Source organism: Vigna umbellata, chromosome 8 (genome assembly GCF_029865625.1).
Source record: "Vigna umbellata cultivar VRB3 chromosome 8, Vumbellata_1.0, whole genome shotgun sequence".
NCBI classification, from domain to species: Eukaryota; Viridiplantae; Streptophyta; class Magnoliopsida; order Fabales; family Fabaceae; genus Vigna; species Vigna umbellata.
The window spans coordinates 40,897,220-41,013,313 of record NC_142172.1 but is presented as its reverse complement, the minus strand read 5'-3'; the positions used below and the strand labels follow the sequence as shown (position 1 = coordinate 41,013,313).

The 116,094-nt window shown below is 31.5% G+C and overlaps 11 protein-coding genes, 1 long non-coding RNA gene and 1 pseudogene across 14 annotated transcripts; 5 read left to right on the top strand and 8 right to left on the bottom strand.

Annotated features, from left to right (window-relative positions):
• Window positions 1-9,953: 9,953 nt before the first annotated feature.
• Window positions 9,954-18,415, top strand: LOC124821109 (carboxypeptidase SOL1). The gene is given in 17 exon segments (XM_047292937.2): window positions 9,954-10,113; window positions 10,542-10,614; window positions 10,721-10,816; window positions 11,012-11,042; window positions 11,148-11,204; window positions 11,954-12,004; window positions 12,006-12,050; window positions 12,817-12,877; window positions 12,880-12,938; window positions 13,137-13,241; window positions 13,674-13,720; window positions 14,285-14,410; window positions 14,503-14,605; window positions 15,781-15,843; window positions 17,044-17,127; window positions 17,476-17,539; window positions 17,935-18,415. Coding segments are annotated over 17 exon segments (1,482 nt in total). The 5' UTR covers window positions 9,954-10,010; the 3' UTR covers window positions 18,249-18,415.
• A 1,221-nt stretch (window positions 18,416-19,636) lies between these two features.
• Window positions 19,637-25,695, bottom strand: LOC124821112 (putative S-adenosylmethionine carrier 2, chloroplastic). The gene is made up of 12 exons (XM_047292945.2): window positions 25,539-25,695; window positions 25,129-25,233; window positions 24,666-24,748; window positions 23,669-23,745; window positions 22,830-22,920; window positions 21,550-21,603; window positions 21,379-21,474; window positions 21,057-21,146; window positions 20,607-20,658; window positions 20,460-20,521; window positions 20,228-20,308; window positions 19,637-20,150 (listed from the first exon to the last, which is right to left on the bottom strand). The coding sequence occupies exons 1-12, from the start codon at window positions 25,570-25,572 to the stop codon at window positions 20,031-20,033; spliced, it is 945 nt and encodes a 314-aa protein (XP_047148901.1). The 5' UTR covers window positions 25,573-25,695; the 3' UTR covers window positions 19,637-20,030.
• Window positions 25,696-27,914: 2,219 nt separating this feature from the next.
• On the bottom strand, window positions 27,915-28,897 carry LOC148194713 (uncharacterized; annotated as a pseudogene).
• A 3,665-nt stretch (window positions 28,898-32,562) lies between these two features.
• Window positions 32,563-33,139, top strand: LOC148194712 (uncharacterized). Its single transcript, XR_015781348.1, has 3 exons — window positions 32,563-32,766; window positions 32,885-32,958; window positions 33,107-33,139. It is a non-coding gene; the product is annotated as an uncharacterized LOC148194712 (long non-coding RNA).
• Window positions 33,140-37,503: 4,364 nt separating this feature from the next.
• On the top strand, window positions 37,504-40,222 carry LOC148194711 (peroxidase 12-like). Its single transcript, XM_088095724.1, has 3 exons — window positions 37,504-37,928; window positions 38,131-38,325; window positions 39,442-40,222. The coding sequence occupies exons 1-3, from the start codon at window positions 37,671-37,673 to the stop codon at window positions 40,060-40,062; spliced, it is 1,074 nt and encodes a 357-aa protein (XP_087951850.1). The 5' UTR covers window positions 37,504-37,670; the 3' UTR covers window positions 40,063-40,222.
• Window positions 40,223-44,438: 4,216 nt separating this feature from the next.
• On the top strand, window positions 44,439-45,090 carry LOC148194710 (uncharacterized). The gene is made up of 2 exons (XM_088097265.1): window positions 44,439-44,495; window positions 44,581-45,090. The coding sequence occupies exons 1-2, from the start codon at window positions 44,439-44,441 to the stop codon at window positions 44,860-44,862; spliced, it is 339 nt and encodes a 112-aa protein (XP_087953391.1). The 3' UTR covers window positions 44,863-45,090.
• A 1,441-nt stretch (window positions 45,091-46,531) lies between these two features.
• On the bottom strand, window positions 46,532-51,231 carry LOC148194709 (putative serine/threonine-protein kinase At1g54610). Its single transcript, XM_088095670.1, has 7 exons — window positions 50,491-51,231; window positions 49,549-49,833; window positions 49,147-49,464; window positions 48,746-48,967; window positions 48,190-48,284; window positions 47,403-47,502; window positions 46,532-47,141 (listed from the first exon to the last, which is right to left on the bottom strand). Exons 1-7 carry the CDS (start codon window positions 50,917-50,919, stop codon window positions 46,791-46,793), a joined length of 1,800 nt encoding a protein of 599 aa, XP_087951796.1. The 5' UTR covers window positions 50,920-51,231; the 3' UTR covers window positions 46,532-46,790.
• A 1,702-nt stretch (window positions 51,232-52,933) lies between these two features.
• On the bottom strand, window positions 52,934-56,270 carry LOC148194708 (light-harvesting complex-like protein OHP2, chloroplastic). The gene is made up of 2 exons (XM_088095625.1): window positions 55,777-56,270; window positions 52,934-53,208 (listed from the first exon to the last, which is right to left on the bottom strand). Exons 1-2 carry the CDS (start codon window positions 56,181-56,183, stop codon window positions 53,094-53,096), a joined length of 522 nt encoding a protein of 173 aa, XP_087951751.1. The 5' UTR covers window positions 56,184-56,270; the 3' UTR covers window positions 52,934-53,093.
• Window positions 56,271-57,839: 1,569 nt separating this feature from the next.
• Window positions 57,840-64,152, bottom strand: LOC124833970 (uncharacterized). Its single transcript, XM_047308548.2, has 3 exons — window positions 64,003-64,152; window positions 62,591-63,216; window positions 57,840-58,046 (listed from the first exon to the last, which is right to left on the bottom strand). Exons 2-3 carry the CDS (start codon window positions 63,142-63,144, stop codon window positions 57,977-57,979), a joined length of 624 nt encoding a protein of 207 aa, XP_047164504.1. The 5' UTR covers window positions 63,145-63,216; window positions 64,003-64,152; the 3' UTR covers window positions 57,840-57,976.
• Window positions 64,153-73,391: 9,239 nt separating this feature from the next.
• LOC148194707 (uncharacterized) lies at window positions 73,392-76,026 on the bottom strand. The gene is made up of 3 exons (XM_088095978.1): window positions 75,700-76,026; window positions 75,395-75,475; window positions 73,392-74,062 (listed from the first exon to the last, which is right to left on the bottom strand). Exons 1-3 carry the CDS (start codon window positions 75,880-75,882, stop codon window positions 73,691-73,693), a joined length of 636 nt encoding a protein of 211 aa, XP_087952104.1. The 5' UTR covers window positions 75,883-76,026; the 3' UTR covers window positions 73,392-73,690.
• Window positions 76,027-80,665: 4,639 nt separating this feature from the next.
• On the top strand, window positions 80,666-84,487 carry LOC124845048 (UDP-rhamnose/UDP-galactose transporter 6-like). Of its 2 annotated transcripts, none has more exons than XM_088095596.1 (7): window positions 80,666-80,870; window positions 81,683-81,875; window positions 82,251-82,312; window positions 82,511-82,711; window positions 83,009-83,170; window positions 83,720-84,067; window positions 84,178-84,487. In XM_088095596.1, the coding sequence occupies exons 2-6, from the start codon at window positions 81,746-81,748 to the stop codon at window positions 84,008-84,010; spliced, it is 846 nt and encodes a 281-aa protein (XP_087951722.1). In that variant the 5' UTR covers window positions 80,666-80,870; window positions 81,683-81,745; the 3' UTR covers window positions 84,011-84,067; window positions 84,178-84,487. The 2 variants fall into 2 exon arrangements, with proteins under 2 accessions (XP_087951722.1, XP_047178038.1); XM_047322082.2 differs by having other exon boundaries at window positions 80,667-80,870; window positions 82,251-82,435.
• Window positions 84,488-85,256: 769 nt separating this feature from the next.
• On the bottom strand, window positions 85,257-87,010 carry LOC124845049 (small ribosomal subunit protein uS13z/uS13y/uS13x). Its single transcript, XM_047322084.2, has 4 exons — window positions 86,854-87,010; window positions 86,589-86,749; window positions 86,307-86,495; window positions 85,257-85,579 (listed from the first exon to the last, which is right to left on the bottom strand). Exons 1-4 carry the CDS (start codon window positions 86,854-86,856, stop codon window positions 85,474-85,476), a joined length of 459 nt encoding a protein of 152 aa, XP_047178040.1. The 5' UTR covers window positions 86,857-87,010; the 3' UTR covers window positions 85,257-85,473.
• Window positions 87,011-88,220: 1,210 nt separating this feature from the next.
• LOC148194706 (protein GIGANTEA-like) lies at window positions 88,221-111,812 on the bottom strand. 2 transcript variants are annotated; one of them, XM_047322081.2, is made up of 15 exons: window positions 111,624-111,812; window positions 110,756-110,975; window positions 109,621-109,692; window positions 109,371-109,425; window positions 109,113-109,255; window positions 108,463-108,737; window positions 101,459-101,514; window positions 97,324-97,561; window positions 97,085-97,235; window positions 94,680-94,889; window positions 92,933-94,567; window positions 92,146-92,214; window positions 91,613-91,831; window positions 89,070-89,162; window positions 88,221-88,903 (listed from the first exon to the last, which is right to left on the bottom strand). In XM_047322081.2, the coding sequence occupies exons 2-15, from the start codon at window positions 110,858-110,860 to the stop codon at window positions 88,604-88,606; spliced, it is 3,621 nt and encodes a 1,206-aa protein (XP_047178037.2). In that variant the 5' UTR covers window positions 110,861-110,975; window positions 111,624-111,812; the 3' UTR covers window positions 88,221-88,603. The 2 variants fall into 2 exon arrangements, with proteins under 2 accessions (XP_047178037.2, XP_087952201.1); XM_088096075.1 differs by having other exon boundaries at window positions 110,756-110,894.
• Window positions 111,813-116,094: the final 4,282 nt, after the last annotated feature.

Genomic DNA, 116,094 nt, shown 5'->3' with positions numbered 1-116,094 from the left:
ACTTATTGATATTTGTTTTGCATCTACCTTTCCATTTCTTAAAATCACCTTGTTTTCTTGAATCATATTTTTTTCATAATTGACCTTGACCACTATTCCTTTCATATTTTTCTCCTAATCTCATTCAATACTTCATTAGCTATAAGGATAAAGTCTACCATTCCCTTTGATGAATGTTGATTGAGAATAGTTTATCACTTTTAAAAGCATTTTCTTCATCCTCCATGTTAGCCAACACTTTACATATTACGTTATAAACGCAACCAACCAAAGATATTGCCTAAAATCATTGAAATATATTGGGTTGTGTTTTAGGTACAAGTGTGATGAAATACGCATTATGCCTCCTATGTATTTCTCCGGTTTGTTGGAACCAGATAGCTGCTTAGAAAAATTCATAAATTATTTTTTTATAAGCTTAATTAAAATTTAAACCATTTGGCTTATGGCTCTTTTCACTTCCACATTGGCCGTGGGCAGTGGTCCTATTGTTGTGTGTTGGAGGTGATGGTTGCTTATGGTGGGTGGTGGTTCAAGTGTTCGAGATGGTGGCAACTAATTTATGATGATCGTGGTTATGTTTCGTTTGTTGCGGTGTGGTGTGTTCATGGTTGCTAGTGATGCAATCTATTATAGGTATTTTGGTGTGATCCAATTTCTATTACGAGGAAGTAGTCCCTTTAAAAGAAAAAGAAGCAACCTTAAAAAATAAGAAAAAAATAACAACAATTATAATAATATATAAATACATTTTATTTAAATTTTATTTATATCAATTACATTACATTTTAACATAATTTCATCAATATTTACTTTTTGATTTTAAATAATACTCCACATTTTATTTTTAGCATAATTTACACCAATTACATTATATTTTAATCACTTTTATATCAAATGATAAAATAATAATCATATAATTTCATGAATTAAAATATAATTTTTTTTCAATTTATCAAACATACACATAACTTTCACGAACATCTTTATCATTTCTCACCATCTTTTCCTAAATCAAAATAACCTCACTTTCATCTTTTTTCTCTCCTTAAATCTACTTCCGAAAACAATCACAAATTTAATATTTTTTCAAGTTGATGAAACTATGATAATTTATTTCTTTAACTAGGTTTTATGTTTAATGTTTATTGTAGTAGTAAGTTTAACATTGACTCAATTTTACTAAATTAACTTATTAATGAGATGTTTGTCATTTTTTTTACATTCTAATTGGTCATATTTTTAGTTGATGTGTTAAATATGAGATTTTCAACACAATTCCTTACAACAAAGATATTGAACATGAAGATCGACAAAGATCCAATATCGGATCTGTATGGCATGATAGACCAGGACCTCAACTAAGATACACTCTTAGTATATCAATATGGTGAATTTAAGTTTAACTTAATCTTACAACATTATTTTGCAGTATGAAGTTTAGCCCGTATATTATAATTTTGTTTTATATTTAGTCAATAAGAGATCTTCAATAATATTGCACAATATTACTTCATGTATCATCATCACACACCAAAAGTGACACACTCCTAAAAGATTACAATACTACTTTAGATTTTCATATATAACAATATAACAATCATTGTTAAGAATGTTACTCGAGTAAACATAATATATAAAAATGTATCTATACATCAATTAAATATACATCAAAATACAATAAAAAAATCATGTTAAAAAGTTATTAACCATTTTAATCTAAATCAAATGTTCATGTATACCTCATTTACATGTGAGTACATCCAATAAAATATATTTAAATCAAATTGCACACAAAATTATATTAATAATATCTTTGTCAATTTTTCATCAATCTTAATATCAAAGAATGTATATCTCATCTCTAATTTCGAAAGTTCTAAATTTTTTCAATCTAATTTCAAAACACACATCAATCTAATTTCAAAACACACATTCGCACATGTGCATTTGCACTCATGAACACACTTCATAATCATACATTCAACACCATAATCAAAATTATTATTTGAATTAATTTTCCAAAAATAAGATAGGTTAAGAAAAACTTTAACTTACTATGAAAAGACATAATTTAAAAATAAGAACACATCATTATATTTTAACATTTTTATTCAACACATTAATTTAACCAATTAATATATTGCTAGCAAAACTTATAACGATCTCATGAAAAATCACAAAATGAGATTCTTTATTGAATTTTGCTATGTTACTTATCTGTTGTGCCTTTAAAATATATGATAGATATTGATTATGATGTTTTAAAATATATTAAAAAATAATAATATACCAACATCAATGTATTTTTAATGCTTAGTAGAGAATAGAAAAAAAAAAATCCGGACTCTAAAATCACACACAAAAGTAAAAAATGAAATATGAGAAAAAAAAATACTTTTAAACAAGAGTTGATGGATCATGTGTCAATCTCTTATGTCTTATAGTTTTTAACCAAGAAACTATAACTCATATAATAAAAAATTAAAAGAATAAAAGTAGGAAAGTGTGACTGAGATTTAAAAAAAAAATATATAGAATTTATAATTTATATATTAAATATACCTTGAACCTTCAACCTTTGTTATTTTTAAAACAAACATGAATCTTAATATCTCAATTTTATTACTTTAAGTAAGGTTGATATTTCTCAGTAGTATTTAATTTTATATATATATATATATATATATATATATATATCAAAAAGACATATCAACTTCACAATTATAGAGTTGCTGGTGGATTTTACAGCAGGATTCAATCCCCACATTTAATAGTTTATTAAACCATGTTAGATGTGGTTTTTTCCACATCATTATGTAGACGTTTTAACATTAGACAGTAGGAAAAACTTGATTGTAAAAAATCAAAATGATAATAATCTAAAAAGGTTTAATTATTCTTTTTTTATCTTAATATTAATTATTTTTCAAATTTAATTTTTTATTAATAAAATCTTCAATCAGATTATTTAATTTTTAAGAAGTAGTTATATAACTTTTTAGATATTAAACGAAGTCCCTTAAATAATAAAATTAGCAATATGATCATATATATATATATATATATATATATATATATATATATATATATATATATGGAATGTCGTGTTATCTCATATTACGTTTCTATTTTGTTCTCGTACCCACACTAAAACGGAATCGATCGCAAATAATATATTTTCCACTCACAAGACACGTGAACAGATGTAAAACTATAGGAAAAATAAATCGTGATTATTAAACGAAAATAACTAGTTCGATCGTGTTCCTGTATTTAATTATAAAACCATTAAATGTAAAGGTCACGTGAAATTAATCTGGACCATCAGTTTTTATCTGACGATTACGGTATGATTCAACAGATTCGTTTCGACTAAAGTATCTACAATTTTTAAATAAGTATTAAAATAATTAACAAACACACGATAATACATGATTGAATTAAAACGTAAATAGTTAAACTGTAGTTGAATTTTTTCTGGATTTTGGAACTTTTTTCTGTAATATTTTACCGCACTGGCAATATATTATAACGAAAATATAGAAAGAGAGAAAAGAAAAGAATGAAAACGAGGAAAGTGGGTGTAGGAAAGGTAGAATTATTGGAGGGAGAAGAGGTGAATAATAGAATAAAATAGTTGGTGAGGTTTTGTTGGCTTGTTTGTTTGGTGTGTTGCGCTGTCGAGTGCACTGTGATAGATATTTCTTGGTGTTGTGAGGAAACTAATGAGGTCATTTGGGAGTAACGTCCCTATTTATTATGCCATTTTTCTGCCGATTCTCTAATTATTCCAAGGCTTTGATTTGCGATCCCCACACCACAAAACTCTTTTGTGAAGACTTCTCTACAGGATTTAATGAAAAAAACATAGTCCAGACAACGTTCGAATTTATATAAAATTAATGTTATATTCAACCAAAAATCTTAATATAACAAGTTAATAGTTTTTCTACGTATGGATTACATTTCGTGTCATTATTTAAGCATTTAGATTCTCAATCATCTTTTTCTCAATTTTTTCATATTGACACATCTTTTCGAGTAAAAACATTTTAAATAGTAAATATCGTTATAATATTTGTCTGAATATCTGTTAAGAAAATTTTCAATACAGTAACTTTTTAACCGGTCACCAAAATAAATTATTAGTTTTAATATTATTAGAAAAAAAATTCTACATAATTTTTGAGAAAACATTATACTAATGAAACATACTCGAGTTCATTCAAGTGATTACATCACTTTTTTCGAATAAAGTCTTTTTCGAGTTCATTTTTCTCATTTATACTCTTTTCGAGTTCATCTTTCATATAAGTTTTGCTTCTCATAACTTCCTGAAATTGGTCTACTAGATAAGATTTTGAATGTATCAAAAGAGGAAAAGAAGATGACCAAAATTTCCTTATGCAAATATAATTTAAGAATGATGTATTTCAAAAGTCAACGAAAGACGTGTTTAACAAAATTGGGAGGTCCATAATGTTGGAGTGAACATTGGTCTGACTGGTCATACGTGGCAGACACAACTTGTATTATTGGCATATCAGGCAAAGGGTTGACTTAAACTCACTGGCTTCAATAACCCTTTTTTTTTATGAAACAAAGAAACGAATTTTTAGTTGATGATTCAATTAAATCTGTTGAAAGTGCGTAATGTTGTTTTAGAATGAGTAGTGCATTTTCTTTTTGGATTTAAAAAATAGACACGTTGTTTAGTGGGGGTTGAAAGATACCATCGGTAGCTGCTAGTGCTACTTGACGGGAGATTCCTTTGTGTAAAGTGATTTCCGTATACTATTTGTTTTATGTCTTAAATTAAATATTAAAACACCTAAACTAAACTAGGGGAAGTGCTTTTCCAAGTTGCGGTTTTCTTTCCAACTTACCATCATTATGTACCTTTAACATGTCAATGCCCATGTCTCAGAAGTATATAGTTTCATACTTGTATTTATACATTTTTATTTAGTCAAATGCTTTTAATAGAAAGATGTAAACTATGTAATAGTCATATAAATATACCAATAAATGTATACACGAGTGATATATTAAAATTTATGCATATTTCAACCCCGATTTATTTATTTTTAAATAAATTAAATATGTTTTTAATTCATAAATTATAACAAAATATTGTAATTGTTTATTGTACGAAACTTTTATTTTGTTTAGTTTTTTTTTACTTTTAAAAGTAATAAATTTAATTTTTCATTTTCAATAGCGTTAAATTTTATTTCATATAGTAAACGTTTTACTTAAGCATCAACAATGTTAATACACAGAGTGACATATATTTTTCACGTGTTGATTTTATTTTATTAAAGGAATTTGAGACATTTAAACATTAACAAATAGCTATACATTTTATAAAATATATAGTTTTCATTAAAAAAGAGTCAAATGAACACGTGGTAGACATGTCACTATACTTGTCAACATTGCATATCCTTAATTTGAACATTATTGATCACATGAGATAGAATTTAATGCAATTGAAAATGAAAAACTAAAATTATTGTAAAAACAAGAGAAACAAACAAAATCAATGTTTCCAACATAAACCAACTATAATATTTCATTATAACCAATTCTAACTCATATTTCGTTATAACTTAGTAACAAAAATATATTAGACCGATTTATAATGTACTTTGTTTTTTTTACAAGATAAAAGCCTTGATTTTAACCTCTTGAATTAAAATATTTGTCATGTTGTCAAGAGAAGAAAAAAAAATCCTCTCAAATATATTTTTGATGATAACAAAAATGTTACAAGTAAATTTCTCAAATAATATATAAAAAATATATTGTGTAAATATAATAACAGATAAAAATCTTATATCATCAAAATCTAAAAATCTCATATCACCAAATTCTAACACATGTAAATATTAAATTTTAGCCTATATAGTATTATCGTTAATTTCATTTACCTTTTCACAATTCAATATCATATTTCAATATCTCAATATGTATAGCTTTGATCATATCCAATATTATTATCAATAATTTCATTTAACTTTTCACACTTTAATATCTCAATATCCATAATTTCAATTATATGATTAAATGTGTCTAATACTTAATTAATTTAAGTTATAATTTAAAGTGCACTTTTATTACATATATGGTGTCTTCTAAATCAACTATTACATTGTCAAGCTCATACATATTATTTAAGATTTTAGTGTACTGTCTTTCCAATTTTAAATGATTTTTTCTATTGAATTTGAATATGTAAAATTAATATTTGTGGAATTCATATTAAAATAAGAGTGAAGATAGATACATATTAGTAAAAATGCATAACCCAATTCCATAATATTTATTTAGAATTTAACTTATAATTGTATTCTTTAATTTAAATATTACATAATAAAATAATAATTATTTTTCATGCTATCATAAGGTTGACGATGGTTATTGGATTTGGAAATCTTTTATTGGTCATATAATTGATACATCAATACACATACTACATTTATCGTTATTTTTAAAGTAATATTTTTATTAATAAAAAACTCTAAAGACGATGTTTTAAGTTAATTTTAATATCTAAGTTTTATAAGTAAGTTTGTCGCACTTAAAGAGTGTAGTGTCGTGTTTTCTCATGATTTTATCTGTGTGAGTATTTGAAAATGGCAGTTGGAAGGAGGAGAGTGTAGAGTCAGAATTGTTCATTAACATGTCCCTGCCCGGAGAACGCATCGCGCTGCCTTGAGACGCCACGTGGCACACTAGTGGCTGGGAGATCCCGGGGCAGCGTTTGGGGCAGCTAAGAAATATCTGGTGGTAGAGGCACGCACCCCTAGGATATTTGTTTTCCTCACTCGCTCCGAGTCCACCGTGTCAACTCGGTTCCGCCACACCCAATCACCTCTCATTTTAAGATATACACAAATCTAATTCTCTCACTGTGCTTAACTTCTTTCACACATTCAAATTTCCAACCCCACTTCCACCTGGGTCCCACCTCCTCCACCATCATCATATCACTACCATCATCATCATCCACATCATGTCATCTTCTAAATTTCTCTCTCCAAAATGTTATACTTTCAAATTCTCACGATATTGTAAAAGCATTGTCTGTCTACAAATAATATTATAGCCCGTATGGTTTGGCTGGTTCATTTTCATTGGCTCCATTAAGTGGTTTGTCTTCACGTGCTTGGGATTCGCACTTTCCTCTAATCTTTCTTTGACCAAAACACCCTTTTCTGCCTCGGGGTTAGTTAAAACAATTTTTCATGCAACTAAATGAAGAAAATAAAAACTATTATAAAAATATTTATCCAATTAAAAAAATTATTTGTATGTTCTTTTGCATTTACTTCTTGAACTCTATATGGAAAATAGAAAACATATTAAAATAACTTCTTCTTGTTAATGTATATTATAAACCCGCATTAAAACTTGCATCATGTAAAAATATCACATTTCTTCAGTTGGTTTCTAAAAGTTGTTTATGATTTTTTTTAAATACAAAATGTTTTCTATTTTATCTTTTTTCATTTTCATATCAGTATTAACAATTAATGCTGTGATTAATTTTGAAAGTAACAGTTCAATGAAAAAAAAAAAACGCTGACACTGGTTAGAAAGAATTTATATGTTTTATTATAAAAAATGGCTAATGTTAAAGAGTGTTCAAAACAGAGTGGTCCCATTTGCTGCAGTCCAAGAGAACCATCGATCTTTGTTTCGACAATAAACTAATAAATAATTATTTATTTATGGGAACCTTAATGGCAAACTCACATGCAACAACATGATGAAGGTTTTGCTGGCATAGTTCGAAATTAAAAGTAACATTAGTATATTACTTTTGTTTTTTTAGAATTGTTTCTTTTATTCCAGTGTTACTTTTGCAAAAAGTTTACATCTCCCGGTGATATAAATTTGATGCAATTATATATCTTAAGAAAACATATGTGAGAACTAATGTCTTGCTAACCGTTGTTTATTAAATACTAATTAAGAACTACATAATATAGACATGTACGAAATTACAATAAAGATGCATTAATAAAGACTGTCATTATAATTTTGTATGTGATCATTAGAAGAATCTAGAAGGATGATAATAAGGTTGCGCGGTAGAAGAAGGTGGTCGGTTACGGAATAACGATAGCCAGGTAGCACTTGTCAGTTTCAACGCCCAAACAATCTCTTACCGTAATGACTTAACGATTAAATACCTTAACAATGGCATCGTGTCACATTCACCGTACACGTGTCCATAATTAGGGTGTTAGGTGCTTTATGTGTGGGCTCACGCGCTTCAATCGTCACTGTGTCGGCAACTGATATGCTATAATAAAGGTTTTGGGCGGCTACTTAGCATAAGAGGAATTAATCACTCTCTGATGTAACGTTTTCCTTCGTTTTCCACTTTCCTACTTTTTTTTTTCTTTTTCTTTTTTTTGTTTACTTTCAGATTTGTCCGTGTCTAACTGTATTTTGTTGTAAGCAGATGAATGATGATGGTCATTAGATTTTCAAATAAATCTCAGGTTAATATGATTTATGAGAGTATATGGACGTGATTATGAGAAAATTAGGTTTTTTTGTGAAGCAAATGCAATCCACAAAAGTATCCAAATCAAATAACGATGTGAATTGTAATGGGATATTGGTTTGTATTTTTTTTTTTGTTAGAAAAATACAATCTTATCCATTTTAAAAGCAATTTGGCATAAAAGAAAATCTTGCAAGTTGAAGCTACAGTTTTATCCCAACGTGATTATGGTAGTCATTTGAGCATGCGTTATTTCAAGCATAATGGATAAAACAATCATTTACCGAACTTGGTTTATCCAACTCAGAAACACACGGGGACAACATATTCAGCAGATAAATCAATTCAGTATTGTCTGAATGCATTAAGTGAAATGGCTCAAATGGAATTAAAAGGGTTGGTTTGATTAATGGTATATTTAGATTTTAATTGTAGCATCTAGTGAAATAACTTCTACACATTAAGGTACCGTAATTAATCAGTAAGGATTAATTATTTTAAGATATAAATACGATGAAAGTAATATATGAAATCACACAGGTTAAGAACACTATATAAGAATGATGCATTGTCTTTTGTATAAACATGAGAATGTAAAGATGAAAACCTGTATAATACGGTATGAATACCGCATAATTTCTCTATAAATACCGTATTTGAACACGTAAATTCAAATTTTAATTAAGATAGTGCTATAATTGATTAATAACGTTGGCATCTCTGCACCATATTATAAGCAAAAAAAGTAGCAGGTCTTACAAGAATAATAGGTTATCTCAGCTTAAAGTTTAGTTGAACGAATAATTTTTGTCATAAAGTTTGTAAAAGGTGAAAATAACTTTTACGATATGAAAAGCTGTTTTCTCAAAGAATATATCAAAAGAATCTGATGAACCTTCCAAAGTCACAGACGGGTGAATGAAGATTGAGCAGTTCTATAATTTTTTTCCCATTTTTATTTTTCACATTATAAAAGTAAAAAATAACTTTCAAATTTTGTCAAATAATTTATGAATTATGTAATTTAAACGTTTTTTTTTTGAAAAACAACAACTTTCAAATTATATAATTTAGAAATCATTTTTGGCTTTTAAATTATATAATTTAGAAGTTAATTTTAATTTATAAATTGTGTAATTAAAATAATTGTTTTAGAAGAAAATGGTTTACAGTTAAATTTAAATTTTTTTCGAATTAGATAATCTAAATCTCAAAAAATACTTTTAAATTGTAGAATAAAAAGGATAAAATAAAAGAAAAAGAAAATTATGAAAGGGTCAGAAGGAAGTTATGGAGGTGCAGGAAGAAAGTGGCTGAAGGTGGAAAGAGGGAGCCACTTAGAGCCCAAATAGAGAAAAGGTAACAACATTGCTTGAATTTGAAAATTTTGATTTTTCACGTCACGTGAGTGTGACCCAGTTAAATCGCAGAAAACGAACAAACAACCTTAGCCTGATGCCTGAAACCGACATCATCGTCCACGTCCATGGTAATGAAGACGAACCTGCTATCTTTTCTTATCCTTTTTGCTTCCACAATTTCCTCTTCTCTTGCCAAGGGTTCCTTGCAACAAACCCTTCTTCCTTCAGGTATTCTTCGTCACTCAACCATGCTAATTGCTTTTGTGTATTTGTTTTATTTCAGTGATTTGAATTAACTCCGTTCCGTTGCGTTATTTGAGTAAATTTGGCTGCATTCGAAAGTTGTGATAACTATATTTAAGGTTCGGAACTTTTTATTTTAGGATATTTTTTACTCGGTATAATTGTTTGTTGAACTTCTCGAGGTTCTGAACGGATGAGACTGTGGAAATTATCTTGACTTGCATCTGAATTTATATTCTGTTTATTTTGTTTCAATTTCCTGAGTTAGGAGTTTGAAGTGAAATGCTTCAACGTTGGGGCGGGCTCAGAATTTACATGCTGTCATAATGAGTAGCTTGATAACCTCTGCTGTTTAGTTTGGAAGGTTGAATTTTGAATTTGAAGTTTCTAACTCGTGCTTTTCTCGGTATTAGAAGAATTCAATGACTGTAGTAATGCAAGTCGTACAAGGCATTTGTTAGAGAATGAATCTCAGGCTCAGATAAGGTAATCATAATGAATCTTCTCCTGGATTGCTATGTAGATATTACTTTATTTTGTTCTGCATTTAATGTGTTTTCATTTTTAATGCTTATTTATTATGTTTTATCAGTGTTGATTTGGCACAAGGATACATGTCCAATGATGACCTTGAATGGGCCATCAAAGAATTTGGACAAAGATGCAGCAACATTTCCAGGATATACAGGTGATTCCTCATACTGTTACAGTTCTCAATTATCTATCTCAAATTATGCCTCGACAGAGGTCATTAGAGCTCACTGATCACCAATCCTCCATTTACGAATACTTGAACTTCTTAAAAGGTCTGTTCTTCTTGCAATTGCTCAACTGACTCGCAGTTTTTTTCTCTCTTTGAGGGATTCTTGGAATGGGCTATCAGTATTGGGAATAGTGTAAATGGATTTCCACTGGTAATTTCTTTTCCTTTTAGGAACTCATTTATAGCTTAAACTTAAATCTAAATAAGTTTCATATTACTGATTGTCATCGCCTTTGTGTTCCTCCACTCCGTATAGTTGGTGATAGAGATTTCTGACAAGCCAGGAGAAGAAGAGACTAAACCTGCTTTTAAGGCGAGTGTTTGCGACCCAATACCAGTGGAACAACTAGCTTATGATATTATTTTATCTAATTTTGCTTTTTTTGACTGGAAAATATTACATACACTTAAAACTGTTAACCTAAGAATACGATGATACATTGGATAGTAGATTGAAATAAGTTTTCCACTCATTTATCTTCATCATTTTTTATTCCCAACTTTATTAAATGGTTATTACTTAAGAATTCTTGTTCATTAATTTCCTATCTGTGTCATATGGTATACTTGTCTTGATATTCCAAAATTTTCTTGTTCTTTATTAGGAACACTAATGCATTATGCATGCATCAATTTACTAAACTGGCAGAAGTTTTTCAGAGTAAGTGATCAAATAATTCAAAGATTTGAAGTCTAAAAGAAATCATTGATTTGTAAGTGCGTAGACGACATTGGTCATAGAATCCCACTCCATGTTCAATGCCCCTCTAAAATAACTATCTCAGTTAAACTGTAATAGGATGCAAAATAATCTTAGGAGGGACTACGCTATTTTTTTTTTTTGGATTTTTGTGCATATAAGGTTTAACAATATGTTGCTTTTTCTCTCAATAAATAATTCTTTATTGTTTTTTTACTGATATTGGAATAGTTGAGTTTTCATTTTTTTTGCCATTATTTTGTGTCCTTTGTCATATTCTGCTTTGTTAATTAAAATCTCTGTGCAATGTTCTGTGGTCTTGTATTCAGCAACTCTGACCAAATTTGTATGGTTGGATGCAGTATATAGGAAATGTGCACGGTGATGAACCTGTGGGCCGCGAGCTTCTTATAAGTTTTGGCCAATTGGTTATGTGATAACTATTTGAAAGATCCTTTGGTATTTTTCTTTCCTTTATTTGCCCAGATATAATCTGATATGTTTCCCATGTTTGACAGTTATGTGCCTTTGCTGATACATTGCTGATACTGTCAGAAAATCATAAGAACTACATAAGAAATAGTTAGGAATATTGTTTGGGGAAAACTTATCTGAACTTTACGATAGATACATTTAAGGAGACATCACAGTTGTTCATGCCACATGCACTGGAATTGTAATGTCTAACTAAATAGTAATGATGGTAGAATTATAATGTCTAGTTAAGTAGTAATAACATCCTAAAGACAGATCTGTCTTGTACAAGTGTAATTTCTAATAAATAGTTGACTATGACAACACAAAGAACATTACTGATACTGGTGCAAATTCTTGAAGATTATAAGCTGTTGAAATAAAGGTTTTAAATTGAGGTTGTAGTCTCATCATCCTTGATATTGTGGAAAAATTGGGGACAGCCTGATAACAATTTCTTCATTTTTTGCCAGTCTTTTGAATCTTTTATAATGAAAAAAAGAAAGAAAATCATCAAATAAGGCTTTCCCTTCCTGCTGTCAGTATGAATATTCAGACGAGTGAATGTTAAACGACTATTCATGTTACCAATTCATTTAATATATAAATATGAACTATATTTTGGTATATTGGAATTCATTTAATCTGCTTCAGTGTTCATGTCTTGCATTTTGTCAGTGCAAATTATTTTATGTTTATTTATTATTTTGTTTTACTTTTACATTGTCCGACTTTTAGTAAAATGTTTCAGGCGAAATTCATTGTGGAGAATGTGCACCTTCATCTGCTTCCATCAATGAATCCTGATGGGTTTAGTTAAGAAAGCGTGGTAATGCTAATAATATTGATTTGAATCGGGATTTTCCTGACCAGGTATATATATATGTTGATGAGATTGGTTGATGTTCACTGTTATTATGACATAAAATTCTAATATTTTTACCTTTTATTTGAATTTAATTTAAGTTTAAAGTTGCAATTTGTATGTCAAATTGTTTGTTAAATTTACTGCTATTTCTTGCTAACTATCTTCTAAACGTTATCCTGCAATGTTTGAATTTAAAAAATCAGTTCTTTTCTGTAAATGATGATGAGGATTCCCGGCAGCCTGAGACAAGAGCAATAATGAATTGGTTGAGAGATATACGATTCACAGCATCTGCCACGTTGCATGGGGTATTCATTCTTTGGATTCACATAATATCTTGTTTGCTTGATTTATTAATTCACTAATTTGTGTGAAGTATACTCTGGACTCAACTGTTCATTTCCAGTTTTTCTTGCATACACAGGGATCCTGCTATACATAAAAAAAATTACATCCTTGGTTTCTTTCCGGAAATCTTTCAATTTTCTCCATTAGATATACATACTGCTAAGCAGAATTTTATGGGTTTGTTTAATGGCAACAAGATAAATTTGTCAAAAGTCATTGAAACTTGTGTTCAGTTCTTCACTGGCATTCACTCTATTTTCATTCTATGGTTGAAAATGTGAAATAACCCAGAATAGTTGATACTTTAGAATTGATTATAGCTCGTTTTCATTAGTATTTTCCATTTATGCAGATTTTGGTCATTAATGATGTCTTTTTCTTTGAAACCTCAGGGTGCACTTGTTGCAAACTATCCGTGGGATGGTTCTGAAGATAAAAGGTCGTAAAATACTTTGGTGTATTCATTTCTCACTATTTTAATTTGCATTTTGTGTCTACTTTGCAACTCATTATGTGTTTCCTATGTCATAATAAAAGCTATTTCAGTAGCTCACCGTTTTTCTTCTGATAGGAAAATTTTACCTCAACTATAAGACTTACGGAGCTGAATGTTGGATGGTAAAAAGTAAGAGAAAAAGTCACTATAGCAGATAAGATAATACTGCAGTGAATGAGTAGACATACTAGACAACATAGGATAACAATATATATGCATTAAAGAAAAAGTTAAAGTACGTTGTAGAAAAGATGGTAGAAACATGCCTTAGTTTGGGCATGTGTGAAAAAGTTAAAGTACGTTGAAGAAAACTAGTAGAAGCTGACAATAAGGGGAGTAAATCAGATAGAAAATAGCCCTATTGTTAGAGGTAAAGGGAGACCAAGAAAACTATAGGTAAAATTATTAAGAAATTATTCAGGTCATCTTCTGTGCATTACATTAGAAATGTATAATGACATGTTTCCAATTGTGTTGAATATGTCTATTGATATGAATAAATTGCAGGACAAAGTACTATGGGTGCCCTGATGATGATGCATTTCGCTTCATGGCAAGTATCTATAGTCATTCTCATTACAACATGTCTTCAAGCAAAGAATTTCTCAGTGGAATTACAAATGGAGCAGCATGGTATTGTTTTCTGAATGTATTGTTTTGTAGTTTATTACTGAAATTTGTTTCCTTTTAATGTGTGCACAATTTAGAAATGGTACTCTCTCCAGGTATCCTCTATATGGCGGAATGCAAGATTGGAACTACATACATGCTGGATGTTTTGAGTTGACCTTGGAAATTAGTGATAATAAATGGCCTAATGCTACTGAGGTTAGTTCTAACTTTTAATTCCGAGCAGTCTTTAAAATTACAGAAGTATATGCAGAATAGGAAAGAATAATTAAGACAAATTACATTTTACACCCTGATATTTTTTTCTTGTCTGTTTACTTTGACTTCCCTTGATAATTATAAATGCATAAGAAATGGGGGAAATGGGGGAAGTCTGTGTTAATACGAAATGTATATGGAAATATGTTAGTTAAAAATTAAGAGAGGTTTGTTTAAGGTGAAAAAAATGGAGTTATTGAGTGCAACTATATTAAACCTTGGGGTGTGAATGTAATTTTTCTAAAATAATTATTACAATAGAACACAAAAAAAAGCAAGAAAATCGTAAGTGATAGGAATAGTGGTCCAGCCAAGAACCCCCAGATAAACTTGGGATGCATTTTGACATTATTCAAGCATTCAATTGGAAGTTTTGATTGTCAAAACAAGTAGGATAAGAGGACATGTTTCTAGGTGACATTGTCAGATCTATTGGAGACCTAACAATACAATTACTACTGTTCATCCATTTTTAATATTTTAACCCAGATCTTACGTGCTCCATTATTAAAAATAATTCTCTAGATTCAATGATCATGAGTTTTCTCCCATTCTATTTAAAAAGAAGTGGGACTTGAATTTTTGTGAGACACGTATTTCAGTTTCTTTTTACTGCACTGCTTTGGATTTGCTCTTGACCAACATAAGCACGAGAATGAGATAGTGGTAGGCATATAGAAGTAATGACCCCAAGGCACTAGCTTCACGTTGACAGTGTGGTGGTTAAAAGGAATATTAACTCTTGGGAGCAACAGAATAATATGGTAGGGACGAGTGAAGTGTGAACTTTGTCATAGAAAATTATTAAAAGGAGAAAGTGGAAGAGAAGCAACGCTTGGCAAGAATGAGAAAGTTGGAGGAGGGGCTTTGGGAAGGGTGGAGTATTCTATGCATCTGCAAAATTTCTTTTACTTCCTTGTGTTTTCTTTTGTAATTTCAATCTCAACAGAGTTCTATCTAACTCTGCATGCGAGGAGCTTGTTTTCCATTTTTGTATTCTAGCTCCATGTATCTGTAAGATACTTGGTTTGCATGCTTGGTATCTACGTATAATTGGTTATAATTTACTTTAAAAGTTTCTTATGATGACACATGTTTACTTTATTAATGTGCAGCTTCCTATTCTTTGGAAATACAACAAAATGAGCTTGCTTAATCTTGTGGCAAGCCTGGTGAAGGTATGCTGTTTCTGTTCATATGCTTTACACCTAAAGAATTAATGTGAAATTATCCTGTCTTTTGCTTCAGAATTTTTCTAGAAGCCCTTCAATGGTTCTTGTTAATAGTCAAGAGAGAGGATGTAGGAAACAACAAGCGGAGTGAATGTATAATTGTATACAAGTGATCTCTGACATTATGTATAAGTTTTAATTTATAAAGAGAATGAGGCTCTTTACCGTCATTTATAAAAGTGTGTAGTCTGAGAACACATGCTTTACATTACATACAATATACTATAATGGCTACTAGTTCAATAGCTCCTAGTGATAAAATCATATTTTGTTTTTTACTATTGAAATTACTTCCCCTATATATGGTCACTTTTGTGCACAAGGAGAATGCTGATAGAGACCGTTTGACATAAAATATGACAATAAGGAGATGTAAGTTCTTAATTCCATGTTTTCCCAAATGGAACTGGATTTCTCCCATCATTTCAGTTACAGTTAACACTGAAAATCCGCATCAAATGCAAGCATTACACGTAAAAGAAATTACTCTGACCCTTCTTCAGATCCCATTCTAATAGAAAGTAGATCGAAAACGTATTTAAGCAGTGTGAATGTATCCTGAGCAAAGAACATAAACTTCCAAGAATTCTCAGGCATGTCATAACCAAGCAACTATGAATCTACTGTATCATGTATCCTCTATACTATTTATACAAATTTACCAACTAAGGTTGTTAAGCCTCTCTTTTTTTTTTTTGGTGGTCATCTACTCAGAATATTTTCGAAGGGCAATGTGCACAAGGAAAATGAAAGTTTAAAAAGGAGCTTCAGCACACTGAACTTCTTTCTATCAGTTACTACCATGTGTACATTATCCAGACAGATTCGTTTCCTTTGATTTCTAATGTATACTGTTCTTCCCTTCGAATTTTACAAACATTGAAGGAAACCTGAAAGATTCAGTTTCAAAATGCTTGAAATAAGATGTGCAATAATATTTTCACAGTTGCATATTTTGTTTTGTTGGGCTCAGTTGTATTATCCTTTCCACTAGATATATTTTCTTTTATTAAAAGATAACCTTTTAAGTTATGTTAAAAATATGCATAGATCGGTTAGCAGATTCTTATATTTGCATATGTCTAAAGTGTTGCTCCAGCTGCTTCGAATTTAGGTCGATTCACCATTTTGTTTTGTACTCTCTAGACAGGAGTGCATGGAAGAATATACTCTTCAGCCGATGGAAAGCCATTACCAGGCTCTATAACTGTCAGTGGAATAAATTATACAGTATGTGAGACTATGCTCTTTTTTTCATTTTTCCTTTTAAATTTGTCTCTATCCCCCTCCTCTCTGTAGGTCTTTTCCACGCAGGAAGAATATATCTGCACATTTTGTGTTCAATTAGATAACAATGCGAAATTTTTTTATACTGATCTGTAGTTGTACTGCATATTATTTGACCGATTAATTTATTGCATAAAAATGATATTTTAAGTTTAAACTTCGTGTTTTAATTGATAGCCTATAGGCTGTTTTGTTTTTGGTACAATTCTTGATATTTCCCAAATGCATGTTTGATTCACTCTTCACTTTGATGGTTTAATTTGTATATCTGTTAATTATCTGAACTAGCAGGTTACAGCCGGAAAAACTTTAGGTGACTATCATCGCTTTCTTGCCCCAAGAGATAAATACGAAGGTATTATTATATTTAATTCAAATTATTTTTCCAGTATAGATTGAAGCCTACCCTGAAGACGTTCTCAAATAATTAAATAAAAAAAATGCAATTCTCAGGATTTGGTAAATCCAGGTGGGATCTCAAGTCGTCCAAAGACAAGTAAATTATTACATAAAAAATAAAAGACCTAGGACATTTAGTTCCCTATTATTTCAACAAATTGAATTCATGTGGAACTTTGGACTCTAAATTGAACACAAAGGGAATTCAGGTTGTACTGTGCATTATTGAAAAATTCCTGGATGGAATATAGATGTCATCCCAATCCAGATGATAATATCATCTTTTTTTCAGCCTTACTCTAGTTTCAGTTTCTTTATTATTTCTAATCAATTTCTCAATATAAATTGCAGTGGTGGCTACCATGATTGGCTACAAATCAAAGAATACAACTATTTGGTTGGATGATGGACCTGTGACGTTGGATTTTGTTCTTGATCCTGAAGTCAGTATCAAAGAAAGTGTACTGCAGAATGTCTATGACTGTGACTGTAACAGTAAAAGCACACAAGAATTTGTTCAGTTTCTATGGGGGGCTCACTTGGAAGTTTTCTTTATTTTGATTGTCATTTTAGGATTCTTGCTTTTTTTATTTCGGAGGAGAGCAAAAATCAAAGTTCCAACAAGCAGACAGTTATCGGGGTCAAAAAAAACTGTCGAGGTTTAAAGTTATTGAAATGTTGTTTGTATTAAAGATTTGTTGTACATTAAGGTTCGATTCCTTCAGATGGCTAAATGGTGCTGTTTGAAGACAGTAGGACAATATTCATATGAATATTTCTGAAGATGGATAATGTTCGTTCATGCTTATTCAATGTTTCAATTGTTGGTACACTTCAGTTCGTGAAAGGAAGAAAACGGAAATTAAAAGAGCGTTGCTCAAAATATTCAACTGTACTGACCAATGTATTAACTGGTAGGTAATTAATGGTTACGGTCCAACAGACTCAGACATATAGCCATGATGTTTGGACAAATTATAAATGCACCCTTCGAGCCTAGGTGAATCACATAAGCTTGACTTTCTACTTGGACACTTCAAATTCATGATTTTTTTTTCATTAATGACATTTTAATTTCACATATAACATACTGTGTGTTATATTTACTTATATAGCACATTTTTTAACAGGTTCAGAATTCGATTTTTAAGAAACTAAGATTTTAATATTTTTTGAAATGTTTTTATAAAAATTAAATTCGAAACTTGTTTGCTAAGAAAATGAATTTTATGAATAGTTTGGAGTTTTAACTTATAGGAATTTATTTTTACTTTTTACTTTCAAACTTTTTTCACTTGTTCTCTTTTCTCTTCTCTCTTTGACCTAGAGCTGCCCCCTCTCTTTTTTATTCTTTTTCTATTAGTTATTCTTCTCCTCTCTTCTTGTGGCACTCTGACGAACAATTTCTTTTTTTTAATTATTGAAAATCATTAAGCAATTGAATAAGTTTGGAAAATTGTTAATGATTTTCTGTCGTGAACAATTTTTTTTAAATTTAAAATAAATATTTCAAATAAAATTAATATAAATTTATTGTAATTAGAAGAAATATTTATAAAATCTTTTTAATTAGAAAAAATATTTATAGAATCTTTCTAACTAGATAAAATATTTGTAGATCTAATAATTTATTTTGCAAAATATATTTGAAAAAAATTGTTTATAAGAGGAAACCATTGGATCTTCAACAATTTTCCAAACCTATTCAACATGGTTTTCAATAATTAAAAAAAAAATAAAATTTGTTCATCGGGTTTCCAAAACCATTGAAACCTTCTAGGGTTATTCAACGACTCAGATTTTCATAATAAGATCTTTGAAACATTTTTTGGAATAAAAATTTCGAAATACAAGTTTTGAAACGCATCAAATACATTTTGGAATACGTTTCCTGGAATGAGATTTCTAGAACTAACTTTCTTGGACAAATATTTTCTGGAATAAGTTTCGCATAAGAAATATGTTCAAGAAAGAGCTTTCCGGAACCATTCTTTTTTTCACATCTCTCTTCTTCCTCTGCAACTGTCAGTGGTGAAAGATATTTAGTTAGTAATTGTGGGGTGAAAGAAGCAATAGCCTTTCAATTTTACATTCTCTACGCAGAGGTTGTACAGGTTGAAAACTCATGTTTACACTTTATTTTCTCTTTCCATATCTCTGCACTCTATTGTCTCGTATTTTGAATAAAACGAAAGAGAATAATTTTTCAGCGCTGCAAAAAACAAAATAAAAGAAGATGAAATAAATAAACAGATCTACATCTGTTCCAATCTCTGCTTTGTTAGCCTATTAGAGAAAGCTCCAGGAAGATTTTAGTCAGGCTTTATGACAAAGCCCAAATTTCAATTTAGGCTTCAATTTCCAGGTCCAGAAGGGCTTGTCTTGAGCTCATCCTTTCAGGCCCGGCACCAATATAGGAATGAAGCTGAAGAAAAACCAGAAGAAACTCACTTCCGAATCTCAGCTTTGGTTTGCCGATTCCGAGCAAGTATTTGCTTTGTCTTCTCAAGAACACAAAAAAATATTGAACCGCCAACTCCTATCCACAAAACTCTAGGCCCAATACCCTGAAGGACAGTGCAAATGTACAAAGTTAATCGTATTAAGCTTTTGAATTGAAGAAAAGTAAGAACAATGAATATACCTTAAAAAGAGCATGAGTTCCTTCTTCTTTAACTATTGTCCTCACACAATCACTGATGCCTTTGTAATGATTTTGTGATCCCTGAAGTTAGTCACAAATACTTCAAATAAAGCATCTTCTAAGAGTCAAATCAACATAGCAAAACGTTAACAACAAAAAAAAACATCTTCACTTGGGAGCCATCCCAAAGATTTCCTTCAAATAATGAAAAGAAAAAAAAAATTGTGTTCACCTGAACCATCAATCTGGTCTTTACTACATCAAGAGGAGTTGTGACTGCTCCAGTTATGGCACCTGTCAGGTATCAAATTCACCATTCTCAGTTCAAATCAAACAACTCAAGTTCAGCAGAACAGAGGTTTTAATAGATATTTGGTACCAGCCACTGCCCCAAGCATAGCATTCTCTGGATCATTAGGATCTCTTTTTGCCTGTAAAGAAACAAAAATTCAGAAACAAACTACCCACCCTTTTGTTGTAACCTCATTCAAGCAAAGAAAAAGAGCTTTGGTTGTAATACATGTTATAGTATTAATATATATGCTTGAAATTAGAAAGCTAACTAAATGCACATAAAATCCTTATTCCTGAGCTAATTACAATAATATCTAACAAATTGATGCCATAAATTCGATAAATACTTTAATAATCATCAGAAAGTTTCCAATAAGCACAACCTTACTAATTTTATGCACTACTTTTCTTCAACTCTGACACAAAATCAGATATACAATTTTACATGAAACAGGAGCTTCATTTTTTAGTAGATGGTTTAAAATCAAAAACAACTTTTATAAAAATCAATTGACAGTTCAAATAGCAAGCTTACCGCTAATTTATACCCAATACGGAGCTGCTCATAAATGCATAATTCTATGGCATCAAATGGTAAATCTCGCAATAAGAAAGAACCATATCCCTACAATATCATATAAACAAAAAATAGATATCAAGGGAGGCAAAAAATAAAAAAAGAAAAGTTCACACACATATATATAATATTAAAATAGCATGTAAAATGGGAAAGCTAAAAAAATAATGTAAAAAGGCATTATGGTTCTGATCACTCGGAACAACGTATCTCTTCTCACTTACATATATTGCCTTCCAGAGATGGTGATTCCAAAGATGTGAAATTTAGTCATACATACCGCATAAAGACCTTTAAAACCCTCATTTGAGACAATGAGACGAACAGCATCTGGAGCTGATCTAAATTGCCCAATTTGCATCCTTTGCTTAACAACCTAGAAAGACATGGACATATTCCAAGTTCAAGAAAGCAGAAAATGCTTGGCAGTAAACGAAGTAAAGCTAATTACCTCTGTTGGAACCCGAACAATAGAAGAAGCAATGCCTCCAATAGCACCTGCAGCCTGCAATCAGCTTCAGAATATCAAAATAGCAAAAATTGAAAAGAAATGTCAGCCCAACTTCAAGGCCAGGGCACCAGGCTAAGTGCCTTGTGTGCTAATCATACAAGCTTGACGTTCGGATGATTAACATGACTCACCAAAAAGTTTGGTTAACTAATCATTAATAAGTTTTATAACTTCTATTTGTTTGTTTCTGTTTATATGCATTCTATTTTTTTTTTCTATGGCACCAAAAATAATGCAAATTTATGCTCGAGAAATAATAAAAATTGACGGCAATTTAAAGCTCAAACATGCATAAAGTGCACATCAAACTAGAAAATCCCCTTTCAAGCCAAGCATAAGCCTAGGTACAAAATCTATATCACTGTTCATCTTCAGCCTGTGCTACTCCAGCTATGACATAGTTTGGATAAATTTCTCAGTAAGCATTTGCAAATGAATAAATGGGGAGGTAAATATAAATTAAAATCAAGTTATACACTTCGGCTTTTGAATAAGTTAGATGAAACTTGAGAGAACTTCTAAAGAAGCAGAGGTACATAAATTGATTTTAACCAATGAGAAAAACTTGATGCATTTTACCTCTTTATTTTATTCCCTTATAAGTGCTTGTTGAGGAGCTCATCTAAACCGGACCTCATGCAGACTGAGGCTAACTGGCAAAATATTATAAATCTGCTATCTTATTGGATTGGTTAATAAATTTTTTTGGAGAAATTTCTTGTAAATTTGGAGAACAAACAAAATTACTAAACATCAGATATCATGATAGGTCTAAAAGATTTAAAATTGGACGAGATTGACTTTGGGGAATCATCACATTTTTACTTTGCAATGGCTTCCCCCATATCGTTTACAGAGGTTGAAAAGTATCTTCAATATGCATATAAAATAATAGAACATGTTTGTAAATATGATTTGGTGGTACCCTTTCACATCAATATCTACATCAAAGAATTGGGTTCTCATGTTTTTGGTTATCTACTCATCTTGCTGTCACTCCTGGTTTGTGTATCCTAGGATTTAACTTGCTAAGAAATGCTATGAAACCAGAAAATTGGCATACAGTCATAAAAATTAACATCAGAATTCTAAAATTGTATGCAGGCGAAGAGCATAATCACATACATATCTAAGGTGGAAGTTGGTGGCACATGGCAAATAAAGTCACTGCATAGTTAATTTGAAGAGATTGTTTCTTTTAGAAAAGATAGCCAACTTACAAAATGAGCCACAGCACTGAGATTCTCAGGCAATGACTGTAGCAATTGCTGCTTTGTGGGTTCATACACTCCAATAAAAATTGCAGACGCTCTGCAAGGAGGAAGAATGGTCTATCAGGCATACATGCTGATAATCAATTAAGAACCAATGTTTTTAACAAAATAAAAGAATGTTAAGGTCAATGTATCCTGGAAAAACTATCTTGTTGCAGTAGATAGATTAAAAGTATTATTATCTTCCTCATTGAGATATAGAAGAGTGAAAGCAAGAAATGCTCAAAAAATAGATCCCTCTAACTATTGCCACTGATAATAAAAGGTAATTATGCTTTCTAATGCTTTGCTTATACTGTTATTATAAGTTAGAACAACATTAATGTTAACTTGTGTCCTAAATCATACTAGTAATGAGCTCCAGGTTCCAGAAAAGCTGAAATAGTTCTGAGTACAGAAATAGCGGGTAGTGTCTATGCTATTGCATATTTACTCAGCTTAAAATCAGAATGCAATCCATCTTTTTCCCCAATACAAATATACAAACCACCTTCAAGAAAATAAAGAAAAAAATTCTTTATTCAGAACAAGTAGTTACAGAATATTTCAAGAAATTAATATAGAATAAAAACAGAATCCTATAGTCAATTCCTAATAGGTAAAACTAGAAATAGAAATTTTACACGCTTAAATTTATGGCACATAAGCAAAAGCATCTAACAAGCTCGAATCTAAATAAGTTTGCTGTGGAAAAGAATAAAGTGAAAAACAAAAACTCAAGATAACGACAAAAAAGTAACTGCCTTAAGAAATTATGTAAATATGAAAAAAAAATGTTCACTCACGGCAAGACACCAACAAGATTTCCAGACAACCCAGAGTACAGACCCTTCAGAACAATCTTTCCTCCATCACGAGCTACCTGATATAGGAATGAATGAGTTATAAAATCAAAATTGCTGCAAGTGTGTTTGTTCTACAATTTTGACGCTGAAACTATAGAAAGATAAAATGGCCAAGTTTTGTCACACAAAAGGAAGAATTCCATGCATTGGACAAAGTCGATTTATGTTTAGTGGCTTATACGACAAACTCATTCTAAGAAGAAATGGTGAAGGGAAAATGAAAAAATACAACAGAACTAGTATTGTTGTTAGAATTTATGTAATATCTTATCATATATTAGATTATCCTCGAAAGTTAGTTCCTTTATTCCCTTGTTAAGATTGGCTACTATATTTTCTTATCCCATCATGATTAGTTTCCCCAATGAGATAGGATACGATTAGAATAAAATTTATACATAAGGATTAGTACTCTTGGTTTTATGAACATATAAACATCATCATACTGAACTAATATCAATTCATTTTCTCGTTCTCTTTTTTCTATCTTCCTCATTCTATGCTGAAAACACCATAATTTCAACCATTCTATTATTTCTTCCCTATGAGGATTAAAATATCACAAGTTGAGCAATCTCATCACAGTGCTCCATTAGCATCAGAGTTCACATCAAACAAGGTACAATGGATGTTGAACAAAGTCAATATCCCACGCAAATATACAATTTGAATATCACATATTAAGTGACAATTATTACATTTACAAATTCATACTTTGACATGAACTAACATTTAGAATCCACAATAAAATGGAAAAAGAATTCAGTAATTGGATAACTGCATTTTCATTAACTACAATACATGCTTCCTCCTATGTAAATGAACTGGGTTATTTTTGTTTCCTTCCTAGTTCCTTCCTTCCCTTCAACCGTCACCCAACAGATGATAACAAAGAAAAACTAGATTTAAAGGTCTAGAATATATACACATAATTCACCTGTAGTCGAGTTTTTATGGTATCAATGGGGTATAAAGCTGTCTCTACCATGACACCCGCAACACCTCCAGCAATGCAACCATCTACAATTAGATCAATATTTGTAAATATGTCATACAACAAAATACTAATAACAAAAGACAATTAGAGATGCATGATTAGATGCAACTAATGACTTGAGTTCCAATGCCAGACCCTGCATCACGAACCATAACTATGCGTAGAAATAGAAACATCGTCAACTAATTTTTAACAGCAATTACAATTTCAATGCTTTGAAATTTTTAACACCATAAATGTCACTGGTCTCATTATGTGCTCGAAATGTAACATAGACACGCGATATAGGCATAATGCAATGACACCGTTGACGAACATGTATCTAACACCGTTTAAACAACAAGGGATTGCAGTTCTTTTATCCATGTATCTAACAATCTTCAACTGGGATGGAAAAACTTACCATATAGAACACGTAAAAAGTCAAATGGCTTTTTCTCTCCTTCAGTGATTGACATGAAGAACTTATCTGTGTCCTTTTGAACAGACATTTTAGACTTCAATGCATCTGTACAGACAAGTCACTTGTTCAAGATAAGTAATGCAAAGCACAAGCAAAAACCTCTGGCAACAGATTGACACAGCAATTTCAAGGTATTACTTTTAAAATATTAACTTAAAAATAATAGTCTTCCTTGAGTCTGAGACTCTGGAAAAAAAGGACCAGCATGAAGAACCTTTAGGCTAACAATGGAGTCAGAATGAAAGTCAAGGTCACAAAAACAAATTGAAATTTGAGGAAAACCCACGTCGAATGCGACAGAGTAATGGCTACTATGATTCTCAGTTACGAAATGGGAAAGAGTGGAATACCAATTGAATCTGGGGAGGGAACTTTCGAGCTCATGGGCAGTGTGCAAAGATCAAAGCTTTATCAAATAAATTTTTTTTTTCCGACAATTCAACCAAGTTTGCTGTACTCGCTTACGGCGGGTGGAGAAGCCAAATCCTGCAACAGATGGGTTTTAGATGGTTTATTTATTTATCTAATAATAAGGTTAAAATTAGGTTGATTGTTTTAAAAAATTAAGAAAAATACTATTAATAAAATAATCAATTGTCAATACTTTTACGATTTCTTTTTATCAAATATTTCCCAAAATAATTATCCAAAAAACTTATTAAATAATTATATAACTAGACCTATCCACCGGTCAGAACTTTTAAGAGAATCCATTTCTGTGACCTAAAATGACTTTCAGACAATTTAAAATAAGTTGGAATTTGATTCTTCAAAATTTGAATTTTGATTTTGTTAAAATAAATAATAGTGATGGTAACGATGATCACAATGCATCCCAGTGGCAGTAAAATTGCACTGCGATTTGAATATAAGAAAATGTCTTTATTATTTTCTCTACTTTGGTTGAGTATGAATAGGTGTAAGCATAGATGCATGAGATATATTGGACCTAAAAGAAAAACATGGCAGAAAAAATCAGTAAAGAATTTGGTATTTTATTTGAGTAATTTCTTTTGCAATTAGGTTTATTTGGGAAAATTTTCAACTTAGGTTTAATACCTTATTTTGTTTCTAGTTTGGCTGAATTTTATCAATTAAGTCCTTCATTTTAAAAGTGTGTCAAATTGATCCTTACTTACTAAATTTTGCACAAACGTCGTCCCTTCTTTTAAATACGTACAAACGGCGTTAATTTTTTTTTTCTCTTCTCTATTCTTCTGTAACACAGCATACCTTTCTTTTTTATTTTGTCAGTGCTATCTTTTCATATTTTTGCAAATCCCAAAACCTTTTCATTGCACCATTACCACTTACCACCGCACTTCTCAATTTTATTTCTTCCACTCTTCAAAACTTCTCATATCTTATTCCTCAATTGGAAATTTTATACCGGTTAAAAATAAAATTATTTGATATCGCAAATTTTATTTTATAACTCATTTATATAATATTGAGTTAAGTTTAAATATCTTTTAACATAGTATTACACAAATATTTATCATAATGAAATTAATGATATTAAAGTTTATTGTAATGAAATTGGTTATTAACTAAATTTATTTTTACTTGTTATTTGGGATCACTTGCTATGATATTAAACATTCTTTTTCATATTAAATATTTGACAATTTTATGTTCATTTTGTAGGATCTTTTATATAAAAATTGCTTACAAAGTTTTATAAATTTTTTATGTTATCAAATTGTTTAAAAATAATTATAAACTTTTTTCTGAATTCTTGTATTTTTTTAATCAAACACCTTCACTCTCACTTTTCTTTCTGTAATTTTTCTCTCATTTTGAGTCTTCCAAATTCATCTCTATTAATTTTATAAAATAATATAAAATTTCTTCGTATATCAACAATAATATTTACATATAGAAACAAAACAAATATAATTAATTTAATTAAAAACGAAATATAGTTTTCATAAATAATATAAATATGAAAAATATATTCTTAACTAAAAATGTAATCATATTACATAATCTATATCGATATAATATAATTTGTTATCTTTTTCTACCTTTTTAGTTCCTTTGTTATATACTAAAACTAATTGATCAAAGCTAAAAGATTTTTTTTTTTAACTATACTATGCTAAATTCATTTTGTTTTTTTTATTTAGTTATATTATCTCAAATTAAACCGACATACACCTATTATTTCGTTAAGATAAATCATTTTGATTTTAGTTATACTTTTTCATATTTCTTAAAATTTATAATAATATATTTTTATTTAATAACTAAGTGAAATATTGAAAGAACAAACCCAAGTATAATATTTAAAAGTTTTTAATTTTAGTTGAACAATTTTAATAGGCTTAATTACCTACTTAGTCCCCATGTTCAGAGGTAATTTGCTGTTTAGTACCCGGTTTTAAAAATGTAGACATTAAGTCTCAAAATTGTCAAAATTGTATGAATTGAGTCCCTTCCGTTAAATGGCACAAACGGAGTTAACTCCCTAGCTGACGTGGCGGAGGAATCTTCATTGTTTTTCTTCTCTCATCTGATTTTCCTGAAATGCCCCAGTTTTTTCTCTCTTTCCTATATTTTTATTAAATATTTATTTTTTTCTCTCTTTCCTCCGCAACCTCTACCTCCAAACAACCACTTCTCTGATGAGTTCCTTCGCTTGTCTCACTTGCCCTTGTTCGTCTCACTCACTTGGATTATCCTCCAACAACTTCTCCGGTCAAATTCTTTTCTTCGTCAACAACTTAACCCACCTCACTGGCCTCTTCTTGGAACACAACGCCAGCAGGAAACGTAGATCTCTGTGGCTCACCGTTGAAGGCTTGAAACCCCTTCTTCCCGCTCTGGCGCCGTCTCCCTCCTCCAATTCGACCCCGGCCACGACGGTGGGGCAGGTGTGTTCGGAAACGTGAAATCCGAGGTTGATGTTTGAGGGTCTGGTTTCGGAGTGTGGTGATCTTATTTGGGGTTTGGACTCAATTTTGAAACGAGAGAATTGGTGTTCCGTGGAAGTAGTTGGGCAGTCGAAAAAGTCAGAGAAAAAATGGTCCATTATTGCAGATGAGTGAGAAGTTGAAGATTGGGAACAGATGGAGTTTGATTCAGATGAGGTGAGATTTGGTTCCTCAAATAGAAAAGAGAAGTTATTTTTGGTGACATCAGAAGAGGAAGAGGGTGTGATCGGAAGAGGAGAGAGTTGTCCGAGAAGGTGCAGTTTTATTTGATTGAAAGCAGAAAGTTGAAGAGGTTTGCCATACAGCTGTTGAAAATATACTGTTATATTGTTATTAAATTTTCAACATGCTAGTTTTTTTATTTGAAAACAATGTTCCTCTGTAAATAAAAAGAAACAGCAAAAAAGTGAAAATCGTGAAACTTATTTGTTAGTGTTCTTTTGTAAAAGAAATTCTTTTTTTTTGTGTTTGTTGCAATTATTAAAATTAAAAAATATAAATAATTGAAATTCGGACAAAAATACATTTTCTTAATTATATTATAATACAAAACATGTATGTGATATAAAACTAATCAAATCAGTTTTGCATTTTAAAATTCTATAAGAATGTGTCGTTTCAGGAAAATGAGAGAGAAGATTAAAAAAGAAGAAAAAAAGAGAGATTAAAAAAGAGAGAAAAGGATGGGGCATTTCAGGAAAATCAGAGGAGAGAGAAGCAAAAATTAAGATTCCTCCGCCACGTCAGCTGGAGTTAACTCCGTTTGTGCCCATTTAAACGGAAGGGACTCAATTCATACAATTTTGACAATTTTGAGACTTAATGTCTACATTTTTAAAATCGGGTACTAAACAGCAAATTACCTCTGAACATGGGGACTAAGTAGGTAATTAAGCCATTTTAATAATACATATAATGACAAGACGTAATATGAAGGTAGGTTGAAAAGTAATAAAAATGTGAATGAATGTTTTTCTATATGATTTAAAAGGAATGTCTTGAATTACAACTTTTTTTGGTATTGCAAAAGTATGAAAAGAAAACACTGACAATAGAAAGAGAAATGTCTGCTGTGTTACATAAGAAAACAGAGTAGAAAGAGAAAAAAGTTAATGTTGTTTGTGTCTATGTAACAGAAGGGACGACGTTGAGACAAAATTTACTAAGTGAGGATCAATTTGACACACTTTTAAAAGGAATGACTTAATTGACAAAATTCCGCAAAACTAAGGACAAAATAAGTTATTAAACCTTAAATTTATTTAAAAAATACTATTACGTTAATATCTGGAATAAAATTGTTTTGTCACTTAATGAATATTATTTTTTAATATTTATAAATAATATTCAAATAAAAAAATATTTTTACTGTGTTTTTCATATCATGGTTTTATTTTATTTAGGTATTAAATTATGTCTTTGTATTTTTCTTCCGTATGGTGTGACCCTTCTACTTTTTGCTACAAGACTCACTGCCTCATCCCCACATTTTCGGTTGAGGAGACACTGATTTCTTTTGGTAATAAGATACTAAGTACTCTTTTAGTTTTCATTTCTTTTACATAATTTCATTAAATCTTTCCATTTTTAAAATGTTTAATTTATCATTTTTATTATTTTTTAATGTTCCCTATTGCCCTTTTATCCAAACTACCACGGATGACGTCGATGAAGATAAAGGGATAACATCAAACAGAATTTTTAAAGTAAAATGATTTAATTAAATATCAAAAAGAAATCGACTGAAAAATGTAAATAAAATGAGAAATGCGATAAGTTGACTAGTAGGTTATACTTATCCATCACTAAATTTAAGAAGATGTCTTTTAAATCGAAAGAGTCACACCAAATTTTCACTCATATTAATAGCTTATGAAGTAGTATATATTCAATGTCTTAGTCGAGGAAGTACGAGTCAAAGTTTGATTTTTGGGTGCTTATGGTTATAGTTTGAATTTTAAAGTTGATTAAGGAGATCGTAGGGTGTTGTACTTCACCGTCTTCACTTTCTAATTTCTTAAACTATAAAGAAAACCAAGGTAAGATAAACTACTATTATTTTATATCCTGGTTTAAGTTTTAACACATTTGAAACTTTTATTTGAACACTGTCTTTGCATAAAGAAAAACTAAATTTCTGAAAAATGGTCTGCAAAAATTTGCTTTAAGAATCATGAACTTGGGTTCAATTTTAGTTAATTTTAACTCCTGAATTAAAATATTCGCTGTAAAAGAAGCGAAGAATCATAATCCTTTATCTAAAAAAAAAGTGTTAAATATAAATAAATTTTACATCAAATAAAAATTTATTTTTAAAGTGATACTAAAAGCAAATATCCGATTGTTTAACCCAAAAACAGATAATATTTTAACCGGATATCCAACTTCTCCAACAACATTATCCACGTTATAATATTTTGGAGCATGATATTGTAGAGCATGCGAAATAGCTGCGCGACAATGGACATTTAATGTACAAATTAACTTTTTTTCAGATAAATGTTGAAACATCAAGTACCATTCAGATAAGACCAATAATCTCTAATAAATGTGTGAGCAAATGCATCACAAGATCAAATCTATCTCGCACGTGCCGTAATAAAATGTAAAACACAATACCAACGAACATTCAACTAAACTTTCTTTCTCGTATTTCACAATAAGCTTCCCTTTCTTCTGAATCCAGGTTCTAAGTTTGCAAATTTCTATTTCTTATTATAATCTTTCCCATCAGTAAAATGTAATAATTTTAAATATTTAACATAATTAATGCCTATTAACTAATTGAAATTTATAGTAAATTAATTTAACAATAACCGTCTAGAGTAATTAAATATTTTAAAGTAATTTAGTTTATTTAAAAGGTGTTTGAGATTTTATGTCGATTACGATAAAGTAGAATCACGTCATTTTATAAATTATATTTAGGTTGGATTTAAAATTTATTTTTAATATAATATCAGAATCATAAAATACTTATTTTAATAAAATTTATTATCTTTTTAATTTATCGTGTTACTTATTATTCGAATCCTTATCAGATACTATTAATTTTTAAATTTATACTCAAGAAGATATTTGTTATTTAATGGTTTTATTATGTTATGTGTTATTGGATTATTATCAAATTATCATCAATGTTTGATTATTATAGATCAATTATAAATAGAATGAGATTAATACAAACAAGTACAAAAATTACTTCTCAATTAAATTTTATAAAATTAAGTTAAATTTAAAATATAATTTTTAAAAAGTTAAATTATTATTAATTATTTTTTGGAAGAATCACGAACCATGCTATAAAAGTTTTAGAATCACTTGACTTGAAGAGCATATGAAGGGGAAGAATCGTGAGTGATAACAAAATTTGTGGTAGTGAGTACGTGACATGTGATGTTGGACCCACACATTTTGATTCCGTGTTTGTATTTGTAGGGTTACTTTACCCTCCAAATAATTTATAATTAAATGAAAGTTGAAATATTGACTTAAAACGTTGATAGTTACCCCTACGTCATAAAAAAATGTTTTAAGGTAATATTAGTTATTTTGTTTTAAATATCTTAATATATTAATACTATGTAATACAAAAACAATATATTTCATCATCAATTTATAATGTTTGTGTAACGCCAGACACAACCGCCTGTGTGGTGATTTTGATATACCCGTTTTCAACGATGATGGCCGAAAAGGCAAAAGCAAAAGCTCGTTTTCAATTTGAAATCTGAGAAGATAGATACAGCTACATTGTTACCATATCCATTTCAACACAATTAAAAAAGTGTTTTCTAATTTTGCCTTGAATTATTAAGAAAATGTTCGTCTATTTCAAATTCAAATAGTTATATAAGTCCTATTTTTGTTTACAATATATTCGTATTTTTTAATAAACAAAAAGCTATTCCTTTGGAACCGTGTTAAGCGATTCAGAATGCCGTTTTTTCTGTCCTCAATTCATCACGCGTTTCGTGAGGACGCGGTTCATCTTTGAGCCCAATTTGTCCTTTTATTTGCTCTAAAAATCTCTTATTCGACCTCATCCTTTTGTTTTATTTTCCTCGTCATGCTTAACTTCATCTTTTAATGTAATTTAACACAGAAAAATTAAAATTACAAACGTGAAATTTTTCCATAATAAATTATATGTGACGTTATAATAGTTTTCTTAAATAAATCTTGTTATTTATAATAATAATATCTTACTTTGATATTCGATATTTTGATAACTTATTTTTATATTGAAAGGGTCGTGAGTATCTTGCATTAACTCTTTTTTGTTGATTTTTTTTCTATTAGTCAATTACTATCTGTCTATTCTCATTTATTTTGCTTAGATATTAGCTATGGGAAAGTTTGACTATTGGAATTTGAATAAATATTTGGGTGTAATCTACCAATATAAATGATTTGTTAAAGATAAAAAAGAAAGGTGTGTGGTCAAACAAAAACCAAATAAATTCGCACTGTAAACGGCCAAGACTTTAGCTAATAGGATACTTGTCTTCTTTTCTCTCCCTCTCTTTTTATAAATACATGCTACAAGATTTCTCACTTCACACCAACATACAACAGAAGTGTCAGTTTATCATTACTGAACTCTTTCCTCTGTTGCTGGTTCTGCTACCGACTCCTTTTTGTAAGTACCCCAATCTCTCTTAACTATACTTCTTTTTTCTTTCCCTTTCTCATCCTTTTTATCATTCTTCACGGATCATTGATTCCTGACGCCTCTCCTCAACTGGGTTGCAAAAAAGATTCTGTCTTTTCCACGCAATCTCTCTACTTTCAAACCCTTTCGCTCGCAGCATTTCTCCTGTTTTCGAACTCTGTAAGTCTCTGTTTTGGGGTTGTGTTTTAGAACACGCAACTCTACTTCGTTTTCTTACAGTTTTCTTTTAAAGGGTAATCGGTTGGTGAAGTTTTCTCGCAATTGGGTTCTCAAAACCGGCATCTTTTTCATGTGTTTGTGCATGCAGGAAAGCACTTAACCAAAATCTGTTTCAGCTTCCNATTTCAATAGACACATAGAGATTTTTAAATTTAATGTTTACAATATGACTTACACAAAACAAGATAGATGTTACCAATAAGGAGCATTGATATCTTGAAGCTACTGTGAAGTTTTAATGATGATAAAGCTGAATAATTGAAGATTCTAAATGCATATTTGTTAAATGCATTTTGTAGAAACAAATCTATAGGATAAATTGTAATGATGTAGTTTTCGTATTTAGTGAGTCATTGCGCAAATAATCGATTATCACGAGCCAATTTAGAAGAGAGTTGTTCGCACAAATAAATGATTATTACACAGAATAATCGATTATCATTGTTTCATTTAATACTGTCCAAGTCTTTAAAATAATCGATTTTTGCTCAGGATAACCGATTATCACATTTTGAAAACCCCATAACAGACACAAATAATCGATTATCACTTATGGTAATCGATTACCAGTGGCACTTGGGAGATGTTTTTTCAGTTTTTGACCCTGCACGAAACTAGGCTTATAAATAGAGGTCTTCACAGCTCTTAGAAAGAACTTTTCAATTGAGAGTATTAGAGCTTTGTGCCTAAGGAAAACTCTCTTTGAGTGAAAATGATCTATGTCATTTTCAGAATACAGTTTGTCTGAGGAAGTTCTCAAAGTGGTAGAGTGCTCTTGCCTGGTCTTGTGAACAGGAGAAGCTTGCGCTTTGTGTATCAAAGGTCAGAGCGGTTCTCTTCAAGTTGACAGAGCTGTTGCTTCCGGTTCGTGCGTCGAAGGAAGCTCTTCCGGTTCGTTTGTCGAAGGAAGTTACTTGTTGCACTCTTCTGGTTCGTTTGTCGAAGGAAGGTGTTTTCTATTCTTTGCTCATTTCATTATCTTGTAATATGTACAACTATATTTTTAGTGAAAAAGGTTAATCACTATTTATAGTGATTAACGACTGAACGTAGAATCTTTTTATTCGAACCAGGATAAAAATTCAGTGTGTCAACTTTTCTATTCCCTACACTCTTTACTGTTTTATGCACTTCAACTGTTTGATAAATTTTCTCTAAGAAAATTGATTTTTTAAAACGGACCATCGAAACTTGATTTGTGACCGTAACACGCTTTTCGAATATCTTATTCCACCGTGCGACTCTATATCGGTGCCAATTGTTCCGACAATAGAGAGTGAATAAAAATTTGAAAAATAAAGTCTTTTTACTAATTTAATCATATGATAAATTATTTGATTAGTTTTTTTCGTCTATTTTACACCAGATTACTTACAATTTAAAGGGAATAAAAATTAAGTTTCTAGATATTCAATGAAGTCTCTTAAGATTTAAAATTATTTTTATTTATATAAGTCATGGTTTGAGTTTCTCATCTAATTATTTTTAACACACTTTTACTTTAATCTTGGCTTTATTATTGTGTTGAATGTATGAGTTTATCTTTTTTATGATAACAAAAAGTAATAAAGTTATTAATTTAATTATAAAATTAAATTTAAATAATTTTATAATTTTATTATTGGTAATTTTATTATTTTAGATAATTATTTTATTGTAAATATTTATTTTAGTTAAAAAAGGTTAAATTTTAGAAAAAAAGGGTAAAATAATTATTTTAATTTAAAAAAAATAAAATGTATACGCCAAAAGCGAAAATCCTCTTATACAATAATATAGATAATTTTAATATTTATATTAATTTTAAAATTATCAATATTGATTATTATGTTAAATCTCAAATTATAATTTCCATTTATATAATATTTTCATGCATTGACATATAATGTCTGTTAACTTTATTTAAAATTCAGTGACCCAAACTTCTATCCAATGATCTCAATCATGCCCTCAAGTCCAACAACATTTACTTTTGTTATATGACTTTCTATCAAGTAAATGTAACAAACTTTCATGTCCCCAGTCTAGTGTAATTAATTTTAATCAATTAAAGATAATGTCATACGCTTTTTCTTTTTTACCGTGTAAAACTTATATGATCACTGTAATAAAAGTTTACCTTTTTTAAAATGAAAATTGAAGGAAAATTATGTGATTAAGTAATTAAGATTAATCATTTTTCACTAGTGCAGAAAAACTCTTTAACGTCAACTTTTAGACGTTTGACCATCAAATATCTGATGTAAAAAATGATCGGTGACATTGTTGTAATTAAAATCACCATTTAGACGTTGGTTGGGGGTTTCTTGACGTCTAAAAAATAAGATACGTCGGCCCCTACAATTGGACGCCAAAAATAGACGTTAATATTTTAATTGGCTTTATACGTCCAAGTTCAGGATATCCGACGTCTAAGACCTATTTAAACTTCGGGGCCCACCATTGGACGCCAATGAGGTAGTCAAAATTCCAAAAGTTATCATTTAGACGTTCGATCCCGCCACACCGACGTTTAAAATCTTATTTAGACGTCAGCCCCTCCTAACCCGGACGCCAAATATGTCCACTAAAATTATATTTTAAGCCCTTTAGATGTCTGCTAGGAGGAGGTCCGACTTCTAAAGTTATTTAGACGTGCTAGGAGGGGGCCCGACTTCTAAAATGTCTGCTATTACCAAAACCGCGAACACGAGACAACAGTTACGCACACTTAGTGTTCATCATCTTCCTCACGTTTTCTCTCCATGTCCAAAGCTTTTGAGGTTTGTTTTCTCTATTTTGCATCGTTTAAAATTAGTTTTACTCCGATTACATTACTCTTTGATGAATTATCTTCCATTTGAACTGATTATAATGCGTTTTCGTTGCGTTTTGGTGCAGTTTTGCGCGTGTTCTTAGCCAACGATTTTGAGCGTTTTTGGCCGGTGATTCTTGCGGTTTTGAACGGTGCACTCCTCCATTTCCCTCCAATGTGTTTTTGAACGGTGCACATGAAAACGTCTAATGGATTACAGAAACCAAGATTCGTCGAGGACATTAAAAGTCAACTGTCCCACAATTTGGACGTCTATATAGACGTCCGGCCTATACTATCTGACGTCTCCCAACAAAACGTCAATGTGAGATCAAATATTAAAAACTCTAAATAACAGACATTAAAAACCTTTTTTCACTAGTGTTTAAAAAGTTGTTACTGTGATATTTTATTAAAGAAATATTAAAACAAGAATGAAAATTATAACAAAACACCTAAACTATAATAGAAATAATGACTTAAATATTGTCATCTTTAATATTTAGTTTATTAATAAAGGTATTTAAGAGTTGTCATCGTATAAAAAACATTTATGTAATACTTTGAGCAAATATATTTTTTTCTACCTAACTTCAATTTTAGGTTTCAAATAATGTTGACCCACGGGCCTTACAGTCTTATCCTTTTGTGTATATTTCTTGGATAAAGCTTAACACAAATGACATAATTATGCTTTAACGATACAAACAAATATAAAACGTTAAAATCACATAGTTAATTTAAAAAAAAAACAGTTTAAATGGTAAACTAATTTATTTGATTAATACAATAACATGAATAAAATAAATTAAAATATTAATTATCAATGCTGAAAAGACCATCTTGATTTATATTGTTGTTTAATTTTACATAATTTTTATCAAAATAAAACATTAAAAAATAGTAAAGTAATAAATAAAGCAATTTTGAAACATGTTTCAAGAAGGCGTATGGGACTACATAGAAAATATACCAAAAGAGCAAAATATAGATATAAAAGAAATAGTACAATAAAGTTATAAAAAGCAGCACAAGTTATATATTGATGAGATTGAAATAGATATAAAACTACTAAGCTTTGCGTAAGGTTTGAAAACTCCTATAGGTATTTTTTTTTATATAAAAGCTTTATTACTTTTCCAAAATTATTAGCTATTGAAAATAAACTGAATAAAATGGTTAATTTTCAGCTTAATTTTTTACTTTCAAGGAGAAAAAATAAATAAATGGAGGTAAAGATGATATTACTGGATTCGTGTATTTTAATTAATTTGGAACAAAACTGACTGAAAAAGAATAATTTGAAACATATTGATGGCCGTCAAAGTTGAATTGTACACGTGCCCTGTTGAGCAGTAGGAACAGTCGAGGGAGCTTTCAAGTTTAGACAGCTAAGAAAAACTAATATTAAAAGTAGATAAATTTTAGAAAAAAATATATTTTAATATCCATAAATTTTTTATATTTATTTGATATATATATTTTTTTAATTTACTTTTTCTGAAAAATTATAAATTTTTTCATACCATTTTATTGTCAAATAAATGTAAAATATATTACTTAAATTTTAAAAATCAATTTATTATGTGAAAGAAAATTGAACGGAGGAGATCGTCAATATATAGGCTCTATTCATTGTAATATAATCTCGTTCACTTGCCTTGTCATTGTCTAACCTTTTGTTTCCTCTGGAGACGTCCTTGAACCAACCACACGGCTGCTGAGAATCCTCGTAATCTGCAAAACTCCATTTATTATTCACATTCACGCAGTGGTCCATTCTTCAGACTCACTAATTCTCTATAAATACTATACATCCCTTGCTACATCTGAACCCATTACCTTTCTACTTTTGATCATGGCTTCTATTTCTTCTAATAAGAATGCTATTTTCAGCTTTCTTCTCCTCTCTATCATTCTTTCTGTTTCAGTTATTAAAGTGTGTGAGGCACAAGCCAGGCCTCCTACTGTCAGAGGTCTATCATATACCTTCTATTCCAAAACTTGCCCTACGCTTAAATCCATAGTTAGAACTGAGCTCAAAAAGGTCTTCAAGAGCGACATTGCTCAAGCTGCTGGCTTGCTTCGCCTTCACTTCCATGACTGCTTTGTTCAGGTAATTAATCAAACACTAGTTTACAGAATGAATAACGGTGAAAAACACACTCCACAAACATAAACACAAACACTTGGTACTCGTGGGCACTAAACATTTTTGGAAGAAAGAATTTGATAACAATTAATCCACATTTAGCTGTTATGAAACATTCATCGATTTGGGTGTACAAAAATCATGGTGAGAAATGCGTTTGATGTAGGGATGTGATGGGTCAGTTTTATTGGATGGATCTGCAAGTGGGCCGAGTGAGAAAGATGCGCCACCAAACTTGACTTTGAGAGCTGAAGCTTTTAGGATCATCGAAAGGATTCGTGGTCTGTTAGAGAAGAGCTGTGGAAGAGTCGTCTCATGTTCAGACATCACTGCCCTCGCTGCACGTGATGCTGTTTTCCTTGTAAGTACCATTATTTTGGAAAGACTTCATGTTTTCACTCTCTTTTTATTCTCTTACTTTTTCTTAACAATTCTATATAATCATTTTTTATTCAATAATTTCATTTAAATTTAATTTTATTATACTAATTTAATAATAACACAGTTGTCAAATGGAAGAAAAAGCAGTCACAAACTAACTTTTTTCTTTCCAATATTATTCAGAGATTGTGTATTAGTTATTATCGAAAAATATGCTAAACATAACTTTTAAAATCATTATTATAAAATTAGAAAAATATGTCTTGGTCATTCGTATGTGACTTTATCTTTACCAAAGAAAATTGAGGGAGTGATGAAGGTTACGTATTTTCCAAACATGAAACTAAACACTTTTTGTTCTTCCCAAAATTAATCATTTTATCATTAGATTTAAATGAAATAAACATAAGATAAAAAAAAACACATAAGAAAATATTTCAAAATAACTTTTGTTTGATACGAGAAAAACACGTTTAATACGAGAAAAGGACATGACAAACAACATCAGAAAGAATACGCACATATAAAAGAATAAATCCCTCATTTAATACATGAGGTTTAAGAGAAAAAAAAAATCAAGGTCCCGTACTATATAATCCTTTCCTTCCAATTTGAAAAAAAAAGGTACTTAAAAATGAGCAGATATTTAAAATACCATTATATCTTTTATCGTTAAAACGTACACAAACAAAAATAATATACATATTTTTATTTTAAAATAATTGTCATTCTTTAAATATACTACTTTAAACAATTAAGGGAGTGTCATTTGAATACTGAAGAAATAAGTACGCATGTTTTATTCAATACTTGCTTCTTCTTTTTGTACATCATAATACATAGAAGAAAGTCAGCAAATTGGTTACAACTAGTTATACTAATACACGTTGAAGAAAATGGAACCATTCATATTCATGGAAAACAAAATACATAAAAGGATGTTCAGTGAGTCAATCCAACCATACCCTTAAACAATGGTCAACATTTTGTTTTTACATTTTCTCCATTTGACACTTTCTTTTATAAAGCAAAAGCCTTCTTTCTCGTTTTGTGGATTGATAATGTATAAAAATTGTTTCTTTATTATGAATGACAGTCAGGGGGACCAGACTATGAGATTCCCTTGGGAAGGAGAGATGGGTTAACCTTTGCCTCTAGACAGGTGACATTGGACAACCTTCCACCACCCTCAAGCAACACCACCACCATCCTAAACTCCCTCGCCACCAAAAACCTCGACCCCACCGATGTGGTATCCCTCTCTGGTGGACACACCATAGGCATAAGTCACTGCAGCTCTTTCAACAACAGACTCTACCCTACACAGGACCCTGTCATGGACAAAACCTTTGGCAAAAACCTCAGACTCACTTGCCCCACCAACACCACCGACAACACCACAGTCTTGGACATTCGATCCCCCAATACCTTCGACAACAAGTACTACGTTGACCTCATGAACCGACAGGGCCTCTTCACCTCCGACCAAGACCTCTACACCGATAAGAGGACCAGAGGCATTGTCACCAGCTTTGCCGTGAACCAGAGTCTCTTCTTTGAGAAGTTTGTGTTCGCCATGCTCAAGATGGGTCAGCTCAGTGTGCTCACGGGAAATCAAGGGGAGATTCGTGCCAACTGCTCCGTGAGGAATGCCAACAGCAAGGCCTTCTTGAGTTCCGTCGTGGAAAATGTGGCCCAAGAATTCATAGAAATGTAACCGGATCTTCTTTGTTGTATATGTTATGACCATGAATAATGCGTAACCCTTGTTTCTGGATGATCTAACGTGGTAGGGAACCGTTCTCTAATGTTCCTAGTTATATATACATACGTACTTGAGTTGAAATAAATTTTAAAATCTGAATAAGAGCTTCTCATTGGCATGTATACAATACACTTCATCTTAATCATCATGCGCACAATATATCTTCTACATAACTTCCTTAGAGCAGACCTGAACCCATCCGTGATAGTAAAATCCTGAACATAAGGCTTCGTTGAAGAAGTTAAACATTTAAGGAAGAGGATTTCAACATGAATAAAATAAAAAAAAGCTTGTCATATTTACAATTTTGACCTAGAGGAGTATAATACAACTATATAAAATTGAAACCAAATTGGTGACTAAGATACCCCACAAGAGAACACCTGTTGTGGATTGGTGACCAAAATTTTCTTTCCATAATTTTTTTCTCATTATTTTTTGCATAGCAGATCATACGGCCCAAATGATGGAAATGCCTATATCGGGCCTGGTTCAAATTGGTCCGTAGTTTTGTGGACTTGGATTGTCTGGAATGTTATTTTTTGGTAACAAGGGGTGAAAGGGCGAAATAGAGTGAAACTAAGGAAAAATAAAAGGTGGGAATAGAATAGAATAGAATTGAAGAAAATGAATGCAGGGAGGTTGAAGATGATTATGACAGGCATTAATTAGTAGAAAGAGAATCACAGTCATTCCACAGTCTAGAAATGGATTTAAGCCAACCAAATTCCAGGGCCGTGACGATACTTCAAACTTCAACCACAAGACCACTCATGGAGCTAACTATCCCTTTCCAAACCCTTCATCACAGTTACTTCTCTACCCACTTCTTTTTCTTTATCTCTTTTAAGCTTTTCTTTCAATTAAAAGATCAAACATGAGACATTGAATATATAAAAAAAATTATGGAAACTTAATTTATTTAGATTACTTTTATTTGTTATTAATAATTTTACTTGTTATTATATTAGAAAGAGAAATACCTAACCCAAACGAAATTTCGGTTTTTTATATACAAATTATAAGCCAAGGGAACATACCCTTCTTTTCTTACTGTCTTTTTGTGAGGAAAAATTGTTAGCAATCCATCGCACAAATTAGCTCTAATTAGCTGATTTCAACGAGTCCAGATCACCAAGCTTCTTTCCTTGCATCAGTAAAGAATAGTGGAAGCAAATGCTCTTTTATTTTTCTTTTCTTACATCATTCTCCCAATTCTTTTATTATCATTTATACAGTACATGATGAAAGAAAAGGGAATTTTTGGTTGCACTTTTTCACTTTTTAATTATAAAAATATAACATTATTTTTTAAGATATATGCAAGAAACATACCAAAAATTACTATTTTCTGTATAAATATTAGGAATTAAGAAAGTATATTCAAGTTAATGTGGTTTTTTTAATTAAAAGGTGAAATAGAAAATTTTAAAAAATGCAAATAAACCCTCCTTAAACATTTAATTATTTATTTAGTTAGTTTTTATACTTGCATAGTTTGTATGTTTTAGTTCAATACTAGAAACTACATATATATTTTTTAAAATATGTTTTAGATTCACACTACGTACATTTACTATTACAGTGCCTAAAATTTTGGACGGTAAAAATAAAATAATAACTCAAAATTTAAATCAATATAGAAAAACTAAACTTCTATCTATTTTTACCTTTTTATATACTATAATTTAATTTTATATATAAGTTTTTTTTAACTGTTATAATAATTGCACAATGTATTTTAAATTGAAATGTTTGCAAATGAAATATCATGTGAACTTCCCAATTAAAAATATTAATATCAGAATTTTTTTTTTGTGAGGCTATATTTCGTTGAATTAAACGACAGGGTGTAGTGGTATATCAAATCAAATTTAGAAAAAATGATAATGAATGGAGAAAAGGTTGAAGAAAAAGCTTAGGTAAGAAAGCACTATACGAGACTTGGGTTAAAGGAAATTCATGTTGGGATAAGTAGCATGAAAATAGGAAAGTAGCAATTGGGTGGAAAAGAAATGAATAAAGGAAAGTGAAATGAAGAGAACGAAAGAGACAAGAATGAGGGTACTTAATGATACTGTAGGGAGATTGGGGGACTAAGAACTAGACATCCTTAATATTATTCTTCATTTATTTTCACTTTTTCAAACTTTTTTAATTTTTTCTCTCATCTAAATCAAACCCACTTTCTTTTCTATTTTCACAAAAAGGTTTATACTCTTTGAGAAAGTATCTTTCTTCGTATATTTAAACATTAAAATGATTACAATTTTTAACAACTAATATCATGTTTTACTCTTCTACTTTCAATTAGAATGCCTGTTTTTCAAGAAAGATCGTAGTTCACACCAAGATGTTTGTATAAATTACTCTGCAATAAGCATATTGTGTATGATCATATACAGTTAATTTGATGTATAGTTTTACCCTTATGAAATGATCATAACAGTGTAAAGAAAAAAAGAAAAAAAAAAGAGAAGATAAGCCGCTTGGCAAAACATGATTGCAGTTTGCAACATATTCACTCCACTCCATACGAAGAACAGTTTGTGTCATGCGAAGTCTTTATCTGCATGCCTAGAACTAAAAGGGAAAAGTCTAGTTAAATTTAATCTAAACAAAATGAAATAATGGCGTATCATCATTGGATCAGAATAGGTAACAGAGTAATGCAATGTGGACCAATCATTGTTATGAGTCATTAAATATCGAAGGATTTATGTTAAAAAAATCACTAGTATTGCATGCTGAATTGCCAAGGGAGAGATGCTTCTGGCATCAGCATCATGATGCTGGCTTTGCTTGCTGTAATAAACTTTAGGTTGATGAGAAGATGCACTCACCCAACTTTAGTCAATGCAAAACCAGATTAATTATGAGTTGCATGTTAATTTGCTTTCAGCATGAACAATATTCGTCGTTGGGAAGAGTGTCCTCATTGTCTTCACTTGGATCTATACCAGTACATGTTTTATTTCAACGGCTACAACACGTCCTTTAACATTAAATGAGAATCAAGACTTACGTAAGATAGGTATTCTATGTAAAATATTGGATTTTATTCCCTTACATTAATGTAAAATCAGAAGATTAGAATAATCATTAGCATAGGCTTAAAGGTAAAAAAGGAAAGGAGGGGAGCATAAACCTTCATGCATAGGTTGCTCAAACGATCCATCGACTTAGCCATTATGGTATTCCGAAATAAGCAAGGTCCCTTTTCGGCATCTGTTTTGGTAGAGGCTTGCCAGGTTTTCTTCTTTTGGATTCAAAACAGCAAATTGATAAGATGCCTATTCTCAAAGAATTCAGACTATATATATATATTTGACTTAATTTTATTTCTTTTATGGGCATTATACTTTCATTTTGGCAATCTTTTCCTCTTGAACTTGAGAAGATTCATGAAGATGCTTGCTGAGTAGACCAAATCGACCGAGTGATTCATTCAGAAGCTATAAATATATTTTGGAGGCTATAAGAATACGGAGAACCAAAGCTTTTATAGGCCACTTGATTTTGTACCCATACCATAATACATGTGGGTCTACCGTGTATCAGAGTCTTTATTTTTCAGTTTTCTAACATCTGTAATCACTAAAAGTCTACTCTAATCAAATCATACACAGATTCTGATTTCTCTTTGTATTATGTGTATAACGTATTACTAAATCCAATTTCATTAATGAAAGTAGAGGTTTGAGCATGCAACTTCGTATGTGACAGCAGAACCATGCGACTTCCTCAATTATTTGGGTTCAAACCATTATTTGGCTGTTTAAAATTGAATGGATAATTCCGAATGGAAAGGCTTTGCGAAATTCATCAAACATTTGATCAGAAAATGTGGAGCACAGATGGTTTTGTCCCATTTGTGCAAAAAATAATGATACTAAACTGGTCAATCATACACAGCAGATGATAATCGCATTAGATAATTTCTCAACCAAAGCAAACGGATGAAGATAATCTTTTCAATCTTTGATCTGCATGAAAGTCGAGGGACCACAGAGCACTAAGCCACTGATTTTGACATAAAGAGAGAGATGAGTCGTATTTTATTTTCATTAATAAATGGTTGGGACAGTAGAAGTTTGGCGCGACCAAACAAAATAAATGTGTGAATGTATAATAGCTTGCAAATGGCAATTCAGCATTTGTTCAAAGCATAGCCTAGTGCCTTATCTCGGTATCAAAAACTAAATAAAACAACAAACTTGGGACCCCCCACTATAAAGGGTGGCCATGAGAATTCATATTGTGTCATCACTAGTGTAGATGGTGGCAGCTCCTATTTCTACAAGCCTGCCCCACTTCCCACACTACCAATGACCCTCATGATTCTCAAAGCCCACACATGGGGTGCCACCACACAGGATCATGATGTAGCTCTTCCCTCTAAAAACCCTCTACCAGCTTGTCCATTTTTGCCTATGTAATACAAATATTTCCTGTTTCATGCATTGAGAGATCAAAGAGAAGTTTTTTTCATGGAGAAAAAGCAAGTCTTTTCCTGAATACTCCTGTTCTTACACTGAATTTGGTTTCAGAGATCGGTCCAACTCATATAATTTTAATGGGCCGACCCAGAAGGGAAGTGGTTTTACTGCATCAAATGATCCAGAACTCAAGAGGAAGAAGAGAATCAAGGCCTATAATGTGTTGACAGTGGAAGGAAAGCTTAAAACAAGTGTCAGAAACAGCTTCAAGTGGATCAAGAACAAGTTCAGTGACATTCGCTATGGTGTGTGAACTATGACCAAGTGCTAGCATGTGTTCAGTTATAGCAACTTTGAAGGTAAGGCCTTTGTGAAGGAAGTATTGCAGTTGTGTATTTGTGAGGTAAGATGTTATGCATAAAAAATGAGAGAGCACTGGCTGGGTTGAGGGAGAGCTAACTAGCATGCTTTGTATCAAACAAGCAAGGATTCAAAATATTTCTGAAAATTGTGATTAGTAATAAACTCTTTTCTTTGTTTAGTTTTTCTCTTTTGAATGTCTGATCTGTGTTTTGAACTTCTTATCCAATGATCTGAAATAGTAAAAATCTTAATACGGGTTCCTACTTTACAATTTTAACAATAAACCTGTGCTCTATCTTTTATTCTAGAAACTACATATTTGAGGCCTATCCAATACAGGTAATAAAGTAACTTAAAACATTCCCTGCTTCAAGGTATAAGAGTCAACTTAGTTTATCCTTCACTTTTGCAAGACAAACAAATATTTATTAATTCCTGGTCATAACTTTTGTGATGGTACTTACCATGTTTCAATATCTGCAATCTAAACACAGTTCTCTGAGTGGCTGCAATATCTGTTGATGACTTTTTTCAAGATGAAGACAGGTCTATCCTCAACCTGCCTAATTTAATTTTCTCAAGAATCTAAATTATTTTCCTTTCATTCTAGCCAAAAACGCCTCCCTTGTTCCAATATTCATATCTGTAGTTGGATTTGCAATGTTCAACACACCACACATGGTTCTAAGAAACCCTGTAATTAAAAAAGAGCTGCATAGTTTCTCACCAAATTTATGTGAGTCCCACAGTAATCTTTTTCTAATATATCACCTCTTTACCTCGAAAATAGCAACTTTAACCCTCCAAACTCAGTATCCAACTTTAAAATCCTGAAATCCAAATTCAATGACTGGACTGTTTCAATTGATTATGAAACAGAAAACGACGAAGGATTGAAACAAACAAGTAGGAAGGATGGTAGAGATCTAGACCAAGGGTATCATGATATGTGACACCCCAACTCACAGATCGTTATGTATGATGTAGACAAGTAAAATTTCCTAGGCTTGATAATGATATGAATAAGCAAATGCTTGCTTTAATTATTGATACAGCAGTGTCAAACAATCAATTGAAAGTTCCAAACCCAATTGTATGTCTCTAGCTCTAAATTCATTCTTTCTTCCTTTTTCCGAGTAGACATTTTGTGAGTACTTGTGTGAAAGTTTCTTCCTTTACAAGTTGTATAAAACAGCAGGACCAAAAGATAGAACAATTCAGTGCATGTTTCTTCTCTCAATAATAAAAATAAGAATTTATTTAGATTTTTAATTTTTTGTTGTAGATGGTTGTTTATTTACTACGACAATAATGCTACGTACACATCAGTTGCAGTCATAATAGTTCATGCTTGCAAGCATCTTGTGGTGTAGCATAATTATTTAACCTTTTCGTAATATTTTTTTAATTTAAATATCAAATAATTTTCGTAATGCCCATTTTCACTTTCATATGTTTTTCCTTTACACTCTCCTATGAAAAGCATTTTCCAAAATAAACGGGCTAACAGTATAGTCGTACAAAAAATTGACGTGCCATCAAATTTTAGAGTAAATTTGAGATGAAAGAAGATAAATAAATATACAGTATCCTATGGTATCAATTATTCGACGCTGAAGGGGAATTGAACCATGTGCATAAAGTTGTGCCTATGAAATGTATAGTACAGTAGTAAAGTTCATTTACAATCTAATCAAAGAGATTTGGACAAGCATGCAACTTGTGCTGATGCTTATTGAACGGAAGAATCAAAATATCAGGAGAACGGGATGAGAAATCAGGCCACAGCAATAGGGAAAAGAATGTGTTAAGTTTTTCAGAATGCACCAAATACTAAAATAAAAATAACCATTTTGGGTTTACATATTCTCCGATAGCCTAATGATCAAAATCCAAGAGTAAACGTTCTTCCCTTTTCAAGTATCTAAATTCTCTGGTGGAAGCTGACCTGAAAAACTGGTCTGGTCTGTATCTACTGTCATCTTTCTTCGTAGCATTTGGTTTAGACTTGGGTAATGGAGGAAGAATTTTGATGTTTTCTTCACCAACATTAACATGGTGGTGGTGGGTTTTTGGAGATAGCTTTCGATCTAATTCCCCAAATGGAGATAGAAAAAAAGGTGATTGGTCCTTAGCCCCTCCTGGGTTTACACTAGATGAGGTACTACTTGTGCTACCCATGTCTACAGTTGGAGCATAAGTTTCAGGTTTAGCATTCCTTATCAATTCCTGAAAGAACATGTGAAACCAATACATCAATTAAACATACATCAAATGAGTTGCAATAGTAGCACTGCATAACCAAAATGATAACAAGAAAAGTATGGCTAAAGATCAAGCTATAAAAATGAAGACATAACATCTGTAGTTTTAAATTATTGGTGCAAACACTTAAACAGAAGAAAACTTAACGGGGAATTGGGCAAAAGAAAAATTTGAATCTAACTCCATCAAGCATGAGAGTGGGGAATCTCAAATTTTCATTAATACCTCTTTAGAAGATACAGTATGCTCTGTTGGCCTCTTAGATGCTGAATTCTTACGACGCTCCAGATATGTACGAGAACGTCTGATTTTAGAGTTCATGTACCTGTAAGTATTAATAAAACATTAAGATCTCTGTGCCAGTACTGAAATTAATAATTTAAATCTTTAAGACAATAATTTTTTTATAATCACCACATTTGAACAAATGTACCTGGATTAATATAGTTCAAATATAGTTCAATGCCACATGTTGAACAAAAATTCCTCAGCATAAACATATGTCAGATTATCAAACCCAATCACAAATACCAATATGTAGCAACCTATGTATGAACAGTGAATCTAGTTATCCATTTTGGGACAAGGGGTTCGTATACGAAGTTGCTCTCATCAGCATTGTTGCCCAGAATCTCTCTTCTCTCATCAAAAATCAAAACAGATTTTATATAATTTACTAGCATTTGGCATTGTCTTACACTCAACTTCTAGCAAATTCAAAATAGAATTACATTAATGATGGCAATACAGGATATAAATAATGGCATCCAATAGCTCGTCACAAGATGGTCTTTCTGGTAACTAGATTCATTTTATACTGCTTAAATGAAACAATTTGCTAAATTATGAAAACAAAATAACCGATATGGTTCACTCTCACTATGGAAATAAGAGGTATGCCATTAATCACTGTCACATATACATGTGACTTATGTAACAGAAGAAGGATATGTATGTGTAATAAAATGACTGAAACGATTGTCAAAAACCTGTATGACCAAAAAAGACTTACTTGATCTGTTCGTTGGCTTGAACATGCTCATCATCCTCTTTGAAGAGAACAGGCAGACCAGAGAGGTCACACGCCAATGGGCTTGTAAAGAAAAACTGCACACAGAAGACACTCGTACGTTGGAAATTTGAAGTAATTTAGGTATTTAATTATTTCCTAGCTGCTCACTGGGAATTGCATATTGAATTTAATATTATTTCACATTTTTTCTACATCTACAAGTTCTACAAGACAATGGGCCACTGCTGAATCATCACGAGAACATTAAATCCATAAAATGTAATTTTCATTGAAGATGATTCGTCAAATAAAAAGTGCACATAGTTACTAAGCCATTCACACTCCCAACTACTCGTATAAAGTATATATTCTATGTATTGAAAACTGGAATTGCAAATTGGTGTGCGAAATTGAAAAGTCATAGCCAACAAATTGCAACTGGAGAAAAGGTTCGATCTTCATAGAAAATGTATTGTGCATTGCGTAGTTTAATGGTTTGGAGACAGAATAACTTAGGAATATGATTTTCAAGATTCAATCTTTACACTTTTCTAACCTGATTTTTAAGAGCTTTGGATGCACTTCCACGGAATGCAGGATCCAGAGCAAGCAGGGTGCATAAAAGACCTAAAGAAGAAGGAGGGAGATCACCGAAAGTTTCTATAAGGCTGGGTCTATAAGACTTTGGAGGTCTAAAAGTAGTAGAAAGTTTCAATTTTCTCCAATACTCCTCTGATGGTGTGCCACATAGCCTGAAAATTTTATGAATTTGCTCAACCTGGAAGCAGGGAAAGTTCATTCTTATCAGATCTAGAAAAATTGAAGTCAGTAAGAAATGAAGGCAACATAACACAAACTTATACAGAACAACAGAAATAGAAGACAGTATAAAAAGAAAGGAATTTCAGAAATAGCCAAAGATACTTGAACATAAAACGAAGCCACTATCTTCATCACCTCATTTCTGCCAGGCATGATTGGGAATCCTTTGAACATTTCTGCCAGGAGACATCCAGCACTCCACAGATCAACACCAACTCCATAGTTTGTGTCACCTAACAACAATTCAGGAGCTCTGTACCATAGTGTCACAACCCGGCTAGTGAGAGGCTGATGATAATCTGGACCATAAAAATTGGCAAGTCCAAAATCTGCAATCTGAAGCATCCCATTTTTATCAATCAAAAGGTTTGACCCCTTTATATCTCGGTGAAGAATTCCCCTATCATGGCAATGCTGCAGACCTGATAGTAATTGATGCATATAGCACTTGACCTACATTAACTTTTTAAGATCATTAAGGAGTATAAAGGGGTTCAAATGTTAAAATGACCAAAGCATCAAAGAGAATCTTTTAACCTGTGGTTCTGATAGTTTCTCTTCAGGACGAGCAATGACTCGTGCCAAATCTGTTTGCATGAACTCAAAAACTAGATATATACTGTACTGCATTCTTGAAGTGGCTAATCCTTTAAGTTTGACTACATTGGGATGATCCAGTCTCTGTAATATGGTAATTTCTCTTGCCATAAACTTTATGCTTTCGGGCTCTGATGTATTGAAGCGAACCTTCTTCAGGGCCACAATTTCTCCTGTGTCTCTATCCAGAGCTTTATAAACATTGCTGTAGGTTCCTTGTCCAACCTGCAAAACGTAAATAACACAAGTCAATTTGTCTGCTCCATCCTGCCATTATCAGTTACGACAACACTTCAGTTTTGATTGTTATAAGTGAACTGCATTTGAACAAAACTTGCACAGTGGATTGTCAATAGTTTGGAAACAATAAAACTTAAGAAGTAGTTGAATACAGCTCCGGATTAACATTTCTATAATCTAGATAGAAATCAATATCACGACTCAATTGCTTGAAGTTTTCATGATATAACTGATCAAACCTCGATTAAACTAAGTACATATGAGATTAAGATTAATAGTGCTTTCAAATCAATCGTGCATTGCACAAACAATTGAACTGTCTGCTTCCATAAATTGCCAAATTCAAATCGCCCATTCCCAGAGCAAGTAGAGATACCTGGAACTCAAGGAGATTCAAGCAGAGAAAATTATAAATTGCAGAACACTGACTCCACACCTTAAAAAATGTCTGAAATCATTTTTCAAACACAATGTGGCTTGTTGATGAGCTCTAGCCTACAGCTAACCATATTCACTGTGCACAGAATAACCAAATAATTTTGCAAGAAAAACTCTGTAAAAACACATTTGTACTTAAAGTTCCCCACAACCCTTCATACCATATCATAAACAAAATTCATACAGAACCAAGAAATAAAAAACCTTATCAATCATTTTGTAGGATTCAGCACTCCTGGGAACCAAGCCAGCCAACACTTGTGCAGGGACATTATCAACCAACCACCTTGGCCACCCATCTACCATCTCATCCTCAAAGCAACACTTGTTTGTCACTTTCTTATCATCAAGACGCGTGAATCGCCTCCCCTCCCTTCCAACCACCTTGCCCTTATGATGCCCAGAACCATCCTTGGCAACACCGGACTCAACTTTATTCTTTATGGGCTGTTCTCTCTGATGCTGATGCAGCCTGTGATGGTGGTCCTTATTGGGGTCATGTCTTTGACCAGTGGATCTCCTGTGAGCAACAAAGTCAGAGCTTGCGACATACCCATTATCCAACTTCAACCTCTCTAGGCCCCGGTAGTCTGGACCTTCCGAATCCAATTGCTTGGCCTGAACACAGCCCATAACAGGTGTTCTTCAGCTTCTATGAGTGCAGCTCCAAAGAAAAGAAAAAGGGAGATATAGAAAGGGACAAAGAATAACGGTAGAAGCCGACCACGGACGGCACATTTGGAATGTTGTTGTGGGTAATCACTCTCAGTCACAGGCAAAACCAATGGAGGTGTTTTCCTCTTTGGGTTTTCCGCAGAGAGAGAAAATGACTGCGCAGTTACTAGAATGGGAGAGAGAGAGAGAGAGTTTTGAAAGTGGAAAGGAAAGGGTGAAACTTTGAAGATGGAAAGACATATGGAGTGTGACAGTAGGCAATGGCGTGAGTGAGTGTTGGGCGCACGTGTCTGTGTATGGCAGAGATGTTAGATCTTTTATTCTTTTGTTTGGGTCCCACAGCCGGCAACCTTTGCAGAATACGGACACCCACCAAGATTCGTATATCCATGCTAACACATCATCACACATCACACGTTTATTTACTTTTTATACTATTTACTATCTCAGAACAGGAATAAAAAAGAAAACTTATTCCTACGAAACCTATCCAAAAATATTTTCTTACTAGAAGTACATGAAATAAAAGGAAAATGACTTCGCTCTTAATTTCTAGCTTTAATTTTTAAGAAGTTATAATATATTTTTTAAAGTGGTAAATAATTTATGTTAAGAATTAATTTTAGTAAAAAGTATATTTTAGTTGTTATAAAATATTTTTCATATATTTTTATTCTCTGTTTTATCTATCCAAATGAGTATGGATAAATTCTTTTTTTTTCCTTCAATTAATCAATTTCACACAATTTTTTTTTATTTTTCTTATGTTAATCAATCCTTATCAAAACAAAACATCGATATTTTAAAATAACAATTAAAATTTTTCAACGACAAAAAAACTGTAAAGGAAAAACGTATTCTGCAATATATTAACTTTTTTTTTTAAATTGCGAAGTCTTAAAATGAGCTAAAGAACTCCATGTTACATTTTTCATTTACTGATTACAGTTCATTATAGTCAACAAATAATTGGAACAAAGAATGTATTGTTTTGGTACATTAAAAATATATACACTATTTATTGAAATCGGAAAGTTTTTTTTTTAATTCTAATATACAAAATAATTAAAGAAAATGAATTTTTAGGAAATAAATATACTTTCGAAAAATCCATTTAGGCACTTCCTTGTTGAGATCACATTCCACATGGGTCAGGATTTTAATCTATATCTATGTGTATTTTTCTATAAAAAAATAATTGCAAAACTAAAATATTGTTCATATTAATAATGTGATAAAAAAATTGTCAAGGAAAAACCTACTTTTCCTTCAATAATTATTCAAAGATCTATAATATTCTTCTTTAATCTATTTATTTATTTTTCTCACAAAACGACTACCAATTTTGGTTGAGGTAATCAATTTAAGGAGAAATTGTATATGGATTGTTTGAATGAAATCCTCAATAAACCTTCGGTAGAAGAAAAAGAGAATAAAGATATGAAAATAAGTTTATTATCTCCTTTATACATCCATGCAACCATAACTCCAAAAGGTATATGAACATTTAGAAAATAAAAATAGCCAGAGGCAGTCTTTCATAACTGCCATATATTATTTTATTTTTTTAATCCATTCCATCTAAAATTGATATAAACTCAAGCCAATACTCTCACAGCATTGCATAAAAGGCCATTGATATTAAATTATCAATGCTTGCCACCTTTAAACTATCTTTGTCTGATGTCATTGTCAATGAAATTCAAGCAAAAAATAAAACAAAAAAAACACCAAAATTTTGTGGTTAACTATGAAGTTATCAATATTCGGCTTTGGAGACATCATCCAATGCTAACACGTTCAAACTTAATTTAACGAAAAATTAAGATTCATTAAATTAACTAACTACTTCTAAGAAATTTTCCTCCATATATACATGGATTGATCACAAACTTAAGATACATGCTTATCAGTCACTCATGTCATAACATGTTTGTACTTAATTTACCATATATTTATAAGAGTTTGAGCATAAAGGAAAAGGAAAATCATGATGCTTTTGTTATTTCGTAAATGTGAGACAAAGAAGCAAGATTGCTTGCCATATATGAAGATGAAACAAATTGATGAACATTGTTTGCGCTAGGATAAGCTACAAGAAACTATTGACAGTATATATAATCTTGTGGTATTCACTCCAAATCTACAATCCCAAAATTGGAGAGAAGGATCTTTATTTGATCAACAAAGTCTGAGCCTGTTGCATACTCTGTTAACAATCCAACAGCAAAACCAAACATTGCCCATCTGTTTCAAACAAAATTCCAGAATGATATCATACTAAAAAGAATGAAACATTTAAATACTTTATTGAGAATTTCATACTACCTAAGTTCCTATGCGTTTGCTTTGCATTCGCATAAGAGCAAATTTGGCTAAGTTGAATCTCAAACACAAGGTAATGGTTTAATTTGGCTTTGATGATATTTAAACTTAATTTAGTTGAGTAATTCTACGAATGTTTTCTTTTGTTTGAATTGTAATTGCTATGCGTGATGTTTTTTGATGCTCCACACCATTCAATTGTTGTTTCGGCTCATGTTTATGCCAGGAACAGCGAGATACGAGCATGGCTATGAATGAAGTTAACTATATAGATATCATAAAACTTCATGACCTTACATCCTTAATTTGACCTACAAAATTCGACTTGTCAGGAGATTTTGGGTAAAGTTGCTACACTAAAGAAACCATGGTTATAATTAGGAGTGGACAAAATTAACTGAACTGCACTACACTGTTTAAAACTACAGTGAACCATAAAATAATTAGTCTGAACTGAACTGAAAATTAATTCAGATGGACTGAACTAAACTATTTTTTGTTCTACCAATTTTTTTATCAGTTTTCCTTTTCAATTACTTTATAAGAATCTTGGTTGTCTATCATTGGGAGTTGCATAGCTAAATTTGCTATAAGAAGCTCTACCTAAAATTAATACAACAACTTTTATAACAAAAGGAAAGGAAATATGAAATAAATAGTAAAATGAAAAAAAAATGCAAATAGGTGTAATAAATTCTTTAATGAAAATACTTTTAGTGCTAAAAGATTTTACAAAAGCACATCTACTAATCAATCTAAAAGCTACAAAGAAACTGGATCTTAACTTATTTAGGATAGGACACGATTGAAGAGAAAGGAAAAAATAAAAGTTACATATCAGTTAGTGAGTAGTTAACTTATAAAATTTCAGTTTTTTAAAACTGAACTATAAATCAGTACAGTTCAGTTTTTATTATGAATAGTTCAATTTTGTATAGTATTATATAGTGCAGTTAACTATAGTTTAATACAGTTAGATTAATTTCGCCCACCCTTAGTTATAACAAATGTAGGGGATTTCATCTGCAACAAGGAAATTGGAAGTGACAACTCAAAGGATGTTTTATCCAGGGAGTGTCTGGTTTCATAATCAAGAGAAATCAGTCCCCTAGTACTTTTATCTCCGTTTTTGCCATCTTAGTGGTTATTTAAATTCCTAAAAGAAATTCCAAAAAGCTTTAATATTTTGTTTTATGTTGAGTTGCCTTCATCCCAAACATAAGTGTAGATGGTTGTTCAACTTGGAAAGTGATATTTGGACATAAACCCTGGGACCGTACTCAGTTCAGTACTCGTCAGTTTATACTACACACAACTTAGTACACGGTTTCCCCTGTGTTTGACACTGATGTGTATTGGATTTTCTGACACACGAACAATTGTTCCTGAAACACTGCCCAAAAAATGAGCAAATTTTGGACAAGTTTTTTTAACATTTGGGGTGTGCCATTGATGTTGGAAGTTCAATCCTTCCTCAAGTCACATTTTCCCTTCCTCTTAGTAATGGGTTTCTTTTAGGGGAGTTCATTAGAGAAAGGTTACATAAATGTGATCTGAGTCTAACCTACGTAAAGAATTGACATCACTTTTAATCCAAAACCTAAATATTATGAATTTATAGATCTTCTTTCTTATATAATGTTTATTTTTGTTATTTATAAAGACTTAGACTCATACTTAAATTATTTTCGACACTTAAGTATGCACCACTGCCCCGGAAGAAAAGGGGCAAGCTTGGTCGCTCATGCAAGAAGAGACAGCAATGAAAATACAGGTAATTCAGACTTTTTTACTTCTGTATGAACCCAAATGAAAATAGTCCGAAAATTTTAATTTACATTGAAGCCTAGTCCTTCGTAGGTTGCTCTAATTTCCTTTCAAACTATTGAAGTTTTGCAATCTGTTTCCCTTCCTTATTTTCGTCAGTAATATCAGTAACAAAATCTACAATAACATAGTGATTCTTGAATTTCTTATTTCTCAAAAGCTTACGCAAAGTTGACAAAAATAAGCAAGTACTTTTCCAAAATAAATTGAACCGAACACATTCAAATGTTTGCCATTCCTTAATGGAAGAAAAAACACAAAAGGGGACCTAGATTATAATTGGCTCCCTAACAACGGGTAAAGTGATCTCTTCCTATTATCATCTTGATTTTCCTACTCCGTCATAACAACAGATCTAAGATTACCGTCACAGTGAAAGATGCTATGTTTTTTAATTATGAATTTTCATATATAGCCTTGTCACAGAAAAGGGGAAGAACATAAATGAAACCGATTTATAAGTACTATCCCTCGAAATTTGCTAGAACGATCAGTCAATATTTTGATCAACACCACATGACCCCCAACATTCAACCAAATATATAGTAGCTCTCAATTGACTAGTTCTACCGATGTTAAAAAAAACTGCAATTAGCCAAACCAGCATAAGATAAACTTCAACTTTGAAAGGTCCCAAAAGAAAAATATAAATAGATAAATTACCTTCCATTGCTAATCTCATTTTTGCCTATGAATCCAAAGAAAGGACCCTGATCTGCTTCTTCAAGTTTCTTCTTTTTGAAGTACTCCTGCAGCTCCTTAGCCTTTTGCCTCTGAAACTCTAATGTAATGACATTCGTATCGTCTCCAACAACAGGAGCAGTCTTCTGGGCTGGAGGCTGAGAAGGAGGTGAAGGCTTCAGAGGCTGAGGGATGGTACTAGATGGTTCCCTAACAGGAGGAGACACCGGTCTTCTGAGAGGCCCTTCAGTCTGAGAATTCCTTACAGTGATAGAAGCATAAGGTTTGGAAGAAGAAAATCTAAAGAATGAATTTGATGAAGATGTGCATGTTGGAGAGGAGGAACAAGCTGGGATTTTGATGCATGGAAACGAAGATGTCACAGACATTTTCTTTTGGATTGGTGATACTCAATCCTTGGATTTTATTTTTGTAATTTTTTATTTTTGTGTCTTTGTTTGAACATTAGAGTTGGACATGTGGTCTTATCAAACTGAGAGGGTGAGTATGTGTGTGGACAAGGTTTGGCCAAGTATCCACTGGATGGTGGCTTCCATTATGTCGTCTTTATTCTTTATACCTCTTCAGTAGCTAAACATCAACAGTGGGATTTCGCTACTGTTTCACTCCCATTATTTTATTAAAATAGAAAAATTAAATCGCCAGTTTATTATTGCTTTGGTTGTATTTATATGATTATGACTTTATTATATTATATTTAAGTGGATTAAATTTCGTTTCCTCAATCATATTAGAATTATTACCCACTACCTTTGTTTTGCTTTTTGGTCAAGTTAACATAATATCACTCTTGTTAATTATTTATAATTTAGGTATAATTGCTTTCCCATTCCGTCGATTACTGGATATATATATTTATATTTCTTGACATGTAATTAAAAATAAATTTTAATTAATTAAAAATGTTCAAATAAGTTTGAGAATATTATTAATTGAAATAGTTTCTCGTTATAAAACTCGTAGAAAAAACAATAAAAATTATAAAATAAGCTAAGTGCACTTCATTAAGTAAACAATACTAATAAATATTATGGTACCTATATAACCTATACTAAAGAAAAACCACTTTCCAGTAATGGAATGTTTCCTTATCAATCAAACCTGTCTAATTTTGACTTTATATTTTAAAATTAGACTAGCATGTTTTATTGGCAAATTAACAAATAAATTTCACATAATTATAATATTATTTTAAAAAATAAATTTTAAATTTAACTCAATTTTATAAAATTCACTTATAAAATAAAATTTACACTCTCCCTTGTATTATAAATCTATCTTACTCTTAGTTAAATATGTTATTGAAACTTGTTTAATCCAACTTTATATTATATTTTTCTATTATTTTTACCTTTTCCAACAATTGCGTACTAATGATTAATAATAGTTTGTATTTAATAAAAAATGTTTGGAATAACATAATAATATACTATCTTAACTATTTTGAAACGAATGCAGTGAAATATACTTTAATTTTAATTTAGTATAAATTAAATCCAGGATTATGACAACAAAATGAAATCAAACTAATTGATTAGATATAGTGAAATTGGAGCTGCAGGAGTACTTTAAGTCACACAGCAGGTAAAGAAAAATAGGACACAAATGGTATTTCAAATCCGAGCCCGAATGCAAGAAAACTGCTTCATCTTATAGGCATGATGGACCAAAACTAATTTTACCCCTATCAAAATCCCGATCAATCTTCAACAACAAAGCAATTGCAACAGTATTAACTTTTCTTTATCCTCTCAACAGATAATATACCTTAACAATCCCCGTCTCATCGTAAGTTTGTTACCAAGTTGCCACACTCTTTTTTACAAAATCTTACATTTGTATATTATCTTTCTTCCAGAAAACGCCAGAGCATAGAAAGAAAACTTGGTTAATCCATATAAAAATAAGAACATAAAGTAGCATAAAAATGATGAATCAAAGGCAAAGAATTCACACATACAAGAATGATACAAATTGATGCTGAGCAGAGGAACAAAATTTAAAGCCGCAGCAAGCAATGACAAACACATCACTTTGGCAAGGTGTTGGTTGAACATATCTCCACGGAAACTGAAACCTTGCCTCTTTTGCCTCAAACCGAGTGATGGGTTGTGTACAGTGAATGACCCCGACGAACCTATCAACTTAATGAAACTCCAATTTACATAATCGTACATGAACAAGTTCTGTCGTTTCCACTATCAAATTCATCATCCGATCCATCCACTTCACTGCAGTTGAATGACAAATTGCAACGTATTGAATTACAAGTAGATAATAAAACATGAAAACAAAAATACACATAACAAGGAAAAAAGTTATAAACATGTACGAATAGATAAAGGTAGTACAGCCAAAAATCCAGAGAATTGAGGATTGCAAACCTATCCAGGGTTTCCACATATGAAGAATGAAAAATATCACTCTTATTCGGCTAAAACTAATTACGCGATATGACTCTTTAAGATTTTATTGAAAATTCTTAATTATAAGATAAATGTACAAGACTTTTAAATGACAATGTGATCACTAATTTTTATTCTTGACTGCCCATATATAAGTATGTATAATCACAATATTATCCTCACATCTTTAAAATGAGAATTATTCTCTCTATTTAAGTGTGTCTATTAATAACTAATATATAAATGTTATTTGTGACAATTTGGAATTTGTTAAAGGAGACCTGAGTTTGCTGAATACTTATTACTAATATTTACAATTTCAAGGTCACACGAGGACCTTCAAGGAATCAGGGTCAGGGATGGGAAAATATTAACACATGGAATCAAGGATGGGAACAGGAGAAGAGTGAGGAAATAGGAGTAGGGAGATAATAGACAGGGTTGGGGTTAAGGAGGTACTTCCCACCCCAACTCCGTGCCAGTGTCATCACAAGACAGTTAATTGACAAACTAATAGTAGCATGGTCTGATTTATAATGTACTCGTTAAAGATATAAACAGCAATATTGAACAAAATGAGAAACATAACCTCAAGGTTTCCTATCACTACAACATGCATTACATAAACCTGAAGTGACACGCAATTTAAAACAAGTATGGATTCTTGCCTCTTTAAATAGAATTCCTACAATTATTCTATTTTTTATTGGATACTGACACAAGAAATAATAATGCAAAAATTTGCTGATGTGGCATATGCAAAAACCACTAGTGAGAATTCAATGTTCTCATCCCTCAATTAGAATTAACTACAACCTGCTCGGCTCTAAAAAACAAAGCACGTTCCTTTACAAAGTCCCTTGGGAATTAGATTACAACCCTATCTCCTGAAAACATTTCAAAAGACCATAGATGCATTCTTTGCCATATCCAGTCTACCAAAAATATGATACCAACAACCACCAGGTCCAGAAACAGATGCACGGGATAGGACCATTAGTCACTGAAGGGCCACAGACTTTCAAAAGTCCAACCTACTAGGGAGTGCTGAACTGAAACAAATGACCCAAAAAGATGACAGGAACAAAAGGCAAAACCTTTGTCCTTAGAAAAGGAATTGTATTCTACTGGGCCTAGAATGGTAACGAAGGAAGTTATAAGATGTATTTACCAGGCAATAGCATTAGAAATCCAGAGGAAACTATTTTCTGGGCTATGGAATATTCAATCACCAACAAACAAAGATGCTGAAGGCACCAATCAGCACAGCAAGAAATGCATATTTACCAGAGTAGGACAAGTATTCAGCCACAGGGCTTTATATATAGAAGTTGCAAATATTGAATTTTAAATTTTGACTGTTTTGTGGGGTTGAAAAACGAGAGACAGTGAAGAGTTGTCACAGGAAAGGGAAGGAAATTTTGTTATCAAGATGTGGTATCACGTGGAAAACCTTAAAAAGGTCTCGCATGTGGAAAAAGGTGCATGCAAAAAAGAATTATGTGAAGCTATGATTACTAAAGATTATTTACCCCTGAAAAACAATCACGTAACCAAAGTGAACTTTAGTTAGAGTAAATCAAATTGATCAATACTGACCAAGAGCAATTGATCTCGAGAACACAAACACATTATACAAATCCACGCATGGAGGGCAATATAATCAACTGCATGTCTTTACCTGAGTAGACCATGATTTAGCCTCGAAAAGCAGACGCTGTATGAGAATATCTACAATTTATTCTAAAATGGTTTTATTGTTTCACAGGTTGGTGGCGTGTTTGGAATAATTTATTGTAAAACTGCTATGATCATCTAAAGTGCCAAAAGAACTATTAAAACAAAGCTCTAGAACGGGTTGAAAATTCAAAGGAGAAAAGCCACCTAGCATGTTTATTTAAAACGTCAACAGCAGAATTTTAAATACACTTCTCATAATCAACAACCATGCAGCATTGAAAAAACGCCCAGTGTGCTTATCGAAAGAAACTTGATTTTCAGACAACTTGAAAAAAATGGTCAGATACAAATTTGCAGCTTTTGTTGTCAAAAAAAGACACCATCAAACACCACAACATTCCCAAGGATTTGATTCCTCTAAACTGAGGCAATGTACTTTAGAGGTAAAAAAAATATAGCATGTATAAAACAGACTATGAAATTTCAACTCATTAATTTTTTAATCAACTGCCGTAATTGTAGTTTGTCCTTTAAAGTACACCCCTCATTTTAGAGGAATCAAGTACCCCACCCCAAGTAAAACCTGTCATAAACTTTATGCGATCAAGCAAAAAAACAAACTGAATCTGACATCAAAAGATTTATATAAAGATCAAAAAACAGTGTATTAACGTTGAAAAGATTTATAAAAATCAAAAGCAAGCATATGCTACCAAGGTCAATCTGGGACTCTATACTCATTCCTTGAGCATCGATGCCCACCCACCGTGTCAAAATGCTAGCAAATGCTCCATTTTCATGCTATTTGCAATTTGATCTCCACAACCAACATGCGAACTAATCTTTATGCCAAACCAATGTTACAAAAGATGTCCATGGCTCAACAAGAGAGTAAAATATCTCTTTATTACTAGTTAAAGTTTTCTTCCATTTTTTTATTGGGCAAAAAAAGCATTATTTTAGAGTAGTTGGTGGAAATTTTCATACAACACAAATAAACCCACTTAAGTTCGCAAAAGTAATACAGCTTAATAAGTTAAATAAATAACTAAATAAACATATATGATGAATAACCTTGTATGCATTATGTGCATATACTCAAGAAAGTTTCAACTTCAAAATAAGGAGAAAAGTGCCAGATGTTTTTAGTGATCAATAAGGTGCAAGAAATGAAAATAGCAGAGACTAAGTGATTACACATCCAACAAAAAGGTAAATTCAGGAAACCCTTGTATATACTTCTTTCCTGTGGACTTGATCATAATGGAATTAAGTACAATGATTGAGCGTAAGGCATCCTTTAATAAAGGGACAAAAAGAAAAACCAAAGGGGGGTAATCAAATCAACTTAACCCTTCCAAGTTACAAATCCACTTCATATAGAACCAAAGTGCGAGAAATGAAAAATTACCCGAAATATCTATCATTCTTCTAAAATTAAAGATTCCAAAAAACTTCAAAACAGTCATGTTGATTGTTGCCACAGCATCGCCACTAATTTTTCCATCAAACACCTCAAAAAATAGCTTAAAAATAAAAGAATTCAAGGGCCCATTTGCTTAAGCTTTACAAAAAGGGCCTGTAAAAGATCTCTTCTCTTAGAACATCTTTTCAAAAGCTATTATTTTTAGGTTACGAGAAAAGCATCCTTTTAATACTTATAATTACAATACAAAAGAGCTAAATAATGCAAAAACAAATGGCTTTAGTTTAGACTAAGTAAAGCTCACAACACAATGCGTTATAGAGGATTACTAAGTAACAGCAAATCTTTTTACTTATCCTAGATTACAGCATCCAAAAAAGGGATGAAGTAATTGGTTGGTCATGGGTTGAGTGAAAACAAAAAATAAAAACAAGAAATGAATAAACACATAAAGGGGCCCTAAATTTCCATAAATGACTATTATTCTGTAAATTACCAGACACTTGACCAGAGAGAGAAAATAATAGACTTCAAATTCATGCTGAAAGTTGAAACCTTAGATAAAGAGTCAAGAAAGGTCATATCCTAAGCACTAGACATTTCTAGGATTCCATATAACTGGAGGTTAGAACACGTATCCTAGACCTTAACCAGGTAATCTGACTTTTCCCAAATCACTTAGAGTAAGAAAATTGATTTTACTATTCTTCTACAGGTCATATTTTAAAAACTAAACATATGATTGACTTAACAATTTTCCAAATCTCTTATCCTTGATTGTTTAGGGTGTGTTTGGTAAAGTAGAACATAGAAGGCGTGAATGTGAATTTTTCAACACATAGTGTGTCAAAGGGGAATCCCACATTTTCATTCAATAATCAAGCCCAGTTACCAGCTTAGTCTTCAAGCTGCCAGTTGGACCTAATAGCATTTAGATTAAAAGAGTATAAACCTCCTTGGAGAAACCATAGATGCTCCTTCACTAATCAGATTCAGTTCACACATTATTTCATTCAACTTAAGCACAAGCCAGAAATGCTAAATGCTTCACATATTATTTATCACAACATCAGATGTTTGTGTCATTTATAATAAAGATGGGGGAAATGAAGAGGCCATTAAAAAGTATATCTAATTCACTAATGTCAATCATAAAATATTACGTATCAGGAATTCCCAATGATAACATCTGATAAACAAGAGAGTTAAAATTTAGCATTCAAGCAAAAGAGAAGTTGGTGTAGAAAATAAAATATTTAAATACCTGGGCTCAAATTCTCGAATTTCAACAAGCTCGCTACCACAGTTATCAGTCCACTGCACTTTCCTTCTTTCTGCTTGACCACCAGGAGCACAAATCCCCTGTCCACCTGCTGCTTCCTGCTCACTAGCAGCCTCAACATGAACGGGTTTAACAATTTGCGGCTTCTTTATGCTACTTTTAAGTGTAAGCTTTCTATTATCATTTCCATCATCGAGTGGTGCGGAAGGATCATTTCCCTTGTTGGAAACCAAAGGTCCTGGAGAGACTTCATGCTGCTGGGCAGGGCCCACTTTAAGAGGAGACGGAGTATCAAGACCTGCGGAAGTGCGACCAAAGCAAACAAAGGAGGCACAGCCGCGGGTGAGGCGATTCTTTGTAGAAGCCAGCTGGAGCTCGCGGTCAGTTTCTTGGTCTACCAACTGGTACTGGTTCCACGGAGCTACTCTCATGGGTTTATCCTCATCCCTCTGACCCAAGAGGAGAAGGCTCAGGCCCTTAGTATACCCTGAAGCCGAAGCAGAGAAGAATCCTCCTCCTTCTACTGCCAATAACATCAGTTCTTCTCATCGGTGCACCATAAAATGATTTCTATGTGAGGCTCCCTTCTCTCTGAAGAACCTAACAGCCTTATCAACCAAAAGTAACCAGAGATCAGAATGATTTCCTTCAGTTATAAAATTTTTAACATTCTTAACAATACTTTTCATTCCACTAACTCTTTCAACTATTAGAAAAGCGCATTTCATAGCAAAAACACGGATTTGAAAAGCCTTGAGAGTTAACAGAAGCGCAATCTCACAGAACTAGAACCATTTCGAGGCATCCTCAAGTTTCCAGATGCTCAAAACGTGCTGAATCTGTTGTTCAAAGTAAACACATAATAAATCCACGCAGCTAAAATTGCCACACTTTGAGATACGATTTTAGCCAAAATCATCAAAATATTTGGACAAAAGAAAGCTCGAAATCCACACGACTCGCTTTATAAATACTCCCAGGCATCTTATATAATCCGTCATGTATATTTTCTTACCATCCTACTGAGCATGCATATGATACACACATAAATAAACAATTTCCGTCGATTCACTACCGAGACAGAAAGATCTCTACTTCAATGCAACCACTCCGAAAATACGTTAGTGCGCAATTTCTCGAACACAATAAAAAAATCCAAGAAACCAAATTAAATTGCTAAAACCAAAAAAAGGTAAGATAAAAGAAAAGAAAGCTTCTGAGTTACTTGAAAATGCATGAGAAAGAAAATCAGAAACACCGAGCCCCTAGCACACTGAAATCACACTCAAATCGAACAACGCAGAGCGAGATTTCGAAGTGTCGGTTTTCCAACACTTCTCCGAGAAACAAACTGCAAATCCTAGATCGAAGAAGAAGGAACGAGTTTACAGTACCGAGAATCAGAACGGAAGGTCGCCGGCGCGTGGATGGACAGCAACGATTCGGAGCATCCGGACGAAAACTCGGCGAGTGATTGAATTGAACGATGAATAAGAAGGAAAAAAATCCGATTATGTATATTTTTCTTCTGGTTTCAATTATTTAAAAGGAGAATAGGACAGTGACCCACACGGCGCATGATAGCGACGTGACCCATTCTTTAATGTGCGCAATGGCATGTTATGTTTTTTTATTTATTACTTAATTTGTCTAACATAACTGTTTTATTTTTTAGCTGTTCTTATTTATTTCTTCTGTAGTTAAAGAATGGTTAATTTTAATCCTTGTTTGTTATGCTTTCTTTCTCGAGAAAAAATCGTCACGACAAATCTAGAAAGCAAGTCTTTTAAGTCGTTAAACAAAACTGGTTCAATAATGACTAAACAAATGATGTGTGGAAAATTTTAGAAAGAAAAATACTATCCAAACAGTGTAATTACACGTCACTCTGCTTTTTAACACCCTAAACCCTAAACCCTAATCCAAACAGTAAAATGGTAGACATGATGAAATTGATATATGGAAATTGGTTCGTTCAGCTTTTTAACAACAAAAGAGGGATCAAATTGAAAAAAGAAATGTTTTTCAACCTTAATTAAGATATGTTTACTAAAAAAACTCCAGTAAGTAAGTTGTAGTGATGGATACAATATGTCTCCCCAAGTACACATTAATTAAAGCTGACATTTTTATAATTAAATCAGACATAAAGGTTTTTTTAAAACAGTACTGTATTCTTATTGGCCAGATTCCCCTATTGGGTAAAGGGGAAACTTTTTGTTATTTAATGTCTCAAAAGTATGTTGAGCCAATTATTACAACAGATGAAATGAAATTGTTTGTAGGGTGAGTTATTAGATTGTTCAAATATCTGTAACAGTAAAAGAAAACGGTATCACGTTTATAGTGAGAAAAATGACTTGAGAATGTGATAGTTTTTGAGGTAAGTTGCGTTTGAGTTTGGGTCCAATTTCAGAAGGAAGAGGTTGGGCTGTAAAAATGAACACAGAATAGTGGCACTTTTGAAAGCAGTGGTAGAAGCTAATGTTTCCTCTTTTGAGAATATTTCTGTAGCTGCTACACATTTCTTCCAAAGCAAAACAGGGGAACAAGTAATCCTAAATTGTGAGGAGTGGAATATATTCTGGAAAGCAAGGGTCCAAATTTGGCATTCTGAAATGAAAAGCTAAGGTCCAAAATTCTCACTTCCAAACAAAACCTATGATAATGGAATGAATAGAGTTTCTGACCTCGTGAACAGCATCATCCTCACCATTTGCACACTTTCCCATGGGAGAGTGAGATTATCTCAGCAGCAAATACATGGTTGCTCGTTTTCATGCAGTACACCTTACTACAACACAACACAAAAGTTGTTTTCACCAGAGATTTTCTATTCCTCTCCTTTGATTTCTGCACCATGGACTTTTAAATTATCATAACATCTCAGCACCCTAATCATTCCTACATGTTACGCTATAGTATTAATACCAAATAAAATATGAGGAAAATCAGGAATGTAGGTATAAATTCATCCCCGTTCAATGAAGGAAGAAAACAAGTTTTAGCATGGGAGTGATTTGACTTTTCCATACAAATTTATGTTGGGAATTACAAAATTATGGTTGAATTTAAGTGAGTTTAATTTTTTTTTAAGGAAGGATAAAAAACAATTGAATATCATATAAAAAAAATTCTAAATTTTTGTCTTAAAGTTGAGATTGTGTTAGTATTATTCTTTTATATAAATGGAACTCATGTTTTATTGATTTTGTTTCTCTTAAAGAGATTCATTCTATATTTTTAAAATTGTATAACAAGGTAATTTTGTTATCAGTAATGATATCAAACTTACTTTATTAACTACGTTCCAGTTTCTTTTTTTTACCCTCATTTTTTTATTAAGATTGTATTGTTTATTGAATATGAAAGCACTTAAAGTTTTTCTAATTTATCGTGAAAATGAAAGGATCTCTCAAAGTTCTAAAAGATTTCTCTTAAAATAAGGTCCAAATCTTAATGATATTATAAATTGAAAATGCACTAATATAAACATAAATTTGTAATTATTAAATCATTATTTGTTAATCCACATATTTCAAGTAATTCTCTTAAGAAATGCAACATTAGTTGAGACTTCTTTTATTTCAAAACTATAGTTCAAATTCAAGATATGAGTTGTAATACTTTTATAATTTTGCTTTATTTATATTTACCAGTGACTAAAATTTACACAACTGACACGTTAAATAAGAATATTTCAGTTTACCAATATAAGATTGTTGCAATATCTCACAAGTGGCTTGTATCGGAGATGTTTCCGATAATAAAAAAATGTCAAAAAAAAAAAGTTTTCCAAATACCTGACCTAACTTTGCTTGTGTAAGTGGTACAGCTTTACATAAATAATCAAAATTACAAATTATTTTAACTACTTAAATATAATACTCTGTATTTATAGTTATTATTTTTCAATAACTATTTCCCACGCATACACTGATAAGAAAAAGCATACATACCATGAGAATTAACCTAATGTTTAATCTGTATAATATAATATTGATGTAATGATGTAACACCTTTTGATGTTTTGATTGTTTCTTGCAATTTGGAGAATAAGAACGTGCTGAGACTTTTAATATTGTAAAGTTGTTAAAACCTTGCTACGAACCAAACAAAAATTGTTAATCTCCATACACAAATAAATGGTGTCCCCTCTGTCCCTTATATATAATATAAAATGAGAGATGTCATTTTAAAACTTGTATATGCAAATCACCATCTTAATGAGAAAAGAGAAATATATATATATATATATATATATATATATATATATATATATATATATATATATATACACACACACACATATAAGTCAAAACCATAATGGATTGAAGCTTAATAAGTAGGATGGTAATACTTCGGATTATAATAAAAATATTCATTCGTTATTTATTTTGTTATTCATCGAAAATTTGTTTAAAAATACTTATTAATATTTTAAATTATGTAAAAATCTTTGGATATTTGAAAATATTTATAAAAGAACTTTATAAATTTTTAAAATAAATTTACAAAAAGTAAATTAAAATGAAAGAAAAATTAAATTAAATATCAATTAAATTTTAATTTTAATTCAATTTAATCTAATAAAATATAAATTAATTTTAATTTTGATTAAAATTAACTTAATAAAATAAAAATTAAATTTTAATTTTTAATTTTTTATAAATAATAGATACTATATAATACTTACATCTGACTTACTTATAAACTGATATTAAAATAATTATTACGTACAATAATAAATATATATACATACTAATTATCCATCATAAATTTTATCCGTAATCACATATACTATAACAGATGTTAAATAGGTATAGGGGAAGTACGATTATCTGTCTCTCTTTCAATAATTATATTTTATTTATATGTTGGCTAAAATATTTTTATTCCCGATTTTATGGTATTCAATTTGATTTTTATTTTATTTTAATTAAATTGAATGTTAAATTAACTCAATTTAATATTTTTTATTAGATTTGTATAAACATTGTCAACACAATTTTGTATGTGTCACGTGTAAGTTTATATTTTTTGTTTAAAAATTTATTTTATTTTTTAATTTTTGTTTTTTAAGTTTTTTTTATTATCAAGTTCATGATATGTTGCATAATGGTGTTATTGTTATATGACATCCTATATGTCAATGTCACTTTTTTTAATAATGGTATTAACAATGATATGTGACATTGATATTATCACATGACATAACATTCTCATATGGCACGACATGAATCTAACAAAAGATCAAATTAAAGATCGAATTGAGTCAGTCTCCATAAAAGATCGAGGTGAATCGGTTCGAGCCAAATGTTAAGTTAAGTAAGGCTCGTGTTTAAGGTTAAATCAATTCAAGCTCAAACTAAAAGTTGATCTAAGTCAAGCTCAGCTCAAAGGTTGAGTTAAGTCAACCTGAACCAAACGTTGAGTTGAGTGAGGTCGGAGTCAAAGGTCAAATTAAGTTGGTGTGAGCCGATGATTGAGTCAAATTAGTCTGGATTGAAGGTTGAGTCAAGTCTACACGAGCTAAATTTCGAGCTTAGTTGATGAAGGTTGAATGTCAAGTCGAGTCGACTCGAGCTAAAGGTTAAGTCAAGTCGGCTCGAGTCGAATGTCGAGCCAAGCTGGTCGAAACTAAAAGTCATGACATATCAGCTCTGTCCAGAGTTGAACTATAGATATGGATGACAAATAAACTCGTCCTCATTAATATTGTGTGAACCTATCATCGTTTTGAAAAAAAAAATTACATTAACTTTTATGGGTAATACCTAATTTTTTAGTTAGATATATAGATAAGAATGTATATGCACATATCTAATTTATCTCATCTCTTTCATACTTGTCATGATACTCATCTACGTCCTTATCTCTCTTTTTGTTTAAATGACTAAAACACATTTGGTTTATATATATATATATAAAAGAAAGAGAAAGAAATAGATTACACACTTTTATTCTTTTTATTATTTTATTTATAATATATTTTTTCTTTTATCAATTTTTTTGTATAATTATATTTAAATAATATATGTAAATTAAATATTTTTATGTTTTAAAATTAGTACGAGGATAAAACTAAAATTTTTCTTTTAAGTAGGAGACAAGGAAATAAAAATCTTCTTTATTCCACTTAGTACCATCCAAAACGATATTACGATACGAGTGAATAAAATCTAATTCAATTGTACCTTTTTGGTAGACCATCATATACTAAAATTGTAAATTATCAATGAAATAAAAAATGGAACTGCAAAATATCAGCATCGTAACCTAATTTTAGAAGTGTGAGTCGAAATGCCTCGATTGAAGTTTGGAGTATAAAACAATTCATTGGTATGATGCGTGAAGAGTAAAACATGAAAGTTCCAATGTGAATTCTTTTTCCTCTTCCACGTAATCATTGTGAGAGCCCACCACCACTCTCTTGCATCAATCATTCATTTTCTTTCAAATAAATATTACTACTCATAAATTTTGGACTTGGAAATTATGAAAAATGATTTAAGATCTTTAACAAAACATCAACCATAAAATATATAAATAGTTTTTATATTTTCCTTTTGTCTTTCATGTAGCTTGTATCTTGTATTTGGATTGAAAACTTAATTTAAAGAATTAGAAATGAGTAAATTTGAAAGGAAGAGGAGGTGAAAATGAATTAGTTTGGATTAAGGAATTTAAAATAAAATTTTATAAAAATTAATAAACGACATGGTAGATTTAATAAATTAAAAAAATATTTTAATTGATAAAATTGAAAGATTATTATTATTATACTTACTTTATTATTATTGTTTTATTTATTTATTTTATAATGGTATTATTATTTTTATTAATAATACTATTATTTATTATATTATATTATTATTATTTTATTTATTATGTTTTTAATTAATTAGATTTATTTATTTAATAATCATGAAATTGGTTTTTAATATAAAAATTAAAAAGAAAACACACTTTCTCCTCGAAGAAAAGCTGAACGAAGAATTTTTTTCTTACTTTTTATAATTTATTATTTCCATATTCTAACTTTCTTTACATTTTTACACTTACAAACTTTCTATTTCGAGAAACAAACAAGCCATCATAAAACCTCATCACCTCGGACATGGGAACGAATGTTTTATATTTTTAATATTTAACGAAAATAATATGAAATTGTTTGTTTGTTTATGAAAAAAATGATGACAAGTCGTTGTGATTGAAATGAATACTAAATAACTTCGTTTGAAATTGTGAATTGTTTTAGGCTGCTATACCTACCATCATCGTCTCTCTGCACTGCATGACAGCATCAATTTTAATTTCAATCACCATTATGGGTCCCACCATTATCTTAATTAGTCACTATCATATCATTTAGAACTGCTGTCTCATCTCATTCCATACCTACACTAGAGATATCAGTATGTTTTGAACCTGAAATTAAGAAAAATAATGGGTGATTACATTTAGATAATCAAAATTTCTAACATACATATATAATTGAATTACTTTATTTAAATTCAAATAAAAATTACTCTGACTTTTAATATCAATTAAAAAAATCAACAAGTTGTAATAGAATATAAAAAATCAATTCCATCCAGTGGCAAATTAGTGTTCAATACTTGTACTTGTATGCGTAAAGATTTGTCAAGTTTGTAAGTATTAAGTTACACAAATAAGATGATTATTCGTTAATCTAATATATTAAAAAAAAACACTGATATAACAATAACAATAAAATTCCAAATGTATATTTTATCTTTAAAATTCAAAATATCATTTAATATATCAATCATGTTCATCGATTATATTCATTACATATTATATATAATTAATATAATAAAATAAAAAATATATAAATTAAATACTAATAATAAATAATCAAAATTAATAGTAATGTTGTTAGTATTGAGAATAAAATTATAATTTTTTTTTATTTTCCTTTAATTTAAACAATCTTCTTTTTCACTTTCATTTTTCTCATTTCCATCCTTTTTTAAGTCTCTTAATATACCCCTTAAAACAAATAAAATTTAAATAAATTCAAACACTTTTAATGCTTTCCATATTAACATAATGATTCAACATTTTATCTATTTTAATATAATATTTTCAATTCTAACTTAAATTGTAATATTTTAAAAAATATCAACAATTGAAAACAACAATACACTGCAATACACTTTATATTATTTCATATGTTAAAAATATTTATTTATTACAATTTTAGTTATGGTATAATTTATATATCTGAATTGTTTGTTTATCATAAATTTAGATATATGAAATGATGTTTATTTTGTGCAATGCACAAACTAAAATATTAGTTATTGATAATTTATAACCTATATTCATTAATATAATAATCTGAAGAAGAGAAAAATGAGTTTAATATAATAACTTAGTAAGAATAATATGCTTAGTATTTAAGAAGTCATTTGTAAATACGTAGACGATAAGAAATACAATAAAATTCGTATGTGTATATATTATGGCCAAGGGAAAAGAAAGCGTGAGAATTGATGGTGTTGTTTTATTGAGATTAAATTAAGGGCAGTTGCTCCCTCCACCACCACCGAATGCTTCTTGCACCACCCCATACCAATTTTACCCTTCTCTAAAACGGATGTCAACATCCGTTTCACCTTCAACGGATGTTGACATCCGTCCATTCACATATTTTATATTTTAATTTATTGTTTTTATTTAAAAAAAAAAAACCTTCAACGGATGTGGCGACATCCGTTATCCTACTTGATTGTTTACTCCATAATTTGTAATCTTAACTATACGCAGATTAGCACATGCAATGGATTTTACTGCGATCAATTCAAACCAAACTCTAACTCGAAACCAAAAATGTGGACTGAGAACTGGAGTGGATGGTTAGTGTCCTTGCTATATAAATCATTTAGTTATTTGAATGTCATACTCAAAATATGATCTGATTGATTGTGTAGCACTTTCTCAATCAACTCTACTTTTCTTTTTTGTTGTAACCTTTTGAATTCTGTGAAACTATAGGTTTCTTTCGTTTGGTGGTGCTGTGCCTTACAGACCAGTGGAAGATCTTGCTTTTGCTGTGCCACGCTTTTACCAGCAAGGTGGAACTTTTCAGAATTACTACATGATGATACAATATTGCATGTTGTTTAATGATTTAAGCTATTCAAGATAGGAAAAGAGCTTATGCTTTCTACTTTTTCTGTTCCTTGCTTGGAAAAAGTACCATGGAGGGACTAATTTTGGCCGAACTACCGGTGGACCTTTCATTTCTACTAGTTATGATTATGATGCTCCAATTGATGAGTATGGTATGGATTCTTTAAACCTTTGTATCTCATATTAATTGTCGATTCTATAGAATTATATAAACTGGACAAGTTTGATTCTATATGAAGTCATGAAGATGAGCAAACAGTTTTACAATGAAAATATATTAATTTCAAAACTTAAAAAAACTAAAAACTTAAAAAAAAAAACTAAACGGATTTGGGACATCCGTTAACGGATGTGGCACATCCGTTAAAGAATTTTTTCTTCAACGGATGTCGACATCCGTTCGAGAGAAAAGGAGGAGGTGTAGGATATTTTAAAATATTAAGGATAGTTTTGGAATTTAAGAAAAGTGTGGTGGTGCAGGAAGCAATGTGTGGTGGTGTAGGGAGTAACCTCCTAAATTAAGATGTGTTGTCACTTACATACACTTTGATTAGATTAAATATCTGTGGACCAATACAAGAGCTTACGGCCCAAAGGAAGATTACGGGCTTTTCATAAGATCCATGTTTCGAATTGCCTCCTCAAATTTCTACTTCCCACGACCGTTTTAAACTGAATTTTACTGAAACACCCCTATTCACACATTTTACCAAATGTAAAAATTATGAAAAGAATAAATTATAAACTATATAATTATTTTATTTTTATTATGTTATCCTTTGGCTTCAAGAATTCTTCTGATGCTAAGATGCCTTTTGGGCCAATGCCATCTCATTGTCACAACAGCACAAGCGATTCCAATGCTAAGTTTTCTTCCATTCTATTCTCATTCCATGAACACTGCATTTGTCTGAGGGTAAACCCTTCTCTTTTCTTTCTTTTAAAAACTATCAAGCTTTCACCAAACGCAATGAATCATCACTTAAGAACTTTCTTAAGTTTATCCTAAAAAGACTGTATGAATTGCGGTTAAATGCGTGTCTTTATTCTCTCTATTCACAGATTAACAACAATATAAAGAAAATAACAGAGAACGAGCTATAAGGATTAACAAAATAGATATCAAAAGCAATGGGATATACAAAAGATGCCTGAAGTTGTGAATTGCAACATACAGAATGTGCGAAAAGGACTGGTTGTGGCCTTCAGCATGTTCAAGGTGAACCACTTTGGAAGCCAAAAAAAAAGAATATGTATATAATCATTGTAATTAAAAATTATTTAATTAATGTCATGTATACTTTTATTTATAAAATAATAATTACTCAACAAAATAATGTGTGATAAGTGATATTTATGATAATGAATTTCTAAAGACATTGAACAACTTTCAAAATACTACTGAATAATGTTATCCATTCTTATCACTGCATATGCTGAAAAAGAATTCAAAATAAAAATTATTAAAATTTTATTCATGGTTTTACTGAAAAGAAATTTTTAAAAAATCTTGATTATGAAAGAATTATGGATAATTTTGCAGAAAAAAGTGCAACAAAAATATTTATGATTAGAAGAGGACATCCATGACACCAGAAATCCTTGAGGGGACAGGTTTAGGTAGGAAACTTGAAATAGAAGTAATGCCTACATTGAAATAAAGTTTGTTTGAAAGACGATCAGGGTACAAATTTTGATACCTTTAAACTATTTCAACAACAAACTTTACAAAGAACATTGAAGAACTAAGCCATTACTCAACTTGGATGGTACAAGCATGCGTTGTAATAAGTTAATGCTGTTTTTTGTAGGATACAACGAGCAAAACTCAGATATGCCCTTCCGTTGGTTATTCAATTCTTTTTGTAGGTAATGAAGAGGAATGGTGAAGCAAACATATTCAGTAGATGAAACTGCAGACTAGTCTGCATGCATGTCCATGGCAGCATCATTGAAACTGAATGCAGCAGAGTCCCTGCTTTGCTGCTGAAGAAAGTTCTCTTCAGTGTTACGGCTTCCATTCCCCATGGAGAGACCACTTGAGTAGTTCCCTACCTCACCAATTTGACGAACAGGATTTGACAAAGCATTTGAAAACACGGAATTCTTTGATTGACTATCAATGTGCTCAGACCTGAGTCCCTGCCCCATAAGTGTCTGGCCAGGAAATTCTGCAGTTACGGGAAAACCTGAACCAGTGACAGTGACATGCATTAGTGGTTGTGATTGTTGGTGTTGCTGTGGAACTCTAGGTGACATACACGGTTCCTCTCCACAATAATCCAGCTCATTCTGTTAGCACAAAAATCAAATTTCATTCATGCAATTTGTGATCAGTAACAACAAAAACCAATATTACATTGCATGAAGTACAAAGACATCCCCATGTAGCCCAAACCTGCCATATTACCTAACCAGCACTTTTGTTTTTCAGTACTGCAAGGTATCTAACTAGCCACAAGTGCACACAAGTTTCTGAGATAGCAAGCAATTTCTTAAAAACTGACAATCTTACAAATCTTTAAAATGGAAGGAAAAAAATGTTTCATTGTCTTTTCCATCCTTCCTAAACTGCTACAAAAAACTGACACATAATACTTGCCATTTCAATTTGGGGAAATTTCTCAGTCCTATGTATTTTCTACCTGTTTTTGCAATCAGCATTCATCAATGTAATTCTGCAACTTCTCAAAGCCCACAAGTGAAACACAAACTTTCAAACACTTGTTTTCACAAAAATTTAAAATAGCAATTACACTAAAGTTCCACCTCTTCAATAACTTTAGAAAATGAAAATTTAAAGAGAGAAAAGATCACATGAAAGAAAAGGGCAACATCCATCGGAGAAATCAAGATGGCTTTCTCCCGCTTAAAATTTTACCCAATTTTCAGACCTTCTCAAGTTAAACTTCATTTAATTTAAAAATTCACACTAAGAAACCTTTCCAACATTCTGTTATAACTTGCATATACGCAAACAAAACACTATAAATTTCAGTTCATCAACAAAATCACTAACTGATTCAAGGAAAACAAATTGACATTCCACTAAGAACAGAGAAATAAAAGAATGATAACAAAGTAAAACTGCAACAGACAAGGCAGAAAACAAGTAATTTAGAAAAAGGTAAAGACCTGCGTTAATCCAGCCTACAGAAACAAAAACACTACTGATCAATTAAGCAAATGTCAATACCGGAGAATGAAATCAAAATCTGGACAACAAGACTAACATGAACTTCATAGATTATTTTCTTGTACTTTTTTCCTTTCCATCAGCAGTATTGTTCAATAGTGCGATCTGGGCAAGCTTAAACAAAAACAACATAGCCTTGTCTCACCAAGTGAGGTTGACTACAAGACTTCACAAAGCCGTTTGGCTTGTTCATAAACAGGTTTGGCAAAAATTGACCATTTTGTTATTCATTTATGATTGGTTGAAAGTCTTTCAAAAATTTACATTTGTCTCAAGGGAAGTCTAGCTATAAGCCTTGCTGTATGATGATATGATACATGTGCATCATCTTATCAGTAACTAGCAAGCTATAACTCCTCGGCCTCCCTCATTTTGTTTGCTTCACAATGACATGCAAAACACAAAAAGAACAATAGAATGAAACCAACCTGAATGTAGCCGAGTATATCAACAGGTGCAGTTTTTGATCCACCTTCTTGTTGCCTCCGGATCCACTGATAAATCTTTTCCTGAAATCGGACACAGCACACACCAATTAAAACAAATTACATAGTTTAAACCCTAAACACGTGGAAAAAAACAGTAAAAATGCGGAGGTAAGAACTCAATTGCAATCGAGAACAAGAATTAAAAAATGAAGTAAAAAAAAAGAAAGATAGTTTTTTTATTTTTGAAAAGTCCAGGAAATATATGGAATGGAAAAGGGTTGGAGGATAAAAGAGAAAATTGTTACAAGGGAGTGGCGTTCACCGGCTTGGAAGGAGAGTTTGTGGCGGTTCATGGAGAGAGTGTAGAGGTGTGAGAGAGAATTGGCAGCACTGGAAAATGAAGCGTACATGGTTCGGTCCACCTCGTCCATGCTTGAGGCTATTGATTTTCTCTTCTTCGCCATGATTGTGCCTTTGCCCAATTGCATAGAAGACGTTGTGAGTGGGTTTTATGCGCGAAGGAGAAAGAGGGCGTTTCGGTTTTCATCGGTTTCCACCAATACAAAAATCATTCCACTCCATGGATTGGTAATAAAAGCTTGTCCCTTGCTTTGAACCACTTTGGTGAAAAAATCCAACTTTAATCAATTTAATCTGATTCTTTATACAATGCTATTTATTGATTTTTTTTTCTTTTTTCTTTTACCTTTTCAAGAAACAATCTTTTCTTTCTTTTAGGGCTTATGGCAGTGATAAAATAGAATGAAATTTGTAATTAATGTTTTATTCTAAGATATCATAACCAATATTATAGAAATAACTAATAATCTTTTGAAATGTGTTTTATAATAAGGTCCTAAGGAAGTGTTTTATTTTTGTTTTATTATTATTTTTACATCTTATTCCATTTTCACTACTAAATATTTCGTTGTTATATATATATTTTAAACATACTTATTAGCAGAGAAAATGGAAAATAGAAATATTATTGTACTTTGTTTGGTAACTAACAGTACAGAGTGGAAGGACACATAATATAATTGGCAAATATAAACCCTTCTTTATTTAGGCAAGGACACGTACGAGTGATAAAATATTACATTTTCTTTCTTTTTCTTCTTTTCTAAACAATTAAAAACAATATCCTCCTTTCTACGTTTTTTTTTTTCATTCTTTCAGTTTTTTTTTTCTTTTCACATTCTTTCTTCAAACTAAACACATAATTATTGTCAATTGATAAATGTCATTATGATTTTAACAATATTTATTAGAAAAAGTTAATAAAATTAAAATATATAATGATTTGTTATTAAATAGTGGTAACAGTTTTTCTTTTACAGAAAAAAATTATAATATTATTTGCACACAAAAACTAAAGATACTAGTATGTGACTAAATGGCAATAATTTTTTTTTATAGAAAGAATAAACTAAAGAACAATATTTATTAATATATAAATGAAAATAACTAATTAAAAACTTCTAATCAATGAATTAATTTAACAGCGACCTTTCATTTAAGACGTGATATACGAAATTTATTATTGTAACTTTAAATATCAATTTTAAATAGTCGAACATTCACAGTTTCCAGATATGAAAAAAATATATCAATTTTTTATTGTAACTTTAAAGAGTTATTCTACATACTATCTGTACTAACTCGTGGAAATATTCTTAATACTCTCGTTTTGTTGTCCCTCTTTAAATTGAGTTGGAATTATCTCCAATTTTAAACTTTAGAATTTGAGAGAATTCAATTACAAACCAAATTTTGAAAAAGATCATTTTATCAACAGTTGATATATTTATTGGAGTAATTTTATTAGGTGGAAGTTTGGAATGATCTTGTTTTGAAAAATAGTTCTTAGAAATATTGAATAGATTTGAAAATAAATGTTATGATATTGAATTTTGTGTGATTTTAAATTGGTATATCTATACCTAAAGAAGATATTTATTTTTGTATATATAATTTTTATTCTTATTTTATCTTTTATAATATATTTATTAATTGATTTAAAAAAAATATAATTGTTAACTAATTTTTTATGAGTAATTGTTATTTTAAAATATTTTATATAAAATTGTTTTTTTCTTATATTTCTTTATTATATTTGTAGTTTCTACTATCACCATTTAATTTCTTATTATTCTTTAATATTAACGTTAAGAATGAAATCCCAATACCCAAAGTTGTGAACAATATATAGATGGAATAAAGAAAAAGACATTAGGAGTAGTACGCAATACCTAAATATTAGCGGTACAAACTGCATATATGATTAAGAAAAAAAATTGAGACATAAGATAATTTTATTCTAAAAAACAAAATAACGTTACTCTTAAAAGTTTAATTAACAATAATAATATTATAAAAGATAAAATATAAATATAAATATAAATGATATATGAGAATTCTATATATATATATATATATATATATATATATATATATTATATGATTTCCTAACTTATCGTAACATGTTAATAACCTCTTAAATTATATCAAAATTTAGTTGACAAAAATATCTTTATATATTATAGATTCAAAGTGTTAAGGTTAAAGATATTTGAATAATTTCTGATTTTTTTATTTTAAATTAAAAATAAAAATTATTAAAATACCCTTGTATTTGAAGTATGCCTTTTTTAATATGAGGGTATTTTTGTCAACTAAATTTTGGTTACTTTAAGAGGTTACGTAAGTTAGCAAACCCATATATATATATATATATATATATATATATATATGGGGTTGGCTAACGTGCGTAAGTGCTGTTTTTGAGTTGGATTCTAAGTTTTAAGCTTAAGGGTATTTTAATAATTTTCATTTTTAAAACTAAAAAAATACCCCAAACCCTTACTCACTTCCCTCATTCATCTCATCTCTCTCACTCCAACTTTTTCTCTATGATTCCTACTGTAGCTCCAATTGAAAAATTCACAAACACTTGTCGTTAAACCATTCGTCTTTGTAAAGAGTTGAGTCATCGACATATTCACCTTCAGGCAAAGGTTCATTCAAGATCTCTTCAATTTCACCATTTTCACTAACCGCTCTAATTTTATCATCTGCATATCTTAGAATCATCATCTCATAAAAAAAAATCTTCAGACCAATGATCAATTCCTTCGGATGTCATTATACTTGTGAAAATTAGATAAAATTATATACGACAAAAATTATAAAATGAAAACTCATTATAAAATCATTTTTTGTAAGAAATTGTTTAACAAGAGAGTGTTTCTGATTTTTGTAGGCCAATTACCAATTCCTTTGATGTCATTATGCTTGTAAAAATTAGATAAGACAAAAATTATAAAATGAAAATTCATTATAAAATCATTTTTTTATAAGAAATTGTTTAACAACGAGTAATTTTTATTTTTTTGAGGTCAATTACCAATTCCTTTATGCTTGTGAAAATTAGATAAAATTAGATAAGACAAAAATTATAAAATGGAAACTCATTATAAAATCATTTTTTGTAAGATTGTTTAATAGTCAATGTCAAAACCCGGTACACATTGGCTAAAATGTACCAACTGAAAAACAGGCGTACGCGCGTTAGCAAACTCATATATATATATATATATATATATATATATATTATTTGTTTGTTTATTTATAAATATACTTATGTTATTATTTATAATTCTTAATTATTGAATTCTTTTTTCATATAAAATACCCTTGTCATAACTTACTTGCTACATCACAAATCAATTTAACATGACTCAACAATATATAATTTAAAATATTATTAATTGACTCCACCAACAATATATAATTTAAAATATTATTAATTGATTCCAATAATCTAGAATATATTTAATAAAAATCAAATATTTAAATTATTTATGTTCTTATTAACATGCTTAGCTTTCATGCAAGTTTTATACATTTGATTTTACTTTGGAAATATATGTATTGAATAAATTCAGAGATTTTATATTTATAATATTATCTCACACTTTCCAACAACATGCTCTTATAAGATAATAAACTATGACTAATGTTTTTTTTAAGGTAAATTTCTTATATTTGGTTTGATCTAGTTTTACATCGTCCTTGGCTCTCAAAACTATATATATATATATATATATTCTTTTATTTGAGTTACATACTACCAAAATCAATATAATCTCCTTTAATACTTTCCGATATATCGTGAAGTCAAAATAATATATAGTAGAAGTCAACTATATAACACCTAACATCCTATCAAATTTTAAAGACTATTATATGTATCAAATTGGTTCATTTGTTTTGAATTATTTTACTCTTATTAAACATAAAATAAGTATAATTTAACTCCAAACATTCTCGGATAACACCAATTTAATTAAGTTCATACATTATAACTCATCTTAATTTTCACAGTTCCAAAAATATATATTCACCAACACGTCGATTTAACTCAACAATCTAATAGATAATTTACAAAAAAAACAGTTTCGTTCACATGCAAACTTTAGAAGACTCAACATTTTCACAGTTTCAATATACCAAATTGATCACATTAATTTACTCTCAATAAAATAATGTATCATAGTTTCATCACATCCACTAAACACTCTAAACTCTATTATAAAACAATAGATTCCTTTATTTAGATTGTGAATCACCGTCAAAAAGAGCTTTAGTGTCTCTAAAAACCTATATTTACATATGTAATATTTAGATATAAAAAATTCAGATTTTATCATACTCTAATAATTTTAATGGAACAAAAATTCATCTTGAACCTTTAAACCTCACATGTGAACCTAACAACCTTTACATACAATAGATCTCACTAAAAGACTTCAAAGAATTAACTTATTCTTTTTACAATTTTGATTGGATAAAATTGTTACACTTTTCACCCATACTTTTATAATAAAATAGATAAAAAATGAACAGAAAAAATATTAAAAAAATAGGAAAAATATGATTCTTATAAAATAAAAAAAATTTATGGTATAACATTAATAAAATATTCAAAATATTATTTATAGCACAGTTTGTACCTTAAACTAATTTTTAATCCTCACACCATTTCAAAATTTGATAAACTAGTTCTATATAAAAAATAATAATTAAATGTTAAATTTTCTTAAGCATTTAGTGTAGTTAATAAATGCAATTAAAGTTAATGAATAAGAGTATTAGACTTGTTTTCAAACTGCATGGAATTAGTTAATATAGTATGGTTGAATACAATTGCTGTGATTATTTAAGAAAAGGAGGAAAAAGAAAATAGTTACTGTGTTGGTGTTGTTCCAAAATGATCAAAGCTGAGCATGTTTAGACAAAACAACAGGGATACTTGAGAAACATAACATGCTTATTATGCTCGTCTTTCTTGGGTACATAGCGCGTGCCACTTCTACTCCAATCTGCAAATTGCATTCTCCAATCTTCAATTCCTTTCTACCCACATTTCCTTATGCTACATTCATTCCAACGCCCAATGTCTTCTCCATTCACAGTTAGTTTATTTGTTCTCAACCTATTTTTGTTTCACATTCTCAATCCTTCTCATCTTTTACCCTTTAGTTTGTTTTAATTCATTCATACAATCTTATATTTTTCTTTGTTGAAGGGACTAAAAATATTGAATCTCGGTAAATACCAGGTTACCCATGTTTGATTATGATCTCTCTTTTAGAAAAGTTGTTACCATTTACTAAATTTTAGCGTCACCCTTCTGGATCCGAGATCCCTTTTGGGATCTGTTTATAATGGATATGAAAAATAAGAGTTTTAAATTTTGTTTACTCTGTATTTTATTTTTTCATAGAACGCAAAATATTTAGCATTGTCAAATTGTGTGGGTTCGTTTTGGTGATGGATTGGAGTTCAATTTATTTGAATTGGTTTCTTACATTACGGTGAATTTAGGAGTTTTGTCTTTGATAATTGTCACCCAATAAAGCTAAATTGGAATTGACATTTCATTCAAACGGGCTATCATACTGCCTTCTGCCCTGAAAATGAGTGAACAACTTTAGGGTTGTTACTATGCATGGTTAGAACCGAATTGTAATGTCAGCTTTCTTTGGATGCAAGATCCATTTAATCAAAGGGTGGTTCATTTTATCATTCTTCAGCTGGGTCTAATGTACCGTTTGTATATAAATATAAATGATCTTGGGTCCTGTTTTACATTCCGTTGATCACATTTCCATCTGTATTATTTTTATTTTAAACATGATAATTTCGTATTTTCCAGTTTACCAGGCTTTGTATTTGTTTATTTAAATGGATTGACCAATGCACATCATTTGAATGGTTCAACAGAATGCTATGGAGGCTAGTTAGAAGAACCCAAAGTCAGTTAATTTGTGAAAAATAAGCAAGAACATGGCAACGACTAGCAGGGCTGAGAAGAAGGCAGCAGTGGATGCAGCTGCGTGGGTGTTCAACGTTGTCACTTCTGTTGGAGTTATCATTGTAAACAAAGCTTTGATGGCCACTTACGGCTTCAGTTTTGGTAAATTCCTTTTCCAATTTTTAATGATGTCTTTCCTTGACTTACATTGTTGTTGGAGTTATGGAATTTTAGATATAATGGAAGGAAATACTAACTGTGATATACTACAATGTACAAATTTGTTAGATATGTTCATAAAATCTAGAATATTAACCCTTATACTAATCCTAATAACATATCATGGTAATACGTGAAAATATAGTAATTAGTCTTAAGGGACGATGAGGAAATAGGAAACAGTGGAGGATAATTTAAGATTTGACAAAATATTTTTCGATGTTTCCATAGATTTTAAGCCTTGTCCCAATAAATACATTATAATGTTCTGGCTTAATTTCTTATCATCTTTTAAATACGATTTGCCTTTTCCTGCAGCTACAACATTAACAGGTCTTCATTTCCTTACTACAACTTTGATGACATCCATACTAAAGATGGTGGGATACGTCCAGCCTTCGCATTTACCCTTTCCAGAACTTTTAAAATTTGTTTTATTTGCTAACTTCTCCGTTGTTGGAATGAATATTAGTCTAATGTGGAACTCAGTTGGATTCTATCAAGTGAGTTGGGTTGAATTTATCTATCTGTCGATCAATGCATTCAGAAGTTAACATTTCTTTTTAACCATTTTGCAGATTGCTAAGTTGAGTATGATACCTGTATCGTGCCTTTTTGAAGTTGTTTTCGACAAGGTTAGGTACTCTAGAGGCACTAAACTCAGCATATGTGTCGTTCTCTTAGGTGTTGGTGTTTGCACGGTTACTGATGTGAGTGTTAACACAAAAGGTTTTGTTGCTGCCTTTGTAGCAGTGTGGAGCACTTCTATGCAACAATATGTAAGAATGCATTCCACCATATGCGATGCTTCAGTTCAAAATTCAAACTTAAAATATCATATAATTAAATCTAGATTCATGCTTCTGCATGACAACACTACAAAGAGTGGTAGGCAATATGACAAACATTTTGAAGTTTGTCTTAAAATTGTTCCATGTTATGCTTAAATATTTGAATGCATTTTAGGTAGATTCAGGTATCATTTTTCAGCAATCAGCCCTCCTGTGCTGTAAAACATTTGTATAAGAAGTGTTAGTCTACTTTTTTTTAATGAATTTTCAATGTTTCGTGTGTAGTATGTCCATTTCCTTCAGAGGAAGTATTCACTCAGTTCTTTCAACCTATTGGGACATACAGCACCGGCACAGGCTGGATCACTACTTCTTCTGGGCCCTTTTCTAGACTACTTGTTGACAAACAACAGAGTTGACCAATTTGCTTATAATTCAGGTTCTTTGGTAAGTTCTGGAACACAAAAAAAGACACCAATGCCATTGTATTCAATGTGTAAACCCTTGATGATTTACTTTCTCTGAGAAAGTGAGTAAATGCATCTGTGGATTCACATGGGTATACGTATAATGAACGACTTGATGTGTTAAAATAGATATTGATTTCACCTTCAGATGTATGTAGATAAGATAATTGTGCATATGGTATATATGGTTTTTTTTAATGCCTTTATGTTTAAGAATGCCCCATTTCTTTAGTTATACAATCTGCTTATTAATGTGCCTTATTAATCTAAAATACTTTTATAAATTTATCGTATATGGCTAAAAACTTACTCAGCATTGGAAGCTTTGGGATTTATGTGGTGATTTTCATAGACGAATTTGTCTTAATTTGATTGAATGTGTATAACTTAGATGATACAAACATTATAGAACAAAGTCAAGAATGAAGTAAATTGAATTACAAATTGAACTTTTGTTGCTTTTGATTGTGGTATCTGGGTTGGTATTAACCTTTACCAAGTTTCCCAAATTTTGGGTTGGATTTTGCAGATGTTCATATTTATGTCATGCACTATAGCAGTGGGGACCAACCTTAGTCAATTTATCTGCATTGGCAGATTCACTGCGGTCTCTTTTCAAGTACTAGGCCACATGAAGACCATACTTGTTCTGATAATGGGGTTCTTTTTCTTTGGGAGGGAAGGTCTTAATGTTCAAGTGGTTTTAGGGATGGTTATTGCTGTGTGTGGAATGATATGGTATGGCAATGCCTCATCAAAGCCTGGTGGAAAGGAGCGTTTGAATTACTCTCTTCCCACCAACAAAACAGAAAACCAATAGTTTCATAGAATTCACTCATTATGGTGGTTTATTTACAGAAGTTGAGATGATAAGACGGTAAGTGATTATTTACAGGAAAGTAGTTATTTATTTTAAATTAAAACCTTATTATTTCAATCTCATTTGTAATTCTTTTAATTGATATGATTTATTGTTTTGGATTCCAGTGAATATATTTCATTATAGGGCTGACTACGTTCCAAGCAAAAATATCTCCTTCAATAATGACACTCATCCATTCTTGTTGCTTCTTGATTCTGGTTCTGTCAACAAAAGCAGCATTAAGAGCAGTGTGTTGAGACAGAAATTTTTCACACGACACAAATGAACGACAGAGGTCCTCCCATAGTTTGCCCTCATGAGAGTGCGACTTATCTGAAAGTGCAGGATTAGGTTGTTATTATATTGATACTCTCACATGTAAGTTTATATGATGACTGGTATGGACGCCTTCAATAAATCAAATTAGTTGCAGAATATGATCGATCGGAAGTCTGTTTAAATATTATTTCTGTCAAGAATAAGATTTTAAAGATACTCACAATTCCACCTGATTCTTGTGAATTTAGTTTATTGTGGATAAGAACTTTAAAGAAAATGTTAGATGAAAAAAACAGAGGACAAAGTTAAGCTTTAACAATTTGTAAAGAAAACTATTTATCTGAAAGTATCAGTTACAAGTAACCCATATAAAAGGAAGATTCAATAATATTCGGATTCGGTAACTCGTGAAAGAAAGATTCTCTAGTGCGAAGACCTAAATCGACTAGTGCGAAGACCTAAATCGACAAGTGACTTCATAGAAACTCAGAATTGGGATACGATTAATCGTTGTAAAGTGAACCAGGGACATACTATTGGACAATACACTTAGATAATTTTGCGATTATTTTCGAATACTTTTTACACGAATGGAAAAGAATTACAAGAGTCAAAGGTTTTTTTTTGATATAGACTTAACCAAAAAGGCGATAGAACGATCTTACAAGATCAAATTCCAGGGGAACGGATATTTTATCTTTCTTACATACATACAGTAAATGCTTAGTTTGACAAGTTCAGGAAAAAAAGACTTTCAAGGTGAATAATGATGAAGAAACTTATAATTTCTTGCACAAAAACGATGTCATCATATAATTCACACAGCCAAATACTTTATACAAAAACAAGCGACTAATATTTAAAGAATGTCCATGTTACCATGTAATAAAATTCTAGTGTAAAAAGGTAGTATTTCGCTCCGGGGTTGAAGTGAATATGTAATTTCATCAATAATATTCAAGGTTCTCTACAAATAAAAAACCAGAATCATAAGTAGAGCTTAACGCAAATAACAAACAAAATTGAAATTGTCACAGCATTTAAATAAAACTGATACAAAGTCGGTATGCAAAACATGTCTAGTGTTCTTTCAAATTTCCCTCCTCAACAAAATCTAATCTCCAAAGCCAAAACATAATAGCTTAACGCTTCTTAGAGACACCAACAGTCTTCCCCCTACGGCCAGTTGTCTTGGTGTGCTGACCACGGACTCTAAGGCCCCAGTAGTGCCTCAATCCACGGTGGTTTCTGCATAATGAAACTTAAATAGTTAATTTGGTTCAGAAGTCACCAATACTTCACAAGCAATGCCCAAATTGTCCAGAAAAGTCCTTCGGAAAATTTGTAATTCCACAATTTATGGCAGGGTAAGTTAATCTCATTACACCAATATTTACCATAACAACATAAATGTTCAACTGATTGCAATGATGTTAATCTAACAAATATATGACAATGTATACAGGTCATGCTTCAATTAGCTCTTTCTTTGAAAATTATTTGCTTCTGTCAATCTCGCAAGGTTACAACAAAAATTGGAAACTAAATATTCAAAATGACTAGCAGCAAAACCAAATTCAAGTTACTGGTCAAGAAAGCAAATTAAACTTGAAATGCTTCTTCTATAACTGCACTACAATTAAGACTAATATCATCATTAGTTAATGAGAACCATTCTATCCAATTCACAAGATCTTGAAAAATACAAACCAGGCTAGCAGTTACAATACCCAACACAAAATTACAAATTTCTACGCCATGACAGAAAACCAAATCAAATCCAACAACCAACATATTTGGCACAGTTCATCAAACATGAAATATTTCACAAACAAACCACAGAGCAAATCAGTTTAAACAAAACGTCATTCGGCTTTGTCGACAAAAGCAAAACTTATTTTCGACCGAAACTAAATGATGAGACCCAAAAACGATTGAATAACTCAACTATGAATAGACATAGTAAATGAGTGACCTGATTTTCTTGAGTCTCTCCAAGTCATCCCTGAGCTTCATATCGAGAGCATTGGAAACAACTTGGGAGTACTTGCCATCCTTGTAATCCTTCTTCCTGTTAAGAAACCAGTCTGGGATTTTGAATTGCCTAGGGTTGGCTACCACTGTCATCAGATTATCCAACTCGGCAGCACTCAACTCACCAGCCCTGACAGCAGCACAAAAGAAAAAACACCCATGTCAAGAAAACCCAGAAACTCGTGAACCAACGTGCAGTTAAACTGACCAAACAAACAAGCACCTCTTGTTCATGTCAACATCAGCCTTCTTGCAAACCATGTTGGCGAATCTCCTGCCAATACCCTTGATGGAGGTAAGGGCGAACATTATCTTCTGCTTGCCATCAACGTTAGTGTTCAGCACACGGAGAATGTGCTGGAAGTCCTCGTTCGCCACCAGAGCCTGCAATATTCGCAAAAGCAAATTCAATTACCGATAGGGTTCCTCAAAAAATTGAACCTTTTTAGTCAACGTCAAGGAGTGAGAGGTGCTGAAAGGGCACGTACCATTTTCGACGCGGAAGTATCGTTGGAGAGTGATGGTCGCCGCCGCTGCTATCGGTGCTGGTTGAATGAGGATCTGAAACTCTAGGGTTTGGGAATGAGTGATGTTATATAAATGTGCTGAGCCTGTTCTAGGGTTTTGTCGTGTGGGCTTGTTCAACTTCAGTGGCCCATTTATTACCTCAGTTTGGGCTTTGATTTTTCTTTTATTTCTTATAGAATAGTTGATGAGTAGGCAAATACTTTCTACACCCTAATAAAAAATTTACTACACTAATTTAGAATATTTTTTTGGGTTGAAAAATACATATATTTTCAAATTTTAACAGCTTATTCTCCTCATATCCTCTCACTTCAAATCCTGTGTGATACGTATTCTACGTTAGGTTTTTTATTGCTTACTTGTACTTTACTGTATACCTAACTATGTATTTTTATGTTATTTGATTCTCAATGCCTTCTGGGATACATTTTCAAAGTTACTCCGTTTTTCATTTTCTGTTTTCTGTTTTATTGCTTGATTAAAGACAAATTCTTATTTTTGTTTCCTTAACAATATTATTAAACAACAAATAGAACACTTTATTCTTAATGATTACTATTTTAGTTTCTTTTAATATGTTTATATACTTTCACATAAAAAACAAAACAATTTACTATTCATACATTTTTTAGAATTTTAATTAATTATAATTTGATTCTAATATATTTTTTTATTATCATGAAATTAATTTTACCAATCTTTTTATATTTTCATACATTCAATTTTTTCAAAAAATAAATAACTACGTTCATAGAAAATCGAAGTTTTTAAAATGAATTTTCTTGTAGAAAGTGCTTTTAGATTAAAAACGAGAATTTTTTACTTCTCTTAATTATTTGACCATACCTAAAATGTTTTCCTCGCTAAATTGATGAGATTGATAATTAATCATTAGTATGACTAAGCAAAGTAATGACATCGCCAATCAATCATTAATATGTCCAGAAAGATCAATATCTTATACACTGAGATTTGTTAAAGAAGTTTAATAGTTGGTTAAATATGTTTAATCCTTACACAGAAAATAATAATAATAAAAGGAGATAATACAGCAATAGTTAAGAAATTATTAAATGATATCCTAAACCACACTTTTCTATGATTGGCACTAGTAGGTGATTAAGTTTTTAAACATAAATTCAAATAATTAATGATATTTAACTATATATGACCCAAAGATTGATGGGATCGTAATTAGACCTATTTCAAATTTATTAACTGAAATCGTGTTCAAGTAGAAAATAGTAAAAATACAGAAAATCTTCCAAAATGAAAAAGATAGAAGATAAAAGCCTATAAGAAAAGAAATGGCGGCTAGAACACAGACTACTCCAAACGATTATAAACGACTTTCATTACAAGCTAAGTCAACAGAAACATAACACAAAATGAGACGATGATGAAGAAAAGGACCTGGTTACAGCCTCGTCTATCGTTACTGTACAAGTCTGTTCTATTGAGACCAGAGTGACGACCAAGTTGTGGGTGAAAACTTAGTTTAGCTACAATACATGCACGATACAAAATGAGCTTTCTATAAACATACTAGAATTATGACTGTGACTCTTTTAACAGGACTAGCATAATGATGTTGCTTATTTGTAAAGACGTTAGTTCCATAAGCATCAATAACGTATGTTTTTCTTTTCTACAAGTTTAGTAAAAAAATGTCACAGACTATGATGGATGATAGCAGAGTTTGATTTCATTTCACATGGAGATAGTACAGCCTAACTCTTTGGCGGCGGTATCAAGAAAGTTAATAGACAATCCGGTTGAAAGTCGGCTGTGAGCTTCCCAAGTCAAACATTTTTCTATGTCAGCTTGCCAGTCAATGGCATCCAAATTGAAGTATTGATAAGAAGGGTTGTGGGTGCCATTTATTCTCCGAGGTTTAGGACTAAATCTGATTGAACCAGTATGCAAAATGTCACGAAGAACTGATATACTCAGAGCACGAACATGCGCGCTTGGATGAGAAAGGCATCTGATTGTAGCTGAGAGACGACACTGCATGTGATTTATTTACAGCTCAAATATATCAGTAATTATGACTAAGAAAAATCAAAAGAGTTTTTAGTTTTGCACTAGATAGCCCTTTTGTAAATGTGCATTTGTCTGGGAATTTAAAATTATATTTGCATTCACTAAGTTCTAATAAGGAAAATTTGTTGACCTTTAAAAGGTTTGAAAGGCCGTCTGCCACAGCCAATCCAGATTCTCCAAACTCCAGCACTGGCTGAACCGCTCTAGCTGTCGCTTCCAATAACTGGCCATTGTAATTATTGAAACATAAATATAGCTTAAATATAAAACAAAAATATATGAAAAAGCAAATTCTCCCTTCACATTGCCACTAATAGCTGCTTGAAAATTCATGTTTGTTAGCATACGGAAATAAAATCATGATGTATTATTAGAAAGCTGGTTCATAAGATTAGTAATCTCTTAAGTCACGTTTTGATATAACTTTCTCACCATGTGTGGTTAACCCCGTCGTGTGAGTTCATCAATGCGCACATTTTGAAAACCTAAGATGATGCCCATGCTGGTTGTATAGATATAGAGTATTGACAATCTAAGTGAGTTTAAGTTTTCCATTGGCTAGAAATGAGAATGTAGAACACGATGAAGACCCATTAATTCATTGTTTTAAGGTTATGTCAATCCATTATGTGATTAGACTCAATTTTTATTAGTATTGTATCTTTCTAATAAACCTCCTTCTCGACAAACTCAACAATAGAAGACCTTGGGGCGCTGTATTTTCAGGAAACCAAGTTTCTTGTAAGAGGATAAAGCAAAATGTAGTGGCATCATGGCATGTAGAATCAGGGTATTGTGCTATGGATAAGAGTAGTAAATTTGTGTGGGTGTAACCTGTTTTTCATGAGCTGATTGAACACTATAAACAATGATTGTCCCTTTGTCAGAAACTTCCCCACTGACTTGTTTCTACAAGTGATGCAAAGAGTAAATTCTAATGCTGTGAAATTTTGTTGTTAGAGGATAGATTATATTTGTAGAAAGCTCCACATGATCGAACCTTAAATCTACTCAGAGGGTAGTGTTAAGACAAAATCAATGCTTTAAAAACAAGACCTGTTAATGAAATTGAAGACACCTAGTCCAATTTCACCTGCTAAAATTGAACCGTGGTCAAACTAACAATAATTATTAATTTTAATATTACAAATTAAACAATAAATTAATATAAAAACAATCATGTTAGGTAAATTTTTAAATAAGAATAAAGAACCATTATATCGGCCCAATAAGATAAAAGATCAATAGCAAAAAGGTTATCTCAATCTTCATTGGTTTTAGACTGATTTGACTGTTTTTAACAAATATTTTGCTCTTCTGATTTTTGGTTTTTCTGAAAACAGTGACTTGACTAATTCACCAGTTTCCCCAAACCTGCTGCTCCGTTCCAATTTTCCACTCTAAGAACATACCAATATTTTAATGTGTTATGCATTAAAGGCATGTTGTTTCATCATGCAGTAGTTTTCAAACTGTTCTCTCTATTTATTTCCATGAAAATGTTTAAGCTGAAGACCAGTATAAAGCCAAATCTATGTGGTCCAACATGCACCGCATTCATCACCTATGATGTATGTTCGTACGATGGACCTTCTCCAAATAATTCCTCCTACTCCTTCAATTTCCAAATTATCTTCTAGCCACTTTTCCCATTATTCATGGTCTCCCTTTCTGCTATCTCAAGTAAACCCTCCATCATCCTTAATGTGAAATAAACTTCATGCAGGTAATGTATACTCCCTATGGACAGGGAGATGACAATGAACATTGTGACCGTGGGGAGGGTCGAGAAGAATAATGGAGAACAAGGTAGTTCAGAAAGGAGAGGCGCCAAAAGGTCACCACTTTCACTTCACTGACAAGACTATGCCAGAGAGCAGACAAACCAACATTGGATAAACAGACAGACTCAAGATCGTCACCTTCATTGGTGGATTGTCTTCTTCAGTGGAAAATAAACAATAAAAACTGAAATGGAAAGAAAAAAGGGAATTGACAGACATGGTGGAGGGAAATAAGAGCATTTATTGATGTAGAGGCTTTTAAGATTGGAGAAGTGGTTGGGGAGGGGGTCAAGAAAGAGGTGGTAGCACCGATTTGGATGATGGCTCGGTTTTGGTGCTTGAACCAGTAGCAAGTTTGACAATTAATTCATTGAGAAGTAAGTTCTTGATCTAATCATGGCCATGTATGTTGGAGGCAATGGAGGAGCAACTACAGAGGATTGTTCGAATGGAACACGGAGACAAAAGTCTCATACAAAGAGTAGTGTTCCTCCACAAAAAGCAAATAACAAAACATTGCCTAATTACATGCTCAGCCCTTTCTTATTTTTACTCCTAACACATTACTTCCATCAATTTTTTTTATAAACAACTATCATCAATGAAGTTAACATTGAACTAACTGCTAATACAAGTTATTTTCCATCAGGTATTCTCGTAATGATAACTATGTCCTATCCATCAATGGATCCTTTCCTAAACAACTTAAAAGTTTCAGGGTAAATACAATAAGTAAGAATTAAATGCCCATAAATACTATATAATGCATGTAAATTTTAAAGTAGAAACACTAATATGGAAGTTAGAAATGAGCCGGTTTTCTGATTTTAAGACTGAGAATTAAGTTAACTAAATAATGTACAAAGAAACCAATGTTGAAACACACTACCTCCAGCTGTGGTAAAGTACAAGCTTCTCCATCAACCAGCATCCCATCTGTGGCTCGCAGTAGTAAATCTGATGAACTTGCCACAATTACCAATGATTCCGCACTCTCATGATTCCTCATAAGTTCTACAATCAATTTTACAATCCGCTGATTGATTCTCCACATCTTCTGACCTAAATCATCATCCTTGGCAATCCAGGGCTGCAATTCCCTCTCCGCCTGACAAGTAAACAAGTACAAGAAAGTGACTTAACAAGTAAAATGCAGGAAATAATAACAATGATTATTTATAAAAAGAAATCTATAAAAAATAAACATTGGATAGATGAAATTTCAGTATCAGCTATAGAAATTTCTAGCCAGTAAATGTAAAAGCCAATTCTCATAGATATTAGAAATAATATAATTCCTAAAATTTGGAAATCTGCTTAAAAAATGACATATTTTTGGAAAAAAAAAATAGTAACTATTGAGTCCAAGTTAGCAGCCAAGGTCATTTATGAAATCCTTCATGATAAGACGAAATTTTGGACCTGAAGAACGACGGCCGTAGCTGCTTTCGTTGGTGAGGCTGATACAACATTGCATAAGGCGTCAACAACCTACATAACATTAAATCCAAAATAGTCAATTACCAACCTTTTTCAGTAGAAACAGGGATATAAAAGAGGTATTTGGATCCACACAATTACATTGCACACATTTATAACTCTTATCTTATCATCTAACTCAATAGGGCAACTTTGTCAACCTTTACCAATTTGTCGTATTTAAACAAAAAACTAAAATGTGAATTCTTCGATACATCTCACCAGTTGGCACATACTATTATAGTTTCATTTGAAATTCAGAAGTTACACCCAGTATATCTCATCTATTGTCTTGGTATGACACTTCATCCAACTTAATGTAGCATAGCGGTTTTTAATTGATCAACTAATCTGCCTTTGATGAGAACAACTATTCAGGTTTTTTTCAAGATAAATAATTTTCAAAGCTAATCTTTATGGAAGTTGCTTTCTCGGCTTTCTAAAAGTTCAGATCAGAAATTTCTTCAAATGTATCTGTTACATAATTTTGGCAGTCTTTCCCATGTTTCTTGTGTGTACAAGATACACTTATTTATCCTCAAACTGCAGTTCTGGCTTTTCAGAACCCAACTTCTATGATTAACAAGAATTATGTCGTTCCATCAAAGAATTTTTCTTCTCAAATTCAACTATAGGTTAAAAACATGCACAATTCAACCATTGGAAGAAAAGAGAATATTCAAAAAGAAAAGATGATAAAGTTGCTGCAGTATAACATTTGTACTTGTACCTGTCTCCATCCCTGTTGGGCAGACGTGCTTTCTGCACAAGGTTGAGTCTCGGGAGAGGCAATCAACTTGTGCCATAAAAGTGAAACTACAGAGAAACACAATTCTTGCTTCTCTGCCAGCATGGATCTCAGAAAAATTTGCGCATTGCAATTCAATCCTATATGCCTGTCCATTGTGAGGAAGTTGGCTAGATCAGATGCATCCAGTGGAAAACCAGAGACACCTTTACCCAAGGTACACCCTGATGATTCATTTGAACAAGTGGTTTTCTCAGAAGTATGGTTAGGTTTTGATGGGAATGAATCTGCTGAAGGTACAATGGATGTTTGCCGAGGGTCAAAGCAGCTACTTTCACATTGATTCTGCCTTTTACTACCACAACAAACAAGGGAGTCCCTCCAAATAGGTGCATGAATTAAGGTTGCTTCTAAAGGTTCTGCCTTGTTCACTATAGACGCAACAGCTTTGCTGTGAATGTCTATGAGATTATACAATGATGATGCCCTGGAGTGAATTTCCTTGTCCCACTTGCAACGAATTAAAACAGACAAAGCATGCATGCAAGCTTTGGACCTCCTAAACAATTCAGAAACATGTGCAGCAACCATAGCTGCTGCAACAATCTCATTTGAGCTGTAACTCCAAGGAGTGCCGACAGAAGATGGCTTCAATGAAAATAGTGCCTCTAAAATTGCTAAAATTCTGTGAGTATGACGTACTGCAGAATCTAAGCCATTTCGCAACTCATGGGAAGATCCATTTTGTCTAATATGTGAAGATCCATTTTGTCTAATATGTGAAGATCCATTCTGTCTAATATGGGAAGATCCATTCTGTCTAATATGGGAAGATCCATTCAGTCTAACAGGCTTGGCTATATCTTGAATATTGTTGGAAACTAAATGATTGTTCCCCCGTGAAATCAAAGGGAACAACTGAAGCTCACAGGCAAGAGCACAAACAGCAGCCAGAACATAAGAATCAAACGCTGCTACGGGACCTTGCTTCTTCATTTTCCTACTTTTTGATTCTTTCTGGTTTTCAGATGTTTGTAAGTCCTCAATGATTTCCTCAGCTGGATAGTTATCTTCACCTCTTGGCCTCTTGCTTCCACTGAATTGAGCTTCATGACTAACGCAGACAGTTAAGACAACAAAAAGTAGTCGTGAAGCAAGCTCTACAGACGCACATGATTCTAAGAAAAGGGAATGAACCATAGTACGAAGTTCTGCCACAGCAAGGTTTTTAGAGGCAGAGCCAAGGATAGACAGGTATTTTGACTTTCTGCTTTGTTCTCTAGTGGACTCAGGTGGAAATGTCCGTTGAAGAATGGCTTCTACTGTAGCAGCAAATATTTTCATAAGACATGCCTCTGATGGGCTTCCACGAGGAAGGTATTCCAGGACCTTAAGTAGGGGTATGTACAAATTCCATGACAGTATGGGAGGTTGAAGTGGGGTTGCAACTATAATTTCTGGAAGATCAACAGCTGAGGAACTTGTAGGAATCAGGCCATAAGCAGCTTCCCAAATGGTGCAAATTCTCCATTCAACCTCTGGACCATGGGCACAAAGCATTGATGCAATGCCTTGGGCAGTAGCTTCAATAGAGGCTTCAGCCGCAGGAACTTCTATCTGATCAATAACAAAGGTTTTGGATCATAAGTGTACAGAAAGAACCTACATGCATAACTGTACAAAACTAGAATCACGTTAAAAAATGTTAACTGATAAAGATGAACACAACCTGCTTCTTGTAGGAAGAAATATATCCACCCAAAGGTTCATGTTGAACTTCAACTCCATCAACTTGTCTAAGAGGAGGAAAAAGTAATGCGGGCTGTGAAAGTATACGGAAAAGCAGAGCAGCCGCAGCATCAGCGGCTATACCAGCTCTCATGGACATTGCAGTCCCTATTGCACGCAAGAAATGCAAATGCATCCAATTTCTAGGAAGCTTCATTAACATAAAAAAAGGAAAACACATCAGTCAATTGGTTTTAAATCTGAGTTTCTTCAGATGAAATTATCAAAATGCACAATAGGATGTTATCCTGTAGCAAGTAATCCCACTACAATACACATATAGAATTGATACTCTATGTTGCACTATTATGCTACACACTATACCTTTGTCTATGCTATTTCTGTCATCACCATTCCTAAGTCCCTACACGAAGCCCTTTCTCATCAGAATGGCAGCACACTATGATTGATGAAATGACAAAACTAGAATCTAATCAAACATAGATAAACGTTCTTGTCTTCTTGCAAAGTTCATCGTTGGAGTCATTGGATTTACGTTGTCAAAGTTGGTCCAAATGGAAGTATTGATAGACTGAATGCTCAACTGGTAGCTAAATGCTAAACCCAAGTGTTAGCCTAGATTATTTCTCTTCTACGGTTAAAATAATCTTTGTCCATCTCTTTTTTTTGGCAGCTATGCAAACTAGTTGTTTTATCAATTAGACATTAAGAAGGTCTTCCTTCATGGAGATATGCAGAAAAGTATGTGGAGCAACCACCTTGTTTTGTTACTAAAGGGGAATGTTGTGGATACATATGCCATCTTTACAAGGTTCAATATGGACTTAAAACCCCCCTTCCAGCTTGGTTTGGGGGATTTGAAAGTTTTGTCCATAATATGACATGATCCAAAGTGAACCTGACCAATGTTTATTCTATAGATGTTTCCCTAATTGATTTACATTTTTGGTTGACTATGTGGGTAACATAGTAATGGGTGATGATGACCATGACTAAAAAGTCAATCTGTGACCTTCAACTTTCAATTCTTAAGAGATTAAAATATTTAAAATAAAGATACTGTCCCTTCTGCACATACATTTATATAAAGTTAAAAACTGCATATAAATCTTATAATAATTAAATAAAAAAAACTTAGTTATATGTTTTCAATATAAGTCATTCCATAATACTTCATAAAGTTATAAATATATGTTAAACCGAATATCACTTTTAGGGGAAATTACACTCACCTCCCCTGAGGTTTTCTTAAATAACACTCACTCACAATAGTTTTTAAATGGACACTCACTTTTCTGTGTTTTAATAAAGTAACACATACTTCCTTTATTTTATTTAATCATAGTAACTTAAATTATTTAATTGTAATAAAGTGATACTAATTACAGTAAATGATTTAATTTTTTTTATATATTGTCGATTAAGTTCCATGTCAGTTCATTTATAATCACCAATTTAAATTAATTATTACAAAATTAGCGATGTTTAATCATATGATAATTTATAATTGGATAACAGTACAAATTTTTTTACATTGTTAATATATAACAATAAAATCCTTCAATTTGTACATTTTAAAACTTAAATTTTTAATCTGCATAATTTATTTTGCTTAAATTTTGGCCAACATGCTAGTTATTAGATAAAATTATAAAGAATGTAAGTGTATATTTATGCTATAAGGATTGTGTACCTCATTTACAAAGATATAAGCAGAAGTAAGTGCAATTCCCCTAACTTTAAAATAAGGTTATTTCAATTTAAAATGAATTAAAGCAAATGAGTTATTCAAAATGTCACTGAATAAAAAAACTTGCAGCTAAGTATTTGATTTAACCTACTCATGGTGGAAAGGACGAATCCACTAAAACAAGTTTCCTGGTGAAGATTAATCAACAACAAAACCACTGGATACTTCTCACCTATAACATGGAAACAACTGGTGGTCCAAGGAAGACAGAATATAGAGTAGAGTAACTAGTTTTAGGAATGGTAGTTTAACTCTTTTTTTCCAAACCTAAAAGTCTAGCAACTTATGCACACTTCCAATTTTCACTGAAATGATAGAATAGCTTATAACATCCACTAGTTTAACATAGCAAGAAACAAAACCATACAGGTGACAAATTTAAGAAAACTAGCAGATTCACCAACTATTAAAATATATAAAACGTGAAAGGAAATCTAGTGAAAAACCAAATATTCAATAATGTAAATGACCTAGCACACTACCTGAGTCAAGCCATATGTTAACTCTTCAATATAAATTGGGTTTTGAATTAAGTTGCATAACTGAAATACTATATGAAAATCATAGTAGTAAAAATGTATGTTTTATTAAAGTCAACATTGCAGTTATTCTCTGTCTATCAGGATTATACTTACCCTTATGCCAGATGCATAATCTTCAGCAGCTCGAAGAAGCTCCACAAGCTGCACAGCAGCATCAAGTGCATCTGGGGCCCATGATGGAGGTGCTTCTAGGAGTCCAAGAAGAAGTCTTTGTGTAGCACTTGGAGTAGCAATTGCATAATATCTGCAAATGTTAGGTGCATATATATATTTTCAGACATATGAACTTATGAACAACTAAAATCAAGAAAGATATTTAAGTTAAAAATAACCTATGAAATAACCGAGCATATGGTTCCAAAGCAGGTAATCCAGCAACTAGATGCTCGTCCAGAGCAGTTGTTGGAGGAGGAAGCAAAAGTGCAGGAACAGCAGCAGCTGTTAAAGTAGCAGTTTCATTGCGAGCAACTTCATCATCACAAACACTTAATATTACACCGGCACCATTGGCAACAGCCCATCGTGGAGTTGACGGCACAAGTTGAGGATGCTTCCCAGAACCACGAGAAGCTAAAAGATAAAAGAAAAAAGTCATCTCCTTGTCATATTAAAAACATAAACATTAGTGACAATATATAAGTGATAACCATTTTTAATAAAACTTCACTTTTCACATAGTTGTTTGACAAACAAAATTAATTTCTAGTCTCCTATCAGTGTGCATCGAGGATATCAATCACACCAGAAAACTTGTGGTAACGATGATCATTAAGTACAATCAATAAGTGCAAAAAGAAAGAAAGAAAGAAAAAACACACAAATATACCAAGATCACAAATAAAAATGAGAACATAAAAAGTTAACTTTGATACATAAAAACTAAGCTTCATGATTTCTACATTGTACTCTATTATTATATTTCATCATTGGTGTTCTATTATTATATAGCTAACACGATGCAATAGCTTTGGCATTTGTAAAATTCTTCAACATTAAGCATTCGAATTTCAGTTGGCCATTCTATGATTTCAACAGATAAATAGAATGACCAAGTGCTCAAAAACACAAACACTAATAGTGTGTTTGGATAGAAAAATTTAAGAGAGTGTAAAAGAATTTAAAATGCTTTACAAAAAATGTGTTGTTAGGGTAAGAAATTTCAAAAGAAATCAAAATTCTATATTTTTTTTATATGATAGTAATTGGATTTACTGAAAATAAGAAAATTACAAATTCCACCTTAAAAGTAAGAATTTAAAATTCATGTCTTTGATGGGTTTTTTCATAGGGTATTCATTAGAGAGGAACTATATATACGTGACTTTAGTCAAATCCACATAAGAGATTGATACCACTTTTAACCCAAAATCTTAAGGCATTGGTTTATTGACCTTTTTTCTTATATGGCATTTAACTTTGTCAATTCTACTCAATGTGAAACTTAGACTCACACTTAGATTATTCTCAACAATCTTTCCTTCAAGGATGAGTCCCTTTCATATGGTATATTAGCCCTTAAGTGAAAAGTTACCTTTACTTATACATTCATTATTGTGGTTGTAGTGTTGCTATGTTGTGTTGTTGTTGTTGCAAAGGTCTAAGTCAATTTGAGTTTTATTGTATACTTAAGATATTAAAAAATTTAATCAATTAGTACGAAATAATTACTTACCAAATTGTTTAGATATTTTCATACCTCTTAATTAAATTTATACACTTTCAGATTTTGAATTTTTATACTTAGTTAGACTTGGCTTTAAAAAAATCAGAACTAAATTAGATTATGGCCATCGAAACATGTAGAATAATATACTATAACAATAAAATAGTAACAAAATATTAAAAAATTTGAATAGCCACATCAGAAATGCTTCCAAAGCGGGGTAGCCATATCTGAGCTTCATAGTAATTAAGGAGAGATTACGTATGTACCATCAACCCAACCCACATGTAAGGGATTGACATCACTTTTAACCCAAAACATCAAGACATTAGGTTCATGAGTCTTTTTTCTTATATAGTGTTTAACTGTCATTTTTACTCAACGTGAGACTGTGACTCACTTAGATTATTCCCAGCAGTCTCTTACTTTCATATTTTCTTTTTATCTTGATTTTGGTAAGGACATTGTCAGTTTGGCTCAAACAAAGACATTGTTGAGAGGACTACTTTTTGGTTGATGTCAACTAGGGTTTTCTTATTGAAGTTGACAAGACTTATTTTTATATTTATGTTCTTATGATAGGATTATCTTTTGTTGCTACTAATCTTTTCACTCGAGTCAATATTTCTTAGCCAATTTTTGGAAAACTATTTTTTACAGTTGTGAACTGCATTGTTTTTTATTTGTGCCTGTTGTGACTAATTCTTCGGGATGTCTACAATGATTACTTTTTTATCATTGCCAGCAATGTTATTCTCTGTCAAAAGTTGTTAGGATTTTTTTCCTAATGTTGACTAGGGAAACTTTCCGTACACAATAACTTTATTGTTTTCAGAAATGTAGTAAAAATAACCTCAATCAATGCAAACTAAATAATTGTGGTTGATATTAATTGTAAACAATATTGGCCAATTAAAAAACCTTGATTAACATTCATTGAAAAATAATACCAACCAAGATCAACTAAAAAGAAATAATTCATATTGATATTTTTGAAATACTAACAATTGTTTGATGTTTAAATAATTCCTTGTATTTGATGGCAAATGAAATACTTTTTCCAAATCAAAAAATTAAAATTCAGTAAATTTGAATTGTCTTATCCAGACAAGACATTTGAAAAATGAAACAATTTGAAATGGGATAAATTCAAATCGAATGTATTTAAATGTCTTAGAAATTATGAAATTCTCTATCCAAACCCAAGGTCAAGATTTAAACTGAGATTTCTTTTTTCACATGAAACTCTCCAAAAGAGGTTTTCACTGACCTTGTTCCTACGACTTTTTAATTAGTAATTTGTACATTTTCAATCTTAAATGTTGCAGTGCTTTATACCATCTCTTCCCTGCATAGAACTTTCTATCACTTACCTCATTTTTGGATGCCTTGTAAGGATATGCTTCTTTAAAAAACATGAGGTGCATGGCAAGATTATCAAAATCCAGTTAATTTAGCCATTTCTCATAGTAGTTGCAAGATTTTCAAACAAGATGATTCAGTAAAAGTCCAGTTGAAATAGTTTTTTACCCAATTTCAAAACACTTTTACATTTGTTTTCAAAACCAAGAAAAAACAATTTGTAAATTTAGTTTAGTTTTAAGAAAATCATATTATCATTATCTTTGTTTATAACCTTATTGTTGTCATGGCATCATTACTACCACTATCACCACCATCTTTGTTACTTTCACCGCTGACCATTATATGGAAAGATGTATAAAAGAGAAAGGAAAAACAGATACAAAAAATACGGAAGACCAAACTGAAGTCATGTAAAAGAAAACAACAACCCTCCCAAAGAAGAAACCTATAGAAATCTAAAGTCTGAGAGTTGACACCTGGTACAAAAAAAATCTAAACTAATGATACAAAGTAAAAAATCAAATCAGGTAAAGTCTAATCTATTTTCAGTCCCAATGTTAGCAAGACTGTCAACACAGCAAACAGTTATATTGGATGGCTTGTGTGACTTATATTTACCAATTTTTTTATAGTTTCTATGCTTAATATTTATTTTGTCAATTTATTTTTTTTCAAAGTTTTCATTTTTTAGTTATTTTTGTCACTTATGACTATTTTCATGTTTCAATGTTTTTTTTTTTTATTTTATATTGGCAGAGTTCCCGGTGGGACAAGGTAAATTGCAGTAGTTGACTCATTTTTAATTAGCAAGAATTTATCAAATACTAAACCTAGAAAATTGAATCTGAAAACTCAACAAAAACTGGGTTTAACTTTTGAAATTTTCAAAACTTAAAACTGAAAATCACCATTATAAAATCACAGACCAGAGTACATTATGATTGATAAGACTGAACAGAAAAATCCTCTTAAAGTCTTAAGATGGAAAATAATGCTAAACTTATTTGAAGATAGAATAAGATTAACTATCTAATTTAATTACACTAACTAATAAACTTAAATGCCCAATAATATCTTCATGTCATATTTGGACTAACTGATAACAAAGGGTAGTGGTAGGGATGGAAGAGAGGAGTTATAAATAAATAAGAGAGGAGATGAGAGGAATGAACAAGATTGCACGGAAAAGGCAAATCCTAATTTCGTGCATAAAGCTAACTAGCATATAGTGTAAACATAAACTCAATCTATGATTAAAAGTACTGAAGTAGATTTTAAGTGCTACAAAAAACTAAAAATAAACATACAACTTAACCAAACTTTACTTTTTAAAGAAATGTCTCCTTTTTTATATATGAATTTGTTCACATATTATTGTGGAATTTAAAAAAAGAAAGAAAGAACATCATTCTGTAATAAATTATCAAAATTTATCATACCAGTTGATGGAGGTTTGAGTTCTCCTGCAGCATATTTACCCATAACACCACTGCACCTGTTAACATACACCAAAGTCATGGACTAAAAAGCAATGATGCTCAATGCAAACATAACAAAATGATTCAATACATTATACTATGGGAAGCTGTTTGATTCTACCAAGATAAAGGAAGAGAAACTATAACCATACATAATTTACACTACTGAGAAGACTAATGAAATCATGTACCCCTGAACTTAGTTATGCTATATTCCAATACAGGAAATCCATAATGACCATGAGTCAAATGCCTTCCTTTTCATAGTTATGAAATATGATTTTCAGCTCAATCCATGTATTTCAATTAACAATTAGGAAAGGCTGTCAACAAGCTTATATCTCGATTGGCACCCATTTCATCCTTTACGAGTGCTATGTAATTGTTGAGAGATGAGATACACAAATGAAAGATTTGAAAATAACTAAAGACACTCAACTACAACAAAGCCCATGTTAAAGGCCCTAATTTGCTCTACCAAGATCCTTGTGTGCCCTCAACAAACACATCTACTATGGCCGCTCCATCATCGTCAACATCTCCCTTGCCACTAACCCTCACAAAGTCACATCTCACCTATTCAAAGAGAACAATTACAACCACCATGATTGATGCAATTTCATGTGTGTCAAGCTCATCCAGAAGGACCTCAGATTGAAGCCCTTTGGACTCACCATTGCATCATATCAGCTACTGCTGCGGTTGAAAGCAAAGTCGTCGATGTAGCAGAACCCGAGGCAGAAAGGAGAGGGATTCTCATAGAGGAATAGGAACCAAGGAGAGGAGATATTACACAAAGAGGGATGATTGGACAAAGGAGACACAAGAGCCTGAAAAGGGAGGGAGGAGTTGTGAATGAGGATGAAGAAATTGAATCAAGGAGTTCGTGAAGAATAGAGGATGATGGCGAAGCTGACAAGCATGATACTGTGGAGGAAATGAGCGATGTTACTCATAGAAGGTTGTTGTTATTGGGGAATTATGCAATGGCAAGGCATTAGTTGTCCACGGGAATAAAGTGATTCTCAACTTCAAAGATGACTAGGGAGTTCATTGTAACTCAAATTATCTTAAAAATATATTAACTTAAAACAAAGTTTTGCAAATGCAAACATCTTTTAACTTAAGAAAAAAATGAAAAATATGTATACAACTTTAGCTTAACAATTTAAAGGCCTTTTTTCAAACTTTAGCTTAAAAGCAACTCATATGCAAAAAAAAAGTTTGGCTACACATTCTCGATTTGCCTCATACCACCGTCAAAAATGGCATAGTTGATTTCAAACACAGATGTGATTGGTTTGGGGTCTACCATGTAGATTCATGCTTGCATACCTATAAGGTTTAAAGATTATGCCTTTCTGACTACAATGTGCATTATTAATAAAATCCCTATAACTTCACTAAACTTCATTTTCCTCTAAATAGTCATCTTCGAACAATCCCCTATCGTCATGTTCATCATTGATCCAATCCAATCCAAACCACAGTAATGGAACCAAAAAGTTGATAACCAAACAAATGTGAATCAAATTCTTTTTCACTTTGGATAGTTTTAAATTCCTTTTTGTAAAACAATCCAATCCAAACCGAATTGTATAAGCATTTTACGTATGCATATATTGTTATTTTGTAATTACATTTTACCCATACTAATAAGTTTTTCCATTTCTTCTCATTTCTTTGATAGTAGTTGTCCAAGTCATTAGACCCTTCTACTCCCTTGTCTAGTTGTCATCATACTTACCATACCAAAATCTTATCATGTCATACCAAAACCACAAGCCACCATCATTGTAATAACACTTGCTCCACAGTTAGAAATCGGAATAAGAAACAATTGATGTCTAAAATTAGTTAAGACTAAGGAGAGAGTTAGGTACTCTTGAATTTACCCATGTTATCATTTCTTCTTTTAACCCATTAAGAAAAATACTCTAGCACTCTTTGTTCATCCCTCTTCAATGGCTCTATCAGTAGTTCAAATTTCTCCCACTATTCCATTTTGTTTGATGCTTAATACTGAACCCAATTGAACCAACCTCGATTGAAATCATCATATCAACACACTTAAACACCTTCCCCATTAAGAAATGTGGTTTGCTCTTCCCACCATTGATACCAACTCAAAGTCGAGACCTATAGTGGAATCACTAGCACATCAAGCTTTTCAACCTCTCTAAGCCTAACTTAACGTATTTCTCACCCAAATGATCCAACCATAAGCATGATCACCTTTTCAATATCAAAACCTCCATTTTCCTTCTTCTTGTATCACACTCCCCTCCCGTCTTTTGCATTGGGAACACAAGACCAATCAGTGCAACCATTATCGTCTTCTTCCTTGTCATTTCTCATCAATGTTCATTGTCAACAAGAATGCTTGCGAGCATGAGTTTGCACCTCTTGTAATGTCCACTTAAGCTTATTAGTCTACAAAAGACTCTCCTCAATCAACTCCTCCATACTATGCTCCAAACCCTCAACTTCAAACTCCATTGTTGGGCATCTAGAGAAAATTCCAACTCTTTAGATTGAGTGCTCCAATACCAGTTGGATACCAACAAAATGAAGCAAAATCAAAGGCAAATTTGCATTATCATGGAAAATACTAGTTTGTATAAGGATGATAAATACTAGGCAAATAGATAGAATATTCTCTTTTTCTCAGAGGCATTGCACATTTTTTCTCTACTGACATGTTATCTTTGTTAGGGGGTTCTATCAAAATCGTAATCACAACACAATGAATTACCATCTCTTCTCCCATGTGTCTCTTCACCAAGTAAACAAGTATAATATGAGACGTGACTTTCAATGTAATATTTATCAGTGCATTTAATACTTTTTTACTATTTGTAGGCTCATTTAGAAAATTGAAGATGAATTCAGTCCAACACACACACACTTGGCTGTTCTTAATTCCTTTTACTCCACCCAAATTAGACTTCCACTCTCAAAAGTTTTTTTTCTTGGCCATTCCACCTCAAGCAAAGGCTGTGATCCTCAAGCAAAGGCTGTGATTGTCTTTCTTTTACTGGCAAGTAATACATCTCAAAAAATGTAAGCTTCAATGATTTTAAATCCCTCTATTCCTCATTCTTCCTCTTCTTAGAACACGTTTATCCCCCCTAAAATCTCTTCCCAATTCCATTATTACTCTCATTGTTTCAAATATTATTATCTATAACCATACAAATCAACATTCAACTATTTGCCCACTTTATATATCCTTATTCCACTTCATCGTCCTCTCAGCTAACGTTTTTCTTTCACCAACCATCACCTACTCATCTACCACCTAGGTCTACAAACATTTACCAGCAAACAAAATCCAAATACAGTAACCTGTTTTATTATCAACCCATGCAGAAGAAAAAATTGTGAAACATGTCTTGTAGGATCGTAATTGGTTTATTTTTGTCAAATGAATTTACTTCACTTCAATGCAACAACACCTAGACACTAGCCCCTCTGCCTTGTTATTGCAATTCTGCTGGTACAAGAAGATTATTTGGTCAAAGAAATCTTGTTTTAATGAAGCAAGGTCGGTTGCCTAAGGGTTTCACACCTATAGGAATCTTGTTTTAATGAAACATTTTCTCCAATGGTAAGCTAAGCCTATCACCATCAAAATCATTCTCAATTGGCACTTACGTACAAGTAGTACTTCCAGTGAAGAGGTCCATATGACCCAGTCACAAGGTTTTGATGCCTCAGACAACCATTGTCTACCCCCATGTGTTGAAATGTTTATTGGTCCAAATCTGTATCTTGGTGATCCAAAATTAAATGGTGATTTCTTGGTTCAACAAAAGAGTGAAATACCCTAACTTAGGACAAGTTTCAACTAAAGTCTTTAGGCTCCAAACCCTGTGATTTGAGCTGTTTGTGCTTACTATTGCCCTTACAATGTTTCAAATCAATAAAAGCAATGTTTCCTTGGCTCCCAATTCTTCCCAACAAGATAAAGCACAAGGAATTTGATATTTTCTTTGTTCAAGAAAAGGAATTGAACAAACAAGTCAAGGTACCTTCTTACAATACAACACCTTATTTCTTACTTTCTAGGAAAACATGTCATCCGCAATAAATTCACCACACTACAAATATATCTCCTTTCAATAGGAGAACTTTCCAATTAGCATTTGAATATTCGAAAGCACAAGCTTGGCCCTTATCTTCATAGACCTATAAGCTCCATACACATTTTGATATTGAAAATGATATACCATACAAATTACAAAAATGATGTGCTCAAGTAATTATAAGTAGGTCAATTCCCAAATATTACTTTTACATCTCTTTCAATCCAAAATTAGAACCGCATATTTGACAAACGTTTAACTTTTCTATTCAAAAGGGAGAGAAATACCATATCATCCTTGAACCTTTTTGATTGGATTCATTCTTATATGAGGATCTTCTTCCAATCGTAATATATCTTGTTCAAAATGTTTTGCTTCTCTATTGATAATTACCTTTATTACAATGATTTTTGTCATAAAAGAGCAAATTGAAGTTTTCTAGTGTTTGTAAACTTTTATTACATGATTCAAACTAAATTTGGAAAATTTATCATGCAACTGTCCTTTGATAGTGGCACATAATACATAAACAACAAATTTCTAAGTTTCTCAATGCAAATGGCATAATTTTTTAGCTACGCTTTGATACCCCAAACAAAACAGGGTTGCAAAAAAGAATAATTGTTAATTCCTTGAAGTTTCCAGAGATTACTGTTCTAGATGTTTATTGGATTAATGCCATTTGGTGTTAATTCGATACAATAAATGTCCTTTCTTTTTGTTCATGTTATGGCCAGTCTTCTACCCTGTTCTTCTGTTATAGTACCTTTGTTCATGTTTAAAGCCTTAACCAGGGAAAGTTAAACCAGCAGGTTGTCAAATAATCTTCTCAAGGATGGTTTGGAAGATTCACACAAGTTTCCATGGGGTACAGGCACAGCCGGGTGATAACTCCCTTGTTCATAAAGCATTTGTCATGGTAATACTCACACTCCTCTATGTTTATGACATGGTCAGTGCATGTGATCATGAAATTGAAAAGAAGTTTTTAAGGAAGAAGCAAGCAATTCAATTTAACTCAGGTACTTTCTTTGGATAGAGGTTGTCCATTCCAAAAAAAGGTATCTTTGACTCAAGGAATGTATATACTTGATCTTATTGAAGAAATGTGCAAATTGGGTGCAAAACATTTGGAATTCCCTTTGAAAAAGGAACCACAAGATTCGAAGAAAAGAAAAAATCCCGAAAAATAGATTTGAGACTTTTCATAGAAAACCATATGATTTGTTTCATTGATTCTGAAAGTAAAAGCTGAAGTTACAAAGTATTGACTTGTGAATTTATAGAGTCAAGCTAAATAAGCTTGCTAATAAACAGGTTAAGATTCAACTATCACGAACAAATTGGTTAAGGTCAAGTTATCACAAACTGATTACAGTTATACAAACAAAAGGAAATTACACAACATAGACCGCTTTGTTGGGCGCTAATACACCCAATCAAGTATACTCTATTAAGACTCACCTAACAAGTCCATGACGGGTGAGAGCTAGGCCAGGATGAGGGATCATACACTTGGGGTTTGGACCTCATCATATCAAACTGGGTTGGAAAGATAGCTTTAGTCAAGATGTCAGCTTGTTGATCAGATAGAAGAACATGCACAGCCAAAATTTACTCACCGAGAACTTTTCCTAAATAAATAAAAAATAAATAAATAAAAAAACGTCAACCTCCATGTCTGGTACAATCATGGAGGACTAGATTATGAGCACGTGAGACAACACTCACATTGTCAAAGTGAATGATAGGAACAACATGCATCACTCCAAGTTCAGCTAACAAGGAATGAGCCAAGATACTTTTGCAATAGCAAGCACAAGGTTGTGGTATTCAGCCTATGTTTTGCACTACACTGCAACTGATTGATTGTAGGACCGCTAGATTACTTAGTCTAATACGATAGTAGAGAAGTCTCAATACCAAAGACTGGTGGGAAAGATAATCTATTCATCTCACACTAGCCTAAACATTGCTCATGCAATGAGTGTGGTAGGCTATGCATGATACCCAAAAGAAACCTGTGGCAGAAAATAGAATCCCCAAATATTTTAAGGTAAGTACAATAGAACTGTTATTCAAAAGGTACACTATCCATCTAAGGTATAGAAATGCAAACTCTATCAGGTCAATTGTTGATGGAAAATCACCTAAAGGTATCGCATGTTCTTTTTGGAGAAAAGTTGGTAAACAAAGTACAAATGAAAAAATGTAGTTGCTTGATCTAATACTAAAGTGGCGTTGACCTATGGCACACAATATATTTGAGATGTTACGGATGAATATCATTCTAGGTGACTTTATGTATGAGACTATTATATGATAATAATTTGGTTATTACCTAACAATCCTATACAGCAGGACAGAACTATTCGTGTAGAAATTGACCAGCACTTCATCAAAGAGAAGTTGGACAGTAGCCTTATAGACAACACCTATACCCGTGAGAACTCCAATTGGTAAATGATAGATAAGTATCTCATGTCTTTAATATTATTCATATGTTCCTTTTTATGTTAGTTTCCCCATTTCCCTTAGAAGGCCTATAAAAGGGGACTAGAGCTCGTGTTACAAACACAATATATTCAATAATTCCTTCTCTTTTCAAGTGGTAATAACCAAACTTCAAAAACTAATAAACCATGGTTTGGAAGTGAATCAGACCACAATTAGTATCTTCATTTGGTTCTTGAAATTGTGAACCATGAGATATGGTTGATTTTGAGGTCAAACCTTAAACTGAACCATGAAACCCTTAGGACGTGCAAGCAAAGTTAAAACATACATGCATACATAATTAACCACATCTGGCCAAATAAATTGATGGAGATAAACTATTTGTTACTTACTAAGAACAAATTATTAAGAAATACTCACCATCGGAAATAGTCACTTCTAATGCCAACTGGTGAAGCCAACAATATATCAGTAATCCAGGGAGACAATGGCCTTATAGGTTTCTTCTCCTGATGTGTCAAAGAATTTTGCACAGATTTCCCATTAATAGGTTCACTAGTTGTGGCATGACTGCCACTACTGCTTCTTTCTGTTTCACCATATTGCCTTTCCATTTTGTAAATAGGGCGATTATAATGAGTTAAAATACGCAAAATTTCACCACAAGCCAGCGCCCATTGTTCTGAGTATTCATTCTGCAAAATAATACACAAAATGAAAATAATAGAGAACCACTTAACAAAAACTGAAGACGGACAGTTGCTATATTAAATCAATCTCGAAGATGAAAAACTCAAAGAAAGAGACTTCTTTTCTTTCAAAGGGATTAGCTAAATGCCTGATTTATTTATTTCTTACTGATTCTCCTAAAATTTCTCTACAAAGTTTACTTGAGTAGATTTCCATATATTTGAATAACTGATTTACTTGCTGTTTTATTCCATTAATAGAAAGATATGAATGGTTTTAAATTATTCATGTGTTAAGCAAAGTTTCCATGTATACTGTTAAAGATGAGGCATTCAGTCAAATTTGATACTTTGCTATGAAACAGGGGATTATACTTATACCTCAATTTTTGGGCAGACTGAAGATATGAAAGAAGCAAATGGAGGACTAGCCTTATCATAGACTAGTGTCCCATCAATAATACACGAAATAATTGGAAGCACAACCGCATGTCCATGCTCTGGATGATGAAGGACAAATGTGGCTGGATGAAATGTAAAATATAAAGTTATTTCATATAAGATAAAAATAAATATGGTAACCAACATATATGTTGAGTCAACCATAAGTCAAACTAACATGCAAAAAGGCATAAATACCCAAAACATCATCAAAGAGAAGAATCTCCTTGGACGGGTAGCGGTTCCGGATCAACTGTCAAAATAATATAGAACAGAGTGAATGGCATTTGATAAAAAATCATTGGCTTCTCATGTAAAATAATAATAGTAATAATAATAATAACAATAACAATAATAACAAAAACAATAATACAAAAAAAAAATTATATAGATTGCTTTTGTTCCAGTTCACAAGGCTCATTACTAAATATGGGAGCATTTATCATACCTCGGCAATATCGTCAGTAAATTGTTCGGATGTAAACTGAATGAAGTATTCAACATATGCAGCAATTTGGTCCTAGGAAAAGCAGAAATGATAAGACAAAAACCAACAAAATATAGCAGAACTACAGATGAAAAAATGTTTACAATAAGCTTTCAATCAATCCACGTATTTGATTGAGAAACAACTATTCTCAGCATTACAATTTATCAAAAGACTGCTGATTTTTCACTATTATAATAGCACTGAAGAGTTTTCAATTTATTACATGTATCATAAAACATTGACTTTTATATTCAAAGACGACATTTAACATGGTTATTTAGCAAACTTCTGTAAAGATACGTAGAGAAAAGATTACAAATCAACTGATTAAATCATTCCATCCAAGGCATTTTTTCATCAGGGAATTTTTTATCAATAGAAGATATATCAACTGGAAAAAATATACTTAAGTTTGACACTATGGTCTAAATATAAGTATTCTGCATTCCACTGCAGAATTTTGTCTCCACTAGCCATTACTATTTGTTACTCTTACCAAAACCTTTGAAATGAAATACAAGAAAGTTCTCTAAATTCTCAGGATATTCAACAGGCTCAAAGTACCAGAGAACCACAAAAACCAAACAGCTAGACCGTCAAATTTAAATAGCTGCTAGTCTCATCAGGGGCTGTGCTTATGCTGATTCATGCAAAGGCTACAGTACAAAGATGCATCCCTTCATATTATTCCATTCATGAACCAATTATCTCTCGACAACTCATTGCATTCCCAACACACACAAGTACCCTTTGTGTTTGGATAATGCATGGGCCCACTAACATTGTACTAAATTCAACTTTTACATTAGGAGAATAATAGAAGCAAGGATCAAACTCTACAACAGTTGGTTGTGAGGACTCCAAAAATAGTAAGTAGACATATAGAAATTTCATTCTTAACTTCCTAAGTCCAAAAAGCTTTATTCCAAACGTTGAAACATTAAACAAAATTTTATAATTATTATCATTATTCTTATCATAATTCATAAAAGAGAGCAACTGACATTCAATGACTAAAGTTATAGTTTACTTTGAGAAAAGAACATTATAGAAGAAGGGGCTTGAGGAGGGGGAATCAAGAGTGAAATGACACCTTTCTTTGTTGACCATCTGGTGGGGGAGGCCAGAACAATGAGGAGAACTGAAGACGGTCGGTCCACTTTTCACTGGGAGCAGCCATTGAAGAAGAAGAAGACATCTATCTACTTTCAAGGTATCGTTTCCTTCTACCTCTGACAATTAAAAGCAGTTATCCAAATTCCAGCCAAAACATGCTACCAATCAAGAATTAAAATATCGTAATTCACCATTCCCTGTTCACCATGGCCAGATACGTTTTACCTTAGTAATCAATCCATCACCAATATCCACCAAAACAATTTTCACAAAGAGATTTACTTTCGACAGAGGGCAAGCACATAGGAAGACAGCCAAATTCATCTCGAGATAACAGTAGATACTAGGCACGACAACTAGTTGCTCTGTGCAGCTAGAACACTTATACTTTTCAAAATTACTGATAATTTCTAAGTTCTTTTCACTCTAACACCATTATAAAATATCCAAATTATTTCCTAAATGATGAAAATCAATAACACAGATAAATCTGAAAAAAAAACTGCCAAACAGAGAAAAATCAAATTTAAAAAGGAAAAAAAAATAAAACAAAAATAGTAGTGAGAATAAGACTTTGTAGGAAAATATTGAATTTCTCTCCACACCACAGAGGTCTGCTAAGATTCAAAAGCTAGAACAAATTAAATAAATAAATATATAAATAAGCCCGTTAAATATCTAACAACTCAGATTCACCGTACAAAATTTTCTTAACAAAAAGGTAAGAGAGAGAGCCGATGAAATCCAGTCCAGAAATTTACACAAACACCGTGAACAAACCAGGAAGCCGTAAAATCATTATATCAAGAAAATAAAAAATAAAAAAGCAGCAAAAAAAAATGTACCCGAGTCCTTTTGTGTGCATAAGCAATTATCTCAGGAAGCAAACGTGGCTGTTGCAAAGATGAAACGATGGAGGTGAAAAAATGGGAAATTGTGGAGTTTTATGAAATGAAAATATTTAAGAGGTGGTGGTTCAAGGTGGAAGGCAGAGTGAGAGAAAGAGAGAGAGAGAAAGACTCAAAACACACACAACTGGGAGAGAGAAAGAAGGAGAAGATCTTTAGGAGCTCTGAGAAGCCTAGATTGAATGCATACGTGGCAATGATATTTTCCTCTCACCTCAGACCCTGTGTCACGTCATGTTACTCTGCACATGCATCATCATGTATTCACATCATCCACATCCATGCTCACCCATCATCATTACGCATATACATTCACCCTGCCCTTATTTGTAATTTCACCTGTTTCTTTAGGTTAAATTTATTTGCATCTCTTGCAGTTCTATTAAATAAGTCCCTTACATAAAGCACTTAAAAAAATTCTTTAAATTTATTGTTATAATCTGTTGCTTTGTATTTGACTTAAGTGACATGTAAAAAAATCAATTAGTTAATCAATATAAATGAATTTCTTTTTACAGAGACAAAAATATATATAATACATACCTTAAAATGATATTAAAATTATATTTATGTAAAAAGTAATATTGACACTATATAAATAAATATATTATAAGTAAAATAAATATTAATAATGTAAATGAATAGCAAAAAGTATATGTATATTTATTATTAGTAAGAAAAAAAATGTTATTGTGTATTCAAATAAATAATAACTTATTATTTTTAACATTGTATATTTTAGTTACAATTAAATTACTCTATTTTAAATATTATTCTATATTATAATACTGTATATTTTAAGTTTATGTCATGGTTAAGGTTTGTTCTAAAGAAAACTTACCATCGAACCATCTTAACTCAAAAATTTCAAACATCCATATATTGATATACACGTGTAAGGGGAGAGCATATTTAATAAAGCATACATAAATAGAATTACTTTAATCTCTCTGTACGTTCTTTGTATGAAGATTGTTGTCCGAGGTAGTTATTGTTGTCATCTTGTTTTCTTTTTGTTTTTTTATTGTCACACTCACTGTGATTTGTAAGCCTAACTCAATCCTATAAAACCGGTTTGTAAAGTGAAGTTTGCACCTCACTTATATATTATAATTTGGCCTTATCTCTAGTCGATGTGGGACTTCCAACACACCCCTTCACACTGAGGTATAGACATCTTATGCGTGATAGTAGAAATTGGGTGGTCCGATAACGACCCGATAGCGGGTGGAATAAAAGAATACAATGTCAACTTAGAACTCGCTAGGATAGGCTTCAACCATGGCTCTGATACCATATTAGAAAGTGGGTTTTAAGCCTAACTCAACCCCACAAAACCGACTTGTAAGGTGAGGTTTCCACTTTCTAATACTCACATTTTACTAATTTTACATACTTTACCAATTTTCCTGTTGTAGGAGTTCATTTCTCTTACCATAACTATTTTTCTTTATTTTCATCTGTTGAGCTACTTGTTTTTTTCTTACTTTATAACCTGTAATTTTTTTTACATAAGTTATACATGTTTTCCAATGCATTTTCAATTCAATACACAACCTAGCAATCCTTTCACCGTATCTAAAAGATGTATGTTATTCTCTCCTATATCTTTTTCTTTTACAACCTTTATCATTAAGTACATTTTCACATTAATTTTAAGCTTTGCGTCGAGTTTAGATATCAATCACATGCAATGTTACATTAGGTATTTTATATTTTATCCATAATCATGCATTCACCTAAGCCATACAAAAATACTTATTGATATTTGTTTTGCATCTACCTTTCCATTTCTTAAAATCACCTTGTTTTCTTGAATCATATGTTTTTTCATAATTGACCTTGACCACTATTCCTTTCATATTTTTCTCCTAATCTCATTCAATACTTCATTAGCTATAAGGATAAAGTCTACCATTCCCTTTGATGAATGTTGATTGAGAATAGTTTATCACTTTTAAAAGCATTTTCTTCATCCTCCATGTTAGCCAACACTTTACATATTACGTTATAAACGCAACCAACCAAAGATATTGCCTAAAATCATTGAAATATATTGGGTTGTGTTTTAGGTACAAGTGTGATGAAATACGCATTATGCCTCCTATGTATTTCTCCGGTTTGTTGGAACCAGATAGCTGCTTAGAAAAATTCATAAATTATTTTTTTATAAGCTTAATTAAAATTTAAACCATTTGGCTTATGGCTCTTTTCACTTCCACATTGGCCGTGGGCAGTGGTCCTATTGTTGTGTGTTGGAGGTGATGGTTGCTTATGGTGGGTGGTGGTTCAAGTGTTCGAGATGGTGGCAACTAATTTATGATGATCGTGGTTATGTTTCGTTTGTTGCGGTGTGGTGTGTTCATGGTTGCTAGTGATGCAATCTATTATAGGTATTTTGGTGTGATCCAATTTCTATTACGAGGAAGTAGTCCCTTTAAAAGAAAAAGAAGCAACCTTAAAAAATAAGAAAAAAATAACAACAATTATAATAATATATAAATACATTTTATTTAAATTTTATTTATATCAATTACATTACATTTTAACATAATTTCATCAATATTTACTTTTTGATTTTAAATAATACTCCACATTTTATTTTTAGCATAATTTACACCAATTACATTATATTTTAATCACTTTTATATCAAATGATAAAATAATAATCATATAATTTCATGAATTAAAATATAATTTTTTTTAATTTATCAAACATACACATAACTTTCACGAACATCTTTATCATTTCTCACCATCTTTTCCTAAATCAAAATAACCTCACTTTCATCTTTTTTCTCTCCTTAAATCTACTTCCGAAAACAATCACAAATTTAATATTTTTTCAAGTTGATGAAACTATGATAATTTATTTCTTTAACTAGGTTTTATGTTTAATGTTTATTGTAGTAGTAAGTTTAACATTGACTCAATTTTACTAAGTTAACTTATTAATGAGATGTTTGTCATTTTTTTTACATTCTAATTGGTCATATTTTTAGTTGATGTGTTAAATATGAGATTTTCAACACAATTCCTTACAACAAAGATATTGAACATGAAGATCGACAAAGATCCAATATCGGATCTGTATGGCATGATAGACCAGGACCTCAACTAAGATACACTCTTAGTATATCAATATGGTGAATTTAAGTTTAACTTAATCTTACAACATTATTTTGCAATATGAAGTTTAGCCCGTATATTATAATTTGGTTTTATATTTAGTCAATAAGAGATCTTCAATAATATTGCACAATATTACTTCATGTATCATCATCACACACCAAAAGTGACACACTCCTAAAAGATTACAATACTACTTTAGATTTTCATATATAACAATATAACAATCATTGTTAAGAATGTTACTCGAGTAAACATAATATATAAAAATGTATCTATACATCAATTAAATATAGATCAAAATACAATAAAAAAATCATGCTAAAAAGTTATTAACCATTTTAATCTAAATCAAATGTTCATGTATACCTCATTTACATGTGAGTACATCCAATAAAATATATTTAAATCAAATTGAACACAAAATTATATTAATAATATCTTTGTCAATTTTTCATCAATCTTAATATCAAAGAATGTATATCTCATCTCTAATTTCGAAAGTTCTAAATTTTTTCAATCTAATTTCAAAACACACATCAATCTAATTTCAAAACACACATTCGCACATGTGCATTTGCACTCATGAACACACTTCATAATCATACATTCAACACCATAATCAAAATTATTATTTGAATTAATTTTCCAAAAATAAGATAGGTTAAGAAAAACTTTAACTTACTATGAAAAGACATAATTTAAAAATAAGAACACATCATTATATTTTAACATTTTTATTCAACACATTAATTTAACCAATTAATATATTGCTAGCAAAACTTATAACGATCTCATGAAAAATCACAAAATGAGATTCTTTATTGAATTTTGCTATGTTACTTATCTGTTGTGCCTTTAAAATATATGATAGATATTGATTATGATGTTTTAAAATATATTAAAAAATAATAATATACCAACATCAATGTATTTTTAATGCTTAGTAGAGAATAGAAAAAAAAATCCGGACTCTAAAATCACACACAAAAGTAAAAAATGAAATATGAGAAAAAAAAATACTTTTAAACAAGAGTTGATGGATCATGTGTCAATCTCTTATGTCTTATAGTTTTTAACCAAGAAACTATAACTCATATAATAAAAAATTAAAAGAATAAAAGTAGGAAAGTGTGACTGAGATTTAAAAAAAAAATATATAGAATTTATAATTTATATATTAAATATACCTTGAACCTTCAACCTTTGTTATTTTTAAAACAAACATGAATCTTAATATCTCAATTTTATTACTTTAAGTAAGGTTGATATTTCTCAG

Bases quoted from the DNA above. Each gene is read 5' to 3' on its own strand.
- LOC124821112 (XM_047292945.2), bottom strand. From the start codon at position 25,572: ATGAGCTCGAAAGTTCCCTCCCCAGATTCAATTG. The intron at 25,234-25,538 runs GTATTCCACTCT...TTGTCTGTACAG, and splicing joins TCCCTCCCCAGATTCAATTG to ATGCATTGAAGTCTAAAATG. The intron at 20,659-21,056 runs GTAAGCTTGCTA...GTTTCTTTACAG, and splicing joins GTATTGGGTATAAATTAGCG to GCAAAAAGAGATCCTAATGA.
- LOC148194711 (XM_088095724.1), top strand. From the start codon at position 37,671: ATGGCTTCTATTTCTTCTAATAAGAATGCTATTTTCAGCTTTCTTCTC. The intron at 37,929-38,130 runs GTAATTAATCAA...CGTTTGATGTAG, and splicing joins TCCATGACTGCTTTGTTCAG to GGATGTGATGGGTCAGTTTT. The intron at 38,326-39,441 runs GTAAGTACCATT...TATGAATGACAG, and splicing joins CACGTGATGCTGTTTTCCTT to TCAGGGGGACCAGACTATGA.
- LOC148194710 (XM_088097265.1), top strand. From the start codon at position 44,439: ATGACCCTCATGATTCTCAAAGCCCACACATGGGGTGCCACCACACAG. The intron at 44,496-44,580 runs GTAGCTCTTCCC...ATGCATTGAGAG, and splicing joins CCACCACACAGGATCATGAT to ATCAAAGAGAAGTTTTTTTC.
- LOC148194709 (XM_088095670.1), bottom strand. From the start codon at position 50,919: ATGGGCTGTGTTCAGGCCAAGCAATTGGATTCGGAAGGTCCAGACTAC. The intron at 48,968-49,146 runs GTGATGAAGATA...CCCTGCTTCCAG, and splicing joins TCATGCCTGGCAGAAATGAG to GTTGAGCAAATTCATAAAAT. The intron at 47,503-48,189 runs GTAAGTCTTTTT...TAATACTTACAG, and splicing joins CAAGCCAACGAACAGATCAA to GTACATGAACTCTAAAATCA.
- LOC148194708 (XM_088095625.1), bottom strand. From the start codon at position 56,183: ATGTCTGTGACATCTTCGTTTCCATGCATCAAAATCCCAGCTTGTTCC. The intron at 53,209-55,776 runs GTAATTTATCTA...TGTTTGAAACAG, and splicing joins AATGAGATTAGCAATGGAAG to ATGGGCAATGTTTGGTTTTG.
- LOC124833970 (XM_047308548.2), bottom strand. From the start codon at position 63,144: ATGTTATTGGCAGTAGAAGGAGGAGGATTCTTCTCTGCTTCGGCTTCA. The intron at 58,047-62,590 runs GTATTTAAATAT...ATTCAACTGCAG, and splicing joins ATTCGAGAATTTGAGCCCAG to TGAAGTGGATGGATCGGATG.
- LOC148194707 (XM_088095978.1), bottom strand. From the start codon at position 75,882: ATGCAATTGGGCAAAGGCACAATCATGGCGAAGAAGAGAAAATCAATA. The intron at 75,476-75,699 runs GTAACAATTTTC...GTCCGATTTCAG, and splicing joins CCGGTGAACGCCACTCCCTT to GAAAAGATTTATCAGTGGAT. The intron at 74,063-75,394 runs GTTGGTTTCATT...TTGTGCTAACAG, and splicing joins ATATACTCGGCTACATTCAG to AATGAGCTGGATTATTGTGG.
- LOC124845048 (XM_047322082.2), top strand. From the start codon at position 81,746: ATGGCAACGACTAGCAGGGCTGAGAAGAAGGCAGCAGTGGATGCAGCT. The intron at 82,436-82,510 runs GTGAGTTGGGTT...ACCATTTTGCAG, and splicing joins ACTCAGTTGGATTCTATCAA to ATTGCTAAGTTGAGTATGAT. The intron at 82,712-83,008 runs GTAAGAATGCAT...TTTCGTGTGTAG, and splicing joins GCACTTCTATGCAACAATAT to TATGTCCATTTCCTTCAGAG.
- LOC124845049 (XM_047322084.2), bottom strand. The intron at 86,496-86,588 runs GTGCTTGTTTGT...TGCTGCTGTCAG, and splicing joins GATGTTGACATGAACAAGAG to GGCTGGTGAGTTGAGTGCTG. The intron at 85,580-86,306 runs GTCACTCATTTA...TTCATTATGCAG, and splicing joins GAGAGACTCAAGAAAATCAG to AAACCACCGTGGATTGAGGC.
- LOC148194706 (XM_047322081.2), bottom strand. From the start codon at position 110,860: ATGTCTTCTTCTTCTTCAATGGCTGCTCCCAGTGAAAAGTGGACCGAC. The intron at 109,256-109,370 runs GTATTTATGCCT...CATTTCATCCAG, and splicing joins TCTCTTTGATGATGTTTTGG to CCACATTTGTCCTTCATCAT. The intron at 101,515-108,462 runs GTGAGTATTTCT...GTATGTTAACAG, and splicing joins AGAAGTGACTATTTCCGATG to GTGCAGTGGTGTTATGGGTA.